This window comes from Myotis yumanensis, unplaced genomic scaffold, assembly GCF_028538775.1.
Source record: "Myotis yumanensis isolate MYYU_CA2020_CCGP unplaced genomic scaffold, mMyoYum1.0.hap1 SCAF_17, whole genome shotgun sequence".
Lineage (NCBI taxonomy): Eukaryota > Metazoa > Chordata > Mammalia > Chiroptera > Vespertilionidae > Myotis > Myotis yumanensis.
Window position 1 is genome coordinate 29,330,112 of NW_027223768.1, and position 144,179 is coordinate 29,474,290.

General features: G+C 41.9%; 2 protein-coding genes and 1 pseudogene across 4 annotated transcripts; all 3 read left to right on the top strand.

Annotated features, from left to right (window-relative positions):
* The first annotated feature begins 18,461 nt into the window (after positions 1–18,461).
* On the top strand, positions 18,462–101,305 carry LPGAT1 (lysophosphatidylglycerol acyltransferase 1). 3 transcript variants are annotated; one of them, XM_070397337.1, is made up of 8 exons: positions 18,462–18,476; positions 50,430–50,694; positions 73,840–73,958; positions 75,854–75,949; positions 79,438–79,711; positions 83,050–83,176; positions 93,955–94,061; positions 96,582–101,305. In XM_070397337.1, exons 2-8 carry the CDS (start codon positions 50,457–50,459, stop codon positions 96,731–96,733), a joined length of 1,113 nt encoding a protein of 370 aa, XP_070253438.1. In that variant the 5' UTR covers positions 18,462–18,476; positions 50,430–50,456; the 3' UTR covers positions 96,734–101,305. The 3 variants fall into 3 exon arrangements, with proteins under 3 accessions (XP_070253438.1, XP_070253439.1, XP_070253437.1); XM_070397338.1 differs by lacking the exon at positions 18,462–18,476 and adding an exon at positions 48,940–49,137; XM_070397336.1 differs by lacking the exon at positions 18,462–18,476 and adding an exon at positions 49,446–49,571.
* On the top strand, positions 38,985–40,448 carry LOC138995678 (proteasome subunit alpha type-4-like; annotated as a pseudogene).
* A 33,210-nt stretch (positions 101,306–134,515) lies between the features above and the next one.
* Positions 134,516–143,736, top strand: NEK2 (NIMA related kinase 2). Its single transcript, XM_070395987.1, has 8 exons — positions 134,516–134,706; positions 135,702–135,919; positions 136,199–136,439; positions 138,068–138,150; positions 138,857–138,983; positions 139,881–140,100; positions 141,292–141,417; positions 142,861–143,736. The coding sequence occupies exons 1-8, from the start codon at positions 134,611–134,613 to the stop codon at positions 143,085–143,087; spliced, it is 1,338 nt and encodes a 445-aa protein (XP_070252088.1). The 5' UTR covers positions 134,516–134,610; the 3' UTR covers positions 143,088–143,736.
* Positions 143,737–144,179: the final 443 nt, after the last annotated feature.

Below are 144,179 nucleotides of genomic sequence, written 5' to 3' on the forward strand. Positions count from 1 at the left end.
ACTGCATAAAAATTTAAAAGCCTTAGCTGGTTTGGCTCAGTGCATAGAGCGTCAGCCTGTGGACTGAAGGGTCCCAGGTTCGATTCTGGTCAAGGGTACATGCCCGGGTTGTGGGCTCGATCCCCAGTAGGGGGCCTACAGGAGGCAGCCCATCAATGAGTCTCTCTCATCATTGATGTTTCTCTCTCTCTCTCTCTCGCTCTTTCTCTCTCTCTCTCCTTTCTTCTCTGAAATCAATACAAATATATTTTTTAAAAAGTTTTAAGTTCCAAATGACAAAAATTACTGCAAATCAAACTATAAGATAAAAAAAGACATCATGCTAAGCATTATGTTAAGTGAAATAGGTCAGAGAAAGCCAAATACTGTATCATCTCACTTATACATGGAATATGGGGGAGCGGGGATAGATACAGAGAATACATTGGTGGTTGCCAGAGGTGGGTGAAATTGGTGAAGAGGATCAAATGGTACAAACTTCCAGTTATAAAAGAAATAAGTCCTGGGGATGTAATGTGACTATAGTTTATAATACTGTATTGTATATTTGAAAGTTGCAAAAAGTAGATCTTAGAAGTTCTAATCACAAGAAAAAAACCTGTAACTATGTATGGTGACACATGTTAACCAGACATTGTGGTGAACATTTCACAATATATACAAATATCAAATTGTGTTGCATACCCAAAACTAATGTAATGTTCTGTGTCAATTATATCTCAATTTAAGAATGGAGGGAATATATTTGTAACAAGTACTATCCTTAATATATAGGTTTCTTAAAGTCCTTAAGGAAAATACCAGCAAACCAATAGAAAAATGAATTGAGGATACAGAGAATCCAGGAAAGAAAAACTACAAATGACAATGAACAAATTTTTTAAAATGTGATAATGAAATAAATGTAAGGAAAGAAATGCAAATTTAAACCATGAGACTTAAATTTTCCCTATTAGATTGGCAGAGATTTTTATTTTTAGTGGTAAGTGGTAATTTCACATTTGGAATTACCTAGTAAAGCTAACATTAACTATATTCTATAACCCTGAAATTCCATCCCTAATTTTGCCTAAAGAAAGTTTTGCATTTGGGCATAAGAAGACACATTTGAGAATGTTTATAACAACCCTATTTGTAATAGCAAACGCTGGAAGGAACCCAAATATCCATCAATAGACAAATTGATAGCCCTGGCTTGTGTGGCTCAGTTGGTTAGGTGTCATCCTGTGCACTGAAAGATGGCCAGTTTGATTCCCAGTCAGGGCACATGCTCGGGTTATGGGCTCAATCGCTGGTAGGGACTCTGCAGGAAGCAGCTAATAGATGTTTTGCTCTCACATCGATGTTTCTCTCTCTTTCCTTCTCCCTCCCTCTTTTAAAAAAATCAATAAAATATAGACAAATAGATCTATAAATTGTAATATAGTCATGTAACACCATACAGCATTAACAAGTGATTATAGCTACATGCATGAACCTAAAGCTGAGTATATAAAAAAAGTCATTCTGATTCCATTTATATAAATGTTATGATGCTCAAAGTCCGAATATCGTTACTGGGAGGGGACCAAGGAGGGCTTCCAGAGTGCTAACAATATTGTGTGTCTTGATCTAGGGGTGTGTTCACTCTGAGAAAATTCATCAAGCTAAAATAAACACTTGTGATATATGCACTTTTTTGTATGTATAATGTAATTGATTGACAAACCGGTTTTAAAATCAAGTCATAAAAGAGTATGTATAAAGTACAATTTCATTTATATGAAAAAAGCATGCAAAACTAAGTAGTGTATTGTCGAGGGATACAAGCATATGTGGTAAAACTAAAAAGAAGCAAGGGACTGGTGGAGACTCAGTTCAGGAAGTTGGATTCTTCTGAGGAAGGCAAAGATGAGATTGGGAAGTGGGGGCTTCTGGGGAATTGTGACAGTCCAGCTCTTAAGCCAGGTGGTAGAGTCACAGAGACCTTATTAGTCTGTATGTCCTTCACATGTTAGAAATGTGATTTTAATATTCAACGGAAACAAATTAAAATTTTTTAAAGGATGCTGACTGACCCCCCTACCTTGCACAGTCAAAAATCCACATATAGCTTGATTCCCCCAAAACTTAAATTACAGTCATCCCTCCCTCACTGAAATCTTAAAACTTGAATAGAAGCCCCCCAAACTACAGGCCATTTACATTGTAGACAGTATTTGGTATAGCAAATACAGGTTTACAAAAAAAATTTTTTTAAGCTCTCTGGGTCCATTTCCTTTACTTGATCCAACTACTTTCTGAGATTATTCTGGCAGGAAAGGTGTTTCAGTGTTCAAGTTATTCAGCTGCATCCACATGCACATCTCTGTCAACATTCCACAGCTGTTTACCAGGGCAAGACCCTGAGAGGGCAGGAACGGGGGATTCTGGCTGAGGGACACCCAACTGGGAGCGCAGGGGTGCTTTCCACACCCTGAACCCTCTGAGCCCCTGGGACTGCCTTGACTCTACACCTTTCCTCATCCCACCAAGACCATTACCCAGTCCTTTATGGGTGTGTTGAGATGGCCGACACAGTGAACTGACAAACCCTTCAGACGGGAGGCTACTCGCCATAAACAGTCACCAAAGGACTACGCATGTTTCCTCAGGGCCATGCTATCCTCCTCCACACTCACTCACCATCTTCTGTTCAGGTTTCTACCCATAGCTCATTCTCAGCTCTTTCCTAAGCCTCTCAAGTCTTTATGTCCAACAAACTGTTTCTAAAGCTCAGAACATCAGCCAGGGCTCTGGAGAGAGTCTGCTCAAGGATGTCTCCGTGGCTGGCAGGCCCTGCGATGACTTTCCACACCCTTCCCTAACTGGTCTTGAAACACAACTCACTATATGCACTGTGGGGTCCCAGAAAGGGCAGAGACCAGGGGTTGGGAACACGAGGAAGTGAGGAAGGCTGAGAATAGAGAAAGGGCACATGCTAGATGCCCAATCCCGGTAGCTGCTTGATTTATTCTTTGTAATAAATTATTCTTCCTCTTGCATGTCCAAGTTCTTCCAGTCCTTACCTGGCTATACACTGCTGTTCATGTCTCAGGTCAAACTGGGCAACAGGGTCCTTTTTATTTTATTTTTTTAATATGTTTTATTGATTTTTTACAGAGAGGAAGAGAGAGGGATAGAGAGTTAGAAACATCGATGAGAGAGAAACATCGACTAGCTGCCTCCTGCACATCTCCTACTGGGGAAGTGCCCGCAACCAACGTACATGCCCTTGACCGGAATCGAACCCGGGACCTTTCAGTCCGCAGGCCGACGCTCTATCCACTGAGCCAAACCGGTTTTGGCAACAGGGTCCTTTTTAAAATTTAGGATGTCTGATTCTATATGTAGAAATTTCAACTCTTGGATAGAGTCCCAACAGAGGCCTGAGTCATCATCCCCAGCCTCTGCCTATAATGATGGGCCAGTGGCATATGGCCCCAGGGCCCCAGCTGAGGGAAGAGTCACACAAAGCCAGAGGGCTTGGATGGAGGTAAACAAGGGTCAGCTTCCCAAATTAGGCATAACTGCTAAGGTTGCTTCCAGGCCTGACATACCACAATTTTTTTTTTTTTATCTTTCTCTGTTTATTTCATTGATCTAGATAGACTAGCTAAAACCCAGAGGCCAGCTGACTCAACCAAGGCCACACATTGAGAAATGACAGGCTGGGATTAATAGCTCTGGCCTTTGAGCCATTACCATATTGCTGGAAGAGACCTTGAGCCCATCCCAGTGGAAATTTCAAACCCACGAATGCAGTGTTCAATGGGCCAACAGCATAGCATATACGTTCATTTTTAAAAAGTTCCTTGATTTCCAACTCAAATCCTTTTTAATATGTTAATTCATTTTTTAAAATATTTCTTTGGCATCTACTGTAGGCAACATGGGAGGCAACACTGCAGGCCCATTAAGTTCTTTATGAGGACATTTATTTTTTTAATCTCATGACATTTCCTATTTGGAAATCAGGAGTGGGAAGCTCTGGGCAGGACATCCCAGCATTCACCAGTCTGTGTGAAACCTCCAGGCTGCCTGCCAGACATAGTCATGTGATTGGAATGAGGAGTAGGAAATGGTGTGCAAGTGAATCAGGCAGAGGTCAGAGAGAAGAACAGCAGGAGACAGGACAGCCAATAGAATAATGGTAAGGTGAGTAGGAATAGGATCATTCTTCCCATGAACACGTGGAGACGATATGAAAAGAGGAAGGAGCTGTAATGACCAGAGAGGAGGAGAACTCTATAGCTAGGAGGACTGGGTGTGGGCATGAAGCACAGAAAGGAAGCAGGAAGCTTCTTTGTCAGGGTCCACCCAATACCACTTGTGTTAGTAAGAGTTACAGAGTGTGGAAGCAGACCCCTGTGAGTATTACAGAATAAGGAGTTTATTGTAAGAATTAGATCTTACACAATCGTGGGAGGAGCAGGAGGAGTACAGATCTGAACATCTGAGAGGAGGAGCTGAAGGATTACAGAATAGTCACTAACAAACCCTGGTGCAAGTGCACCAAGTGGAGCTTGCAGAAAGCAGGGCAGCTCTGGCTGCTGGCACGGGGCTCACAGATAGCATCTTTGAAGGATGTTGAGTCTGTAGCAGAGCGTCTGATGGTGGGCATGGAGTCCCTATTGGTTCAAAGGGCCAACAGTATGAGCAGGGAAGAGTGAGAACATGCAGGAGCCTGTCTACATATGTGTGTCTCCCCTCACTAGCTCCACCAGCAGTGACCTTCCGAGCATGATGGCTGCCACTTCACTGCTGCCTCCCCCATCTCATGCAACTTCAGAAATACAGTAACCAAGGCGACCATCGAACAAGTCAACACTCTGATCGAGGAAAGATGGGAAGACACTCAGTTCTTACACACACAGAGCCTCACATTTTTGAAGTTTCAAAAACATATGTGGGAGAGAGGAAAGCTTGTCAGAGTGTTTCTGTTCATCAAGACCCTGGGTTGAAAGTGACAGAAATCCTAAAACAAACTGGCTGATGGAAAAAAAGAAAAAAAAGAGGCTTTAGTGAAAAATCTTAGGGTAGCCCAGGGAATCAAAAGAATAGCTGCCGGATAATGCCAGGACCAGCCTTTGGAACTTGACACCATCAAGCATACTCTCCATGTTGCCTTCTCTGCCTCTCATAGCCTCGTCTCTGGATGGTGGCCTCATCCTCCCAGGCTTCTCATGTGGCAGCTCCATGTCACAGTTCTATAGCAATTTCACCAGAAAGGATAGTTTTCCCCACCGGCTTTATTTAGAAAAGATCTTTGATTTCTTCTTTCTTTCTTTCTTTTTTTTTAATTGGTCCTTGGATGAATCCCCAGACCAATTGCTGTGACTAGGTGAGTAGGATGTTACGGTTAAGCCAGGGTCACATGTCCACCCCTGTGGCCCCAGAGGTACAGACCAGGGTAAGGAGCCCAGAACCATATGGAGAAAGAAAGAAAGGAGCAGTTCTTCCAAGGAAGGAAATTCTGTTGCCCAAAGAAGGGAAAGAGGTGCTAGGCTGACACAAATAACAACTGTCTATCTCGGTGTCTCAGGGACTGAATGGAATATTCCTCAAATTCACTTTTCTCATTCTTATGCATTTTCTTTAACGATATGGCCACTACAGCAAGTTTCTGATCACACTTAATTGATATTCCAAAGGGAACTGTTACATGGAAGGAAATACTGTGTAAAGGGTGATCTGGTAATAAGCATCTCAGAGACACAGAGAGAGTGAGCAACTTGTTTAAGACCATTCAACTACTTAAAAACAGAGAGCTAGAACTCTAACAGAATATCCCAGGCACTATATGGACAGTCTGTGGAGATTTGGGTTTGGGCTCGGAACCTATTTTCCAGGGCTTTATCAGCTTGTTTTCCTGGACCTGTTTTCCTGGACCTGTTTTCCTAAGGCCAGAGTGATTACTCAGAAGCCAAAGATGAATAGACATTACTTGGAATCTGACTTCAGCATGTAGGGAGGTGGAGATGATTCATGGTGTGTGTGTGTGTGTGTGTGTGTGTGTACCCTGAGGTAAAAGAAATGTCACTGAAGTATTACAGATCTTTTCTAGGGGAAGGAAAGGGACCTGAGATCAGGAGTTTGTGTGCTCTGAAAAGGTAGGCAATTGCTTACCTTTTTCAAATTGATTGCTCTTTAGGTTTGACCCTTGGTTATCCACTCTAAACAGAGTTTAAAATGTGCACATACTCTTTTTTAAAAAAATATTAATTATTTTAATACTTTTTTAAAAAAAGTTCCCCAAACACCAGGTCCCACCCTCAAACCTTCCTTCTCCCCTACCTCTTACCTCCCCAAACCCCTATTTCAAGCTCCATGAATGATTTCAGTACACTGGCAAGATGGAAAATAGCTCCTCAGTCTGCCCAATGCTCTCCGTCATTCAGAGAGATTTTGTGTGATCTAGCTTGCCTGATCCCCCCACAACTGTGGGAAGAAGGCCACTTGTAAGTGGTAAAACTGTGTGGACTGGAACCTGGTTCTTTGTTCCTGATCCATCAAAAAGGGAACCTGGGGCTTGCCCACTGTGGAGGAGTGGCAAGTAAAAGAGGCCTGCAAAAAATATTAATTATTATTAAAATGTTCTACTATTTTATGTTAATGATTACCCATTTATTTCAGCCCTATGTATTCAGCATCTCTCTATCGAAATAAACCTACATTTCTATGACAGTTAAAGCTTTTGTGTGTTCTTTGCGGCCCACATAAACTTAAACCTTGTTTACTGGTATTTGGCCCATGTTAGCCTTTGAGTTTGAAATGCTTGTGCTAGATTGTTGTATGATTCAATGAAGAGCCCTTGGGCATGATGTGATTGCAAAAGAGCTGAGAAAAGCCCTCTGTTTTCTCAGTGTTTATTGTTGCCTTGTCCTTGTCCATTGGGCAAAGCCTTTTCTGTTGTAATCTGGTATAAGAAACAGCTTAAAATGTGATGATTCCTGGAAGAGTGCATTATGATTCAGTCTCATTCAAGTAAGAATGAAAGTGATTGGCAGGAAGGGATGGGGAAGTGTGCAGAACAGAAAGTAGAGAGATCATGCAGAAGAGTGCCTGCAGGGGCTGGGGTGGATTAAAGAAAGGGGTGGCGGAAGCAAAATGTGGTTGATTTAATCCAGTTTCGCCTGAATTGGGTAGGGCCTAGATAGATTATTGGATGAAAATTTGCACTCTGATCCCTTATTTCTGCCCTAGCCCTTCTGGGAGGCCTTAAGATCCTTTCCTCCAGATTTTTCACTATCCTGAGCCAAGTAACCATGAAATAGACACTAGAGTCCTGAGTGAATGAGACATTTATGTTGGTCCTTGCCGAGCCTGGCTACAAGAGCTGGAAGGAGGAGCCCAGAGTGAATACAAAGAGAGACACAAATCCGTAAGAATAGTGCCAGGAAGGTTAAAGCTCCTACAAAGAGGGGCCTTTCCAACTATGACAAGGGCAATAAGAAGGCTCATTGGGTTAAGTTCAGAGCAAGAAGATGGTTAAGTCCCACAGCCTCACCACAGTGTTAACAAATGATAAAGTGACAGAGGAGACATTCAGCTCCCAAGTGCTTGTTCTCTTTTCACAATTGACGACGTGGGCAAGTCTCTGAGTCCACAGGCTGAGCTCAAGGCCCGGCATGTAGTTTGTTCAGTGAATGAAGAATGAATGGGAGGAGCGTGAGGAGAATGCTTTTCAAGCTGTACAGAGAGCCCAGGATGGTTGAAAAGGTCCTGAAAGGAGAGTCTGTGCGGTGGATTCAATTCATATCAGGAGCAAAGGGTAATAATTGTAATCAGTTTGTTAGGAAAGAGACTGAGATGGAGATTGTGTGCAGGAAGTTTGCTGAGCAGTGCTCTTGGGATCCACACCTGTGGTCCAGTGAAGGGAGTAGAAGTGGGCAGAGGGATTCATTGAATTGTGATGCAGGTGCAATAGAGGTCTCAGGTCAATCCCATAGGATGGTTCTTCAGATTGGCTCACCTTGAGGCTAGGGGACTGGGTCTTCATACTTCTTCATCAACCAGTCACTGGGCTCTATCCCTAGTATGGAGAGGCGGCCAATCAATGAGTCTCTCTCATCATTGATGTTTCTATCTCTCTCTCCCTTCCTCTCTGAAATCAATAAAAATATTAAAGAAAAAAAAAGAGAAGAGGCTTCGAGGGGACATGATAGAGTGAACCGACCCTTACTCCATGTGTGAGGAAAGCTGCCATGGGGAAGAGGCATTAGTTTTGGTCCTTCAGAATTAGGAGCATTTAATGGAAGGGACACAGAAGCAGATTTGTGATTCTTTTTTAAAAATATATATTTTTATTGATTTTGGAAAGGAAGGTAGAGGGAGAGAGAGATAGATACATCAATGATGAGAGAGAATCATTGGTTGGCTGCCTCTTGCACACCCCTAACTGGGGACTGAGCCCACAATCTGGGCATGTGCCCCAACCGGGAATTGAACTGTGACCTCCTGGTTCATAGGTCAGTGCTCAACCACTGAGCCACATTGGCCTGGCCAGATTTGTGATTCTTCATACAAAGAAGAACCCCCTAAACTGTAAAAGAATAAAGCTGGAGTGAGCTTCCTAGGAAGACAGCAAGTTTCCTGTTCAAGTGGAGACTAGATGCCCATGTCTCAGGGCAGGAATCCAGACTGGGGGTGGGAAGGCCGGGGGGCGGGGGGTGGGGGGAGAAGAGGTGCCTGATCTAGACATCCTACCCGGATCCTTCCAAAACTCAGGGTGTATGACTATAGGCTGATGTTAGAGTGGAAATAAAACACACGGTCATTTATTTAGGAAGCTTAAACCTTATCCTGCTTAAAGGCAGTAGCCCGAAATAAATGAGTTCTTGAGATTCCTTTTATGAGTCTATAAAGGGACATTGCCCTTGCTGTGGAAACATGATGAGTCAACAAATATTATCAAGTGAACACTAGATAGATGGCAGTGTCCTGAGTATTAAGATGCGGTCTTTCAGCCCACAGGTTTAAAGTTTAATAAAGAAGAAAGGCGGATAATTACTGTATAAACTTAACACTCCTAATATAGTCATGATAGATGAGTACCTGGGGGTGGCAAAGGCCCAAAAAGTAAATGATTGATTTGTAATAGCAAAGAAAGCCCGGGGGCATATGGAGTGGGAGCTTTAAGTTGTAATTAAGAGATAAGAGGTGAGAGGAAGCGGGGCTGAAGCAAAGGAAGAGAAAGAACCCTCGCCCCACATCTTTATGGTCGAGGGAGGAAGGCTGCAGGCCAGTCTCCTGGATTGAGCTTTCTTAAAAATAGATCATATTCTATCTTTATTGAATAACATAATGATTATAATCACTTCTATTTTCTAAGGACCTACTCTTTATAGTAGTTGTTTTATTTTTTTTTTAATTTTGTTTTATTGCTTAAAGTATTACAAAGAGTATTACATATGTCTCCTTTTTTTCCCCCTTGACCTTCCCCCGGCCTCCCCTGCCCCCCAGTGTCTTGTGTCCATTGGTTATGTATAGTAGTTGTTTTATATATTAACTCATCAAATCTGTTCAATAAACAGGTAAAGCAATGACTATTGTTGTCTTCAGGGATCAGGGTTCAGAGATGTGAAGAACTATGGTTGACCACCTTTGGGATGCCTACCTGATTCCCAAGAACTGTAGTAACTGCCCCCGGTCCACCCTGCTCTCCTGTCCTCTGCTGACTCAGAGCCTCCCCAGGCATCTGGAACTTTGTCCAAAGAGAGATGGACTGGGAGCTCCAAGATGGAAACAAGGTCCCCACAGGAAGCCATAGGCTGCTAGGCTGAGACAGAGAGGGATGGGGAGACAGAGAAACAGAGAAAGCAGATCCCTAGAGATAAGCAGAGACCAGGGGAGCTTCCAGGTGGTTCCTGGTCAGTAGCCACTCACTTCCCTGGCTCTGGTCCTTCTTGGAACCTGGATGCCTTCCTGCCCTCTGGTCAAGAGCCAGCCCTATATCTTCATGTTAAATGGACCCTTTTCACTTACGTTAGCTTACGTGTCTATTACTTGCAACCTAAGTTCCACTCAGGTTTGTCTACCTCCAGAGTCCATTCCTGGGACCTCCTGGCTCCTTTCTGTCTGCTCCAGAGAGGCAAGCTAGGGTAACATTTCCTAAAAGAAGGGTTGGGGGACCACTTGCTCTTTGCTTCCTCAGGGTGGTTCCTGTGCTGATTGGACATCACCAGTCTGATAACTAGCTGCCCGAATGGGGGACCACAGGTCAGTGGTTCCCCATAATCACATTCTCCCTAAAACGTACACCTTTCCCATAAAGGCGCTGCTTTCCAGGTTTAAAAAGCATGGCACAGAAACAGTTGCTTTAGAGCTTGGGTTTCTAAGATCACACAGCCCCTCAGACCCTATGCTTGCTCTTTACACACTGCTGCTCCCTCGCTCATCTGAGCTGTCACCCTTGCCCTTTTTGAAAACCTCTGCCCACTCATTCTCACCTAGTTGGAATCTCCCTGAACCTTGTACCAATGTCTGCCACAGCTCTGATGACATATTGGTGCTTTCATTTACCTAGCTGTCCGCCTCCCACTTCTAGCTGTAATGGCAGCAGCTGCGTTCTCTTTGTTTTTGTGTCTCTAGTCCCTACCACAGTGGATGGCACATAGTTGTAGCGAGTGAATGAATGAATGATAATGAAACAAACTAATTTCTTTCCCAGATTCATTTCATTCACTGTCTCTTCACTCTGACAGACTATGCTATGTTTTACTTCTTTTATGATGATTTTGTCTTCTCTGTTTTCCTTTGTCTGCCTGAAGGTCTGTAAAACAAAGGCCTTACTCCTGCTCTCCTTCTCACACCTGGCACAAGTCTTTACAGACAATCGGTGTTGATGTGTGGGACTGTGTGTGTGTGTGTGTGTGTGTGTTGTTTTACAGAGCTCAAAATCATAATCCTATGCTTATTCTTTCACAGGGAATTTCTCAGATGGCAATTTCTTTACTGTCTTGTCCTTTTTTCTCCTCTCCGTGTGGCTGGCCATCTCTTGACAGTGGGCATAGAGCAACGTAGGGCTTTAGATTCAACATGAGTGGCCTTTGGCTTAGGCAACCCAGACAAGAATTTATCAAATATCCAGAAATAGAGGAATCTGTTTAACTGACCTGATTGAACTTGGGAAAATCTGTCACAGCACATGCCAGAACAGAACAAACAAGAACCTGAGTGGCCACTGGGAGATTATCACTGTCCCTGCCAGTCAGGTGGCAGAAGCACACGGAGCAATGGGTGAAATCCCAGCCTTATCCCCACCCCCACCTGACCATGCACATCTTACCTTTGCCCCCAGCTGCTGCTGTTCTTACAGGCTGTGTTTCCTTTCCACTACAGGGCAGGCTTAGAGGCTCAACAAGATGGAATTGGACCAGACAGTCAATGAGAGGAGAGGCCTGGATGAGCAGAGCGGCTCTCTGGGTGTCAAACTGGCCATCACTGCCTCGTGGTGTTCAGGTTACCATTCCCCCCTGGGCAACCTGGGATGCTACCTTGGTGCTGTTCTTTGAGTCTGGTCTCTCTGGGCAGCAGCAGCTCCCTCTGCTCTCCTGGATCACATCACTTTCTTTTAGGTGAGCCAGGACAGCCCCAGAGAGGAGTAAATATGTTGAAAGTGAGGCAAACCGACACTTAAGTGCCAACTTTATGCCAGGAACTATGCTAGGTCTTTCTTTCCTTCCTTCCTTCCTTCCTTCCTTCCTTCCTTCCTTCCTTCCTTCCTCCCTTCTTACTTTCCTTTCTTTTTTCTTACTTTCAACTAAAGAGCATATCTATGAAAATTTAGATATCTTAAATTAGAGCCCTGTATGATTAATTTCCTTTTACTAGGTCTAGCTTGCTAGAAATGGTTTAAAATATCAATGCCCCACTGTTTCAGCAAGATGCTTGTGAAATTGCTTGGCTTTTTTTTTTTTTTTTTTTAACATATAATATACCTGAGAAGAGGACTTGCTCTTGTATTTCTGGTCTCACATGTAGCTCTGACTTTTATGGCCAATATCCGGAGTCTCATTCTGTTCTCAGAGCTGCAAAGTAACTTGAAGACTGGAGATTGAAAAATTTGGAGTCCTATTGTTGTGGCAAATGACCCAGGAGAACAACAGCCAGCACCCAGAGGAATCAGGAAAGTAAAGCTTTATTACGCAGCGCTGCTAGTCCAGGGACTCCGATCCAATGCCTGAACTGCCAGTGTGGGGAGGTTTTGATATATATGTCTTCTTATGGCGGGCCCCTGGGGGTGGGCTTTGTAGCTCCGCCCAAGTCAGTTAGAATGGGGAAGTAAGATTGCTGTTTAACTAGATACTGAACTAGGCTATAAGCCCCCAAACTTGTCCCCCTACTTTCCTTCTCCCTATAATAACTCTAATTCTCCACCAAAATTTGTTCTCTCCTATATTCTGGTCATATCTTCAGACTTCCTTGAAGTTAGATTTGGCCAAGTGGCTAAATTTCTACCAAAGGAATATGAGCAGAAGAGCTACATACCACTTCTAGGCCTATACCTTAAGACCTGGGTGTGTCTCCTTCTTGCCACACAATGGGACCCAGTCATAGGCAATGACTTAACTTTGACTATGCAGACAACATTGAGGCCTAGGGGATAGAGGAGCAACGAGGTAGAAAAAAACTTGGATCCCTGAATGCTATGGAGGGGTAGAACCAGCCACTGCCTGGAACACTCACCCTGGACTGTTATCTGAGAAAGAACTAAACTTGTGTTCTTTAAGGTGAGATTATTGATGGGTCTTTTTGTTAGAGCAGCTTACCAATGAAGAAAATTGTACTAAAATATGGCATTGCCTTTACAAACATCCAGAATATGTGCCATTGGCTTAGTAGCTGGAAGATAAGAAAGTTGGTATTGTTTACTGGAAACCCAGTGACTTTGTTATGTTGAGGAAAAAAACATTTGGTGAGATTGTCATCTGCAATGATTTGAAGGAGACTACTTGCCTATTAAGTCCCAAACTCTAGAGATAAAGTACTTGTGTAAAACCACATTGTTAGTGTCTACTAGCTTCTTTCTGCTTTTTAGCAAGTCATTACAACAGAATGCAGGCAAGAACTGGTCAGATTGCAGGGGACGTCTGGAAATTTGGATTTTTACAGAGTTAGAAAAGTCAATTGCTTCTTTATCCCAAAGGGAAAAAAAAAAACTATAGTTACTCAAAGCGTTTTTCAAAGTCCCATGAAAATGAAGCCAAACTAAAAGTCAGGCCTGCGGCTAAGATGTGCCTCGGGGTCTAAGGATTAGCTTTGAAGCATATCATTTCAGATGGAATCAAGATAGCCACTCTAAAACGAGAGAGAGCGAATCATTGGTTGATGGAGGAAGCAAAGACATAAAGCAGCTTTGGGGACTATTTTCAGAAAAGAACTTTAGAAGTAGTGATTGGCTCATGAAACTGACTGACATTTTCTCAGTTTATGGGACAATTACATTGTCAACGAAACCATAGCCTGGTTTTTTAAAAAAAGGACTTAAGACATAAAGCAATGCTTAGACACCAACATCTGCACCAGCAAGGACCCAGCTATGAAATTTGCACATCTCCAAAAAGAGCTTAAACTTCAAATGTTGTGAGAGAGGGAAATAGATGAAGGAGAACCTTTCAGAAGGCAAAGCCATTAGCCATGAAGGTCTATGGACATACCTCTTCCATACTCTTTCACTTCCTGCCAACTTGGATTAACTGTGTTATTGCATGTAGCCATAGGTCATTCATTTTCATTATCTAAGAGTATCCCAATGTAAAAAGAATATACCAAAAGTATTCAGCCATTCTATCATCTATAGTCATTTAGGCTGTTTCTGTCTTTTTGATGTTATGTTATAAACATTCTTTCACATATTTGTTGGTGCCCATGTGGACAGATTTCTCTGAGGTGCAATTGGTGGGTCATAAGGTACTCAATAATGCCAAAATCAAAATAATTTTATCAATTATACTCCCTTCTGTAATGTACTTGTGTTCCCTTTGTTTTATTTTTTATTATTATTCTGGATTTATTGCAGTGACATTGGTTCACAACACCATACAGGTTTCAAGTGTACAACTCAACAAAACATCATCTGCACACTGCATCATGTGCCCACCACCCCAAGCAAAGTCTCTTTCTGTCTCCATTCCTCCCCACCCCTTCCCACCTCCACCTACCCCATCCCCTAGCTATCAGCACACTGTTGTCTATGTCTATGTGATATCTATATATTGTTGTTGTTGTTTAATCCCTTCACCTTCTTTCATCCAGCCTCACAAATCCCCTCCCCTCTGATGTATCTGTTCCATGTATCCATGCTTCTGTTTCTATTTTTTTCATTAGAGTCCACATGTAAGTGAGATCAAAATGGTATTTGTCTTTCTCTGACTGGCTTATTTCACACTTAGCATAATAATCTCCAGGTCCATCCATGCTGTCAAACAAGGTAAGATTTTTCTTCTTTTTTACAGCTTAGTAATAGTCCATTGTGCAAACATACCAGAGCTTTTTTTTTTTTATCCACTCATCTACTTATAACCTTGTCTACATTAGTTATTTTCAGATATTTTAATTTTGCCAATCTGGTAGATGTATAAATGGTGTCTTGTTGGGGTTTTAATTAATATTTCCCTATTAATGAGGCAGGCTGAATATCTTTTCATATGGTTCATTGGCCATTTGGATTTTTCCTTTTGTGCCTATTCAAAAGTTTTAGATAGAGCCAATATGTCTCCTTCATATTAACTTTTAGTAATTCTTTTATCTAACTATTAATAATTTACATAACGTTGCAAATATTTTCTCCCACATTGTGGGCTTATCTTTTTCCTCTCTAATTGGTCTTTTGATGAATAGAAATACCAAATTTTAATGTGGTTTAGCTTAATTTTTTTTATTCTTCAATCTGTAATCCTCCTTCTCTATAATTCACATTCAAAATCTCACGATCAGTACCAACTCTGGCCTTATATGCTGTCCTTAAGATAGGTGAGTGCCATTTTAAAAAAATGATGGAGACAAGAGGAAATTAGACAAAGGATAAGATATTTATTCAAGTCAAAGAAATATTACTCACTGACAGTAAGCTCTTAATAATCCATATCCAGAAGTGAAGAAAATAAACAGAAAACTTCTTAGAATATTTATCATTCTATAGTATGGGACTTTGCACCTTAAGTACTTGGTGATTAAGTATTTAATAACAGTCACCCAAAATGTGTTTTGTAGACAGATTTTTATTGATTAGATTATGGTGATTCCAAAGTCATCACCAGGCAATGATAAGCTTTAAACTTCATGCCTGGCTGGCATGGCTCAGTGGTTGACCGTCAACCTATGAACCAGGAGGTCAAGGTTCGATTCCTGGTCAAAATACATACTCAGATTGCGGGCTCCATCCCCACTGTGGGGTGTGCAGGAGGCAGCTGATCAATGATTCTCACTCATCACTGATGTTTCTATCTCTCTCTCCCTCTCCTTCCTGTCTGAAATCAATAAAAATATAAACTTTATGAAAGTGTGTTGGAATGTTAAGTACAATTGCGATCCAAAATGTGGCAGTCCAAAGTCTAGAAAATGGAGAGTCCACAAGTTCAGATTTGCCAGTGTTCATTGAGAAATTCTGAAGCAGTGAGACTGGATGGACATGAATGTTCCTGTCAATTCAGGAAGCTCTGTTTCAGTTTTAGAAATTAATCTATTCCTCTTAGAAGCTCAAATGAGGAGGGAAGCTGGTGGGGACTCATGAGGAGAAAATTGCTCCAGAGAGCCAGGAGGGAACCATCCTAGAATCATGGGCTCATCCAACCCAACATGCAGTTATTGAACGCCTGCCATGTGACCGATACCGTGGAGACAAAGTTGAAGATGGAGTCCCTGAAATCAGTTAGGACTCTTCATGTTGCAAGTTACAGAGAACAAGGCTCCCATTTAATAAGCAATTTTTTTTGGCTCATGTAACTGGAAGTTCAGAGGTAGGGCAGGCGTTGGGGTTGGATTAATTCAGTGGTTCCTGGGTCATCTCTTCTGCGTACTGGCCTCATCTTTGAGTTATCTTCCAGGACTGTGGCCAGTGGCATTTCTAGAGACTGAGATTTACAAAAGAGAGGAAAACTTTTATGGAGGTTCACTTTGAAAGACAAAGACAATTCTTTCCCAGAAGCACCTAGCAAAGTTCACCTCATTTTTCATCGGTCCACCTGGGTCACATGCTCCTTTCAAAACCAGTCCCCATGTGGAAAGAAATGTCATGCATTGACTGTTTAGAAACCCAGGCCTAAGACAATTGCCTTGGCAAGCAGCATGGGAATACCATTTAGGCAATAAAAACCCACCTCTTTATCTGGGGGGTGGGGTCATCTCTCCCCAAAGCTAGTAGGCCAGAGAGTAAGCACCTGAAAACTAGGGTGCTGTCAGGAAATGGCAGACAGTATGCTGTGCTGTCTTCTTATTACAGTCTCAGTCTGCAAGGAGCATATAGTTTAGGAGGGAGAGCAGGGTTGACAATTTAGGAGAGAAAACAGAGATACAAGTGCTATGGGAGACTAGAGGAGAAGGCTGTTTATGGCACCTTCCTCTGGACATCATTCTGATTGTGATGTGCATCTGGTTTTCGTGTAGTGAATTGTGCACTGAAGAGCTAACAGCGGAGAAGACAAAAAGCTCGAGGGGTGGGGCAGGAGAGGTGCCTGTCAGTCTATTGGCACCTCTCTGAACCCTGCCACTCATTGTAATGGGACTTGCTGTGCCCCGGCTCATAATTTTTCAAGCACTGAGATAAGAGGCCTTATTAATGGCCTCTCATTGCTCGCTTCTTTTCTACTACAGCTTTCTTATTTCCCTGTGAACGTCTCTTCTGTTCCAGACCAAGAGCATATTTTTCTCCCCTCCTCCTGGAGGGAGTCAAGCAGGAGGGGGTCCTTTCAGGCCCCTTGGTCTGCAGTTCTGGGGGGAAGTCTCAGAAGTGACTTTGGATGCGGCTAGATTAGAACAAGGATATTTAAGGAAGAAGGTGGGAGGCACCAAAAACAGAGGGACTGGGAGCTGCCAAAAGAAAGAAACGGGTGCTCAGTTTAATATCTGTTCTGGTACCAGCCACTGTCACCTTACATAAGGCATCTCATCGATTGAAGTGGACAGTTACTATTTTGTCTTCTCAAGTTCAGCTCTCCCCTACCCTGCATTTTTATTTTTTTGTAACAGCATTTACAAATACCTACTCCTCTCTCTACTCTACCAGAAGATTGAGGTGGGACTGTCAATCACAAAACCCTTCTCCCCTCCCAAGGGTGAGCATGCAACCCAGATATGACCAATCAGAGACTTCCTTGGGCTTGTATATACTGACACTGGAAAAGAGAGGTCCTCTTTCCCTCTGGGTTACTAAGCAGAAATGAAATAAAACTATTTACAACCATTGCCACCACATCTATGAAGGAAGCTCATTTATAATAGGAGAAAATGAAGGTAATCATAGAAAGAAGCAGAATTGATGTGTGTGTGTGTGTGTGTGTGTGTGTGTGTGTGAGAGAGAGAGAGAGAGAGAAAGAGAGAGAGAGAGAGAGAGAGAGATTGGGATACATATCTCTGTATCTCTATCTATCTATGTACCTATGTATCTACCTACCTACCAACCCTTCTATGAGAGGAAGACAGAAGGAGAAAGAGATCTGAAACTATTTTAGTCATAATGTAAACAAATAATACTTCTGTACACCAATACTTTTTTTTTGGTGTAAGCTTGAGTTCTGTTTTCAATACTTAGAACAAAGAGAGTTCGAATAGACTCCTTTCATCGTCATATCAAGCTTATGAAGTAGTCAGGGCTCAGAGAATTAACTTGTCCAGAAGTCATTTATTTAGTCAATCATTGCTGAGCCAAGGTTCACTCAGGTCTCTCTGATCCCCCAGCTCTGCTGCTGGCACTCTGTCAAGCTGCCTGCCTCCCAACAATGGGCAAAACCTGGTCCTGCCTCCAAGACACAAAGTCTGCGAGGAAATGAGACCTGTATAAACCGCTATAAAGCAAGCAGAACACAATACTATAACAGAGATACAAATAAAATTCAGTGGGATGCACAGAGGAGGGACTTGAGACTACAACTGTGCCTCAAGTCAGACCCAGCTTTGGGGGATTCCTGAATGGTACTTGGATACCCAAGGAAACCCCAAAGTCACCAGTCTCCCAAAGTTTGGGCTTTCCTGGGCACTGGCTATTTACTGATGTGCAAACCAGCAGTTCTCACAACCCTGAGCAGAAACTGATTGCTAGGAGCTGTGGCCACAATTCGCAGAGCTTGGCATTGTTTGTGATTCTGTCACTCATATTTACAGTTGCCTTGAAACCTTTGCTCCTAAGAGCCCCGCCCTACTCCCAGTCCTGATCACTGCTCGCCTGCCTGATCCTTCCACTCCATTCCTTCCTGCTACAACCACAGTGAGCCTGCAGCTGAGTGGGGGGTTGGAAAAAGGTAAGTGTGGATAATTATTTTCTAGGCATCTACCAAGGGAAATGACTTTACACATGCCATTTACAAGCTATTTGCAAAATCGGCAGTATATTCAATTGTTTATTCGGCAGTAGTTTTCAACCTCTTTTTCTTACTTGAGCCCATTTTAAGCTGAGCAAAAGAGCCCAGAGCCCATCAACGCCATGCTTTCTCATGTATCAATGGAAAAATAACTCAGGGATACTCTTAAGGGGCATTGTAAAAAGTATATTTTGGGGAATTAAGTGTACATGTGTTTTAGCAATTAAGGTATAAATGATTCATATTCAAATTGCATTGCATAACTGTCTTTAGGTATAATCACTGGAAAATTCAAGGCCAAAAAATACAGTCACTTTAAGGTTAATCAAACAAATCACAACTAACTTGTTAATGATGGAGATAAGTTAACAGTAAATTATAATGAAAAACAAGCAATTGAAGACCTTGACCCACATATGGCCACACTGATGGTAGACTAATGACAGTGTTTTAGTCCAGAGAATGTCAATGCGTGGGCAAGGCTCCATCAGAACTTTCCCTGGAAGCTGGACTTCTTGGTGGAATATTAACTAAAACTCGGTAGCTCACCGATTTTTGTTTATGAATTCCAAATTAGATTAACCTTTTAAAAAATACATAAAATTTGCCAAAACTGGTTTGGCTCAGTGGATAGAGCGTCGGCCTGCAGACTGAAAGGTCCCAGGTTCGATTCCGGTCAAGGGCATGTACCTGGGTTGCGGGCACATCCCCAGTAGGAGATGTGCAGGAGGCAGCTGATCGATGTTTCTCTCTCATCGATGTTTCTAACTCTCTATCTCTCTCCCTTCCTCTCTGTAAAAAAATCAATAAAATATATATTTTTAAAAATACATAAAATTTGAAAAAGGTTAATCTAATTTAAGGGACTTTTCCGGGTTACTCAGAGGTGACTGATCCTGGGATCAAAGGTTAATCTCTCTCCCTTTTAAAAAATACATATAATTTTTAAAAGGGAGAGAGCGATAGAAACATGAATGATGAGAATCATTGATCGGCTGCCTCCTACATGCCCACACTAGGGATCAAGCCCACAACCTGGACATGTGACCTGACCAGGAATCGAAATGTGACTTCCTGGTTCGTAGGTCAATGCTCAACCACTGAGCCACACCGGCCAGGCAGATTAACCTTTAATAACTCACTCAGCAAGCTATTAGTAAGTCTTAGATGTACATAAACATGAGAATGTATGGATCTGTAAATAATTTGTCCCAAAAGACGGAAGGGAAGACTGGCTTTATTGGGTCAGTTTGAGACCTGTCAGGTGAGCCTTGGGTAGCTTTTTTGAATAAGCTACCCAAGGTGTAAGCTTGAGTTCAGTTCTCAAGCTTTGGTTGGAAGGCTCTGGAACACAGCTGCATTGTTCTCTGCAGGGGTCTTGGACCACAGCAGGAGTGACATATGAGAACTTAGAGCCAGTGACATTTGTTCCAACGCTCTTGCCTTCTATAATGAGAGTTTGCCTGGACCTCAGGAGAAAGTGCTGCATTCCTACTGGGCGCTCCCAGTTAGGTTAGCATGGAGGTCAGTGTGACTGGGACATTTTTAACATTCGCTAATTTAAAAAAAAAAACAACCTCCTCAAAGCAATGACGATGGATGTTGTTGACTCACAGAAGTGTTATGAAACTTTATTTGTAGCTAGAAAATTGAGTGACAGAAAGACTAGGAAGCCGTCAGCCAGAAAACCCAGCAGTGCCAGTTTCCCAAAGGTACAATGCCTTCTACCTTAGGAAATAACGCTTTACAATTGTGTAACACTTTTAACCTTTCAAAACACATTTGCATATGTTACTTGAATCTAGCCAGAAGGTGTAATTGCTGAGGTGACCAGAGGTAGTTTGCAGTTCTCTGACCCCTTTCTTTTCTCTTATTTCCTCAGTACTCTCCTTCCCTCTCCTCGGGTTCATATCCCCCCTAATTTATCCTTTCTCTCTTGTACTTTCTATTCACTTTCTCAGTTATTGCTTTAATAGTTGGCCAAGGCCTTGATTATTCTTAAAATGAAACCACAGGACTATTTGGGGTTACTCAGAGGTAACTGATCCTGGGATCAAAGTCTAATTCCATCTAGATCAGAGGTTCTCAACCTGTGGGTCGCGACCCCTTTGGCGGTCGAACGACCCTTTCACAGGGGTCGCCTAAGACCATCCTGCATATCAGATATTTACATTACGATTCATAACAGTAGCAACATTACAGTGATGAAGTAGCAACGAAAATAATTTTATGGTTGGGTCACAACATGAGGAACTGTATTTAAAGGGCCAGAAGGTTGAGAACCACTAATCTAGATCTTCTGGATTCTTTGTTATTTATTTTAATTTTTTATTTTTAAATATATTTTTATTGCTTTCAGAGAGGAAGGAAGAGGGAGAGAGAGGTAGAAACAGCAATGATGACAGAGAATCATTGATTGGCTGCCTCCTGTACGCTCCAGGTATGTGCCCTGATCGGCAATCAAAGTGTGACTTCCAGGTCAATTGGTCGACACCCAACCACAGAGACACCATGACTGGGCCTGGGTTATTTAAACACACACACACACACACACACACACACACACACACACACACACAAGATTTGACTTTTCAGTGAGTCAGGCCTTCATGTAAAGCTCATTCATTCCTAGGTAGGTTGGGTTTATTGATGAGGAAAATAAGACATTGGGTGGGGGGGGGGCTGCTAGCAGCCTTCATTCCTGGATACATTATCCTAGGTAGGTTGGGTTTATGAACTATGAGTGACTCATGCATAGCATAGGCTCTGGTGTTTCTGGCCTCACAGAGTCAGCCAGCACCAGCTACACATGTGTTTTGGTTGTGCAACCTAAAATTCAGTGACTCAGGGAGTATTATGGGTTGAACTGTGTCTCCCCCCCCCCCCCCCCCACCTGGCCCAATTCATAAGTGGAAGTCCTAACCCCCAGTACCTCAGAAATGTGGCCTTACTTGGAGATAGGGGCTTTAAAGAGGTAATCAAGTTAAAATGAGGTCATTAGGATGGACCCTAACCCATATGACTGGTGTCATAAGAAGGGGAAATTTGGACACAGAGACAGACAAGTAGAGGAAAGACACTGGGTGGAGATGGCCACCTACAAGCGAAGGAGGGAGGTTTGAAACAGATGCTTCCCTCACTGGCCTCAGGAGTAGTCATCCAACCCTCCGACAGCTTGATCCGGGCCTTCTAGCTTCCAGAGCTAGGAGACAATACAATTCTTTTCTTTAAACCACTAAGTGGTCTTTTTACTAGCAAACTGATAAATACAGAGAGCAAAGAGCCCAGGAGACTAATTTTTCCTACCTTCTCACGGGATAGTTTTAGGAATTAAATGAACTGATAGATGTAAAGCACTTTGCTAACAGTTAAAGCTACAGCGAAGATTGGTATTAATATTGCAGCAGTTCCTGGCTACCATATTTAAAACTACTGTACTCTAAAAGCCATCCCCTCCCATACAGGCACACGGAATCACTTTCCTTGATTTGTTTTTCCCTACATAGCATTTATCACCTTCTAACACACTATGCATTTTACTTCCTTATTTTGCTTATTGTCTGCTTCTTCCCACTATAAGTAAAACTTCAAGAGGGGGAACTTTCTTTTTTGTTCACTGCTGTCTCCCCAGCACCTAGAACTTTGCCCGGTGCCTCGAAAGTCCTCAATACACTTGTTGGATGAATCAGAAATGCCTATTTGTATCCTCTCATCTTTATCAGGCTATTGCCTACTTATCCTTCAAGACCCAACAAGCATCTGTCTTTCTTCCCCCTGGTTTGGAGCCCCATCTCCATTCTCTGGAATGGGTATTTCCATCATTGCACGGACCACATCACACTTCATGCCTCCCTCACTGTGGGTCCTGGAAGGGAGGGGCCTCCAAGATGTTTGTGTCCTGTATCCCAAGGAGGTGGCTCTGAGCCTGACCCTTGGTGGGCACTCCGTTCTTGATTGCTGAGTGAGCCAGGAACTGGGGAGCAAGGGAAGGGCACAGGGAGAAGGTGGATCCGAAGGAGCTCACTAAAATAAGAGTGCTAGTGAGGCAGTGAAGAAAAGGGAACCCTTGTGCACTGTCAGTGGGAATGTAAACTGGTACAAACACTATGGGAACCGTATGGCAGTTCTTCAAAACATTGAAAATAGAACTATCTGGTCCAGCAATCTCACTTCTGGGTGTATACCTGAAAAAGAGGAAGTCACTATCTCAAAGAGATATCTGCACCACCATGTTTACTGCAGCATTATAATCACATTAGCCAAGATATGGAAACAACCTACGTGCTCCCCTATGGATGAGTGGATAAAAAGAGGGGGTGTACATATACAATGACGTATTATTAAACCGTTACAGAGAGGACAATCCTCCCATTTGTGATACCCTGGATGAAATTTGTGAGCATTATGCTAAGAGAAATCAGTCTGAAAGAGAAAAGCAAATGATATATGTTTTCACTTATAGGTGCAATCTAAAGAAGCCAAACTCATAGAAACAGAGAGTAAAATGGTAATTGCCAGGGGCTGGAGGTGGGGAGGTGGGGGAAACAAGATGCTTCTTGTTTGCAAAGGGTACAAACTTCCGGTTGTGAGAAGAGCAAGTTCTGGGAATCTCACGTACAGCATGGTGACTATAGTTAACAATACTGTACTATGCAGTTGGAAGTTGCTAACAGAAAATCTTAAGTGTTCTTACCACAACAGTAACAAAATGATAATTATATGAAGTGGTGGTGTGTTAACTAATCTTATTGTGGTAATAGTTTCACAATATTTACTGTATCAAATCATCACATTGTATACCTTATCTATAGAATGTTACATCTCAATTACATCCCCATAAAGCTGGGAAAATAATAAAATTTGGAAGAAAAAAGGAAGTGGCTCACTAGGGGGTACTGACCTTGTAGCCTAGGCTATGCCCATGAACAGTCAACAAAACAGTATTGAGACTCAAAAGGAAGGGCATCCTCACGTGCTGTTTTGGGGGCCCCATAGGAACCAAATGGACAGTGAGGCAAACCATGAGGAGGGCCTCATGGATTTGAAATAAAGGAAATAAAATTAAAAATCAATAAATCAGAATAGATGTATTCAAAGTGATTTTAAAAATAATAAAAAAATGAGCCCTGACCTGTTTGGCTCAGTGGATAGAGCGTTGGCCTGCAGACTGAAGGGTCTCAGGTTTGATTCTGGTCAAGGGCATGTACCTTGGTTGTGGGCACATCCCCAGTAGGGGGTGTGCAGGAGGCAGCTGATCGATGTTTCTCTGCCATCGATGTTTCTAACTCTCTATCCCTCTTCCTTCCTTTCTGTAAAAAATCAATAAAATATATTTAAAAAATAGAATAAAATAAATTAAAAAATGAAAGGCTCCTAGATATACAAAACAGAAGTCTCACCCTAATTAATATATTAACATGATTACATACAGAATGAGTCCCCCTGGGGCTGGGTAAGGAGTGGGGGTTGTCAACCTAGAAATTTCAGTTAGAAAAGAGAGAACTGAGGGGCCTTTGTCAGCTGAGCCTGGCTGAGATGGAGATATCAGACTTTTGATGGGAAATAAATGCCAGAGGTGGAGCAGGGCCCACTTGGGAATGGGAGAGCCCAGTGTGACCAGGAAGTAGTGCCAAGGTGTAGCTCAAACATAGCAGAGAGATTTAGGATAAGAGTTCTCTGCCCTGGGGGAGCATGGTGTTGCTGTTAGCATTTAAAGAGGAAAAGGAAAATCTATAAAGGGCATTGTTCTCCGAGTGAAGAATTAAGGGTCTCGGGCTGTTGCTTCTCCTCTGCAAAGAATGAGGAAAGGCCTCCGCTTGCCAGACTAACCCCCTTTGGGCTTTTACTTTCCCAGGGAGCAATAGTCATCCTTTGTGGATGTTCATGCATTCATTCACACATTTTTGAACCAGACCCTGTGCTATTTCCTGAGGATACAAAAATAAATATTAGTCCAATGAAGAACCTTAACCTCCTGGATCTGTATGCAGGCATACCTCACGTTATTGTGCTATGCTTTATTGCACTTTGCAGATATTGCCTTTTTTTTTTTTTTTTTTTTTTTTTTTTTTTACAAATTGAAGGTAAGAGCCTCCACTCCACCAGTAAAAAGATTACGATGTGCCGAAGGCTCAGATTATGGTTAGCATTGTTAGCAATAAAGTCTTTTTTAATTAAGGTATGTACATTTTTTTTAGACATGATGCTATTGCATACTTAATAGACTTCAGTATAGTGTAAATATAACTTTTACATGCACTGGAAAACCAAAAAATTCATGTGACACTTTATTGTGGTGATCTGGAACCAAATCCAAAATATTCCTGAGGTATGCTTGCCATCTGCAATCCAGTTCAAACAAGTGGACGCTGACTTCTCCCTTGGTTAGGAAGAGCATGGTGATGGGACTACAAGGCTAATGAAGCAGAGCAGAAAGCCATTGGAGGAGTACATGCCAGTCCACCTGGGGATCTGGGACCAAACCTTGCATCCTCTTGCTGGAAACGTTTACTGGAAATCACTTAACCAAAATTACCATTGAGCTAAATGAGGGAAGACTTCAGTTAAGCAGATCTTTCTAGAATGCCTGCAGTCGTTGGCATGAGTCGTTGGCTCATCTTCAGCAGTGAACATTTTACCAGGTGCCTGAGACAAAACAGATTTATAGGATGCCCTCTTGACTCCCGTGAGACCTCCTCACCTGAAGCAGAAAGATTAAAGTGATCAAGCTGTACTTCCTGTTTTAAAAATAAACATTCTCCAGGTCTTGAAAAATGAATTTCCCCAGGGAACACTTTACACAAGTAATTCCGTACACTGTGTATTTTGTATTCTCTGTAAATCTTGTAAATATTTTGCATATTAGAGACAAGAAGATATTCAGTGTTTACTTTGAAGGTAAAGGGAAAAGGAGAATAGATAGTCTTTGTCCAAAATCATCATCTGTTTCCCAGCCATCAGAAATTTGTGAAGGTTTTACTATGTCCAACACTGTGCTGAGTATGAGGTGGGTGGAGCAGGACAAAAGGGGTAAGTAGGTACAACAAAGGTGACAGCTAGTCCTCAATAAGCTTCCAGTCTCAGGCAGGTGCAGTAGGTCAGGTTCCCTGGGTCTGAGATAGAGATATGGGAGCAAGAAGTTTATTGAGGCGTGTTCTCAAGAGCACTTTATGGGACTGAGAAAACCAGGACTGGGCAGAGGTGGGAGTTGAACTGTAATGCAACCAAAGACTCAGCCAATCCCCGGGGAGCCCCGAGGCTGAGATGACCCTTCAGAGGTGTCCCGAATGGAGGCAAGGGAGATGTGCCGTTGTGCAAGCCATTGAATGTCGCTGGATGCAGGCTTCCCCACTAGGAGGAAAAGTAAACTTGAACAAAACAGCTACTCGCTGTGGAAAGAAATTCATGGGAGGGACTCAGCTATGAGCTTTCAGCAGGCAACTCACCCAAAAGTTGGGGGGATTTGTGCCTTGTCCCCGTAGGTGTGACCGGCACACCACCGCCTCCACTACAAGGGAGTACAACACGACGATACGAACCGTGATATGACATCATGGTGCCGCAACAAAGGTGCGGATGTAGCCGAAGGAGCATTCAGAAGGTGGAGGGAAAAAGGAAAACTTCTGGGTGTGTGCAGCCCTCCAACCCCTGCCCCGGGGGGAGAGCTAAAGTGATACAATCACACATTCCCAGCTGACAGGAAGGAAAATGGGGCAGTGAGAGGATATATGATCACTGATTGCCCTGGCTTGCCTGACTGAGCAATCCCTGTTTGGTCCTGGGGGAAAACCCACCCAAGGTGACCCCAAAATTCTGAGTCTAGATGGCACTTTGCTAAGAGAGTGCTTCTCATTCTCAAAATCTCTTGTTCCTATCAAGCCCAGTTGTTCACCCGTTTTTGAAGTGTGGGTGTCAGGACTGGTGAACCTGGAGCCACCTTTCTCGGATCAGAGGGGATGAGAAAGTGATGCTCCACTCTCTGGCAAGGCCAAGGGTGTTTGCATCAGTTTTGCGATTTATCTTTCTGTTTGAGATGCCTCCAGGGTTTTCCATGGATGTACCCCCCAAATAGCAACATGTCCCTTTTCCCATTTTACAATTCTGCTCAGTTACTCCCCTTGAAATTCTCCATCTTCAGGCAAGGCAAAAAAGCTGCTGTTCAGAAACTGAAAAATGATTTCCCTCCCAGGGCTTTGCATACATTTGTATACTCTGACACAATTATACAAATAAAGGAAAGCACTTCAGCCCTATTGTAGATAGGGCCTCACTTTCCTGCCTGTAAAAATACAGAGATTGGTCTTATTCAATGATCTTTATTTGCTATGCCCTTCTGTGCCAAGAGCCACTGAATTGTACTGACCTCAAACAGCTGGTTGAGACCCATTGGAAGGTATAATAGTTATCTATTGTTGCTTAACAAATTACCACAAAATGTAATGACTTAAAACAACAAACATGTATTATCTCTGGTGGTTTTTTTTGTTGTTGTTTTTTTTTTTGGTCAGGAGCAGCTGCTTCTGCTTAGAGTCTCTCATGAGATTGTGATTAGGGTGTTGACGGGGCTGCAGTCATTTTAAGGCTTGACTGGGGTTGGGAGATTTCTAACGTAGCTAAACTCACAGTCTCAGTTCCAGGCCACACGAACCTCTCATGATCTGGTACCTGGCTTCCCCAGACAGAGTGACCAAGATGGGAGCCACAATGTCTTTTGTGACTTAGTCTCGGAAGCGACACACAATTACTTCCGCCATATTCTGTCCCTCAGAAGCAGTCACCAAGTCCAGCCCAGAACCAAGGGGAGGAGACTCGAGCTCCCTTCACCAAGGAGGCCAAGGAGTTAGTGGACATAATTCGAAACCACTTCAGAAGAGAAGTTTACGCTGAGCGTCAGAGTGAGCCCTGAGCAAAACCGTGAACTAGAGTCTCACTTTGTTCCAAGTGTCACCCTAGGGCAGTGATGGCGAACCTATGACACGCGTGTCAGAGGTGACACGCGAACTCATTTTTTTGGTTGATTTTTCTTTGTTAAATGGCATTTAAATATATAAAATAAATATCAAAAATATGTCTTTGTTTTACTATGGTTGCAAATATCAAAAAATTTCTATATGTGTGACACGGGACCAGAGTTAAGTTAGGGTTTTTCAAAATGCTGGCAGGCCGAGCTCAAAAGGTTCGCCATCACTGCCCTAGGGCCTTCACACCCCCACGCCCCATCGCCACTTCTTTGGCTCAGCATCTCAGAGTGTGTTCTCACCTCTCCTCATCACTCCATCCCAGCCCATTATTTGATCCTTCCCTACGGATATCTGTGCCCTTCAGGACCTGGTCAGATAAGTTGATGTACTTATCCACTCCTGGCTAATGCTGGCACTTCATTATTGGAAACTACCTCTGCGGTGAAAGCGAAAGCTATCCCCCTGGAGAGAGTATGCATTAGAGGGCAACTCCCTGGAGGACACTGTGGGGTGACTGCCCTGAGTACTCACAAACATGGGGTGTCCTAGGGAGCTTGCATGCAGCGAAGGATCAAGAATAATGTCCAACATGCTACACACCCCCAAACCTCCTCCATCGCCTTCCACCTCTGAGGTTGAAGAAGCTTCAGGCCTAGAGATGGCTCCCTTCATTGGGACTCCAAGGCCAAGAGAGATGTTTCAAGTCCCTACCGAACGAGCACAGTTCTGCTGCCTGAGCCCCCCACACTGCCCCCTCTCCCATGTTTCATCTACTGGTGTCAGGGCTAATCTGCAGTTTTCTGCAGTTTCAGTAACCCACAGTCAACCATGATCCGAAAGTGTGAAATAGAAAAATTCCAGAAATAAACAATTCATAGGTTTTAAAGTGTGCGCTGTTCTGAGTCGTGTGATGAAATACCGTGCCATCCTGCTCTGTCCCTCCGGTGATGTGAATCATCCCTTTGTCTGGCATCTCCACATGGATGTGCCACACCCCCATGAGTCACCTAGTAGCTATCAGATTGACATATCACAGTGCTTGTGTTCAAGTAACCCATATTTTACTTAATAATGCCTCATTTATATAACTTTTATTGCAGTATTATTACTTTAATTGTTCTACTTTATTGTTAGTTATTGTTGTTAACCTCTTACTGTGCCCAATTTATAAATTAAGCTTTATCATAGGTAGATGTGTATAGGAGAAAACTAGTATAGAGTTTCGTACTATCCTTTGGGGGTCTTAGAACAATGACTGTGTAAAGTTGAACCATCTCCCATCCTAGAGTGGACAGCAGACTCAAGCCAGTTTCTTGGAGTCCTTCTGGATTGGGCCTCCGGGGCCACCGATAACAACTGTAATAACTGTGCTCTCTGGGGTCAACCAGCCAGGCCTGGATCCAGCAGGAACACAGGGAGCTGGACCTATAGCTGCTCAGTAGCTCTCAGACTTGTCTTCATTGGTTGGTTCCAATCACCAGAGATGGAATAAGCTCTGCTGGTGTCTTTAGGTGTCTAAAGAGGGAGCAGAGCCCATCTAACATCCAAACTGAGTGCTCAGGGCTAGATCTCCTCTTCCATCTCTTGTTTTCTCTCCTCTCCCTTACCATGGTCAGGTCCAGGACCTAGTGACTTCTTCTTCTTTTTTTAAAAAAAATATATTTTATTGATTTTTTACAGAGGAAGGGAGAGAGATAGAGAGTTAGAAACATCGATCAACTGCCTCCTGCACGCCCCCTACTGGAGATGTGCCCGCAACCAAGGTACATGCCCTTGAGGGGAACCGAACCTGGGACCCTTGAGTCCGCAGGCCGACACTCTACCAACTGAGCCAAACCGGTTAGGGCAGGATCTAGTGACTTCTAACCAGACAGCTGCAAGGGCCTCCCTGCTGTCCTCCTGGCTCTGCTTGGTGCACATCAAACTACACTGGTTTGCTCATTGGCTATGCCCCTCGACAGCTTCCAGTGAATTCATCTCCCACGTGAAGGGTGCATTCTACTCCTTTGTTTTCCAGCCACATTCCCCACCACTTGACTTCCTATGTGTGGCTATTCAGCCAAATTAAACTCTGGGTTGTTCCCCAAACCTACTCTGACATTTTCCCACCTCTTCCTTTCTCACCTTACTTCCATTTCTTTCTCCTTCAAATTTGTTCTCATGTTCACTTCAAGCCATGTCCCTCATGAACAATTCTGACCAAAATTTCAGCAAACCAAATCTAACAATATGTCAAAGGATAATACAACATGACTAAACAGGGTTTATCCCAGGAATGTAAGGTTGGTTTAACATTTCAAAATCAACCATTGTAATTCTTCGTATTCACTTTCTACTGCTGTGTAAAAAATTATCACAAACTTAGCAGTTCACAACAACACAATTTTATTACCTCACAGTTTCTGTAAATCAGAAGTCCGGATATGGCACAACTGGGTTCTCTGCTCAGGGTCTTACGAGGCTGAAACCAAGGAGTTGGTCATAGTCGTGGTTCTCGTGTGGGGCTTGAAGTTCTCTTCCAAGCTAGCAATAGCCCTTTACTGTGCCGCTTTCTGTGGCCTATTTTATTGTAAAAATACTCGTGTCTTTGTCTTATTCCCACTACATTCCCTGCCCTAAAGGCAGAAACTGGCCTCTTCATCTAGGTGTTGTGAATTTGTACCAAGAAGTCCAAATGTACTGCTACTTTCTTGAGCATTCTGTAACAGTGAATAAAGAGTCATTTCAGGTTTTATATTTTTCCCATTTTGCCACAGAACTTGTTTACATTCCACTCATTTGGCAGTACTTTCCCCAGTCTGGTTAGTCAGCATTTCTGACAGCTGCTTGGCATGGCTTTCAATCTGCCCTGGCTGGTGTGACTCAATGGTTGGGTGTCGTCCCATGCACTGAAGGGTTGCAGGTTCAATTCTTGGTCAGGGCACATGCCCAAGTTGCAGGCTTAATCCCCAGTGGGGGACCTGCAGGAGGCAGCCCATAGATTTTCTCTCTCACTTCGATGTTTCTTCTCTCCCTTCCTCTATCTCTCAAAATACATTTTAAAAAGTCTTTTAAAAAAATGACAGCCATCTGTAAGGTACACTGTCACACAGCCCATTCTCTGGAGGTGGTGATAGCAATCGTTACTGTTACTTAGTTACAGTCTAATGGGCCAAAGCACTTTTACTTTAGAACTCGTAACCAAACGTGGGTCCACCACTTCTGGATAAAACTTTCATTTTAAGAAATTACATCTAGGAAATCAAACCAGACATAGAGATATCTGAGAAACTGGAACAAATACTCATACCCCAAACTAGGGGGCTTTTCTTGGGTAGACAGTTCAAGGTGGTTCTATACTTCTCCCCCATCTCAGCTGTACCTACTTGGAGTCCTTTTCTCACTTCCATTTCCATGTGATGGGAGCAGACAGAATATTGTGGCTATGGGAGCTCCAAGGACTTTGCCTCCCTTCTCCTACAGAGATCTCTAGCTGGATGAAACAAGTCAGTCAGGGAGGTTCAGGTGTGCAATACTAGTTGACAACTCAGGCTTTGGAGCCCAACTGTCTAGGGTTGAATCCCAGGATATGTTTCTTAATATTTTTGTACCTCAGTTTCCTCATCTGCAAAATGGGAACAGTTAGAGTGCTTATCTCATAAGCTTATTCCAAAGACTAAATGAGCTAATTCATTTAGAATAGTGACTGGCACATAGTAAACATTCAGTCATAAAAGTTGGCTGCTGTTATCTTTAGAACTGTTGTATATTCAAATTAACTGGGAAAATTTTGAAAAATGCTGATGCTTGGAGTTCCCATCCTAGATCAGGATTTCTCACCTGTGACACTATTGATGTTTTTGACAGCTAATTTTTTGTTGTTGAAGGTTGTCTATGCATTGTAAGATATTTAGCAGCACCCCCGGCCTTTATCCATTAGAGGCCAATAACATCTCTCTCTCTCCACTCTCAGTTATGGTAACGAAAATTGTTTCCAGACATGGCTAAATATCCAGTAGGGGCAGAAATTGACCTCAGCTGAGATATACTGCCCCAGATCAGTGAAATAATAGTTTCTGGAGTTGGGGCTTTGGGCATGGGTCTTCCCCAGGGCAGATCCAGGTTTTGTGGGGCATGAAGCTTATAAAACTTGGGGGTCTCTCTTTTAGAAAAGTAGTACATATTACAAAATTTGTTATGAAGTGAATATTCATTTAGAATGAGTAAAGAAATCCTAACAAAGGATTGGTGACTTGGAGATTCCTATTCCTTTCTTTTGAGATCACTATAGACAATTTCCCAGCAAAAATTCTTTTTGATAACAACCTGGCTTTCTCTTTCCACCTGTAATACCCTACACCTCCCAGCGTTCACAGCGGCCCTGAAGTTTAAGCAACCTGAGCAAGCTTTATGGGCAATCTACCTCTGTGCCTTTTGTTGCTACAGCACAGTGCTTTGGATGAAGGCCCAGCTGGGCAGAGCAGGCACAAAGCCCACAAGGCGTAGTTCCCTTAATCAAGATTTCAGAAAACTTGGCAGGTAGGATGCAGATAGGGAGCACAGCAAGAGGACACTGAAATTGGAGTCCAAACCTGAAGTCTGGAGAACCATGATTCTGATCATGACATAACTAGTTCAAACAATGGTGCTGAGCTTTGGTTTTCAGCCTCAGCACTGAGGTCCTGGGCGGACTAATTGATCACAATTCGGGACTAGGGGTGGTAGGGGCGAGGCAGAGGAGAAGTGTGCTTCACAGGTCAATACAATTACCCTCCATGAATTCCTCAGGAATACTGACTCCCAGGTCTGAGCAGAAACCAGGCAATGGGCAGGTCACATAGGCACACAGCAGCCGTAACTAGGGAGCCAGACTCCAGGTCTTAGAGAGTAAACTTACTTCTCAGTCCCATTAGATGAGGTTGTAAGGAGAGACTTAGCCTGTAAATACTGAACTCTGCTTACAGACTGAATATGTGTGTCCTCAAATTCATATGTTGAAATCCTAGCCTCCAATGTAATGGTATTAGGAGATAGGACCTTTGGGACGTGATTAGGTTATGAGTGGAGTCCTCATGAATGGTCTTAGTGCCCTTATGGAAGAGACCCCATAGAGCTCACTTGCCCCTTCTATCATGTGAGGACACAATGAAGATGGCAGTCTATGAAGCAGGCAGTGGGCTCATCACCAGACACTGAGTCTGCCAGCAACTTGATCTTGGACTTCCCAGCTTCCAGAACTATGAGAAATAAATGTCTGCTGTTTATAAGCTACCTGGTCTATACTCTCTGTTATAACAGCCCGAATAAACTAAGACAAAATTCCTGCCTCCCTTTGGATGGGCCCCAGAACTGGATGTGAGGAAGAGCAGCCGGGACTGGATATAGGCAGAAGCTGTGAACCCACCTGGGATGCGCTGAAGCAGGAAATGAGGTCAAGACTGACAGGGTAAAAGCTACTAAACAGCTCTCTTGATCCTGGGTATGGAAAACAGGCTAGGTGGACCTTATAGCTCTTTATGACATCATCAAGGTTGCCGATGAAAGCATCATGGAACCTGCTAAGATGATGAACTTAGGGGTTTTCCAGACTACTGAAATCAAAAGGATTGAACCTTGAAGGCACCTCTGCAATTTGGGTTGGCTATATAATCAATTTATCAGAACTGGGGATGAGGACTACTTGACTATGAACAATGCTCCTAAAGGTTAGTTGGATATGCCAAGGATCTCGTAGACCATTTCCACGAATTGACACCTTTAGCACACTTAATAGAGAGCGTCTATATGTTCAATATTATTACTGCTGTTATTTCAGTAACCAAGATTGCTGGCAAGTACTGTGCCTTTAAGAGGCAGTGAAAAGGACAGATTCCTTTTCATTCAGAATTGCCCCAGTGTAGTGTTTGGGTGAGGTTTTAGCGGGCATTGATTACAGTGTGTGTGATGGCATGAGGGATAAGGTGGAAGAGGGGTTTTTCAGTCTGACTCCCTGGTAACTGTGGTCCTCTCCTATCCTACCTGTGTTCCAGTTACCCATGAGTATGGCTGCATGCTCTCTAATCTTTATATTATAAACCATCAGGGAAGAGGCAATCTGTGTTTAAGTGATACTCCAGTCAAACTAACCGTGCTAATGAACCAAGGGAACCTCCATCTGGCTCCAAGTGTTCTTCCAACCTCAGGTGTGTGACTCATTCAACTAACCTAGGAAACTAACTAGAACCAGTGATTTCATCCTTCTATTGGGACACAAGTCCATCTTCCTCTCCCTTTCCTTGCCTAGTCATTAGTAATCCTGCAAGTGGATAATAAAGTAGTCCAAAGAAGGCAATGGTAAGAGAAAAAGCAACAAGTTTGGATAATTTTGAAATTAGAACTTCAAACAATCTCTTGAGCAATGAGGACAAATTGCTTCATATTAGAAGGATGTCTCTTCTCTCCCCCCGCTCCCGCCAAATAACCAAAGTCTTCCATGCCATATTCCATAATTCTAGGAACTCATATTTTCTAAAGGAGATTGCTGTCTTATTCTTCTGGGTTTTTAGGTTCGTTATTTGCAAAGAACAATGTTCAGGTCTTTTTCTTAGAATTACGTTAACTCTTTTTATGCTTTACCTTTTAACCTCTCTAATACATGTTAGAGGCCTACTTCACTCTCCCCCCTCCCCCCACAAGCCACCACATCCACAGCACATTAAAAGGAAGGTTACAAAGGCGTTAGAGCATCAGCTGTGTCTCTGAGAATATTCTTTTAGTTGCTATTTTCCCAACTATGTTGGGATCTGAGTCCAAGTCTGTCAGAGTCAGGCCTGTCTGGCTTCAACATCAAGACTCTATCCACTCTCCCTCACTGCCCATTCTCCCAGGAGGAGAAGGAGGAGGGAGAGGGGAATGGAGGAGGGGAGAGGGATGGGGAGGAGGAGAAATAGAGATGCTAAAGGTGGTTTGCTTTTGAGGGAATTCAATATCAGCTTTTTATACTTTTGAATGTAACTCTCCATCAAGATATTGTTAATAATTAATAAGGGAATAGCCTATAAATATCTGTAATAGCTACTTCACAGGACTGTTGTAAGGCTACTATTAATATTTAATAAGGTAACGTTACCTTATTAATACCTAAGTATTATTTAAATCTACCTCACAGGATTGTAGTGAGAAATACACATAAGTATATAAAGTGCCTGGCACATCAATGGTAGTTATTAAATAGTAAATCTTACTGATCCTATGAATTTGGTAGAAACACATTCTCTAACTCTAGAGTCAGACAGACCAGAATTTGTATGACTTTGAACAAGTTATTTAAAGTCACAAAGCCTTAGTTTCTTCATTTATAAATGGTAGAAAATAGCTCCTACATCACAGTATTGTTGTGAAGATTAAATATGCTAATGCTATGATATTTAACATTATGCTTGTAGAAAATGCTGAATGAGCATGGTTATTATATTAATGTTATTATGAGGGTCTTATTATTCTGTTTTTGTTTAGTTTGTCCTTGGTGCCATCATACATACCATTTCCTTGTTAAAGACTCCACATGCCTTTCCCCCACCCCTCCTTTTTTGGAATATCTATGCTTTTAAAATTCTGAAATCAACTAGAAAAGATTCCATTGGATTTCCTTTTTTCTAATCCTCGTTGAGTCTACTTTCATTACCTTTTTCCACCTTAAATTGTCTCAGTCCTTTCTTTTCGCCATTATTATTTTAATTTAGAGCACTTATGGCGCACAATCCATTATTCAAACCTAGCACATCTTGTGACTTGGAAACACTTTTTGTTCAGTAACAGTCACCAGGCCCAGATGAGTTCAGTGGGGAATCTTACCAAACATTTAAATAAGAAATTATACCATACCCTAGCCAGTTTGTCTCAGTGAATAGAGCGTCGGCCTGCAGAACAAAGGGTCCCGGGTTCGATTCCAATCAAGAGAACGTACCTCGGTTGCAGGCTCCTCCCCGCCCCGGGCCCTGGCGGGGGGCTCGTGCAGGAGGCAACCAACCCATGTGTTTCTCTCACATTGATGTTTCTCTCTGTCTTTCCCTCTCTCTTCCACTCTCCCTAAAAAATCAATGGAAAAATATCCTCGGGTGAGGATTAACAAAAAAAAAAAGGGAAATTATACCAATTCAACAGGAACTGTCATTCACTGCTGGTGAGAATCTAAAATGAATGGTACAGCCTCTTGAGAAGACGGTTTGGCTGTTTCTTACAAAACAAAACACGCTCTTACCATACAATTAAGCAATCATGCTCCTTGGCATTTACTCAAAGGAGTTGGGAACTAATGTCCACATCAAAACCCACACACAGATGTTTATAGCAACTTTATTCAGAATTACCAAAACTCGGAAGCAAGGAAGATGTCCCTTAGTAGGCAAATAATAAACTGTTGTACATCTTGACAGTGGAATATATTCAGCACTAAAAAGAAATAAGCTATCAAGCCATGAAAAGACATGGAGGTAACTTAAATGCAATTACTAAGTGAAAGCAGCCGATCTGAAAAGGCTACCCACAATATGATTCCAACTGTATGACATTCTGTAAAAGGCAGAACTATAGAAACAGTAAAAAGATCAGTGGTTGCCAGGGTTGGAAGAGGGAGGAACGAATAAGAACAATACAGAGGATTTTTAGGGCAATGAAACTATTCTATATAAAGCTACAATGGTGGATTTTCAACGTTTTTCTTTATACATTTGTCAAAACCTATAGAATACACACCACCAAGCGTGAAGCCCAATGTAAACTATGAACATTGGGGGCTAATGTGTCAATTAGATTCATCGATTATAACAAATGTACCACTCTGATTCAGGATGTTGATAGTTGGGGAGGCTGTGCATGTGTGAGGGGAAGGGTAGTATAGGAACTTTCTGTACGTTTTCTCAGTTTTGCTGTGAACTTAAACCTGCTCTGAAAAAAATAAAGTTTGTTAAATAAATACACAGAACATTAGTCTTTAATACCTTCCACTTTGACATTTATCTCTTTTTCTAATACATAGTTATTGTTGAAATAAATAATGTCTAATTTTGTGACCCGTTTTGAGATCTTAAGGTTCAATCCAAAGAGTCTTCCTAACACCAAATGCCAACTCCAGGCAACATTTTTTTAAAATATATTTTTATTGCTTTCAGAGGGGAAGGAAGAGGGAGAGAGAGATAGAAACATCAATGATGACAGAGAATCATTGATTGAATCGACTGCCTCCTGCATGCCCCCTGCTGGGGATTTTGCCCGCAACCCGGCATGTGCCCTTGACTGGAATCGAACCCGGGACCCTCAGTCCACAGGCTGATGCTCTATTCACTGAGCCAAACTGGCTAGGGCAACTCCGGGCAACCTTTATCCTCTGGCTTTTGTGGCTTTATTTATAATGTACACCTCAAACCTAAAGGCATTTCCCAATCAATCCTAGCTTTCCTAAGAACCCATTATAAGCCTAAATATTTTTCATTACAAGAATACATAATAAATAAACTGTGAAAATGTATATCACTTGGTACATTCATACTAAGTGGTCCTTAAAATAAATGTATTAAAAATGTATTTTAGACAGTTTGTATTAGACAGAGTTTGTTAGAAATGCTAGATCTTGAAAACATGCTCAGTACTAGTACCAAGTTGCACAATATTACTCATGGCATACTATTTTTACATTTATTTGTCCTTATTTATATTGTTAATGACATTATTTCTGGAAAGCATAAAAACACAGTAATAGTAAACAATTCAAAAGGAAGAAGGAGGGTGGGTGGGATGGGGAAGAGAACACTGACTTCAACTTTATTTTCAGTTTTCAAAAGAATCTCTTGTGAAAATTCTGGTTTTCTCCTGAAGTGCTCTAGAGGGTAAAGTTTTCTGGCCATTTTGTAATGCTTTTCTTTGTTCCCATGTTTCACTTTCAGTTTTGAGAGGCATACCTAATTTCAGCATTCTGAAATTTGTGGACTTAATTTTGTCGCTCTATCTTTACCATTACAGTTTTATAGGCGGTATCCAAAAAGAGTCTATATAAGGTAATTTGACCCAGGAGTAAATCCCAGTGCTATCACTTGTTAGTAGTTTGGTGTCAAGTAAGTTATTTAATTCTGTTTCCTTGTCTGTAAAACGGTGGTAACAAAAATATTCCTCTCTGGTTGTTATGACATATTGTCTGTAATAGTGGCTGACACTACTAGTAATAGTTGCTGGTACACAGTAAATGCTAGCTTCTTTAAGACTCAAATCCTATTCTTTCTTAGTCTTAGAACTATTTGTAGTTTGAATGAATGAATGAATGCCAGGAGATTTATATAGTCAACAATGAAGTAGCTATACTAAGATAGCAGGCTAGAAATTTTATATGGAAATATAAGTAATAAGGTAAAGCACCAGGTAACAGTTCATGAATAAGTGTGTTTTAGAGGTAAAGGAAGAATAAATGAGTACATACTTTAAAGCACACCGTTGAAGAGGAAGCTGATATACCATTGTAAAATGTGTGATGCAAGAAATTAAGTTGTTTCTACCAGCCTTAAGCTACCATCAAGAGCATGGATGGGTCTAGTTATGTCATATGATATAGCACATAGATTACCTGTATTAACAACAAAATAAAAGTTATGATCCATAGTTACTAGGAATGAAATGGAGGGTAGAGTGGAGGTGGGGAATTTTAAAAGTTAAACATGAAGGTGTGTTGTGGTTTTGAATGTAATAGCAGCTGTGATTAATATGTGATCTTCTAGACCACTGGTTCTCAACTTTCCTAATGCTGTGACCCTTTAATACAGTTCCTCATGTTGTGGTGACCCCCAACCATAAAATTATTTTCGTTGCTACTTCATAACTGTAATTTTGCTACTGTAAACAATATGTAATTATATATGTGTTTTCCGATGGTCTTAGGCGACCCCTGTGAAAGGGTCGTTTGACCCCCAAAGGGTCGCGACCCACAGGTTGAGAACCGCTGTTCTAGACAAGAAACAGATACGCCCCTTAACAAACCAGCGTTCAGAAAATTCAGAATAGTAGAAGTTTTGTTTCCTTTTTTGACCGCTTGAGGTTCCGAGAACTCCTGGAAGAGAAAGTGCCTATTCAAATATTTTTCAAAGTAGCCAAGTATTTCTCAAAATGTGGTCTAGCTCACCCATAAGAAGTAAATGGATAGCATATGTCTCCAGAGGGGATATTCTGAAAAGGACACATGGATTATGTAGGATTTGAACCAAAAATGCATAACCCAAATCTAATCACTAGAAAACATTCACTAAACTTACAATAAGGGATATTCTATAAGATATTGGATTTGTGTTCTTTAAAAAGTGACATTTTCAACAGCTCTCCGGGAGATTCTTATATACATTAAAGCCTGAAATTAAAAAGAACCCGAGATGATTCTTATGATTAGGCATGTTTAAGAAACATTGAGGGTGGTTTCCTCCTGCGGGGTGAAACCCTCCGCACAGAACTCAACTCCAGTGTCTTTTCTCCGGGCCTCTGAAGTTCAGAAAACATGTCTTGAAGATATGACTCCAGGACCACCCTATTTTCTCCAGAAGGTCGCTGTACCAAGTTGAATATGCCAAGGAGGCAATCGCACATGCAGGCACCTGTTTGGGAATTTTAGCCGTTGATGGTGTTTTGCTTTCAGCAGAGCGAAGTAACATCCACAAGTTTCTTGATGAAGTCTCTCTCTCCTTCTCCCCCCCCCCCCCCCCCCGCTCCCCCCCCCCACCTGGAGCAATTTATAAACTCAATGAGGACGTGGCTTGCAGAGTGGCAAGCATAACTTCTGATGCTAATTTTCTGACTAATGAACTAAGGCTCATTGCTCAAAGGAATTTATATTGCAGTATCAGGAGCCAGTTGCTTGTGGGCGGTTGGTTACAGCACCGTGTGATATCTAACAAGCTTATACACAGTTTGGAGAAAAACATCCCTTTGGTGTTTCACTGCTGTACATTGGCTGGGATAAGCGTTATGGCTTTCAGCTCTATCAAAGCAACCCTAGCAGAAATTACGGGGGATGGAAAGCCATATGCATTGGAAATAATAGCGCTGCAGCTGTATCAATGTTTAAACAAGACTACAAAGGAGAAATGACTCTGAAGTCGGTACTTGCTTCAGCTATCAAAGTCCTCAGTAAGACCATGGATGTTACCAAACCCTCTGCCGAAAAAGTGGAAATTGGCCCACCAACAAGAGAGAATGGAAAGGCGTTCGTCAGCGTTCTCAAACAGAAGGAAGTGGAACTGCTGGGCAAAAAACATGAGGAAGAAGAAGCTAAGGCCGAGCGTGAGAAGAAAGAAAAAGAACAAAGAGAAAAGGATAAAATAGAAGACAAAATTGGGGATTTTAGAAGTCTTTGGGGCACTATTTCAGTGTGAAAGCTATCCTCTTCCACACCGAGAAAGCATTGGCCTTTTTAAAACCTGGATGGTGAGAAAGTAAGATGGTACCATCTGATCAGGACCTCGATATTTCTGTCCAGTTGAATGATGATTGCTCTTCATGGACCTTTTCATTCCCCCCCCCCCCCCACCCCCCTTTTTGGAAATAAAACTAGGAAAGAATGGAAATGGTGAAGGAAAAAAAAAGAGAAAAAGAAACATTGAAATAGAGAAACCGTGAAATTTTTGGAGAATGTCATTCAGTTCAACAGAGAGTTACATAACTTCATCAAACGTTCATATAAGAACTTAAACTATATAATTAGTATAACTTGAATGGCTCTAGACTTTAAAAATCCCCTACTCTAAGAGGCAGTATTTTAGCGTCACTCTTTTGCCCATAGCTTTGTTTGCTTCATATTACTTAAAACAGGAGTTTGTGTCTAGAAGACTATACAATAGGAAACCAAGGGGTAAGGTGTTTTTAATGACAGTTCCCAATTTACAACCAGGTTATATTTTAAGAGAATGTTTGTAAGTTTGCATTTCCTTATAGAAATAATGTTCTGGGTGAGAAGGAGTAGAGAGGAGGGTTTGCCAGCCTTTGGAGTGACAGAGAATGGAGCACTCACTCCAGGGCCTGCCTGTGGCTGTGCTGGGGAGAAGGAGCTGGTCCAAGACACGCCCCCCCCCCCCACCCCCCCGCAGCCCTACTCTGGGTTTTTCAAGACTGTGTAGTTGCCAGCAGCTGATTCCAAATAATTTAGACCTCCACTGCAGTTTATGCTTTGAAGCCAAAGTTTAAGAGAAACAAAGAATTTGAAAGCATATTTTATTAAATGTTTCTTGAAGACGTTTCAAGAGAAAACCACTTGTAAAGAAATTCTTTCTTTACCCTTCATACTTCTTTCAACTAATAAGTGCCTGTCTATCTCACAGGGTTACTGTTAGCATGCAGCATCCAATAATGTGTGTGTGTGTGTGTGTGAGAGAGAGAGAGAGAGAGATCACTTTGTTGACTGCAAGGTGCATAGGAAATGCAAGGTGGCATGATTTTTATTACAACAGAGTCAGTCCCCAATATGACAAATTAATCTTAAGGACACAGTTGGAATAGGAGCAGAGTGAAAAATTTCTGCTCAAACCTCAAGTGATTTAAGCTGATGAAAGACACAGAAAGAGCCAAGCTGCCCCGAAAAGGCTTGAATAAGAGAGAGAAATTTAACCCAGGTAAGCACAAGTAATATGCTTTAGAGCAGTGGTTCTCAACCTTCCTAATGCCATGACCCTTTTAATACAGTTCCTCATGTTGTGGTGACCCCCAACCATAAAATTATTTTCGTTGCTACTTCATAACTGTAATTTTGCTACTGTTATGAATCGTAATGTAAATATCTGATATGCAGGATGTATTTCCATTGTTACAAATTGAACATAATTAAAGCATAGTGATTAATCACAAAAACAATATGTAATTATATATGTGTTTTCCGATGGTCTTAGGCGACTCCTGTGAAAGGGTCGTTCGACCCCCAAAGGGGTCGCAACCCACAGGTTGAGAACCGCTGCTTTAGAGGAAACATTAAACACACTGTCAGCCCTGAGTGGCTTGTTAACTCTGGTTTATCAGGTGATCAGGGAGCAGGTGTAGCACAGAAAAGGTGTGGTGGGTAGAGAAGCTGGACCACTGTAAGCTGGCTGAGGGACTGCATGGGGACCACATAGGGCCACTAACCACTGACAGGACTGAGGAGTTTCCTGGGATGTGGAACTTGAATGCTAAAATGATGAAAGTCTTGGGCAAACCAGGAGGAGTTGTTCACACTGTAAGACCGCAACGGCTCTATTTCTGACACAATCTATGATGGACAAGCCACATAACTTCTCCAAGCCTATTTCCATTGTTCGTAAGTGGAATTATCCTATGATCCTTTCCTAAGGGGGAATTCTTCTCCCTCATCAAACATCACTAAATTCCATACCTCAACACCAGAGCAAAGATACTCTGGTGTTGTTGTTTTAAAATATATTTTTATTGATTTTAGAGAAGAAGGGAGAGAGAGATAGAAACCTCAATGATGAGAATCATTAATTGGCTGCCTCCTGCACGCCCCCACGCTGGAATTCAGCCCACAACCTGGGCATGTGCCCTGACCGCGAATTGAACCGTGTCCTCCTGGTTCATAGGTCGACACTCAATCACTGAGCGATGCCAACTGGGCATCCAGTGTGGTTTTTTGTTTGTTTGTTTGTTTTTAATTTGAGGGAAAACCCAGAAATATAAGACACTTATGAGATATAAGGTTCCGGAATAAGTCAGGAACTTGTTGTCAGTCAATGGCAGGACTTGGAGGTGTGAAAGAAAGCTGAAGTCATGAGATTCAATGGGGTCTCCTGTGGTTAGAGGTGAGGGCAGAGGAAAGGGAGAAGAAGCTAGTTCAAAGCAGCTCATCCGGATACTATTTCCAGAAAGAAGTTCATGCTGGGAAAATCTACGGACAGAACCCAAGAAAATTGCCAAGTTGGAATTCAAGTAAGTGTGAGGAGAGCAGTTTTGTCCAGAAACTAAGGGAAACGCGGGACCTTAAGAAGACCTAGCTTTTCCAAGGGGCTAGAGAGGCTGAAGAAAGTGGAGTTGACTTTGAACTGGAGGCTGAGCTTGGAAGGACAGAGAAATGGAAAGGATGAAGCTACTGAAGGACCAGCAGGTAAAGAGGTGAGATGGAGGAGACAGACCTTGTTTGCATTCTGGATGGAGTGCCATGAAACTGTGCACCTGGAACTTCTCAAATCTCTTCAGTTTGTATGCTGAGATCTCCTTGAAGTGCAGGTTCCTAATTGGGCAATTAATTATGGCTAACCACTGCACAAGCATGCAGAAGGAATCTGTGAAAGAGAAGAATGAAGTCTCACCTTAATTTGAGGCGGTATGGCCCCACCCCATAACAAAGAAACAGAATTTCTGGAGGATGAGGCCCAGGAATCAGGATTTTAAAAAGATTCCCAGGTGATTCTAATGTGCAGCCAAGGTTGAGAACCACTGCTCTAGAATAACGAGTGAGGAATCCTGTATTGAAGTCCCTGACTGAAGTAAATCAAATAGAGGCATTCAGACTTGATTTGTTAGGACACGGAAAACCAATGTCAAAACTTGAACAGAAAAACTCGAAATGTTCAAAATGGTACTTTAAAGAAAATACTATGACCACAGCATCTGGGATGGATTAAAAAGTTAGGTGATAGCTTGAGAATGGAGGAAGGAAAATATTTTAATACTAAAAGGTGGAATAGTATTTTGTGCAATTAGTGATTCCGTCGAGGTACTTCTGATCACTCAATATTACTGAAACAATCATTTTTAAAAGATTGGAATACATTTTAAGATTTTTAAAAAAATGTATTTTTATTGAGTTCAGAGAAGAAGGGAGAGGGAGAGAGATAGAAACATCAATGATGAGAGAGAATCATTGATCGGCTGCTTCCTGCACACCCCACACTGGAGATAGAGCCCACAACCCGGGCATGTGCCCTGACTAGGAATTGAAATTGAATCCTGGTCGATGTTCAACCACTGAGCCACACTGGCCAGGATGAAATATATTTAAAATAAAAAGTATAAGCAACATTTTCTTTTGAGTATGGTTTGGATGATGATGATTATAATGATAATGATGTCACCATTCAAAGTATTCTATTGTCAACTAAAAAAAATAAAAAGAAATCATTTAGTCTGAGTAAGTGAAACATTGAATTTAAAACTGTTTCCTACCACATAGAAGGCACTAAGATAGACACTAGGAAAACAATAATGAAAAAGATAGGTGATGTGGAACCCCTAATCTTAGCAGACAACCTGAAATATAAAACATCCAGGCTTGTTCCAATGTAGTAAGCACTGTGACAGAAGCATACATATGGAGGAAGATACACAGAATTCTAAAGTGGGGTTAGGAGTGGGGGGTGTGGATTTTTTGATATCTTACCTGGATGAGGGATGAATACGATCAAATTGAGAAGGGAAATGCATGGACAAATAAAGCATGAGCTTATGGGTGTGAAGTTGTGCCACTGCATCCTTTCAAGAAGTGAGTACATTAGTGTGACTAGCGTAATAGCTGAGCAGGGAGGTGCAGGGGCACCAGAGGGGCCAGGGGAAGTGAAAGGAGGTGAGAATGGAAAAGAGTAGCTCCTATCTCTCTACCAGTTTCTCCTAGAGCAGCAGTGTGTGTGGTCAGCATGGGCTCTGGAGCCAAGTCCCACCCTGCCACTTGCTAGCTTAGTAACCTAAGGCAGAGTGTTTAATCTCCCCATCTGTAAAATATGGGTAACAATAGGGTCCCTGTCAGGTCTTTGTGATGATTGAATGAGTTAATGCATGAAAAGCACTGAGAAGAGGGCCTAGAAGTTGAAAGTCGGGTATTATTATTAACATAATCAGGAACAACGTGATTGTTTTAGTTCTTGTGTTAGGAAAATGCAGTTTGAAATGTGAATTTTTCTTATCCATAGGTGTATGTACTACATGACTTCACAAGGTCTGTGAGTGGAGAAACTTGCTGAGATAGCTTCTAAAATATCTTACAAGAATACTCACCCACTATAGTGCCTGAGAATTTACCACTAGGAGGTTCTTTATAAAATGTTCATACTCTAGGAAGAGGGAACATGGTTTTTTAGCTATAAGCACCTCAGCATGAATTAATTTACCACAGTAGGCAGGAAGGGCTGGGTTGAGCGAAGGAAATGCAATGTTGGACAGGTGAGAGAGAGAAGGTTCTAGCTTAGAATGTTGTCTATCGGGAGAGTGGAGTCTTCCCTTCGGGAACTAGGGATCATTTTGGAAAGGGGAAATTAGTTGAAGAGGAGAGCGGCCCAGAGGAGAAGAGAGATTGTTTATTTAATTTTGCTTAGGGCCAACCTTGTTCATGATAAGTTGCTGAAATGGTTTAAATAAAACTGCAGTCTGTCCTGGCCATTGTAGCTTAGTGGTAGAGCATCGGCCCGTGCACCCACAGTCTAGGTTTCGATTCCGGTCAAGGGCACATGCCTAGGTTGTGGGTTCGATCTCAGGGCATGTGTGGGAGACAACCAATCGATGTGTCTCTCTCACATCGGTGTTTATCTTTCTCTTCCTCCTCCCCTCCCTCCATTCCACTCTCTCTAAAAATCAATGGGAAAAATATCCTCCGGTGAGGATTAACAACAACCACAATAAATTAAATAAAACTGCAGTCAAGCCATAATTGTTTGACCCAATTTGCCTAAAAAATATTAAGGTTATAAGCCCTAATACATTTTATGTAAAATGTTTACTGATACTAACATAGGAGAAAAGATATTTTGATATATAATATGTTTACATATATATTTCCCTTTTTGTTTGAAGTTAAAGCTGACAATGGAATTCATGACTCTCTTGGGGTGCTAATTTCTAGGCGGCAACTGTTTATATGATGTGGGATGCCTGTGCCAAATCATTGCACATTTACAGCCCTGCTGATGGGGTTTCCCCCTAGAGAGGACATAGTTCATTGGAGCTTTAGTGCAGACACCAGCACAGGCAGGTAAAATGTTTTTATAATTGCCACTAGGAAGAAGAGAGGGCCCAAGGGTTCTTTTTCTGCCCAAGAGAGCTCCTCCCTTGTTAGAACTTAATTTGTTGTGTGTATGTGGACCAGATGGGTGGAATTAAACCTTCTAAGGTGTTGTGGTTAGATTGTTTTAAAATGTCTGGAGACTCCAGGAAATGTGAGAAGCCACATTTCTTTTTCAAAGGACCATCCTTTTGCGGTTCAAATGTGGGCTTTTGAAACTGAAACTATAACGCCCGTGGCTATAGGGTGGGGGCCTGTTTTCCTTTTCCTCCTATTGGGGTGTATATGAATTTCTTGACTTAATTAATGTTGGTGTTTTGGTAAACATGGCTCTAAGGTAGTGAGAGAGGGGACTAAAAGCTACTTAGTCATTGAGGGAAGTCCTTGCCTTCTACATATTGTCTGCCCTGAAGAACTGGCCTCCCCAGTCTTCCTGCTACAGTCCTTCAGAGCATTCATATATCTGCCTGCCTGTAGTGTTGTAGAAGTGAGCTGTAGAAAAAAATCTCAGGAGGCTGCTTACGTGTGTGTGTGTGTGTGTGTGTGTGTGTGTGTGTGGTGTGAAAGAGAACAGAATATTGATCTAAAATGAACTCTGAAACTGAAGAAATATAAGCTGTGTGTGATATTGTTCCCTGAAGAAGTTAGCCCAAATGCATTTTCTTTTCCATTGTAGGTGCTGAATTATCTTGAAACCGAATGTGCCCCAGTGGTAAAGGAAGTTAAAAAGATAAGCCCCCTCATTCTCCCTGGGGAAAGAAAAAAACACATATCTACATTTGGAACACAACGTATTGCTCTTTTTTTTGCTTAGCTTTAAGAAAAGTCTAATGAGGTTGGAGTCAGTCAAGAAAATAGCTGAAATAATCAAAATTAGGGCTTCTATGTCCCTTCCATCCGGACCTACTTACATGGCAAATTCTGCAGCCTAAACAGTAGGAATTTGTTATGGGTGAATTGTGTTCCCCACCTGCCCCTAAAATTTATATATTGAGCTCTGACCCTCAGTAGCTCAGAATGTGACTACATTTGGAAATAGGATCTTGATAAAAGGCACGTAATTAAGTCCTATGGGGTCATTAGAGTGGGCCCTTATCCAATGTGACTGGTGTTCTTATAAAAAGAAATTAGAACACAAAGGGAGAGACGGACACCAGGCACATGCACACACAGAGATGATCACGTGAATGACACAGGGAGATGATGATCACCTACAAACCAATGAGAGAGGCCTCAGAAGAAACCACCCTGCCAATACCTTGATCTCAGACTTCTAGCCTTCAGAACTGAGAGAAAACAAACTTCTGTTGTTTAAGTCACCCAGTTCATGCTCTTTTGTGATGGTAGCCCTAGCAAACTAAGACATGGACAGATGAGCACAGATATGGACAAATGATAAAGAATTATGAAGGGTCTAGAAAAGGATGTGATTATCTGAAAATACCCTCAGGTCAGGGTTTCTTAAAGCAGCGTCTGTATACTACCTGTATCAGAAACACCTATGATGCTTTTTACAAAGCTGGTCCCCAGTCCCCTCTGGACCTAGAGTTATAAAATGAGACCCAAGAATCTGTCTTTTCCATAAGACACCCCAAGTGATTTTTTTTGCACACTACAGTGTGAGTGAGACTCACTGTACAAGGTCCTGCCCAGCCTCTGGCTCTTTCCTGGGCCTACCTGGCTGGTACTAATACCATCTCAGCAAGTGCTGGTGTGTCTGGCACTCTGGCAGATGCTCTGTGGTCCAGGAACCAGGTATATATTCCACTGTAGATTATATCTCTGCAGGTGTCAGCCAGTGTTTATCAGCATGTGGAGAATGCTGGATAGGATGGACCACGTGGAATCCTTAGGGAATTTACTCTTGGTTCTTAGAAGAAATAGGTGCCTCACCAATCTTTCTAAATAATGATCTACAGTACATATTTCTATCATGAACTTTATTTAAAGATGATATTACCTCGTCACCTAAATTCTCAGAGGGAATACAGGCAATAGAAAGAGCATATCTAACTTTTGCTATCCAACAGTAGAACTTACATGGAAATTTCTCTGACAGGGCCTGGTGCCTTTTTACGCCCTGTAAATATAATATTAGTGAGATAGAGCAATAACACATACAAATAAATAATAATAAATGGAAAGGCATCTAGTAAATTACTGCAGGCAGGCTCTGGGCTTTCTCGCATCTCTTCATTTCCAAAGGGAATGGGAATGGAAAGTATTCTTTCATATATTAGTAGCATAAGGTGAATTTTCTTTCCCTCATCTGTGAACCAAAGAGAACTGAAGCTACAGAAAGAGAGAAATAGTTGAGAATCCAAAGCAAACACAGTGACAAACATTTTCAAAGTAGGCAGGATAGGTGACATTTTGCTTTAAATACGACAGTTCCCTAGGAAATTGTAAAATCTGCCCCCTTCCTCATTTACAAATGTGACTGCAGGCTACAACAAGCTTCTGTAAGTTTATTTTTATTTATTTATTTAAAAATAGGGGTTTTTTTTGTTGATTTCAGAGAGGAAGAGAGAGGGAGAGATAGACATCAATGATGAGAATCATTGATTGGCTGCCTCTTGCACGCCCCCTATTGGGGATGAGCCCCCAACCTGGGCACGTGCCCCGAGGGGAAATTGAACCATGACTTCCTGGTTCACAGGTCAACGCTCCACCACTGAGACAGGCTAGTCGGGCCACAGGTTTATTTTTTAAACTGACATGTAGACAGGCCATTTGAGGATGTCCAGGTGGGCAGGTCTTTGGGCTGGTTCTCTGTTTTCCTTCTGGCGGCCCCCCCCCCCTTGAAACAGGAGGCGGCTGGTGCCCACCTGTCCAGGGGAACCTGTGGCCTGCATTTCTTCATCACCTAATGGCAGGCCCTGCCGACTAACTGCATGTTCGTGTCTCTGAGTAGCCTACTCGTTCCCACTGGATTTCTATTTCTGAGCGGGTGGGGATGGGAGGATGAATGGCAAATGGCAGTTGTGCTTCGGATGCGTTCCAGAAACAAGAATTCTGGCACTGGAGATAAATTGATTTTAAACTCTAGACCTTAGTCGTCCGGAGAGGGTTCAGAAGGGAAGCCCCGAGAGCCACCGGGCTTCCCGAGGCAAGAGGAGAGGGAGGACGCGCGCGCTCTTCAAGGAGACAGCCTCCGGCGTGGCCGTGACCGCGACCGCTGTCAGAGGCGCCCGAACAATGCGCGGCGGCGGGCCGGGCTGAACCGGGCTCTCCACTTGGACCCACGCGCCCCTCGTGTGGCGTAAGGATGGGGCTCGTTCCTAGCCGTTCCCGAGCGGCCCTTCTCCTCCGTCCGGGCCTCGGCAAGGTCTCGGCCTGAGGCCAGGCAGCCCCACGGGCCTTGACCCTGGGACCTGCGGGCTCGGGGGCGCGGCGGCGGCGGCGGCGGCGGCGCCTTCATTAGAGGGCGCTCTGGGGGCGGCGGCGCCGCAGTCCGGCTCCCGCCGCTTCCTCCCGCCTCCCTTCCCCACCAGCCGGCGAACGCGATCGGGCCGTGGGGACCGCGTCTCCGCGCCGCCAGGGACGGGCGCGGGCCGCGCCGCAGGCAGAGGAGCGGGGCCGGGTCGCGCCGCCGCCTCCTTCCGCCCGCCGCGCCGCCGGCCATGCATTCTTCCGGCTCCTCCGGCTCCCGCAGCCCGGGCGGGGGCTCGGCCAGCCCGAGGTAACCCGGCTCGGCGGGCGCAGGCCCGGGGCTGCGGCGGCGCCGGGCCCGGGGAGGCGCTGGGGGGTGGGGAAGGGGTGTCGTGCGGCTGGGAGGCGGCGGCGGCGGCGGCGGCGGCGGCAGCACGAGGGACCCAGGGCGCGGTAGGCCCCGAGGAGGAGGCGGGAGCGCGGGGCGTCCGCCCGCCTCCCCGGGACCCGCCCCGGTGACAGGTCCGGCCTCTGAGTCCCCGCCGTCCCTCTGTCCGCAGGCAGCCGCGAGGGCAGTAGGGCGCCCGCTCGCGCCGCGCCTGAGCCGCCGCCGTGTCCATGACCGCGACCCCTCGTCCGGGGACACACGCCGCCGCCGCCGCCGCGCACTCGCGCGCCCAGGGCCGCCGGTCCCCGGCCCCGCTCGCCCCCGCGCTCCAGCGCCCGCCGGCCGCGCACGCCGAGGTGAGCCGGGCGCGCGGGCCGAGACCGCCGCCCCGACCCCGTCCCCACCCGCGGAAACCGCTGCGGGCTCCACCCGCCAGCCGGGCGCAGCCGTCGCCCCCGCCTCCCGGCTCCTTCCATCCTCCCCCGCGCCCGGCCCTCTCCGCTCCGGGACTTCATCCCCTCCATCCCTTGACCCTCGCCTCCCCCTCCTCCAGGCTTGTGCTCCCCTTCCCCTCCTCCTGTCCTTCCTCCTTCTCGCTGTATTACCCCCACCTGCTTTCTTCTCACCTTTCTGCCCCTTTTCTGCCCCCCCTCCTTTCTTTCTTAAAAAAGGAAAACAAAAGCCCCCTTTGCGCAAATGAGCGTTTTTAGCGGAACTCCTTTTGCCAACGCGAGAGACTGAATCTGTGCATGAATGGTGTTGGAGAGGGTACCGGGTCTCCGGAATCTGGGAAATCTGATCGAGAGGTGCCAGCCTTCTCGCCACTCGTGTCCTCAGTTGGGAGAGCCTGAGGGTGGCAGAAGCAAGTGGGTCTGTCTGTCTGTCTGTCTGAATGTCTAACAGAAGACTGCAGTGAGGCGCGGTGCGGGGACGGCCGCCGGTTAGCTCGTGGGCACGGCGCTCTCCTTTGCTAAATATATTATGACATACCCTGCGCCTCTGTGAGCAGCTCCCTTGACCTTGTGCGGCTCCTCCTCCCTCGCTCTCTGTCCCCCTCTGGAATTTCCCGGAGAGATCACCGAGGTACTGAGATCCCTGATTTTCTTTTCTTTTTATTTTATTTTTTTGTGCTGGAGACGATTTTTTATGTTGGTGGCTGTTTAGATGTGTTTAACCCATGTGCCTTTTTAAAATGCATTTTCCTTTCACCTCAGAAAGACAGGACGGACTCCCATGTGAGAATGGCTGTGACTTTGGAACGAGCTCCCTGGCTGGGCTGGATCTTGGTGAAAGCCCTGATGAGGTTTGCCTTCATGGTTGCCAACAACCTGGTTGCAATTTCATCCTACGTCTTCTATGTGATTGTGCTTCAGCCCCTCCGCGTGCTGGACAGTAAGAGCTTCTGGTACATTGAAGGAATCATGTACAAATGGCTCCTGGGCATGGTGGCTTCTTGGGGATGGTATGCTGGATATACAGGTAAGAGCGGGAGCCCTTTCGCTTTATGTATGTACTGTTTTGCTTAGTTCAGGAACCATGATTAACTATATGTTATACTTTGGGTGGACGATTTTTTTATGCTTGGACTATTGAAAAATACATAGAAAACAATTCTGAGTTTTTTTCTTTAGAATCTCAATTAATAAGGGTATTTTCAGCAGTATAATTTCATAACTATATGTTGATAAATCCCTTCACTGACATGTTATTTATGTGATTGACAGTTAGTAAAACCGGTCTGCAGAAGCTCTCTTAGAGAGATAGGAGTGGGTTATATAGAATTTGAAGGCTTATAAAATGAAGAGGTAAGATACTTAGCTCATAAACAGTGGGCATTTAGAAAAAGGACTGAGCTATATTTGTGTTAAGATAGTTTAATATGGTTTTTTTTTTCATTTAATGTAATGATTGTACTGTTAACACTTTAAGCCAAACAAAAAATGACTTTTCTGTTGCGTATGTTTTTTTTGCTTACTAGAACCTCTGTTTTATCTCATAAATCTGTATTAGAAGATTAAATGTAAAGGTTCAGTTTAACATATGTTAAGCTAATTTATCTTCTGAATGTCTTTAAGCACATTTTTATTTCTGCCTTTACCTTGCATTTTGGGAAGCAGGACCAGTGCTGTTCTGGAGTGGACTTTTAGAGACCTAGAGGAGGAGTAGGGTTTGTTTTCTGTTTTGAGGCCTGATGTGCTGTGAGAACTTGAGCCTCACTGATGAAAATTCTCCATTGTGTAGTATATTGATTTGACTTTTTTTTTCCCCCCCTAAGAATTGGGATGATGAAAAAAAGCACTGAGGTTTCTTAGCACTTGTCTCAGACTATTGAGGCTTTTATATTTTTATGACTGATGGGCTCCTGTAGATGGTGTGGGTCAGTGGCCCCTGTAGTTCGGAGCTTAGAAGAGTGAGGAAGGTACTCTCAGGCTCCAACAGCACAGCAGTTCCCCATTTTAAATTCTCTGCCTTCCTCTTTCCTGCCCAGGCTGCACCTGCAGATTTTGCCCAGACACGTGAGAAAAGGACTGACAGCACCCAGGTTTTATGGAGTCTGACAGACTCTTGCTAGGTCAGAGTGCTCTCAGTCGCCCCAGATGAGGCCTTTCCTCCTCCTGGCGATGCCATTTATGATACTGGAAACCCCAGAGTCCCTGGGTAGTGTATGCATTGCTTCCTTGTCATATGTTTTGTTGAGATCCTAATGCTTTTTGGGTATAGTAGTGAGCTTCTAGTCCTTTCATAGGACCTCGTGGTAGCAGTAGGGGCGATAGAGAAAAAAATGAAGTTCTCATCTATGGTGTTGAACATTTACCTGAACTGCACTGCTGTTTTAGAATTGCTTTGCTGTATATAGTTTGTGCTTCCCCAGATATCCTATATGGTACAAGTGGCTTTGTTCTCTGTATGGTATACTTAATTGCTTTTTTAAAACGAGTCGATAGTGTTTTTAGATGTAAATTGTAGAAGTTCATTCTACTTAAACTCGATGGAATTACTGAAATGCTTGTGCTTGTGTGTGCGGTATATTTGTGTATAAGTGTTAGCATGATGAGAAACTGAAAAAAGTTAATTTGGCATTGACCTTGAGATTGTAAGGAGTGCAGTTGTAATGCTGCTTGAAGTTAAAGTTAATTATCCTATGGCCACAGCAGGGCCGCAGTGTATTTTAAGCGTATTTTCTTGGGATGTCTCTTCCTTGCTGTCTATGGAACTGCATGGTTCTTTGGCCACCTGCTTGGTCTTGACATGATCTGCAGTCTCTCTGAAGCATTTGCTGTCTTCAGGCTATTGCATTTTGACCATTTGGTCAGTTTGTCTCATTTAAGAGTAGATTATTTTTGTGTGCTTATTTTAAATGGTTTTTCTATAGGTAGACTACTTTTAGAGGGTCTGGTCATGGTTTGATCATAACAGAGCACCATCAAGAGGTCAAACAAATGTAGGAATGACATTCGTTGAAAGCTGCAACTGGGTCTAAAGCAAACTTAAGCAGGGATTGATGGGCAGATGTACCCAAAAAAGCATCTAGGACAGCAATTTTTAACCTTTGTCATCTCATGGCACACATAACTAGTTACTAAAATTCTGCAGCACACCAAAAAATGTTACTTTTTTTTTTGCCAATCTGATAAAAAGATATAATTTTGACTTATTCACATTGGGCAGCTATTGTTGTTTTGGGTGTTGTCATTTTTTAAATTTGACAATCCAAGGGAAAAGAAGTCAGTGCCCCTGACTTAATAGTCAGCTATTGCATGTTTTAAAAATTCTTGTGGCACACCAGTGTGCCTGCCCTCGCTCGCACACTGGTTGAAAATCACTAGTCTAGGAGGTCATAATAACCTCTGTATGAATTTATGTTTCATTTCTTCCTTTTGTATCAAGAGGAGGATGGGCTTAAGTTTTGTTTTTTTTCCCCCTTTCTGAAACTCTGCTGAAATTTCACAGATGGAAAATTGAACCTTGTTAAAGGCATTCTTCTCAGCAGGTCTCATCTGTTCATGTTTTAGAATAAAAATTGCCAAACTTTGTCGAAAAACCACTTCCGAGGAAACCTTAAATATGAATTAATTAAATATTAATTAGGAAGCTGAAAAGTGAATATTGGTTTAGAGTATCATTTTTTCAAAATGTGGTATTCTGTCTAAGACAAGTCGATTACACGGCTTATGTTGCTTATCAATCCTACACTGCCCTATATGGTATCTTCTAGCCTCTGTGGCTATTTAAATTAAATTAATTAAAATGAAATAAAATTTAGTTTCTCAGTCACACCAACCACATTTCAAGTGCTCTGTACTAGTTAGGTGTTTAGTGGCTATTGCATGGGACAGTGCAGATGTATAACATTTCCATCATCACAAAAAGTTTTGTTGGACAGTTAATGAATAGTCAGTATGGTTTTCTCCTATTTCTTAGGAAAAATGCATTTTATCTTTATAAAGAATACTTTTCTAAACATAGTTCTAAATAGGTTTCTTTTAGGAAAGGCCCGAAGATTTATTCAAGCTTTATACAATTATCTTTTAATTTGAGGCAAATGTCACTAAACTGTGTCCTTTAAACTCAGACATGTTTCTTGGATGGGGAATGAAGTTGAATGAACGTTTTTGTATTTCATTTGAGTTCTCAGAGCTGGAGAAGACAAAGAGGACGAAAAGAGGTTTTCTGGCCTTTCTGCTGGTTTCTGACTTTATGTCTTGTTAGGGGAATACAGTTCTTTTTATTTATTTATTTATATTTATTTTTTATGTTTTTATTACATTTATAGAGGGAGAAAAAGAGAGAGAGGGAAACACCAGTGATAAGAGAGAATCAGGGATCGGCCACCCCCACCAGGGATGCAGCCTACAACCCAGGCATGTGCCCCTACCGACTGGGTATCACTCTCATCACCTGTGCTTCTAGGCCAGGGCATGGGGGGAACACAGTTCTTAAAAGACCTCTGAAGACACTGGGGTTTGTTTTGTTCATCTCTAGCTTGAGACGAAGTAGTGATGCTTGTTGGTACTGCATTTCCTTTCGTGGGAAGGGCCGTAGAAATAGCTCACATGGAGGAAAACGTGTATACTGCTTTTGCTCTAATATTTCAAGGGCACACCAAAAGAGGTACTAGCTTAATGAATGATCCACTTCTTCATGCTTTATTCAGATCTGTGATAAATCAGTACACTTCTCTCCCCTCAACTTAAGTGGACACTGGCAAATTTCAGAGAGAATTTTTAAAAATAAAATGTGTTTATTTTGATTCTCATTCACTTATTTTAATAAATTCATTGTTCCCCATCCAAACACATTTAATTAAAGTCTCTTACACAAAATTGTTTTAAAATATTCATTGTAACTGGAAGCACCAGAATTTCTATATAGGGTGAGTCTTTTGGGCCATAGTCTAGCTGAAAGGGGCTGGGGTTGTCAGGGCACTTGCCACCAAACTATTTTTGCTTAGCAAATGCTGTTTCTCTTAGAGTGGGTGTTTACTTGGGTGGTTTTAGGGAAAGCTGATGGAGATTAGGTTTAGCTTCCTCCTACTCCCCAAGTGACAGCTGTCATGGCTCTATGTTAGTCTTTGTGGGTTGATTATTTGATCGTGTTTTTTTACTGGGATACAAATTCACCCTGTGAGAAAAAATATTTGGAATTATATATGACCTTGAAATTCTAGAAAAATGTAGAAAATATATCTTCTAGAGCAGTATTTTTCCACCTTGATTGAGTCATAAACCAATTTAGTGTGTCAAGATGAACATTTTTAAAAAGTAAAATGCAATAGAGTTAAATAGAAAAGATCAGAAAAGTGTGTATCTATCTGTACTAGGTAGTGCTACTGAAAGTGTTGTTTTACTGTGAGCCCTGTCAGCATTTGAAAGGCATGTTCAAGGGAAAGAACACTGCAGTTTACAACTCTGGGAGTCAGATGTCTTGATCTGGCTTTGATTCACTGGGGGGGGGGGGGGGGGGGGGGGGTGGGAGTGGGGGGGGGGGTGGGCGTGCTCGAGATCCTTGCCTGCTCTGTGGGCACTGGAGACATGATCTTCTTTATAACCTTGGAGCCCAGTTTGGTGCCCGATGCTCACAGGGTGCTCCATAGTGTCTATATATTTCTTCAACGATCCCTTCTTTCTTTCTTGGCCCCAGCTGAGGTGCTTTAGCTGCCTACCTTCCTGAAAGGTCTGATATCCAGGTATTGCAATCCCCAAATATAAATCCGAAACTGCGTCATGTTTTTCACACACATACATATAAATACATATCCTACAATACCGCATTTGCTAACTTAACACACCTTTATTGAGCTTCTATTATGTCTGGATTTCTGGAAGAAGTTAAAAACATGTTGTTTCAACGGAAGTATTTTTAGTGTACTGTAAGTGATAAAAATCCTACTTCAGTCTCTCCTCTTACAGAGAACAATAGTCCAACTGGAATTTTAATTTTTGAATGCTTGACGATAAACCCATTAGAGTGAGGAGTTGCTGCATGATGTTAGGTTGAAAACTCATCTTGACATAAATTCAGCTGAGGAGTTTTCAGTACAGTGTTTTGATTTTTATATAGAAAATACACCATTAAAGGTAAATATTACTAAATGCTTTAAACTCAGCAGCCTGGTGGTACTTCAAATTTGATAAGTAGCTTTATTTCAAAGATCAAATGTAATTGAGTAATTTATTTTAGATAGCTTTTCTTTCTTTTTGTTTTTTAAAATATATTTTTTATTGATTTTTTACAGAGAGGAAGGGAGAGAGATAGAGAGTTAGAAACATCGATGAGAGAGAAACATCGATCAGCTGCCTCCTGCACATCTCCTACTGGGGATGTGCCCGCAACCCAGGTACACGCCCTTGACCGGAATCGAACCTGGGACCTTTCAGTTCGCAGGCCGATGCTCTATCCGCTGAGCCAAACCGGTTTCGGCAAGATAGCTTTTCTTTAGGAAATATATATTCATTCATGCAAACATACCCATGTGCGGTATTACAGAAGCTTATGAAGCAGTATTTTTAGTGTGTAAGACTTCGGATTCTGGATTCAGATAAAGAGCTGGTGAAACAATTCCTACTTTCTTTTTGTTTACATTTGCCTGGTATATCTTTGCCCATCCTTTTGTTTTTGAACTTTTTAAGTGACTGATTTAGATATGTCTCTAATAATCAATATAGAATTAGGTTTTGCTTTATCAATCAATTTGAAAATCTCTTTTAATGAGTTGAATCCATTTACATTTATTGATATGTCAGATTATGTTTTATCAGTGCTCTGTCATTGTATTTTATTTTGTTTTCTGTTTTTATATATATAAATTTTAAGTCTTTCACGGTGTAGTCTGTTTTTCTTTGCTTTTTTATTGTTCTGATATTTAGTAAGGCTTGTATATTTGTCTTCTTAGTTATTTTATATGATAGCTTTAGTTCTCTATTGATAATAACTATTAGTTGTCTTTCGATAAACAAGTAAAATTCTTTTTAAATCCTCTCTTCTCTCTTCCTCTTTCTCGTTTCCATCACCCAATTTTAGTCAATGATCAATAATATTTATTCACAATATATTTAAATTTGCACTATTATGAACGCTTATACTTATACTACTTGCTTTGTGAGCTTTAAGGCTATCCATTTACTCTCAGCTATTACATCAAAGTAATCAGTAAGCTTATTATACTTCCTGCTCCCTGCTCACTCTCTCCCTTCTTCCAGTTTTTGTTACTTGCATTTATATTTTGTTATGGTCTATAATATTTATGTTTTATTTTATTACCCTCTTCTCCTTCTGGTTTAGTCTTAATTCTTCAGTTAAATATATATAGTGCCCACCCAAGCACTTTTGATGAAGACTTTCTCAGTCAGTCTTTGGTTGGCTAAAGTGCATCCTCTAGTAGCTTCTCAATAAGGAATCATGGGAACAACATAGGAATATTATTTTTACAATATTTTCAGAACTTCTTTTAATTGCTTTATACTCAAAGGACATCTTAGTAGGCAATAAAATCCTTGGCTTACTCTTTCTTTCTTACAGGTGCTGTAAAAATGTCTCTTGGCATTAAATGTTGTCATGGAGATGTGTGAAGCCAGCTTGAATTTTTCCTTATGATTTGATGTTTTTTGCCTATCTACCCAAAAGAGATATAATTCACACACCTTAGAATTTACCATATTAAAATGTACAATTTAGTGGTCTTTATTATAATTGCAAGATTATACAACTATCCTCCCCATTCACTATCACTAATTCCAGAACATTTAATCACCCCCCACCCCCACCCATTAGCAGTGACTCCCCATTTCTTCCTCTCTAACCCCTGGCAACCACTAATCTATGCTCTGTCTCTATGGATTTGCCTATTCTGGACATTTCCTATAAATGGAATCGTACAATATATGGTCTTTTGAGTCTGGCTTCTTTCATTTAGCATAATGTTCTCAAGGTGTGTCTATATTGTAACATGTCAGTCTTTCATTCCTTTGTATGGTTGAATATTTCATTGTATGGATAGATCAAACTTTGTTTATACATTCATCAATTGATGAAAATTTGGTTTGTTTACACATTTTGGCTATTGTAAATAATGCTGCTGTGAATATTCATGTATAAGTCTCTGTGTGGACATATGTTTTTCCTAGGTATCTTAGTTTTTTTGTTGCAATGGTAAATGGGATTTTTTTGTTTGTTTATTTCTCTTTCTGTGAGTTCATTATTGGCATATAAAAAAGCCATAGATTTCTGGGTGTTAATTTTGTATCCTGCTACATTGCCGAATTCATTTATTAAGTCTAGCAGTTTTTGATGGAGTCTTTGGGGTTTTCTGTGTACAATATCATGTCATTGCGAATTGGATGCCTTTTATTTCTTCTTCTTGTCTGATCGCTATGGCTAGCACTTCCAGAACTATGTCAAACAGGAATGGTGAAAGTGGGCATCCCTGTCTTGTTCCTGTTCTTAGGGGAAATGGTTTTAGTTTTTGCCCATTGGCTCTAGGTTTGTCATATATGGCCTTTATCATGTTGAGATATGCCCCCTCTATTCCCACTTTGCTGAGAGTTTTTATAAAAAATGGGTGTTGGATTTTGTTGAATGTGTTTTCTGCGTCTATCGATATGATCATGTGATTTTTGTCTTTCAACTTGTTTATGTGATGTATCACGTTTATTGATTTGCAAATATTGTACCAGCCTTGCATCCCTGGAATAAATCCCTCTTGATCATGGTGTATGATCTTTTTAATATATTGTTGGGTGTGATTTGCTAATATTTTGTTGAGGATTTTGGCATCTATGTTCATCAGGGATATTGGCCTGTAATTCTCTTTCTTTGTAGTGTCTTTATCTGGTTTAGGAATTAGGATAATACTGGCCTCATAAAAAGAATTTGGAAGTGTTCCTTCCTCTTAGATTTTCTGAAATAGTTTGAGAAGTGTAGGTGTTAGTTCTTCTTTGAATGTTTGGTAAAACTCCCCTGTGAAGCCGTCTGGGCCTGGGTTTTTGTTTGGTGGGAGTTGTTTGATTATTGCTTCTATTTCATCAGTTGTTATTGGCCTATTCAAGTTTTTTGATTCTTCCTGATTCAGTTTTGGGAGTTTGTATTTTTCTAGGAATTTGTCTATTTCATTCATATTGTCCAGCTTGTTGGCACATAGTTGTTTGAGCATATGTTTTTAATTCTCTTGGACCTAGGAGTCAAATTGCTGGGTCATATGATAATTCTATGTTTAACTTTTTGAGGAGTTGCCAAACTGTTTTCCATAGCAGCTGTCCCATTATACATTCCCTATTTAGAAGAGTTTTAATTTCTCTACATCTGCACTAATACTTATTTTCTGGGTTATTGTAGTTTAAATTTGGCCATCCTATGTAAGTGAAGTGGTAGCTCATTGTGGTTTAGATGTGCATTTCCCTAATGACTAATGATGTTGAGCATCTTTTCATGTGCTTATTAGCCATTTGTAATGTCTATTAAATTGCGGACAGATCACGAGAATTCTCATGTTTTCATATTATGCAGTGTTTTACAAAGTATCATACTTTAAAAAGATATTAGCTTGTAAGAACATGTAATAAATAACTTCAAAATGCAATAGGTATTTAATTTTAAGGCGTGCCTTAAACATTTATGTAAAACGTTTTTTGTACTCGTTCAATAGAAACTTATCTGGCCACTGGGTAAAGCTAGCAATAAAACTACTGGTCCACAATGTGTTAAAATCCTTTGCCCATTTTTAAATGAGGTTGTTTGTTTTTTTAAAAAATGTGATTTCAGAGAGAGAGAAGAAGGGAGAGAGAGAGAAACATCTATGAGAGAGAAACATCTATGGGTTGCCTCGTGCACACCCCCGTACTGGGGATTGAGCCAGCAAACTGGGCATGTGCCCTGACCAGGAATTGAACTGGAGACCCCTTGGTGCATGGGACAATGCTCAACCAATTGAGCACACCAGCCAGGGCCGGTTGTTTGTCTTTTTATTATCTATCTATATATAAAAGCCTAAGCGACCGAATGACCAGAACAACTGGTTGCTATGATACGCACTGACCACCAGGGGGCAGGTGCTCATCACAGGAGCTGGCCCCTGGTGGTCAGTGCGCTCCCACAGCAGGAGTGCTGCTCAGCTGACAGACCTGACCTGGCAGCCCACCAGCCGGGGCTGCAGCCACTCCCTCCCTCAGTAGTCCTACAGGTCCAATCTCTGGAGAATGGGCCAGGCACCAACGGGCCAGCGCAGCAGCATGATCCTGACAGTGCTGCCAGCCTTCTAGAAGTCAGGCATGGCCACTTCCCCTCCCTAGATGCTCTGCAAGGAAGAAACAATATAAAAGTGGCTGCCAGGTGGCTCCCGATAACCACCGTGAATGTCAGCGGGACAGATCCAGATCCTGGGCCTGCAAGGGCATCCTTCCACCTCCCTGGAGGGCCAATTGCATCCTGGTGCTCTCCTCCCCGCCCCATGACCCCACCTGTGCATGAATTTGTGCACTGGGCCTCTAGTTGAATTATAAGATTCTTTCTATATTCTGTATACTATACCGTATCAATTTTTTTTTGTTGTTACTTGTGCTTTTGATGTCATATCTGGGAAACCATTGCCTAATCCAACCAAAGTCATGAAGATTTACACTTATGTTTCCTTTGAAGAGTTTAGCATTTATATTTAAGTCTCTGATCCATTTTGCATTAATTTTTCTCTCTGGCATATGGTAAAGGTCCAGACTTCCTTCTTTTGCATAAGAATATCCAGTTGTCCTAGCATAGTTTGTTGAAAAAACGATTCTTTCCACATTGAGCGATCTTAGTACTCTTGTTAAAAATCAGTTGGCCATATGGGTTTATTTCTGGACTGTCAATTCTAATTCTTTGATTGTATATGTCTCTCTTTATGCCAGTACCACGCTATTTTTATTACTATAGTGTTGTGATAAGTTTTGAGTGTTAAGTATACTTTAAAGTACTTTAATTCTTTAAAAATTCATGACCCTTTTTGTTATATATTATGACTTCAATAGTAATTAGTTCATGAATCAGAAATCCTAATTTAACTTTATTTTGGATTTTAAAATGTTCACTGACAATAGTTTTTTTAACAATATTTATAATGAGTTAAATGACCTCTTCCTACCTCTATGTTGAAGAAATGCTTACTAGTTATGTGTTTCAGTAGGAGTTATTGTTAATAACAATATTTGCTTTCTCAAGAAAATAGAACATTAGTTGTAGAAGTATCTTGTGTGATTGATCAACCAAATGTTTATTGACTACCTACTGCCAGTTAGCAAAGTTATTGATTTGTAAAATACTGTGCTAGAGAATGTGATTTAGACTAATTTCTACCAAAAGGATTTTTGGCATAGTTTTTATTTTGATGGATGGCTTGGGGAATAGTTATGTTTACTATGAAATATGTTTCCAAAAGAGACCTGCAAAAAATTTTCTAGAAAATGGAAATCAATATGCACATTTTTCCCTAATGTGATGGCTCCATTTTTTAAAGGTAATTGAGGTCCTTCCAGAGATGAAAATTAACTGGAAGCTACATTTATTTTGTAGAATAAAGTATAAATTACATGGATAAGGAACAAGGGTCATTTTTAGTGAGTGGCAGGCTGTTTTTTTGTGGGTGGGATAGAATTGATTTTTATACATGAGAGACTGAATTGGGCATTTATTTTAAAACTGAAATAATCATTTAAAACCATTTTAAGCCCAAAATACGTATATAAAGATGTTGTATTTTTAATGAAGAATAGATACTGCTAAATTAAATATGATATTAGAGATAGTATGATATATTTTTAAAAATTGACTTTTGAGTTAATATGAGTTTGGGTCCTGCCACCACAACTTACTAGTTGTATAACTTTGAGCTAGTTAAGTCACTTCTCTGAGCCTCAGTTTCATCATTATGAAATGCTTCAGAGCAATTTATGTTTAACTGTCTTCTAATTGATTCAGTCACCTATTCTGATAATATTTGAGTGCCTTCTCTGTCAAGCCCTGTGCTGGTGGTGGGAGAACAGTGACAAAACAGCACAGCTCCTGTGCTTCTGTAGTTGACTGTTTTGTGTGGGAGACAACAGGAGTCACCTGATAACCATGTAATCACAACTGTGAGAAGGGCTACAAGTAGAGGGGATATGCAATTAAGAAACAGAGGGCTTAATCTGGAAATGAGTGTTGTCAGGGAGGAATGCCCCCTTGAGAAGGTGGTACTGAGACAACTGAGGAATAAGTAGGAGTTGACCGGGTGGTGCTGGGTAAGGGGCAGAGTATACAGAGGATGAAAGAGATTTGTCATGTTTGAGGAACAAAGGGAAGGCTAGATTGACTGCAGTATGGAATGAATGAGGAGAGGAGTAGGGTGGTTGTGATGGGGAGTTGATAAGGCCAAATCCATTGAGGCTTTTTAAGTGCATATTAAGGATTTTAAAATTTATATTAAGAGGAAACCATTCAATGATTTTAAGTAAGGGGATGGTGAGATCAAATTCATATTTGTAATTCTATACTCTGCGGACTTTGTGGAAATGGATCAGAGAGAATTGAGAGTGTACAAAGGATACCCTCTGGAAGATGGTCACCTTAGACAGGTGAGGTGATAGTTGCTTGGTGTAGGTCAGTGGTCGGCAAACCGCGGCTCGCGAGCCACATGTGGCTCTTTGGCCCCTTGAGCGTGGCTCTTCCACAAAATACCGGCTCTTCCACAAAATACCGACTTCTGCGCTTGGGCCACGAAGTTTCAATTGCACTGTACGTGCGCGTCCGCACGTGGTATTTTGTGGAAGAGCCACACTCAAGGGGCCAAAGAGCCACATGTGGCTCGCGAGCCGCGGTTTGCTGACCACGGGTCTAGGTGATGGCAGTGGAGATGGAAATAAGTGAACTAATTGAAGAGTTTTGTAGGAGGAAAATTGTAGGAACTAGCTGAGGGATTAGACATAGAGCGTGCAGTGAAGTCTTACCAGACCGAAGTCAGTGTACCCGACACTTTGAAAGACCAAAACTCAAAATGTGAGAGTTTGGCATGTGGAAAAGTTAATTGACCAAGAAGGCACCAACTGAGAAGATGGGAGACTTAGTGATGCTTCAAATTCATCTTAAGAAAGTACAGAGTTTAGGCTGCTTTTATGTCAAGGAAAGGGTAAATGGGAGGGGCAAGAGGTGCTTGCCATCTGCAAACAGTTGGGCGCCAGCAGGGGTTTGAGGAAGATTGTGAATCTTTGTTCTTAGTCTGACTCTAGTTGATGTGAGTCTGCTTCTGAGTTTCCTGCAAGTCTTTGATACATAATCATTATTTTTGTACATACTCCCTTCATCTCCTCGGGAGAGGCACCTCATGGTACGGGGCTATTATTGTAAAACTCAAGCTGCAAGCAGAATTGCTCTAATGATTAGCATGTCTATATGCAAGAAGCTGTTAACCTGAAGGCCATGGGAACAAATTAGGCTTGCATAAATGGAATCACAGAGGCCCAGCATTTCATTCTGTTACAGAAGAGTGGGTGACAGAGATGACCATGGGGTTTCTGGTATGAGCTGCTGGGTGGTTAGGGAAGCCCAGAGGAGTAACATGGAGAAGAACGAATCAAATTTAGCATAGGACAGCTGAGAAGCATCTAAGTGGAGCTCTGAAGTAAACATATAAGTATGAAGTCTGGAACTCAGAAGAGAAACCTGAGTCAGAAAAGTAGACTGGGAAATTACCAATAGTATTTAAAGCCATGGAGATGGATGAGATCATCTAGGGAGATTGTAAGTGCTGAGTGACTCGAGGCCCAGGATCAAACTCAGAGGATTCCGACATTTGGAGGATGGGGGAGTCTAAGAAGGAACAGAAGGAATGGAGAAGCAGAAGGAATGCCTGCCCTAAGAATGTGATGTCAGAAGTCAGTTGTGTGTCCGGGCGGCGGTCTGATGAATGCTGCTGAGTGTCTTTTGTAAGATGAGAGCTGACTTGCCCTTTGTTGCTTTTGGCAAGAGCAGCTTCATTGAGGTGGTAGAAGTGGAAATTAGATTGGAGTGGGTTGGAGATAAATGATGAATGGGAGAAGATAAAATGCAGACACAAACGTGTGCCTTTCCAGAAGTTTGGCTCTGAAGGAATAGAGGGTGATAGTTGCAGGAGAGAAATTAAGTCAAGAGAAGGCTTTTTACATTTTTTTATTTTTAAAATGGAAAAGTCAAGATGTCGAACCACGTAGAGTTGTACCTGATGAAACTGGGGACACTTATATGACTGAAGTATTTAGGGAACTATTCTTAGTGAAGATTTAATGAGATAACACTTATCAGGGCAAGAAAGCACTTAAATGTTGGCCCTGGTGGTGGAGGCAGGCAGTGCCTGCATAATTTGCTCCTATTCTGAACTCTTACTTAGTAAGACTGTTCCGCCTCAGCCCCGCTGCATTTTTTCGCTGATATTCTTCCTCTCCCTAAGATCTTTTCTTCAGTTTCTCTGAAAATTTCTACCTACTAATGGAACCCTTTGATATCGCTCTCCACTCCTTCAGTTTCTTCTCTTTCCTTCTTTCTGAACCTCTTTGGCATCTACTCTGTAATTGTGGTTCCTAACCTTTGGGCTATGATTTCTTTTTTTTTTTAAATATATTTTTATTGATTTCAGAGAGGAAGGGAGAGGGATAGATAGAAACATCAGTGATGAAAGAGAATCATTGATCGGCTGCCTCCCGCACGCCCCCTACTGGGGATTGAGCCTGCAACCCAGTCATGTGCCCTTGGCCAGAATCAAACCTGGGACCCTTCAGTCTGTAGGCCGACGCTCTGTCCACTGAGCCAAACTGGCTAGGGCTGGGCTGTGATTTCTTGTAGTGCTTCATAGTTCTCTCAGAGGGTCAGGAATCTATGTACATATGTAATGTCATCTGTGGATGAATAAATTATGTGTTGTAAATATATGTTAATATTTTTCAAATACAAGTAGCTGCTTATTTGCTTAATAAGAAATGAGTGAATGAATGAATGAATGCGTGAGTGAGTGGACGAATGCTTATGGCGAAGAGACCGGTTGGCATTGCCATGGTAGCCTGGCACCGCCTGCTCACAGGTCCCACCCCCTGCCACGGCCGGTCACCTCTGTCTGCGGGAGGTGACCAGCAGGGTGATCAGGGGCCCCCGCTGGCACCCGCCTTGGCTGGCCTGGGGCCTCTGGGCTGGGGGCAGCTCCTGCATTGAGCATCTTCCCCATGGTGGTCAGTACACATCATAGCAACCGGTCGTTCCACCATTCAGTCGATTTGCATATTAGGCTTTTATTATAATGAGGTGGATAGTCCCACCCCACCGGTTGTCCCACAGATCGACCCTGATCGTTGGCCAGGCCTAGGGACCCTACCCATGCACGATTTTCGTGCATCAGGCCACTAGTTATATTTAACGAAAACTGGTAGAAGTTAAATAATTTGGGTGATAGAGCTTTGGTGGGTGATAAAGCTAGCGAGGGACAGAGCTACCTTTGAATGAAGGTCTACTCTAAAGCCCATGCTGTTTTCATTATGCCATGAAAACTTAACACACTTCCCTTTTAGTTGAGTGGTTGATAATCTCCTTAGACAGGAGCTATCTATGCTTTGGTTTCAGGGGTCAACAGACCAGGATTTCAGTCAGATTTATAGTGCTTACTTACATTATTACCTCGTACAATATCATCTCCATCCTCAGCTCTAAGTAAGACTGATAGCTGGCATGTGTGCCTTCTAGAGCTGCTGTAGCAATTGAGAGAATATGAATGAAAGCTCTTCAAAATAGGAAAATGTACTACTATGTAACACAGTTAATTAGTTTCTCATTTGATTATATTCTTAGTACTTTCTTCCTTTACTAGCTTAGATTTCAAAGTTTGGAAATATGGTCAAGCCTCAAACCAGAGGCTATATTAGCTCCAACTGTGAATTTATTTGCTTAAGACCTATTGGGCATTTGGTTGGTGTGAATGCTTATGTCTGCTTTCTGCTCTTTCATTTTAAGGGACACCTCAAACTTTGTCTAGCTTAGTTCCACTTAATATATATATGTTCATGATCATTTTCTGAACACTTCTCTTTCCAAGGTCAGTTTTTAACTCCTCTCATTGCCCACTTTGCCTTGGATTTGGTTGGTGGCCTGGGACTGTGATCTGGAGATTCTCCCTCCCCCTTTTTTCTATTCCCTCCCCCAGTTTCTGTACACCCTCATCCATCTATAGTTATCCAAAGCTAAGATCCCATCTTAGCTTCACTTCACTAATTACTATCTGCTTTTATCTTTGCTTTTGGCTTCCAGGGTATAAAGATACTAAATATATTCTTATCTTTTACAAAAATACCCCCCTTTAATAAAAAACAACTCTCCCTCATCCCCACAGCCCAGCCCAACCTTCCATACCATATAATGTCAGTTCCTTCACCTGCTGGCTTTCTGTGTTTTTTAAGATAGGTAGAATCCTGGTGCATGAATTTGTGCACGGGTGAGGTCAGCTGGCCTGCCCCGATGGGGCCCATCTGGCTGGGCCGGTCTGGGGGAGGGGCTGCAGGCGGTTGGCCGGAGGCCCCACTCCCTATCAGGGTGTTGAGGGCCGATCGGGGGTCGGGCTGGCGGGGGGTGGGGGCGATCAGGGCCCGAATCAGGCTGGTTGGCTGCTGCAGTGTGTGTCATAGCCACTGGTTGTTCCAGTCATTCTGGTTGTTCCGCTGTTGTGGTCGCTGGGCTTTTATATATATAGATTATGCAGAAATCTGGTGCCTAGTTGTAGGGTAATCTGATTGGAATATTTCATTGGAGAGCCCTAGATGTCCGTATTTTTAGATCTTTTCTCTAGAGTTGGTTAGATTTTCTAGAGAAGACTCTTCCACACTCCTGGCTGCCATATCCTGGGGCTGAGTGGGTAAGGGGTGGGCATTAGAGGGAAGGATCTGTTTCCAATACACATATTTTTGCTTAGGCTTCATGTTGTTTGTCTATTCTCATTTGTTATTTAACCGCACTCTGATTTTACCACAGGCCTATATTGACCTAACTCATCTTGAACTCTCTAATTTAGTGGTTCTTAAATGGGATGAAGATGGGGGTGGGATGTATGGAAATGTGTAGGATTTTGGGGGTTGTAACAGAAACTGTTGGCTGGGTACTAAAAGTTTTGTAGTCCTAATGACTGCAGGAGCAATTGCTTTTCCCAAGATATCAATAGCTCCCCTTTTGAAAACAGTGGAATTTTATTTTATTTATTTATTTGTTTGTTTGCTTGTTTATTATATAAGATGTTCAGGTGCACAACATTATAATTCAATATCTGTATATACTACAGACTGATCACCGCCAAAAGTCTAGTTATTATCCATCACCATATAATTGACCCTCTTTTTGTCCAATACTCACTCACTTCCCCTCTGGTAACCACCAATCTGATCTCTGCGTCTATGAGTTTGTTTTAATATGTTGATTTAAAAAAAAAAATACTAGTTAATTACTTACTGATTAGTACCTTTGACTTTCCTGCTCTTCTTTAATACACGCATGCCAGTGATGATTTTGATTTTATTGGTATTTTGAATTGGAAACTCTTTTCTGAAGCTTTCTTTTAAGCAGATGGCTAGAGTGGAAGCAAGAAGACTAGTTAGGAGGTCACTGCAGAAGTACAACAAAGAGTTAGTGGTTGATTGAGAGCAGAGAAGGATAGACATAGAGGATGCAGGAGGTGTTTTAGAGGTGTTTTAGACCTCGTGATTTTAAAGACGGATTGAGTGTGGAGAACTAAGGAAAAGGAGGAATCAAAGGTGGCCTTAGGTTTTGTCTTCAGTTTACTGGGTGAATGATGGTGTCCTTTGTTGAGATGGAGAAGGCTAGGGTAAGGAGCTGGTTCTGTATTGAGCATGTTAAAGTTAAGATACCTGCATCCTGGGCCCAAAGAAAATGTTGATTTTTTTCGCTTTAAATACCCATTGCCTCTTTACACCTGGTTATTATTCAACTGTCGTGCAAAAAACACTTAATTATTTGGCAGTATGTTTCTGTATTCCTCTTTATTGCTGCTGTCCGCTAACTTTATTTGTTGAGGTCTTTGGGACTTGGCTTGTCTATCTCACTTTCTAGCATAATCATGGGCAGCTGCAGGGGCTCGGTGAGCAACTTATCCAAGTTACTGTCTTCAAGGTTCTCTGACCTGTAGCAAGCCAGCAGTGACAGCATGATACCATGGTTTTGAATCTTAGTTCCCCTACTTCCTATCTGCATAATTGAAAACACTGCTTACTCTTTTGTGTCTCATTTTCTTTGATTGTAAATTGGGTCTAATGGTATCTGTACTCTTGGAATTTTGTGAAGATTAAATAAGAAAATAATGTAAATTATTTTCTGTTAGTAATTATAAATGCCTGGCACATAGTAAACATTCTATAAATGTTCTCTATTAAGATGATTAGTATTTAAGTATATATCTGTGTAATACCATGTGCTACTGTTATTCTTTTAGTTAAGCAACCCTTTCAAAAGCTACACCTTGAACCTTGCCTCCTCAAGTTAACCTCTTAAATTCTAAGTGCCAAAAAGAGGCACTGACCATGATTTCCTAGTATGTTTCATATACTTGGTGTTTTTTTTTTTTTAATAAAATAAAGCAAAGCTCATTCAATTCCAGTGGTTCTTATTTACAAGTATACATCAGATTCACCCAGGGGGTTTTTCAAAACGCCTGGGCCTTACTTCTGGGAGATTGAATATGATGGGTAAGGGTTGGAGATAGGGGATAGCATCAAATACCTCTATTACAATAGTCCTCCCTTCGTTTTCTTTTAGTTAATAACCCCCTCGCTTGGCTCCTTTCCTCACCAGTCTCCCCTCCATTAATTAGTATCTTACGCTACTTTCCATGGCCACCCTTAATTATGTTCCCATTCTCTTTTTATCTTGCCCCATTTGCTCTACTAACCTCTAACATTCAATGAACCCAGTCCAATTTGCCTCCATGTAGGCTGCTGAAAGCCACAGTTTTTGAGCTATGTGAGATTCTTCATGTGCTATTTTGTTCTTTAATCTTTACTATTCATATTAGAATACCTGACCGTACGTGACACAGTAGGCATATGACTCTTTTAATAGACATTTCAAAAGTGACTTCAACTCTCATGTAATCCAGTTACCCAGGATCTCTTGATTCTATCAATTATTTCTAATTTATTTGCACAATGTTTTGAGTAGCATTAATGATATTATTAATGTTTCATAAATGAGAAAACCAAGGTACAGGGTGGAAAAATAGTTTGTGGCATCAGCTTGCAGGCATAATTTTTTTTGAACTTTGAAAGATAAGTTATAATGGTCATATATTAAGAAACCGTTCTTCTCCACATTAATTCTGTCTTGTGGGTCAGTATAATGGCTTTAGCCTCACTGTTTTTAAGGAATTTGTGATGAATTATTATTTTTAAAATTTTCTTTTTGAGATGTAAAATGTCCTGATCAATTCTAGTTTATAAGTTTTGGGGGAGATTTAGAGAGAGTGTGTGTGTGTGTGTGTGTGTGTGTGTGTGTGTATGTAGTAGTAGTAGCAGTAGCAGTAGTAGGTGATCATCTTTGGCCTTGGTTTTTAACAAGAATTTTGAAAGTTTGTTACAATTAGCAAACTTCTCTTCCAGTTTTTATTCAGTTTTCCTTTATTCCCTTTGGAACTAGTGGACATGACCCAGTTATTTTTTGAGAATTCATTTCACAGAACAGTGTGTTAAAATATTTTTATTCTTCTAATCAAGTTCAGTGCAAGAACTGGCAGGCATCCATAGCTTCAATTCTTTAACATGCAGATAATTCTATTCCTTGGTTAAGATATTGGCTCCATTATTATACTTACTGGTTCTGGGGTAGCAGGATATGATCTGAAAAACGTAGCTGCTTTATACATAAAATAAATGTTTTTTCTCTTTCAGCATTTTATCTTGATTTTGTTAGTCATATAACTCTCTCTTTGAAGTATATAATAGTATGGTAAAAGTATAGTAGAAGAAGAATACCATATATATTGGATATTAAGTTTATTGTTGAATAATATTTAAATTATTACAAAATTCAACATGACTTTTTGCAACATCAGAATTTCTTAATAAAAAAGTTGATCCAGTACCTTCACTTGTTTGATTTAGTATGCCATGTGAGTCTTAGTAAATTGACATTTATTTTGAAAATACATTATGGCTAAGTTATGGCTGAGAGATAAAATATGTGTAGTAGATTAACTCGATGATTTTTACCTTGAAAGTATTATAGAGATGAACATTGAGAACCATACATACTAGTAATGTTAGATGTTTGTTAAAATGTTCTAGGTGTTTAAAGTATAATACAGTTGTTCTTTTCCTATATTTGATTAGGAAAAAACACACGATAATTTGTGGGGGAATAGAATGGAAAAGAAAGAGAAAGGAGGAGCGGGGTTGAGGCGGGTGGGGCATATTAGGTTCAGAGACCTGCCATAGCAGAGCACCACAGACTGAGTGGCTTAAAACAACAGAAATGTATTCTCTCATAGATCTGGAGATAAGAAGTCTGAAATGAAGGTGCTGGCAGGGCCATGCTCTCTTTGAAGGCTCTCGAGGAAGATCCTTCCTTGCCTCTTGCTTCCTTCTGGTGGTTATCCACAATCCTTGGCTTGTAGACACATCACTCTAATCTCTGCCTCTGTTGTTACCTGTTATTCTTCTTCTGTATCTCTGTGTCCACATTTCCCTCTTCTTTTAAGGACAACAGTCATTTTGGATTTAGAGTTAGTAGGGTTCACCCTAATCCAGTAGGACCTCATCTTAACTTGATTACATCTGCAAAGACCCTGTTCCTAAATAAGGCCAAATTCACTGATTTAGGACAGATGTAAATTGTGGGGAGACACTATTCAACCCAGTACAGAGGGTTCTAAATTTAATTTATATTTTGAGATTTAAACCAACACACTTTATATAAAAGCAAACAGGTAAGATATAGCTTATGTAAAAAGCATTTTCATTTGCAATTATATTTACATACATGCTTCCCCTAGGTAACTAGTATTTTTTTAAAGCATTTTTAAAAATTTGATTTGAGAGAGAGAGGAAAGGAGGGGGGGAGAGAGAGAGAGAGAGAGAGATCCATGGGAGAGACAAACATCAACTGATTGCCTCCTGCATGCATCCTAATCAGAGACCGAACTCAAAACCTGGGTATGTGCCCTGATGGAGTGGAACCTGAGACCTTTCCGTGCACGAGACAACGCTCCAACCAACCAAGCCACACTGGCCAGGGCTCTAGTGTTTTCCATTTATGGAGCAGAGATTGCATTAAAGGAATATTTGGTTATGAAATATCTATTTATATAGATGTGGAACCAGAAGACTTTTCACACAGCTCAATATTTATAGAACCAAGCTAGACTTTTCTTGAGTGTTTTAACTGCTATTAGAATAATACTTTTGTTCTTATTTATTTTAAATCCATAACACTTAACATTGCCTGATTTACTGAATGAAGGATGAATTAATAAAAGAATGATGTGTGTGTGTGTGTGTGTGTGTGTGTGTGTGTGTTTCCATTGAGGGGTTGTCAATAGAGGCAGGATTTGGTGAGTTTTCATTTAGTAAATGAATTCTCCTCAGTCCTTTAAAAAAACCCAATTGATGGCATTCTTCACACACTATTCTATACTTTGCTTTTATTTAGTATGCTATTCTGTATCAGTATAAAATGCTATAATTGCGTAATATTCCATTGCACAGATATATTATAATTTACTTAACTAGTCTTCCTTTTTTATTTTTAATTGTGATAAATACACATAACATAAAACATACCATCTTAACCATTTTTAGGTGTATGGTTCAGTATTGTTAAATATATTCACATTATTATATAACCAATCTCCAGAAATTTTTAATATTGCAAAATCAAAACTCTATACTAATTAAACAACAACTTCCCATTTCTCCCTCCTGAAAACCACCATTCTTTCCATTTCTATACATTTTAGTTAGTCTCCCTTTCTAGTTGTTTTTATCTTTGCTCTTAAAAACAATGCTGCTATAGCCTTAGATATGTGTCATTTTGCATGAGTAAGTATTTCTGTAAGATGAATCCCTAGAAGTGAAATTGCTGGGTAAAAAAGATTTTCACGTTTCTTAGTTTTGATATATTGCCAAATTGACTTCCAAAATTATTGCACCAATTTATATTCCCCCAGCAATGTATGATATAGTAGCTGTTTAAATATGTTGCAGTAAAATTAGGATGTCAGCCAAACTGAAGAGGGAACTTGGGAAAGGATGGGTACTGTGGAGGGAAGTTAGTGCTGCCGCGTTGTGCAGGACCCTGGGCTCCCCTACTGTTCTCCCTCTACTCTACCTCGTTCCTTACGGATTACTTAACATCCGTGATGCAGTGTCCATGCCGCATTCATTTTAAAAATTTGCCCGGCCAGTGGATCAGTGGTTAAATCAGCGGCCTGAGGACCGAAGGGTCGAGGGTTCAATTCCTGTTGCAGGTTCCCTAGCCCCGGTAAGGGCTCCTGAGAGAGGCAACCAATCAATGTGTCTCTCTCACATTCATATTTCTCTCTCTTTCTCTCTCTCTCTCTCTCTGTCTCTCTGTCTCTCTTTCTCTCTCCCTTCCTCTTACTCCCTCCCTTCCACTCTCTCTAGAAATCAATTTAAAAAAAACCTCAAGTGAGGATTAAAAATAAATAAATAAACAATAAAATGAAAAAATTTTCCCACACAGTGTAAGCTATTTGAGTATTAGTATTAATATCTAATAGAGTGATTGGAACACCTCACTTTGCAAGTGGGAATCACAACTTAATGTAGATGGTAGGGGCCAAAGTAGGTTTACAGATGTGAGCATGTAAAACAAAGAGTTTATTCCTGTATTATTATTTATTCATTATTCTATTATTTTCTTTACAAACAACTGTACACCTATTTTCCCCCCCCCACCCTGTATGTTCAACCCAGCCGAAAATTTCCTTAATTTAAAATTTTAAGAGATCTGAAATGAATGGATGCCTTGCTTAAATAAAATATCTTTAATAGAAAGAAAAAATTAGCAGAACCCCTTTCTAATGAGCTCTTCTGAAGAGCTCCCTCTGTTGTGAGGAGCTTAGTTGTAGTGGAGTGTCAGTGAAGAGGGATGGGGAGGAGGGAGGCTGGAGGAGGTGAAGCAGGTTTCCTCATCCCTATCATCCCTATTTCATCTGGAACGATGACCTACAGGTGGCTCAACTTCTTTCCTTGTAGCCGTGAGTGAAATGAGCGAATACTGATGTATAACCAGCTTCTGGTAATTCATGTCGCAAGCTTCTTGGTGGGATACTAATGTTTGAAACTGGTGCTCAATTTTATTCTTTTCTGTGAAGTAAATTGACTGTAAAATGAGGCATAACCTCATGGAGATACCACTGTTTTTCCTTAGAGTGTACACATAGGTTTTGGCTCAATGACTTTTTATCTGGAGATTTTTAATAAATGTAACATCTTTATTTTCTTATTTTAAAATGAAAATACTTAACATATTTTTGTAATATTTGCATATATTATTCTAAAGCAGAATTTGAAGGACTCTGGGACTCACTTCCTAATGATGATCAGTATTAATAGTTTGGGATTCATTCCCTTAGGATTTTGTCAATGTATTTACAACATATAAATGTTATTTCTTCTTTAAAAATGTGTAATCATGCTATATACACTGTTTTATGATTTTTCTCTGTTTACTTGATAACAAGTCCTTTTTGGGTTAGGGTATAGAAATACCCTCCATCCTTTTAATGGATTTATACTCTTCCATTATGTCATAATTTTCCTAGCCATTCTTCTATTGGTGAACATATAAGTTGCATTAAACATACTTTATGCATATCTTTGCCTATGTGGACAAATGTTTCTGCAGGATACATTTTAAGAAGTAGAACTTCTAGATCAAAGAGTCTGACCATTTTATATTTTAATGGATGTTTTGGGGCTCTGCAAAATGTTATATCAATGTCCTGATTTTTATAGAAAATAAAGTTCTGAATTTGCAGAAGTTTTAGCTAAGTGTTGTATATATCATTATTAATATATACAGTTTTTCTAATATAAGGTTTCTAGTAATGTAAAAATCTTTAAAATGACAGCTTGTTTATTCTTACAGTGATGGAGTGGGGGGACGATATTAAAGCAGTTATGGAAGATGAAGCAGTAATGCTGGTGAATCATCAGGCAACAGGAGATGTGTGTACTCTGATGATGTGCCTCCAGGACAAAGGGCTGGTAAGCCATCCTGATGGCGGAAGTAGACAGCAGAAAGGGGAGGTTAACAGAACCAATTCAAGTACCTCATGGTTTGGAACACAGACTTTAATATGTATATTTTTCCTGAAAATTTAGAAAAATTTAAAAGGAAAAATATGTAATTCTGAGTTACTGCAGAAGAGGAATTTAGAGACTTAAAAAAAATGATGGGGATAATGTGAATTATATCTCCATAAAGCTGTTTTGTTAGCAAAGTTAGTATGGTTTAAATTGGGGGCTGTCTTGAGGTGAAGTGGTAGATTGCCAGTTTGAGAAATACAGACAGAAAAAGCAGTATTGCTTAAGATAGAAGAGTAAAGTTGGTCAGTGAATTTGGGGATCTTTAGCCAAAGGAAAATAAGGCAAATACTATTTTGGATTTCATTTGTAAAGCATATTGAAAGGAAAATATCAGACTCATTTAATGTTGCTAAGGCTCTGTTTGAACTGTTGATTTACATTGCTTCTATTGATAACTAAAAGAGAGGTATATACTGGGTGGGCTTAAAATAAATTGTCTTTAGCATGAAAGGAATTATCACCTTGGGAGAAGTTAACGAGGTTCTATTCTTAGAAAACAAAATAAGTAGAAAGTATATAAAGTTAATGGAGCTAATATTGGCCTAATAGTAAATAAACAAATTAGTAGGTATTTACTGAGTGCTTTGTATTCATGGTCAGTGACTATAAATATAGAATACCATCCTATGAGACACTCTCCGACTCTTAAAGACAGCCCAGTGGTAGGTGGAGGGAGGGTATGGCAAGCAATACATAAGTGCACAATGAGAAGTATTCAGTGGCAGGTGAGCTCACAAGTACTGGATGGATATAGAAAACGCTGTGGAGGGCAGAGGACATAAACTTGACCTTGAAGAAGGAGAATTTAGTAAGGCAAAGTAATGAGACAAGGGCCTTGTTCTTTAGGGAGACTCTTGGCCAAAATACCAAGGCAAGAATAAGAATGGTGTGCTTAGATCCTAGAGATTTTGATTCAGTAGGTGAGGGGTCAGAAAATGAGGTGAGAGTCAAGGAAAATATGTTTTTATTATTGTGGAGTCTGTTTTTCTTGTTTATATGAAAAGCAGAGGTATTATCTTGCTGGAATGTGGAATAAATTCGGTTCTTTCTTCAATTCAGAAGCTTAACTTGTTAAAAAACTATCCTGTATAGGTATGTTTGTACTTCTAGTAATATTTATTGCCTGTCTCCTAAATTCATAATGTTAAAATTTTGTAAAAATTAGTTTATTTGGCTTTGTATCAAGAATCCCCAATTACTATTTTTATTCTTACTGATGATGATTACACTTAAAGTGGTTATTCAGTGTCCTTAATTAGTTTTGAATCCCAAAGAATGATTCAAATGGTCTGTATAAATATACCTAACATTATTACTCTAACTCCAGTTTGACATAGATGATAACTGTATTAAACAGACATAGTTAATCTGAAATTCACCAATAATGTGGACAAAAGAAAGTTTTCTTTGTAAAAAGATTTCAGTTAGTTTGTCTTAGCTTCCTTTTTCTGTTCAGACTAATTTTGTTTTTGTTTTCTGATTAGTTATACTAAACGTTTTTTATGACCTGATATTATTGAATAATTTGAAATCTTAAAGCATTTTAAAATCTTCTTTCATAAAGGAGTAATTGAGAAATACAAAGCAGGAAGTATTATAAACTTTACTTATTGCCTAATAAGTTAGGGCAGTATTAATTTATATTTTCAAGTAGAATTGTTTACTTGATTTATTTCATAATCCATGGTGCATTCAAAAGAAAGGACTCTCAACACTTAGAGAGTTGTCTACTAGACTATAATCGGGTTTCTTCTATTCAGCATTTAATTATTTCTTGTTTTTAAATATTTTAGGTTGTTGCTCAAATGATGTGGTTGATGGATCATATTTTTAAGTACACAAACTTTGGAATTGTTTCTCTAATTCATGGAGACTTCTTTATAAGACAGGTAAGTAATGAGCTTTTCCCCCCACAGTGATAGCCTGATCAAACTGATTCTTCATTATATAGAAAGGCATAACAAAACCAGTTACAGCAGGTAAGGTCAGGGAGCGTTCCTCTGACTCTTTATTCCCTAAATCATTTATTTCAGCCTGAGCTTGAGTACGCATGAGCATTAAAGTGCTGATACTGTAAACATTCTAATCTCTACCCTCCTTCTCCCATCTAAACAGTACAACGTTCAATAAGTACCTATCAAGCACCTGCCATAGTCTCAGCTCCTCTACTTTGTAGTTATGTGAATTGGGCAAGTTATTTAAACTCTTAAAGTTTCCTCATTTTTCAAATGAGAATAATAGGTACTCCCCTCATAGGGTTGTTGTGGGGATTAAATGAAGTAGTACCTGTGAAGCACTCAGCACAGTGCCCGCTACCTTTGTCATCATATTTGTCATGATCACCACTATCATCATCTATATTATCACTATTATTTTTGTTTGCACGTCACTGTTTTATGAGGTATGTAAATTAGCAGTAGAGAAATTATTAAATAAATAAGAGGAAATATTTTGAGAATTCATAGTAGGAAAAGTGAGTACATCAAATTTCTGTGAATCCAGAAAAACTTTAGAGGAAAAGATGATATTTGGTATACATATAGAGAATGAGTATGGGTTTGATAAAAGAAGGTGGGTTGGGATTGAGCCCCAAGCATTAGGCATAATTTAGTGTGTAGGAAAAAGTATCACAGCCTCTTATCAAGTCAGCACTACATTATAGTGTTTCCCTGCTATGCTACTAGTTTCACACACTTTATTTTCTCAGAAATGGGCAACTGAAATATGCAGGCATTTTTATGTATGGCAATGCCACACTTAGCTGGTGTTTATATATTTGGCAAATTAAACCAGGATTGTGCAGTACCTTACACATAATAAGTACTTAATGAATAACTAGTGAATCTAATTAAACCTTTCCTAAGAACCACAAATTGAAAATAAGCTGGAAGTATGTAAGAAAATTCTAAGCTCTATGTAAATAGGTGTCATAAAACACATATTCTTTACTTCAGATAGTTTTATGTACAGAACACATTTTTGTTTTTCACATGCTATGCAATTATCTAGTTTCTTCTGGAAACACCCTTGGTTCTTCTGAGCAGAGATGAACAGACATAATGCTCTGGAACCTCAGGGAGAATTGGAAGTGGGGATTGGCCACAAGGTTGAGACTAAATAGTGATCAGAACAACAAAGAAACTAGCCTAATATTTCAGAGCATCTCAACAATTGAAGCACAACAGTTTAGAGGAATCCAGAGAAAAAACTAGCTGAGCCCTTTGCATCATGGGAGTCTAAGGAAATTATTGAATTTATAGTGTAGTGTGGTATAATAAGTGACCCTAATATGATTCCCAGTTATCAAAAAGAGGCTAAGTTATACTAAATTATTGGTGTACTTTGAGAGGATAAAAGTAGAAAGTAATGCACTCTAAAGCATTTTTTATTACAATATAAAGGCTTGCATACTTAAAGACTATTTCAGATATCAGAGAGATTTGCAAATCCTTTTCTAGATAGTAACAAAATCTATAATATGGAAGGAGGGGAGAGGGAAAAATATTAATGGTAAAGAAAATCTCATGGGACTTTGCTACTAGATGATTTTGACAAGTTATTTCCAAGAATATTAAAAATATTCTACAAGTAGACTTGGGAACTTACATACATGAAGCTTAATCATAATTCAATTCAGTAAATTAGCTAAGAAAATGTCTTACTTGTTTTGCATTTGGAATAATTTAAAGACTGAAAGCTTACAGATTATTTTAGGGAGCTTCTGTAATTGCGTTGGCTGGAAAATTATTAGTGAATTGATCATACTGGAAGGAAGAACCTTTGTAATATTTAGTTGTGGATTTTGGGACTTTCTAAAACTTTTTCTGGATTCCTCTTTTCGTTCTCTAAGTCATCCTCTTTCTTTCCCTAAAATCCAGTGCATGAGAGTGTCCTGTTAGCTTGACTTTCAATTTTTTTTTCCTGAATGTATCTCCCTCTCATCAGTGTTCCATAGTCAGATGTCATCAAACTCCTTTGTCTGGACAACTGCGAAAGTCTTCTAATTTATCTCCTTAATCTTTTTGTCACTGGAGCCAGTAGATTCTTTTTTTTTTTTTTTTTTTTTTTTTAATTTATCTTTATAGCCCTAGCTGGTTTGGCTCAGTGGATAGAGCGTCGGCCTGTGGACTGAAGGGTCCCAGGTTCGATTCCATTCAAGGGCACATGCCCGGGTATGGGCTCGATCCCCAGTAGGGGTCATGCAGGAGGCAACTAATCAATGATTCTCTCTCATCATTGATGTTTCTCTATCTCCCTCTCCTTTCCTCTCTGAAATAAATAAAAATAATAAAAAAATTTATCTTTATGTTGAAAGTATTACAGATGTCCCCTTTGTTTGTTTGCTTTTTCCCATTGACCTTTGGTGCATGGGACGACACAACAACTGAGCCACACTGGCCAGGGCTCTCTGAACCTCTTGACCCTCTCGGTGCTCTTATTCTTTCTTCCTAACATTTATCACCAGTTGAATTTTCACTCATTTACTATCTTCCCCACTTGAGTAACCTACATGAGGGTCTCTTACTTCTCTGTCTCTAGTGTGTAGTGTTTCTGGGAAACCCCCAGGTGTCCCAGGCTGCCTGTCCCAGTGTCCAATAATGCAGGCAGGGTTGAATCATATCAGGTGTTTATTGAGAAGGCCAACAACCAAGAAGACAGGGAGTTTACAAGCATCCAAAACTTGTCTGGCAGCAAGGTGCACGGGACAGAATTATAAAGGGGAATGGCTAGAGTGAGGCCGAAATGCAGCTACATGGAGTCCTGGAGGTCCGCAGAGTTCAGCTATTGTTCTTGGTCATCAGTGATGAGATGATGTCTTGACTCTTGATGGGGTTGGCCTGACCGTGCTTAATGGTTTGCTTGCTTGCTGGTACATTGTCCATTGTCTGCAGTTGAGTCACCTCCTCAATCACTGTGTTCGTGATCAAAGAGAGTGTGCAGGTGCACCAGCCTAAGAAATGAAACTTAGAAAAACTTAACCCTCTGTTCACATAAGTATATGTATTCTAGGATTTTTAAAGTAATATGATTATTTTCCAGATTAATTCAGCTGTTCTATCAGATTATAAGTTCTCCTCCCATCAGTAGGACGTTGCCTGCCAAGGTAGAGGCACTCAGTAAACAGTCATAGAATTGATGAATGAATGAACTTTCAGGGGCAATAAGAGCAATTTTTTCCTTTAGAAAGAAGGGTTTATTTATATGATACTGATAACTTCTTTTTACCATTATGGTCAAGATGGGCTTAGGTAAGTTGAGGGAAATCACCATTCTAGTCTATGATTGGATTTTACTTTAGAAGCTGTTGCCACTATTTAATTTTATAGCAGTTTCACGTCAAATGTACCTATACTTATTATGTGTGTCTACCTTCCAGGGAAAATCTCATCGTGACCAACAGCTTCTTCTTCTCAGGAAGCACCTAGAAAATAATTATAGGAACAGAGATCGAAAATGGATTGTTTTATTTCCAGAAGGGGGCTTCCTCAGGAAGAGGCGGGAAACAAGCCAGGCATTTGCCAAGAAAAAAAACTTGCCATTTCTTACACATGTCACTCTGCCAAGGATCGGAGCAACACAAATTATTTTGAATGTACTTGTGGCACGACAGCAAAATGGAAGTCCAGCAGGAGGAGATGTTAAAGAATTAGGTATGATGGTTGTTGGCATTTTTTGCCTTTGTTGGAATTAAGGATTTTCTGGAGTTCCAGATGATAATGTTGGGTTTTTTTTTTTTATATTTATACTTTTTGTCAAATAGAAATGATACTCAGAGAGAAGATGAACTACAATGTTAAGGGTTTTTATTTACAAAGGTAGTTCATGCTTATAGTAATTCAAATAATACGGAAATGCATGTAGTCAAAGTTGTCTTTTCCTTACCTTACCTATTCTTACTCCTGGTGATTCTCACTGCTACAGTAAAAGCTCCTGTAAATATATTTACATTTTTGTGGAAGTATTTCTGTGGTGTAGATTCCTAGAAGTGGAATCGCTACAGTAAAAGACATAGGGGAGAGAAGTGACTAATTTGTGAAACTAAAAATAGATATGCAAATAAAAGTAGTAATGAAATTTTTTTTTCACTTATAAAATTTAGAAAGCTTTTTTGTTTGTCTTTAATACAGAGAATGAATTTAATACAGTTTGGCATTATTTAAGAACCTTAAAATGTTGATAAATGACTCAGTTACTCACTGCAAAAAATTCTTATTAGAAGGAAATAATCTTTACTTTCAACAATAAAGATAAGTTAAAAGAAAAAAGAAATAGCCTGAAATACTGGCAAAGTTTATTACAGCATTATTTATAACAGCAAAAAAGTTGGAAATAGCCAAAGGGGAAACAGGATAGGTAATTATAAAGTATCCATACAACAGAATACAACACAACCTTTACAAATGATGTTGGTGTTTTTTATACTCTCTAATTTTTTTTTTTTAATTTTTTATTTTTTGCTAAAAGTATTACAAAGGGTATTACATAAGTGTCCTCCCCCCCCCCCCCCCCCGCCCTTGACAAACCCCTGCCCTCCCTTACCCCCAGTGTCTTATGTCTATTATATACTCTCTAATGTTAATGGAGTAGGAGGAACATACAACTCTGGTGCAGACAATCTGAGCCCAAAGACAGAAACAATAAGGCAGTAGAAAATGAGTGAAAGACATCAAAATGTTAACTGGGATTGCTTCTCTGAGTTGTAACATTATGATTTTTTTTCTCATTTCTTTTTTCTGTATTTTTTAATGAATACATATTACTTTTATGGCCAAGAAAAAGTAAATCACACTGAAAGATGCAACTGCAAATCTTAGAGATAGCCTGGTGAATTGTGAAGATTTGCAGACAGTTTGTGCCAACAACGTGAAGACTGTTATGAGCAAGTTTAAGACACTGTGACAGTTTGGTGATAGAAGCTGAAAGAAACTCAGTAGACCTATTTCCTTAGTAGCATTTTGCTATTTTTTAAAATATTCTTTAGACAAAGTAAAAATAGAAATGATAGGCCCTTAGAAATATGTATTTTTAAATGACAATAAGGACCAGACATAGAAATAATGTGAGATTACACTGAGTTTTCCTTTTATATGTTGTGTTGTTTTTTTCTAAGCAACTGCTTGGCAGACAGCTCTCTTAATCTTTCATCATCTATTAAGAAGACAACTTGAAAAAGTCTTTTAATAGAAAAGGAAGGTTCAGAATAGCTTTGCTGCTAGAGAGACACAGTGGCAATGTCAGCCAAGCCAAAACTTGAAGGCAAAGGACTTCCAAGTAGGATTTGTTGCACTCACTAGGACTGCTGTTTTTAAATCCTTTTATCCAGTCAGTCCCCTCTGATGTTGTAGATCTCAAATGTAGGGACAATTTTCACACAGATTACCAATGATGAAGAAAAATGTTTTTTTTTCCTTGGGAATGAGACAACTTCTGCTTATAACCAAAGTGAAGTAGTTTATTACTTCTCTTACCTTAATTGAAATTTTTTTTCTGTTTAGGAAAAATAATGAGATATTCTAGAAAATTGTGTACTCAAAATCTAGTTTATTTGTATTTTACCATTTTTCTCTTTATGTTTTGGTATTATGTATATTATTTTGTTGACTGTCCATATTAGTTATTTAGGGCTTTATTTCATACAAACACACATGTCTTTGTGTCTGTTTTAATATTTAATCCATACACATTTCAAAGTTAAGTTGTGTCTGATTAACTTTAAATGATTAGGTTTTCTTTGTTTACTAATATTGTATCATTTAATAGATATTAAAAAACAATTCTTGTGATTCCCCCCCCCCCGTGGTTTTATTATAAAATTTTTAAACATATGTAAAAGTTAAAACATTTTTATAATTAATACCTATGAGCTGACCAACTAGATTCTGCAATTAACATTTTACTATAATTTACTATAATTTGCTTTATCATCTCTCTGTCCATCTTTGTTTGTTTGTTTTTTAATGCATCTCAAAATAAGTTGCAGACATTAGTATACCCCTCACCATTTCAGCATGCATGTCATGGGTAGCTTGTCAAAATGTGTTTTGTTACATAAACTCTGTTCCTTTAGCACTATGTTATTAAAAACATTTTTTTATTTTTTATAAGCATTACCCCCTCCTTCAGGATGTTGCCTAAAAAAATTTAAGCATTTAAGGCCAGTTTATAATTATTTGACATACAAAAGTAAAATATCATTATGTACATTTGGACTTAGGTTTGAAAATAAGTTTTCTTTCTTAGGGATCTCAAATACCTCTGATAAAAGATAGACCATAAAACGTTAACTTCTAGCTATCAGCGTTCTCTGTGAAGATTCCCCTCTAATTCTTGCTCAAATTGTATTCCATGCTGACAATAAAAATAGCTCTTCCATTCCCTCTCACAACAGTAGTTACCTGTTATACCGACCAGGGCAAACAAGTTTATTGCTTTAGTTGTATGTACCTCTTGCTACAATGGAAGGAGTTTTTTGGTTTTGTTTTAAACAAGACCAGCAACTGGCGATCATGTGTGTCAATAAAATGTTTACTTTTATTGCCTTATTCCAATATTTATTAATGTCTCTCAGGTGTCACAAACCTTGGTGTTCATACTATATTGTGTTATATTTAGTGAATGTTTTTGAGGCCATTTTTGTGATGTGATACTTTAGCTTCTGACCTTTTCATAGGCCAGTTTTTTATGAGTGATAAAATATAAAAAATTAGACCTTGGTAGTGCATAATAGTATTGAATACTTGAATGATACATGTCTAATACATAATAGTGCTGTGATTTGTTAATTTGTTTGAAATCTATTTTATAATATAATAGGAAATTCTTCATTCTAAGTGCATCATATAGAACAGTAATACCAACATTCATCCTGTTTTCTTAAAGCAAAAGTTATATCAATATGCTTTATACTCCTCAAGTAACCTATACTGTTGTTTGTTGTAAATAATATAAAAATTGACCCAATTTTAAGTTGCTTTTTCTTTGTTCTCAGACAGCAGATCAAAAGGTCTCCAGTGGATAATAGATACAACTATAGCTTATCCCAAAGCTGAACCCATAGATATTCAAACCTGGATCCTTGGATACAGGAAACCGACAGTCACACATGTACATTACAGGTAAGGATTCTATATTAGTACTGAACATATATCCAACATAAAGCACTATCTCAGAACAGTGCGATGTTTCAATATTAAATTTTTAATCGATTTTTTTTTTTCTGTTCTCAGAAAGATTGGCTTTTTGTTCAGTTTCTAGTTGTTTGGTTATATTTTTAAAATTTTAAACAAGGATGAGATGTTTTCGATTACAATAAGAGATTTTAAAATGCAACATTAGAAATCATATATACACAAGTGTGAATAATATAAATAACTGGGGTTAGATCTCTTTCTCTTTAAATATAGGGAGGTTGGTAGGAAAAACAAAACAGCATTGATTGCCTCAAGTGAGAAATGGGTGCCCAGAGAGATAGAAAAAGGTGATCTGGAAACTATAAATTTCACTGAAAAATAGTAGTTTTGCTTAATGTGGGCTACCTAATCTTCACCTATAGGCAGATTTTAAAAACTGTTCATAACTGTATTTTTTTTTCTGCAGTTAAGCATAATTGATCTTGAATATTATTATTAAGCCATATGGTGCAAAAGCCAATTTTGCTTCACATGATGTAGAACAAGTATTTGTTTTCTTTTTAAACTCAGCTGATTTTAAAAATATATATATATTTTATTGATTTTAGAGGGAAGAAGGGAGAAAGATAGAGAGATAGAAACTTCGATTGGCTGCCTCCTGCACACCCCCACTGGGGATTGAGCCTGCAACCCTGGCACATGTCCCAACCAGGAATTGAACCGTGATCTCTTGGTTCATGGGTGGACACTCAACCACTAAGGCACACCAGCCAGGCTAACTGTTTGTTTGTTTTTAATTAAATAAAGCAGGCAGCCCATCCTAGGACCTTGATGGCCAGAGGTTGCCTGAGTTTCAGTGAGTGCATTGTTTAAGCACCAAATGATATACTGATTAAAAAAGTATTATAGAACTACAAAGCACCATACAAATATAATGTACTATTATTAAGATATATAAAGTTACATGTATGGATTATTGCTAAATCCACTATTAGTAAATGAACCTTCCCCATAGATTGGATGTAAGCCACTTACTACTTCAAGAGAAAAAAATGTCTTTTCTTATTCCCTGACTTTTTTTTTTTTGACTTCCTAATATTATGTATTGTTTAACTAGGGAAATATTTGTGATTAGTTTGCTTACAACTATTGATCTTTTTCAAGAGTAAAGCTTGTTTTAAAATAAGAGGAACTAAAGGTTTAACTCTGGGAAACATTTGAAGGGAACAACTTCCCTCACCCTCTCCCCTTTGTATTCCTGTCACACTGGAAAGCAGCTTCTCCCTATTAAAGAAGTAATGGGTGCGGTGTGCTGCTGTTAAGGAGTTAATAGGAAAATTGAACATGATTAGATTTTAATCACAGGGGCACAGTGTTTATAGGGATAAAAGCAAAAGTAACCCCTGTCCTTCAAATAAATGTCTGCTTCACTTCAAGTCAGGATAGTGAGTTAGATAAGCTGATTGCCTGTGTAGAAGGAGCTTACAATTTCATTGTCAAAATCTTGAAAAAAGATGTAACCGTGAGTGTAGTGGCGTAGCTAGATTACCAGAAGCAGGTGTGTGGCTTTCATGTCTGATTTGATTGGGACTTTGGTTACTTTGGAGAAGGCATTCAATTAGAGACTTTGGGCAAGAATTTATTTTCAGTTTTGAGGGGAAATTAATTCAGAAAAGGAACATTTCATGTTTTTTTAAGAAACTATACTCACTAGCAAGAGTGGGCAAATGTTAACATTTTGATATATTTGCCTCAGGACTTTATTTATTAATAAAAGAAATAAAGCATTTCTAGTAAAGTTCCCATTGTTTCCCTTCCCAGTTCCATACCCCTCCCCTCCTACCCCTTCCCTCCTACACATTATATTATATCCAGGAGGATGTAGAATCAGAGTCCAGGAGGATTTTTCTGGAAACTTGACAAAGTGGTTTTAAAATTTACTTGAGAGAGTAATGATAAATGAATAGCTAAAATAGTTTTGAAGATGAATGAAACAGAGGCATTCTCCCTACCAGATATCAAGACTTAGCGTAATTAGAACAGTGTAGTATGCGGGCAGGACCAGATCAATGGAAAGATTAGAAAATCAAGATTTATTTGGGAACTTGTGTATGATTGAGTAGGCATCACATTTCAGTGGAGAAAGAATGAAGTAGTCAATAAATGAAATGGTTTGGGACCATTGATTCTACATATGAGGGAGCATAAAATTGAAATTTCACCCTTTACTATATCCCAAGGTAAATTCCAGATAGATTTTTACCTCAACATCAATGATGAAACTCTAAAGTATTGAAAGAAAATACAGGCAGCACTTAGTGTTCTCATAGTAGGGTAGACCTTCCTTATAAGACACAAAAATCCTAAGTCGTAAATCATGAAGGAAAAATACAAATTTGACTGCATCAAAATTAAAATTAAATATAAATTTGCATCAAAATCAAAAGACAGCACAAGCGAATTTAAGGTGTTTGAAATGCACATAGCAAGGATTCACATTGAGTATACATGTAAAGAGTTTCTATAGATCAATAATTATTTATATTAAGTTTTGGTGAGGTAGAGAAAATGAAACAAATTGGTGCAGCCAATTTGAAGAACAATTTGGCAGTATTATAAGCTCTAACTCTATGATATAACAGTTCTACTTGGGACTATATACACATTCCAGAGAAAGACAAAAATATTAAAACATCATTTTTAGTAAGAGTAAAAAATTGGAAGCAACTTGAATATCCACCAGTAGAGGACTAGCTAAATAAAATGTACATTCTTCAAAGGAATATACTAAATAGAATTTTATATCTGAGTGCTTGACATCTTTAGTGGGGTGTCTATACTCATCTCTCAAGCGAAACTGTCCTAAAAATATGTACTCCACATAGCTTTCCCAGTCTAATTATTGATAGCAACTTCCATCCTTCCCATTATTCAGGTAAAAAACCTTGGTGTTATACTTGTCTCCTCTCTTTCTCTTATATCTCACTCAGTCAGGAAGTCTTTTTGGTTCTATATGCAAATATGTATCCTGGATCTGACTACTTTCTTTACACCTTGGTCCTGGCCACCATCCCCTCTACCCAGCTCTTAGATCACTATATAATCTCCTAATTGGTCACTCTGATTTTACCCTTGGCCCTCTTAGTGTCTATTTCCAGAGTGGTCTTTTGAAAATCTAAGATCATGTCAGCCTCAGGTTCAGAATTCCATAATGTCTTTACCCATCTTAAAAGCCAGGAGCCTTACAATAGTGTCTAAGGCCTTGCTTAATCTGCGCCTTCCTTCTGACCTTATCTCTGACTACTTCTTACTCACTCCCCTTTGGCTATGCTGGCCTTCTTGCTGTCCTTGAACATGCCAATTATGTTCTTGCCTCAGGGTCTTTGTATGAGCTTTTCCTCCTCCTCAGAGACTCTTCTCTTGGAAAACTGCAATGCATAACAGTGAATTCAGGATGATTTCCTAATTATATTTCTTACTAGAGGCCCAGTGCATGAATTCGTGCATGGGTGGGGTCCCTCGACCTGGCAGCGATTGAGGCCTATTTGGGGGGTCGACCAGCTGAGGGGAGGGGCTGCAGGAGGTTGGCTGTGGGGGCGCACTGACCACTAGGGGGCAGCTCCTGCATTGAGCGTCTGCCCCCTGGTGGTCAGTGTGCACCATAGTGATTGGTCTATCTGTCGTTCAGCCATAACAGTTGCTTAGGCTTTTATATATATAGATATATATAGATAATTGGTAGTTAAATGGTGATATTCAAAGTATATCCCATAGAGGTAATGTCATTTCTTAGATACCAGAATTAAGTTCTGAAAAACACAGTAAATGAGAGATCGTATTAAGATACATATTTTTTACATATGAACACCTTTGAAATGAAGAGGGATCTTAAAATTAGTATAATACAACATTAGTTATCATTTAATTGGATATTTGGCATGTAGCACTCCAAACAAACCAAAGTCCAAAAAGTAATTGCTCCTTTTCTCCTGCCCCCTTCCAAAAGGCTAAACAGTGACTGCCATATGGTTGGTATTCAGCTGTTGACTGTGAATGCCTCTGAGGAAGGGATCTTATTTTTCATTGTATTATTTAGATTTTTTTAATGATATAAATGTCTTCTTCAGTTTTAAAAATTAACTGAAAAAAGAAATTGCCCACAGAATTTAGAATTTTGCTTGAATAATCATTTGAATCATTACAACAAAAGCATTTTCATCAGATATTTATAAGAATTTAATAAGTTCACATTTAAAATGCATATCCCTTAATAGACACTCAAATGATATAGTCTAAGAGATGTTCATATGCTAGTGTTTTATCCATAATTTATTTTTACATTTATTTTTATTAAAGTATACATACAATATTGCATTAGTTTCAGGTATACAACATAGTGATTTGACATTTATATACCTTACAATGTGATCACCACAATAAGTCTAGTAACCACTTATTACCATACAGAGTTATTACAACATTATTGACTATTTTTCCCATGCTGCACTTATATCCCCCTTAACTTATTTGTTTTGTAACTGGAAGTTATACCTCTTATTCCCCTTTATCTCTGTCATTCATCCCCTGACCCTCTTCCTCTCTGGGAAAGATAAATTTGTTCTCTGTATCAATGAGTCTGTTTCTGTTTGTTTTGTTTATTTGTATCTTTAGTTTTTTTATGCTGAGGCTTTTTCTGTCATTGCTTATAATTATTGCTCATTTCCCCCCTACTCCTGCTCTTTAAAATGTGCTTTTTCCTGTCTGCTTTTCTTTTTCTTTAAAAAAAAAATGTTTTTTTTTTGCCGAAACCGGTTTGGCTCAGTGGATAGAGCGTCGGCCTGCGGACTGAAAGGTCCCAGGTTCGATTCCGGTCAAGGGCATGTACCTGGGTTGCGGGCACATCCCCAGTGGGAGATGTGCAGGAGGCAGCTGATCGATGTTTCTCTCCCATCGATGTTTCTAACTATCTATCTCTCTCCCTTCCTCTCTGTAAAAAATCAATAAAATATATTTAAAAAAAAATGTTTTTATTGATTTTGTAGAAAAAGAAAAGGAAAGGGAAAGAAACACCGATGTGAGAGAGAAACATCGATCGGCTGCCTCCTGTGTGCCCCCTGCTGGGGACTGAGCCTGCAACCAGGTCATATGCCCTGACTGGTAATGGAACGGGTGAACTTTCAGTTCATGGGGCAACCTGCAACAAACTGAACCACTCCGGCTGGACCTGTCTGCTTTTCTTAACTCTTTTGTTTTCTATTTCTTTGCCTCTGTGTTCTAGCTTTTTTTTTTTTTTTTCTGGAAGAGGCTGGACATTTTAGTCATTTGTCACTGTTTAGAACTTCCATTTGGAAAATGCAGTTACACATTAAATGTAATCATCAAATTTTTAGTTCTGCTTGGCTGTTTTTATTAATGTTCACCACCCACAAGTTCTTTTTGCTTTTCTGCACCAGCAGATTTTTTTTTCACTTTCCTTTAAGAAAGTAAAACTTTTTTTCATATGTTTTTTTAATTTATTTTTATTGTTGTCACTATTACAGATGTCCCCATTTTTTCTTCTTTGCCTCCTCCACCGAGCCCCACTCCCCCTTCCCTCTGGCTATCACCACACTATAGTCTGCGTCCAGGGTTATGCATATATGTTCTTTTGCTAATCTGTTCACATTCTTTCATTGGTGGTAGCCATTCTGGCAGGTATGAGGTAGTATCTCATTGTGGTTTTAATTTGCATCTCTTTGTTGATTAGTGACATTGAACATTTTTCTATGTCTATTGACCATCTGTATGTCTTCTTTGGAGACGTGACTATTCAGGTTCTTTGCCCATTTTTTAAACTGGATCGTTTGTCTTCCTGGTGTTGAGTTGTGCAAATTCTTTATTTATTTTGGAGATTAACCTCTTATCAAATGTATCATTGGCAAGAATATGTTCTCCCATACAGTGGGTTCCCTTTTCATTTTGTTGATGGTTTCATTTGCTGTGCAGAAGCTTTTTAGTTTGTTGTAGTCCCATTTGTTTATTTTTTCCTTTGTTTCCTTTACCCTAGGAGACATATTGGCAGAAATACTGCTCCGAGAGATGTCTGAGATTTTACTGCCTATGTTGTCTTCTAGGATTTTTGTGGGTGTTTTTTATTTTATTTTATTTACATTAAGTCTTTTATCTGTCTTCAGTTTATTCTTGTATATGGTGTAAGATGGTGGTCTAGTCCAGTTTTTCCATGTGCATGGTCTATCCTAGAAAATGTTCCAGTTGCTTTGTGTCCTAACATGTGGTCTGTCTGCAGGCTGATGCTCTATCCACTGAGCCAAACCAGCTGGGATGAGTGGAGATTTTTAAAAAACCTTTCTAGTGAATCCAGGGTGTAGCTATAAATATTATATGTTAGTATGTTGAGGAAGAGGCCTGAACAGCTTATTTCAGGACAATGGCTCAAAGCAAAATTTCTGGGAATTGAATGCTGGGAGAAATTCTCACATGTTAAATTGGACAGTATCTGTTCTTGTCTGCAAATCTATTTGGTGGCAAGTAGTTTCTGCGTTTCTGAGTTATTCTTGTCACACTAACCCTGGTGGTGTCAATTAACAATGCCCATGGTTTTGATGTCTGTCTATAGATGGCATCTCATAAAGGTTTACACTGGCAGATTACTTTCAATTCAGTTCATCAAACTCGAGTTCCCACGAAGGAACAGACACTGATTTACACGTTGGGTATGCAAAGATGAGTATAGCAGGGCCTGATAGAAGACACATAAGAAAAGAAATAGAACACACACGAGTAAACATAATTGCAAAGGACAGAGTTGGCACCGAGAAGGAATTATTAACTGTGTACGAAGGAAGAGGAGGAGGGGGGCCGAGGAGAAGAGGACAAAGGAGTGAAACAGCCTCATCCTTGTCTTCCTCAGGAAGAAGTCAATGAATACATTTTAAATGGGATGATCCAGAGGAGTGGAATTGGCATGTTTATGTATAAGCAATATGGAGGTGATAGCAAAAAAAAGGGTTTCTGGGAGACAGGTATCTGAGGAGGGAAAACAGGGCTACTATTTTTCATTGTGAACCTTGTGGCACTATGACTTTTGAAAACTACATGCATATTGTTACTGGGTTAAAAAAATTTTTTTAGTGTTAAATTCTATGAACTCTTAGGCCATTTCAAGTGATGTTTTTCACGTGTCCTGATTACACATCGGGTATGCAAAGATGAGTACAGCAGGGCCTGATAGAAGAAACAGACACACACACCCCTTCACTTAAACTTACACAGAAATTCTCCCAATTCTTACACTACACTTACCATATTCCAGTTGTATGTTATTTGCTTACTTCTCATATCCTGCTGCTAGATTATTATGTTTTTGAAAGTAGGAACACTTTACCTTAAAACCTTCAGTGCTTTTTGGCTCCTTACATGCAGTTGGCAGAAATGAATTGGGGGGTTTAAGCCATGTCATTGTTAACTCACATTTTGGAGCCTTGTGGCATGAAATGTTCTTACTTGAATTTATAGAGGTGCCAGCTGCTAAGCATTATTTCCTATCTTTTTGTGAAAGTGTAATTTACCTAGTGTTCTAAAATCTGATTCTATGGATATTGGTAGAATACTATGTATTTAAGAGTTCATTCTGGATTACAGATAATGAGAATTTTTATTTCTTGAAATTTAGGAGCTAGTTTCTCATTTGGATAGCTATCGGTATTGTAAAGATTTATTTCTGTTTTGTACTTATTTGTTTGTTTGTTTAATTCTAAGAGGACTGGTATTCAGTGCATTTGATACTTTGTCCTATTAGGGGATGATTAATCCTTTTAATATTGTAATCCCATGGTGCCCAAACAATCAGTAGATTGCTTTGGAGGGAGCATTTGGTCTGCCCTCCTGCTATTTCCTAAGGTAAGAGAATGTCCAAGCTATTCTAGGCAGATGGTAGGGTAGGATTTCTTTTAAAACATAACCCTACTCCCACGATCTCCCCCATTTAAAGCGATAGATACTTCACCAACCTCACCATGTTCTTTCAAGAGTTCGCTTGGTAAACCCAGACTTCCTCTGTTTAATTCAGCCTTACTTTTCATGTCATTTTTCTACTTATAAAGATGTTTTAAATACTGTTTCAAGATATTATTTAGCCCTGTGGCTCTTTGTAAATTATCCTTAGGTTGATTTTATATTTACAGATATAGAATATATTTTATAGGTCAAAAAATTAATGCAAATAATTCCCCAAATGCTGGTACTCAGTGTGGTAGAGGTGAATAGTTTAAAAAGTACTATTTATATTGCAAAACTTAAAAGTAAAAGGTAATTTGTAATTCCATTTACTTAAAAAAATCTGATTTTTTAATTTTAAAACATTTCTCAGATTTATCTAAAAATATAAATATTTAAGGACATTTAGTCTGGAGAAAATAAAACAAAACAAATGACTAAATTTCCTGAGTAGTTAAATTTTCTGTGTAACTCTGGACACCTCCCCTGTGCTGGAACTAAAATTTGTGAGGTTTTATTTTGCTTGGACTTTACCTCACATGTACATATTTCAGGGGTCATCCAGAGATTTGGGTGGGGTTTAGACTCAGGGAAAGAACAGCTTCCAAAAATCCACATAGTACACGAGAGTTCATTAACCTTTTTCTCTACTTTTGTGCATGTTATACCATAGTACAAGTTAACCATAGTAATTCTCATAGAGTTAAGATTCTCATAGAGATATGATATTGCAACAATAAAACAATAGTATACTATAAAGAGGAACACTCAGAGAACTCTTAGAAATTAAAAATATGATAAAATGAGTAAAAACTCAATAAAAAGTTTAGACATTAAATAAGAAATCTCCCAAGAGGACAAAAGACAGAGATGGAAGAAAATGAATTCCAACCCTGAATCCTATATCTAGTTCAATTATCAACAAAGTGTGTGGACAGAAAGAAGACACTGGCAGAAATGCAAGGCTTTAAGTTCCCTTTGTCAAGAAACTGCTGGAGAATGTGCTCCCTAAAAATGTGAAGGAAATATGGGCAGAGGAAGACATCGGTGTCAGAAACGTCAACTCCATTTTAGGAGTGCAGAGGACCACCACATCCACCACAACGATAGTGAAGGGCCTTCGCAAGATGAAAACTACAGGCAGCCAATCCAGAATCTGGGTAAAATCCTTCAGGGAGGTGAAATTGAAAGGATGTCTGATGCACGTGTATGCCTTGGAGAACCTCTAGACCACAGGCCAATCTGGCTCTGCCTGTTTTTTAAGTAAAATTTTATTTGAGCACAAGGGCACCCTTTTATTTACACATCGTCTAAGGCTGCTTTCGCACTGCAAGCAGAGTTGAAGTGTTGCGACAGAGACCACATGGTCTGCAAAGTGTAAATAATAGGGTGTCCCCCCAAAATGTATGCACACACCTTGAATAATTATAAAGTCAGTATTTATTAAAATACATTTCATTTTCAAAATTGAGCTATCAGCTGTTAAAGTGTGTGTACATTTTTGGGGGACATCCTGTATTTTTTATCTGACCCTTTAAGAAAAGTTTGCAGACTTGATCTAGAGAATTGATTCTAGACAGTTGGCCAAGAGCTTGTGGCTGAATCAGTTATGTGTACTTACAAAACTGTAACTGCTCAATTCAGGGAGAACAAAAATTGATCAGGAGAGAAAAAATAGCCATGATTTACTACATGGCTTAACTTTGTATATATTTACATGATTATAAAAATGCCAATGTCTAATATTGTGCTAATTAAAATTACCGTACAAACTGCATTAGGAAGATGAGAAGGATGTGCATGTGTGATGGGAGTAGGAAGAAGAAGGAGCTTAATCCTCACCTTCCATAGTGAGTCAGTAGATAAGCCCCAAAACTAAAGACGAAATGTGGTGATAAATATCAAGATAATTGACCAAAAGAGGTAAAATTTGATTCTTCTCAGAAGGGAGAAACGAAGGGCAGAGGGACAGAGTCTGCTGTTTTTTCATACAAACATTCATTTTGTAGATTTTTTAAACTGTATCTTAATAGCTTTGATAAAGGAAAAAAATTAAAGCCCTCCCTCCCCCCAAATTTGGAAAACAGAAGAAAAGACACTCTTTCCCAAGGTCAGCAAACACATAGCACTTCCTCATGCTGTGGCTCTCGGTTCTCACCTCCAGGGGACATTTATCAGTAACCATCCCAGTCTACTTGCTGTGGAGTCAGGACAGGGTTGCAGCATCTTCAGAATCATGCTCTAGCCAAGAGTGGGCTTTGCTCATGAAACCACTATCTCTGACATAATTAGCAAAATGGCACCAATTTAGGGGTATTCTGTCTAGTTCAGACATTCCCAGTAAAAGAACATGGCAAAGCTGCATTGTTTGGCCTAGCATTCGACTACTCTAGTGTCCTAAAGGAGTTGCCTTTTAAAATTTCATCTTTTCTAAACACCATTCCCACTTAACACACAAACAAGGGAGGACAGTTTTTTCTCAGTAATTTGTAGATCTAGGATAATCTAATGATATGTTTCTACCATTGAGCACTAGGCCTAACATATAATAGGCTAGTGAATGTTTAAATGAATGAATAAATGAACTCGGTTATATAATCAAAATTTTTTTAAAAAATCAAAATAACTTGAGAAGCTGAAGAAACCGACCCTTGCAAAAGAGGATTCCATACCTTTCTTCAGGTTTTCAGTCACCAGAGCTAAACTGCAGTTCTGAATGATTTTGACTTCTGAATTAAAGTAGTTTTTGCTCTTTTTTTCTTAACTAGGATCTTTCCAATTAAGGATGTACCCCTGGAGACTGATGAACTTTCTGATTGGCTCTATCAGCGTTTTATTGAAAAAGAGGAACTCTTACGGCATTTTTATGAAACAGGTACACAGTATCCTATTACATACCTTCCTGAAGTTACTGGTAGTTTTAAATTCTTCAGATATCCTAAAGGAATCAGAGTATTCTATACTTAAGAATTTCATCTTAGAATTTTCATAAAGACAAACTTACATTAAATGTATTCGGGCGCTTGTTCATTAGCCATGTACAAATGGGTCTAATTCAAGAGAGTACACAGTCTGTAGAAGACTTGTGATCATACATATGCAATTATATGGACTGTTTTATAAAATAGCAAATGACCTTCATTTTTGGCATTGTAATTTGATTGTTTAAATAATACCATCATCATTTGTAAACGCTTTTAGTATGCTTTATTTTTTTAACATATAGGGATAAAGTTCACTATTTAGTTTTCATGGATACAACCTTTTACTTTTCTCCTTGGGAGAAAAAAGTCTATTTACCCTAAGTCTCTTTTCTATATTTAATATTTTTTATGTTCTATGAAAACTACAGTGCAGTGAAAAAGACATAACAGGGGAGGAGGAGAGAGGAAGGAAGAAAGGAAGTTTTGAAAGGAGGAAATTGACGTTGGTAGAACTCCAGGCACTACCCAAGTGCTTTCACAAATAGCTATTTGTAGGCCTATTTTCTAGAGCAGGGGTGGGGAACTTTTGTTCTGCCAAGGGCCATTTGGATATTTATAACATCATTCGGAGGCCATACAAAGTTATCAACTTAAAAAATTAGCCTGCTGTATTTGGTCAAACATTTAATTAACTCACCCCAAATGCCTTGGCAGGGCCAAGTGAAGTGATTTCCCGAGCCCCTATATGGTAGCCTCTAGAACAGGCTGGACGTTCCTCACCTCTGTTCTAGAGGCTACCCTGGCAGGGGGAAGGTGAAGTGAAAGTTGTTCCAGGTTTGTGAATGACCATGGGATATTCGATAAACAGAAGGCACTATTTTTTCCCCACTTAGACATTTTTTGGTACAGAATTAAAGTTCATGCTGAATCTGACTGTCAAGGCCGGCTGTTGAGCAAAGGCTGGTACAGTGATTACCTTTAGTACTTTTGGTTTGGGGTTTAGGACTGTTTCACTTTGCCCTCCAGAGGATTCCTTCCTGATCTTAACTTTCTGATTCTGGGGCTGTGGAGTAGTGCCTATTAATGTGCCAGGAGTTGGGCACTGTGTAGGTCTTTAGCATTCCTAATAAGATGCCCCTCTCCATGTGTGCAATCCTTGGTCTCACTCTCACACTTTACTTAAAAATAAGACAGGATAGATGTATAAGAAGGCATGAGGCACTTAAGAGGCCAACAAGCTCTCTCTTTTTTTCAATCTGTCTCTTTATGATATTTGCCCTAAATTGTACAACAATAATGGAAGCCTCTTTTGAATAAAGCGATTTGCATAATAGACCTTAAAACAGTGGTTCTCAACCTTCTGGCTCTTTAAATACAGTTCCTCATGTTGTGACCCAACCATAAAATTATTTTCGTTGCTACTTCATAACTGTAATGTTGCTACTGTTATGAATTGTAATGTAAATATCTGATATGCAGGATGGTCTTAGGTGACTCCTGTGAAAGAGTCATTCGACCACCAAAGGGGTCGTGACCCACAGGTTGAGAACCGCTGCCTTAAAACTTGAAAGTGCTCTCTGTATATTGCTTGTGAGAAGCAAATCCCCTCATGAACCAGCTTAGCTGGGGGATTATCCACAAGGACAAAGACTATTTGAAATGTTGAAGAGTGTTACCAAGATGACCTTAGATAATATTGCCCTGAAATGGTCTAGCTTTCCTTTCCAGAAACCTGTTAACTTTGTGTATTAATTAATTATATAACAATTAATAATTGAATTAATGCAAAACACTTAAATGATTCTTTTTATTATTAAGATATATTTCATAAACCATATTGCCTTTTGAAAATATCAATGATTTACAACTATTTTTTTTTTCCTGTTGGATACTTGAAAGAACAACCACTTTTTTGTGGCAAAGACATTTAACTTGTAAATAGAAGAATGAATGTAAGTTCACGCTCTTTCGGAAAGTATTCTATATCGATTTCACACATCTTGTGTCCTGGCCACCGTGGAGATCTCTAGGGACACGGTGGGAAACAAGGCCGCGGAGTGCTGCTCTCATGCAGCTTATTCTCCCACAGGAGACAGTCTGTAGGAAAAAGAAGACATAGGTGGGGATATTACAGATTGTGGAAAGTGCCAAGAAGGAAATAAACGTGGAGGTTATGGTGATGGGGCGGGGGCAGTGGACAGGGAGAGGCGGTATTTTTTTCTGATACTGGAAGAATGCAGATGCCCCAGCCATTCGCTGAGCTGGAGGAGGAGCACCCCAGGCAGAGAGAATAGAGGCAGAGGCTCGGGCAGGTTGAAAATTGTACTTCAAATGAGATCTCTCTTCAAGAGCAATGGGAAGTCACAGAAGATGCATTAAAAAAAATTCTAGTTAAAACTAATATTCAGCTTTTACTCCAGGAGACCTACCGCTGCAGTAAAACAAAGTGATGTTTCCATCTTGTTTTTCAGGGGCTTTTCCACCTGCCCAGGGCCACAGGGAAGCTGTTTCCAGGGAGATGACCCTCAGCAATATGTGGATCTTTCTCATCCAGTCTTTTGCATTTTTGTCAGGCTACATGTGGTACAACATCTTCCAGTATTTTTACCATTGCCTGTTTTAGGAACTGACTTGGACTTGTCAAGGTCACCATAGGAATTCCAACTTTCATGAGTGCGTTATTTCACATGTGCAAATCAGAATATAAAACAAGCAAAGGAAATTTCATGGATGGATTAATATTTATCCCGCTTTGGGATATTTTAAAACTCTGCTAAAATGAGGATCAGTAATCTAATGACCTGCTAATATGTTTTAAGGACTTTTCATGTTTTAAAAAGATACACTCTACCACACATTTAAACGAACATCACATTTGGAGAAGAGGAAATCATAAAATCATCCTAGAAGACAGAGAAATTCTGTTGCCAGCAGATACTTGATCACCTAGTTCAAGCTCAGAGAGCTGAGCTCGTCCTCCTAGCTAGTAGTGTCCCTTAGGGCAGTGCTGTGAGCGCCCTCACTGCCCACTCCTGCTGTGTCACTAGGAACCTCCGGGGGGGGCTGGTTGGCACCTTCTGAAGAACTGTCGCCCTGTCCTTTGCAGCGATGCTCCAGTCCTCACCAGCTTAGTGATTCCGGAGTCAGGCATACTGTGGGGGGGAATCAGTGTCCACTGGACACGTCTGGTCCTGGAATGGGCTCTTTCAAAAGACAGGCTTGGCCCGACACCGTGTTTACATGCGCTAGTGCTTTCCGCGTGTGCGTGTGTATGTGTGTGTGTGTGTGTGTGTGTGTGTGTTGGGGGGAGGGCACTTGATTTCTCCTTTTATATAGAAGGCATATCGTAGAGTGATCATTTTCCTTTACAAAATGCACTTTCATCAGCTGCATCTGTAGCAGAGGATTAGTAGTATAGCCTGGAAACCAGTCTACACATAGTCAGTGAGTGGGACTTGCGCGGCTGTCTTGTCTTCGTGTTTTACCTGCGCTCCTGCCCTCCAGCGCCTCCCTGAGCTGGGCTCCACACCTGGAGGGCTCCAGCTGTTTTCTTGTTTGTTTGTTTTAATTTTGGTGTATTAGCACCAACTGCATTTGGGGATGGTTGAAACAAATTAATGCAAAACATTTAAATGATCAATATACGGTGAAATAGGCAATTTATTAGAAAAATAAAAGCTAAAGCCAGACACTGGCTTAAAGTGGGGACAGGCTGTCACATGGCACCCCCAGCACCTGTCTCATCAAGGAGCTGCCCATGTCAGGGTGGTGTGACCAGGAGAGAGACCAGCACACGAGGCTTCCCAGTCTCTTCCCATTGCTTTTGAAGAGGATAAAGTCGTGTCTATTTCTAGAAGACTTTTTTTTTCTTTTGTCACTATGTTCATGCAGTTTACCTCACAGTAAAACCAAACTTCTCACAAAGTGCTGGCCCTGCATTGGTCACCGTGGTCACCGCCTGCACCCCAACATCGAGGCGGGAACGCCCGCTGGCCTGGGGTTGTGAGACTGAGATTCTGGTGAGTCAGTGGTGGTTTTCTGTGACATGACATCGTAGATTCCCCTGTTGTCGCTAATCATACAATTTGATAGTTCTGAGAAAGGCCAGAAGGTAAAGGTAAAGGCTGATATTTTTTGTTTTTAAATAAACCAAAAAAAAAAACACCAACAAAAATCCAGAAAACCAAAACACTGAGAAGATAAGAATTTTCTCTCAGTTGTGTGGGAAAGGTAAAGCAGCACCAAATACAAGCCCACAGCGGCTTCATCTTAGGTTAATGCGTGCATGTGTGAAGAGAATGATGCCTGAGCTGAAATACCTCATTGATGATACTACTGCTGGTGAGACACAGAAAGCAGTGTTCCTGTGTGTGGTTTGGGAATGGTTGTCCTAAGGTGCCACTTTTTCAAAATGTTAGCATTTCATTGTGTGCTTTACAGTGACAGTGCGTAGGTGAAACCATCTCAATTTAGAGGTACGGATACAGATAGGAAGCCACATGGAAGCTTAGGGACACTTCCGTTTGAGGCCCCCCAAATGCTATCAGATTACAAGGTGAATTGGGATGATTCATTTGAGAGGTTGGTCAGCCATCTGGGGGACAAGTTGTTCATTGGCAAGGATGGCAGACAGTCCTAGCTATTCGACCTTTTCCTCTTTGCTAAAGCAAGCCACAGGCAGAGCGGCCAGTCTCCCATCAGGAAAGAAGAGAGATGCAGGCGTGCACACACAGATGTGGTGTCTTTTGCCATCACTGAGCTCCAAAGGAGGAGGATGTTGTTTAATATACTGTACACATTAAACAGACTGTTCTGTAAGATGCTTTGCTTTCCAAGCACAGTCATTTCAACAGCCTCTAGATGTGTGGGTTAATTTTGAACATAGATCTGTGAGTTGTAAATAGATGTGTGTTTGATCTGCCCCATCCCCACCCCCCTTGTTTCTTTCTCAACACGTTCCCTCGCTTCTGTTAGCAAACATGCTGTTTGAGAGCATTGCTAGTGCTTTCCTTATCAGTAACTGGGGTTCTCTTGTTTGCACAGGGGAATGTAAAGAGTGAATCAGTGTTCTTACATGGCAATCAGGGAAGCAGCAATATGCCACTATACAAAACTGAGTAAAAATTCCTAATCTGTACTTCCTTTGTAAAGTGAGTGAAAGGAGGTTTAGCGAATATCCACTTTGTCCGGGGATAAGAAGTAACACTGTGCCAGTTTTATACCGGTAGCTTATAGAATCTCAGCACTGCTTGGTCTCAGCTGACCTGCCTGATTCCCACAGCAGACAGGGTTGCAAACTCCCTGCTGGATCCCAGAGTCATGGTGATGGAGCACCTGCTTGGCCTCAGGGAGGTACAGCGACCACGGAAGTGACCACCCCAGAAGTTCACGCTTAACGTCAGAAACTACTGTTGGTGTTTAAATATGCAGTTATTGTAGAGAAGCCTGTAGGCCAGTGGAAGGTAAGGAAAAATTACAGAATGGAAATGATGTCTTGGATAGTCATACAAGTTAATTGAGAATCTAAATAGATTTTTAAAAAATAGCTGTGAGTGTAATATTTTAATATTACACACAGTCCTTAATTTTCCATAGTAAAGGAACTGGAGATTATGCATAATTATTCCAGTAATAAGTCATGGTAAGCCAAAAATTTGATTGCATTTAGGAGTTTGAATTTTCATTCTCATAAAACTTTTTTTTCCCTTGCTGGATGCTTACTAATTTTAAAAAATGAAGTGAGTTGTTTATTAGCTTCTCTTGCCTATATATTTGACTGTGTTGATGAGTAGTGGAAAGATTTGGAAAGACAGCTTCAGGAAGAGAAGACATAGAAGCCTGAATAACCCATGGTCTAGAAAAGGAATTTCTAATGAGTTGGCGGTATTGCGGTTGTTCTCAAGCATTTTTATGAAAATGAAATGTTAAATCACCAAATGTAAACCTCATTCTAGTTTTCATATCGTTTGGATCAATGTTAAGAATGCCTCTTCAGTCGTTGTTCATGTTCCTCACTTCGTGTGGATTTGTCTTAGTAACATTTTTTGACAATCACTTCTCTGAAGACTCTTCTGACCTAGTGGGACCTGGTTATAATCATAGGATGTAGTCTTTAATCATGGAGAGTCCGATTGGATTCTTTTTGTATTTAAGGAAATTTTGTTTGCACTGCTGCATAGGAAGAGTTAGTTATTTTTTTCACTGCACAGAACTTCACTCCAGCGTTACCATGACGAGCGTGCCAGCGCTGGTCCACAGAGGATGGATACAAATGGTTGGTCTTATTTTTTGCCAGGTAGAGCTGTGAACCTTGCTTCTGGTAACATGAAAGGCAAAGTCAAAAGCCGCACTGGGCAGCAGGTATACTGGTTCATTGTCTGAAGGGGTAGAGACTAATATATTGGGACCAAAACCACCTACATCGGACATTTCTAGATCACGAGGGGGCCGGGTGTTCTCTGATTGGTGCTTTATTGCAACCATTTTTGCATTGATCCCCAACAAGGAGGAGCTGGACCTGGGAATGAGCTGAGAGTGCTGAGCTGTTGGGGGAGGGTGACTGTGGCCACATGGAAGATAAAATACATGTTTTTCTGCAAAATTTCCATTTGAGGGTTTTTACATTTAATATTTTTTTAAAACAGTTTAAAGAGCAAAAAAAAATATAGTGTATTCTAGTTGCAAAATATGCACACATGTTTTGAAAGGCTTTATTTTTGTTGTGTAAAACTATTGAACACATGGCTGTGGTGCACAAATTCTTTACAGTAAGAAGTCTAGATGCATTTTACAGTAACTTATGATTGGTAATGAAACAGACATCGAACTGCCATTGTTGTGTTAAGTGCTTTCATTTCCTTTCAGTTAACACAAAGTTGTATTTATTTTATACAGATGGATTTTCGTTTTCTTGATGCCATAATGTTTACTTCAGCTTGGTGACCTGTCTTTCTTTGTGTATCTGCATGTTGTAATGTATGATAAGAATGAATGTAAAGGCTATGGCAACTGTAATTTTTGTAAAGGGCTGGTCACATGTGGATCTGGTTTATGAATGCATTGGGATTACTTTAGTAACCAGATTACCTTTTCAGAAATTGAGATGTGAACACCAAAAGAAGCATTTTCTCAACAAAAATTAATAGCTGGTTCTATTTTTTTTAACCTAGAAAAAATAAAGTTGATTTTTTTTCAAGTGAAGTGCTTTTAATTCTTAGTAGTGGGCATGGGGTGTTTGTGTTTTCCTGGAGCTATTTTGGCATTAACATCTATAGATGTACTCAGAACACACCACAGCAGTTGGATGCTGAGGGCAAACTGAAAAACACTGTTCTCCTCTCATTTTAAACTATGTCCCTCTCCCCTTCCCGATTCTTTCCTTCCAGTGGTACACTGGTCAATGGTTAGCATTCACTCTCTTGAAAAAAAAAATTATGTATACAAGTATACATAAGTTATAAATTTTGCTGATAGCAAGGATTTTATAACATGATTAACAGATAACAAAATATACTTTACTGTAAATTCCATATAGCCAATTGGTTCTAATTGATTTTTCCTGAACTCTTTGGCCAGCCTATGACTGATCCAACCATGATTTGAAACATGGAATTACATCCTAATCCATTTAATTCTCAAATTTGTCATTCAATCTGATATGTGATCTGTTAGACTATTTCTTAGCCTTGTACAAGTTATACTCATTAAAGTGAACCACTTTTAGCTTTAGCACCAATGGGAAGCTTATATAATTTTATTTTAATAACAGCCATTTAACAACTACTGGCCAAATTCTAAAACAGTTGGCTCTCTTGAGCAAGTGGGAGGTGTCTCCAGCCCACCACTGCCCAAAAAAACATTCTGGTTTATGTTTTTTTGTTCAAAGAACTGTTAGTGGTGAATGAAGGTCTCACAGTTAATCTACTCACTGCTGTCAGGAAATTCCTCTCTCTGACCCTGGCAGAGGCTTTTAAGGGTAGGAAAGCATTAACATCAGTCCTACAGGGGCTTTGGATGTTGGAAGAATTTGCCAAAAACCAACTTTTCCTGAAGTGCATGGAAAACTTGCATATTTCTAAAGTTGTATGCTTTTATTTCTCAAAGTAAACTGTGATAATAGACATCTCTTAAGATTTTGTTTTAAGCATTCAACACATTTTTTGGTTCGATATTTGTAGAATATGTTTGAGCCCACTGAAAATTTTAAGTGTATTAAAATATCTTACATAATAATGGGTTAAATAGTTACAGTTCAGTCTACCTCTTCTGTTTGCTGCCTGGGTTTAGGCTGCTTATTTGGTGAGGCTGTAATTCTGCCCCCCCACCCCCACCCCCCGCCACACCCCCAAACGTGGGTTCTGGTGGAAGAGGAAGAATAAAGGGGGCAGAGGCCTGAAAACTAATTTGAAGCACTCGGAGATCTATTGCTGACCAGCCCTATTCCTCATGAGTTGGGGAAAAACAAAACAAAAAGCCATTGTTTTTAATTTCCACTTAATATGAAAATGTTTGTTTTAAAAATGTTTCTTCCTGCTGGGAAAAATATGTATTTTTAAAAGGAAAAAAAAAAATCCTCTTTTGGCTATAAGAAAAAGTCAGCTGTGGCCATATCATAACATGCTGATATGATCTACATCAATAAATTTTTTACCTCTCAGGACTTGGACAACCTTGTTCTTAACTCTTAGAGGCTTGAGAAACATAAGTATCCATAATCCAGATAACAAGTTGAACATGGGAGGAGGGTTGGCTAACCACTGGCAACGAGACAGGCTTCTTTCATAATCAGAAAACACTCTGAATGAGCTATGGTTAAACCCATTTACAAAGGAAGAAATTGGAATGGTGTTCCTTGTTTTCTGGAAGAAATTGGAATGATGATTTTTGCTTATCACATTGGAATGTGATAAGCATGAGCCTATCACAGAGCCCATTCCCGAGTTCTCCCCTAGAGAGTTTCTGTTGCCTCTTCTTGAAACACTGTCTGCCTTTTAGGTGGGTGATGCGAGGGACGGTGGTCGAGTTCTCGTGACTTGCCTCAGGCAAGAGAGCATGTCCATCCTTGTGATCACAGCAGCTGTCTTGGCTGCTGAGAAGTGGCCAGGCTGGGGTACTTCCCCTCAAAGATTAATTGCTGCATCTTCATTCCTTTGTTTCATTTGTGATGCAAAAACTCCCTGAGAAGGGTCTTGTCTTTAATTTTTTTACCAGTCAATAACACTGTATCAGGGTCAGCTGATGGACAGTTGAGGGGAAAGAAGTACCTAGAAGTGGAGAAATCAGAGGAGCTTGGTGTGCGAGGAGGAGGAACCCAGGAGCCTTGGAAGGCCAAGGGAATGCCGATGGCTGCTATCTACAGACAGGCACACACACCCTGACCAGGAGGACCCGGGAAGTGTTCAGACATGGAAGTCTTAAGGAAACCAACTTCCATGGGAACTGTCCTTAGACTGCCATCCCTGAGGGCTCCCCAGTAGAGGCTTCCATCTGCTGTTTCTGGTACCCTACCCTCTTGGCAGAAGAAGAGCATGTCTCTCAGCCATTAGGCGTCTCCAGGATACCAAACAAAGGAACAATTCAAAATATTGGTGATAAGGAGCCTCTTAAGGCATCTAGAACCCACAATAGGGCTTTTTTGTTGTTAATCCTCACCCAAGGATAGTTTTTCCAATGATTTTTAAAGAGAGAAAGGGAGTGAAGAAGGAGGGAGAGAGAAACATCGATGTGATAGAGACACATCAATTGGTTGCCTCCTGAACATTCCCCCAATGGGGATTGGGCCTGTAATCCAGCTTATGTGCCTTCCACAGGGAATCAAACCTGCAACTCTTTGGTGCCTGGGCCGGTGCTCTAACCACTGAGATCACTGGCCAGGGCCACAATAGGGCTTTTTATCTTTCTCTGATATGTACACATTTCATTTAGGACAAAGGATGGCATTGGAAACGAGGCATCTGGGCCTGCATTGGATTGAACGCTGGTATAGTCAGTGTGGGACACTGAGACCAATGGCAGCTCAGGGCTCCCCAGACACACAAAAATAGAAGTGTTTCCAAAAATGCATGATCGGCTGCCTTGCACATTGAAATCCAAACTCATCAGACAGGTGCTGGTGCAAAAGGGGTGGCCAGCCAGACTGTGCTCAGACTGAGGGCCGCTAACCATAACAGAAGCAACCAAGACTTTTGGCTTACCCCCAGGACTGCCAGTGGCACTGGTTAAAGTGAGTGACAGGGCCAGTCCAGGTTCAGTGTGGGAGGGTGTCTGAAAGGTGTGAATATTGGGGGGGCAGGGCTCATTGAGAGCCAGCCGTTTGTGAAGATCAGCTATCACGTTAAAAAAAAAATTTCTCAGCTGTTAAAGAGCCCTAGAGGGGTCTAAAGGAGTTCTTACATTTGACAGGTTTGTCCATTTCAGTTGGAAATTTTTTGAGCTTCCAAATACTATTTATTTTTCCATCACCATTTATCCTCCCAGTACCCTCTTCCACCACCCGCCTCCAATCACCACACTATTGTCCAAATACCTATAAGAGGATTAGATATGTAGATCCATCCATCATTCATATAAATCCCATTAATCAAAGGAACACTTAGCTGGAAGAACACAGGTTTTGTTTGGGTGTAATCTTTATATTACTTTTGTCACTCATTGATGCATAGGCCCTTAGAATTTTAGAGCCAGTAGGAACTTTAGAAATCACCTTGTTTTGAAATGGTGGATTTAATTCTGGTGCAATTTTGGCCCGTGGCTGGTCGTATGAAATGGTTACTGAATAGAAGTGCGGAGACTAGAACCAAGGCTCTCGATTTCCACTCGGGTGTTTTCCCCAAAACAGCAGATTGCTTCTGTTTGGGTTTCTGTTTTTAGTAAAGAAGAATTAAAGCTAGAGGGTTAAATACACTTATTAAAGGAGTAATGAATCCAAGAGCTTCTATCATTTCCTTTTCCTTGATTTTAAAGTAAACATAATAGTTCCCAAGTGGGTTCCCCTCAGCTGTTTCAGAGATACAATTAGCTACTAAAATTGTCTGAAATACATGTTTTTATCTTTTTGGACATGAAAGTGAAATGTATTTTGTTTTTATTTTTGCCCTGTAGAAAAGAGGAAGAGAATGCTTTCGTTTCAGATCGAAAGGGGTAGTTCAATCTCAGATTAGTTCCTTTCATTTTTGAATTCCAGATGGAAACTGGCAGCAGGTAATAAATTCAGGGCCGAAACTGCATCCAGTTCCCACCGTCCCTCTGTCATGGTGGCCGCGGCGTCAGGGCTTCTCCAAGTAGGAGCCAGTGGAAGGGGAGCAAAACCCAGGGCTCAGCCCGGGAGCTTGAATTCCAACGATGAGTTTCTGATCCTCTCAACCTCACTCTGATCATGTGTTAAATGGGAGGCTTTATAAATTCCATATGTATTAATTCATTCAGCCCCTTCCCTGTTTTAATCATCCTTTAGGAAAACAAAGCCCAGTGCTCTTCACTGAGCCAGCCCAGGACTGCTCTGCATACTGTTGTGTCTGGGCGGGCACAGGTGCAACTCCAGCAGTCATTGTTCTGCCAAGCTTTCCACCAGGTGATGGCTTCTAACTAAGTATTGCCAAATCTCCTCTAGGAGACCTGTTCCATACTCTCTCTTCCTCCATCTTCTCTGGTGGAATTGCCACCTTCTGTTGTCTACACTCTGAACAAGTTCTATGAATGGTAGATAGGCTGCACAGGCCCTTAGGGCCAGATCAGACTTGGAAGCATCTCCTTCTTCTTTTTAAAAAATAAATATTTTTATTGAGTTTAGAGAGAGAGAAAGGGAGAGGGGACAGGGAGAGAGAAACATTGATGAGAGAAACATTGCTCAGCTGCCTCCTGCATGTCCCCCACTGGGGATGGAGCCCATAACCCAGGCATGTGCCCTGACTGTGAATTGAACCAATGAAATCTTAGTGCATGGGACAACACTCAACCAATTGAGCCACACTGGCCAGGGTAAGTATCTCCCTCTTATCACCTCCCCACTCCCACCCCTAGCAGAGCCAAGTCTCTGGTCCATGCCTGCTGTCCCAGCTCCGCCTAAAGTTCTTCTGTACTCTACCATGTCACCTCAATAACCATAAGCAATACTTGATTCTCATCTGCCCATTTCTCTCTGGTACCTGAATTTCTAAGAATTGAGTACGCTGCACTTACATCTGAAAGATGAAATGTCAATTCTCCATATCATAGACCTCAGAGTCTTCTGCAACTAGAAAGGAAAAGGCTTTAAAAATGACTGTGGCTTTCTGAATCTTTAGGAGGCCTCCAGTGTCAGCAAGGCTTTTATATTTAGGATCGTGTGAATTATACACAGAGAACTATGGGCTGGTGGATAGCTTCCAAGTACTAGAAATTATATTTCCCTCCCTTTTGATAATTAGTTCAAGGTCTTTGCCACAAGTGACATCATGTCTCAGAAGCAAAAATAGGTCCCTATTAAGACTTTGTAATGTCTTCTGTCTAGTAGATCCTATTTCCTCCTCATGGCCTCATCTCCTCACCTTCCTCATTGGCTCTCTGACCTCAGAGCTTTTTCTTGCTGCTGCCTGGAGCCTTAGATAATTAGGTATAGTCTGACTAGGTGAGGTTAGGGGCTTGGCTATGCTGATTGCTTTTTAGTTTACCTTAGAAGCCCAAAGGACCCACGGCTCTGGAGAAGGAGATGGTGGGCATTGTAGACAATTATCATGAACCAAGTGGGTCATTTGGACCTTAGGCACAACTAGGTATGGGAATAATGTATATCCTCTGTGAAACCTCGTTGGGTGAGATAAAACTGCCTCCCTCGCTGAGCAGTCAGTACGACGTGCTTCATATGTGTGATTTCATTTAATACTGAAAATTCTTTTAAAAAGCTGTGGCACATTTACACAATGGAATACTACTCGGCCTTTAAAAAAAAAGGAAATCTTATCCTTTGTGACAGCATGGGTGGATCTGGAAGGCATTGGGTTAAGTGAAATAAACCAGTCGGAGAAAGACAAGTATCACATGATTTCACTTATACGTGGAATCTAATGAACAAAATGAACTAACAAGCAAAATAGAGACAGACTCAGAGAGAGCAGGCTGACAACTGTGTGTAGGTGTGTGGGAGGGCTGAAGGGGGTGGGTGGAGGGATTGAGCGAAAAAGAAAAAAAGAAAAACTCATGGACAGGGACAACAGTATGGTAATTGGGGGCGGGGGGATGTGGGGGAAGGTGGAAGAGGGAATAGGGGGGATAAATGGTGATGGATGGAAACTTGACTTGAGGAGGTAAACACAGTATGGTGTATAGATATGTGTTGTAGAATTGTGCACCTGAAACCTGTATACTTTTGTTAATCAGTGTCATCCCAATAAATTCAATAAAAAGGGGGAAAAGGTTTTTAAAGAGAAAGAAAATTCTCCTTGGAGGCAGAGAAATGGAATCGTTGACTACTCAGTCTTCAGAATCGGTTTCCTTTAATATCAGGAATAGGAATAAATCGGAGTTATGTCTGAGTGACGGGGAGACCCAGTGTGCCAGACTCAGACTACTTCCAGGAAAGGAGTGACAGGAGGTCTCCCTCACCCTGGCAGTGGCCTGTCTGACCACAGTGGTAGATTCTGACACGAGAGACCAGCCCAGGTGAGAGTGTCTGTGGGTTTCTCATCTGGAAGGTATTTATTGTTGGGGTTCAGGGTGGGGAGCAGTGGTGGTGGTGGGCGCAGAATATTGGTACAGAGACTATGAAAACTATCACAGACAAGAAGGGAGTGAAAATAAAGGCTGGTGCTACCTAGGGTTTGCTGTAAAGCTGTGGAAGCAGGAAAGCATTAGGCCTAAGGATCAAGTGAGAAGCAACAAGCATGGCATTCAAGGAGCTCCCGCCACACGCTCAGCCCCAGACATCTTGTTGGTGCAGGTGTGTGATCACCAGCGAGTGCAGGAGATGAGCACCTGGCTGCTCCCCCTGTGGGCTCCAGCTCTTCCTGTCAACCCTGCACCCCACCATGAAGTCAGCAAGCCAAGGACAACCCTTCCTGCCCGCTCCAGTCCCAGGTCTCAGGGACCTCCACTCAGTTCCTTGCCCCACCCGTTCTGTCGGGCGGCTGCCCTCCAAATTGGAGAGCGTTGGTGAAGTGCTCAGGATTTTGTCGATGAACGCATTTCCCTAATCTGGGGTGGGACAAAAACACATGGTTCTAGAAACTCCATTTCCTTCCTTGACTGGCACTTTTAAAAGTGTGTGTTCTACCCTCTTTCCTTGTGTGATTGTCTCTTGGGTTGTTTGAGGTTGTTGTATTTTTACATTTCTGTGCCAATGAGGAGGCAAGTTCTGTGATCCTGCTTTATTCCGCCATCTTTAACAGAATCGGATACATTGAATAGTCAGTTCATTAAAGGGCAGCTTAGCTCATGCCGTTTTATGACTGTTATTACCTTACTACAGCTCACAGGGAAAAGGTTTAGTACAAATAACTCAGGGATTATTTCTTCTTTCTTAATAGGCTGGGAGACTTCCCAGGTGAGGGGAGATTTCCGTTGCTGAAAGAAGGAAAGGAAATGGGGAGTGGGGCAGCAAGGACAGCTAACCTGGGAGTTATAGGTCCCTCAATCTCTACTCCTTAGACCGTGCCTGCCACAGGGAGGGTGGTGAGAATCCAGTGAGATAGACCTTGTGAGAGGGTTTGGAGAACACTCCACAAGGGCGAGGGGCCTTACAATTAGAGTCACCAATGAGACAGGTCACTTCTTGTCATTAGAAGAATCCACAAAGCCGCTGGGCAAGCCTGTGCCAGCGGTGCTGGGTAGAAGAACCCAACTCTGGGTGGGCCTGGACCAGCTGACCCCGGAGCCATTGCCAGTCTCTGGGGCTGTGATAAAAGCTCCCGTTGTGCCTGCCTTGCTCCGAGTTGGGAAGAAACGATGAGCTCAGAGGACAGGGCTCGTTTGCTCTGGTCCCTTGAAAGAGGCCTCTCTAGGGGCATCAAGCCACCAGTAGGACCAGCCAGGAGGTTGTCGGAAATGAAAATGCAAAGCTCCTGCCTGGTTAAAAAAATTTAAGAATTTCACGATGGCAACAGCAGAGCATTAAAACAAGTGCGGTGGCACGTTTATAAAGCAAGTCCTGCCAGCAGGACCACCAAGGAGGAAATGAGGATTGGGAAGGAGCCTGTTTGTCCCTCCTCCCCAGGCACTGCACTAGGAGCTCCTGTGGAGGAGGGGCTAAGAGGAGTCAACACCAAGCATGTCCCGTGTGCCAGGCAACGCTCTCAGCGCTCACACACCAACCCTATGAGGTAGGCACCGTTACATCACTATCTTACAGATGCATGCAAGGGCACACCGAGTTTAAGAGACTTGCCCAAGATCACCCAACCAGCAGTGGCAGAGCCAGGATTCAGATGCAGTCTGTCTGGCCTCAGAGTCTGGCCCCTTAGCCACTGTGATTTCCAGGGTGTTCTGTGTCATTGCTTAGAGAGGGGGATATTGCAGGGGAACTGCTGCAGGAATGTAAATGGGTCACCAGGCTGCAGCCTCTTTTCCTTTATTGCCCTCAGTAAAACCACACCCAACCCACCTGGGAGGTGGGCAAGGTGGCCAGGAGCCCCAGCTATCCAGACAGGCAGAGAGGACTGTGTGCTCCTCCAGGAGGGGTGTCTTACCTGGGTTCCCTCTAAAGCAAACCTGAGGTAAGGCTCTGGGTGCAGGTAGTTTATTTGGGAGGTGGTCCCCAGAATGAGTCAGGGAGAAGAGAAAGAGCAGAAGAGGGGAGGGAAGGGATGGGAAGAAGAGGAGGGGAGCAGAAAACACTGGGCCCCCCTGCTCCTCAATCCCCTCCTCCTGCACGTGGGCTCTCTGAGGCCTCCAGCTGGCGGCTGGCCTGAGGCTGGCCTGGGCTCAGCCAGGGCTCCCGGCTCAGCAGGCCTGCTCTGAGCCTCCCAGACACGTCCTTCCCTCCCTGATGCCTCTTCCCTTGGCCTAATTCCCTTAAAACCACTTTCTAGGCCCTAATTACCTCCTTGTTGTTCTGAGAAATTGGTGGACAAGTTGACCAGCCCAGAACTTCCGCAAGCTCCTGACTGTTATGAATCCGTGAGGGGCAGGAATCCAGGCCTGGGGACTAGGAGTGTCTGGGTGTGGGCCCAGCTCAGCTTCCTTCTACCCAGCTAGGTCACACCTCCTCAGTTTCCACATCTGTGGGCAGTAATCAGCCCTGCCACGTCCAGCTCACAGCGTCTGTGTGAGATCAGATGAAACAACGTCTGTGAGCAGAATTTTCAAACCAATGGAGGTTTATGTAAACGGAACACAATAACCATTGTTTGTTAGTGCCTGGCATCGCACTCGTTCCTACGCTGTCTTCCTGGCACACACAGTGGGCTTTGTTAGCTTGGCAGACTCCCACTTGTCTGAAATCTGAACTGTATGCTCAAACAGGCCACTGATGAGTTGTCTCGGGTTGTGGTCCAACGAAGGGGCACTCAATCTGGGGCTAGAGTCAAGAATCCTCCCTCCAGGTCCAACTGCTAGGGGCTCCATGGCCTTGGGCAAACTCCTTGATTTCCTAGAGCCTCGTGGGATTCATCTGACAAAAGGGGTTATCATGCCTGCCCGGTCTGCTTCGTAGGTTCTCCTGAGGGTCAAGCTAGATAACATGGGTCTGCGCAAGGTGAGGAGGTGCTCAAGGGCTAAGCAAATGAAGGGATTATTACTGAAAAAGGCTTTTGACTTGATCCCGCAGCGCGTATCCTCCCATCAGGCCTGGCGTGGACTTGGAGGCACAGACAAGACCCTGAAATGTTTTCTGGATCTTCTGAGAAAGTCAGCAAATGAGAGGAAGGCTCATTCTCTTACAAGAGATGGTACAGGGAGTCATCATCATTACAGTGGTGGTGATTTCATGAAGGTGTTGTGTGTCAGAAAAAAGAAACGAGAGGGAAAGGAGTGGAGTTTGAGTCCCAGAAAAAGAACAAAACGGTAAGATGTCCTGAAGGGGAGGCAAGAACCAGGAGGAAGGAGCAAGGCAGGGCCTGTGCAGAACTTGGAATGAGGCCATGTGGCAGGTGATGTTGGCTCCCCCTGCCTTCTGTGCTGACAGAACCCCAATTTTTCTCATGTGTCTCCCCCTACCCTTGAACCCTGGATGAGCCGTGATTGACCTAGCATCTCCTTCTATACCAGTGATCCGCTTATCCGTGTGAACAAGTCCTGGCCAATAGAATCTGAGGGATAGTCACTGGAGGCTTCTGGGAAAGATTTTTCTCCTCCTAGGTATGAAAATGAGAGAGATCAGGGAACCTCGTCCTTCCTTCCCATCAACATTCCTCCAGTGCCTTGTCCTCTCCCACCGGACATTAAGTAGCTGAGCTGGATAATTGCTGGTTCACGATTCTAACCAGCTCCCCACCCCACCCCCACTACCCACACCTTCCTGTTTTGACTGCCTGCCGGAGAGGCTGAGGCTTGGAGCAGCCAGGGCGGTCCAGGGAGAAGACACCCAGGAGTGTTGTAGAGAAGTTAACCAAGAACCTGGACGTTGTGAAGTTGCTGAGTCTTGCAATTCCCTCCAGGCTTCTCGATGTGTGAGAGAAGGAATGTTCTGGGTTAAGTCACTCTAATCCAGTATTCCATTGACAAGAGAACCAGGGTCAAGTCACACTGATAATAGGTGCCTTTGCAGCGTTTGCACAGCACTTTAATATATACTTATTTTATTTGTCACCAGACAAGAGGATAAGTGATCTTATCTCCTTTTTTACATAAATGAGGAACCCCAGGCCAGGGAGGGTAACTGCCTGCCCAGGTCACACATTAATTGGTGGAAGGTCTGATATCAAAGTGAGGTTTCTGACTCTTGGCCCAGCACACTTCCTGCTCTATCTGGGAGAGACCAAAATTGAAGCTCAACAGGCATTGCAAATGCCCCAAACAGCTCCCACCTCTCAGCTCCCAAAAGATTCTCAGGGAGAGAATCTGATCATCAACTGTTGGTCAGCCGTTGTGTTGGGACCTGGGAACCAGGCAGAGAGGGACCAGGGAGGGGGACAGATGAGGAAGATGGCATGTTCCTCCACCACTCCCAGGAAGCTCCTAGATGGAGGAAGAAATGAGAAAGTATAAACACGGACTGGCAGGCTTCCCTAAGCGTGAGGCCAGCTGACTTCCTGAATGACGGGCACTGTGGATCCAGCAGTGGAGAGACAGGCCATGCCGGGGGGGCTAGAGACCCGAGTGTCAGGAGCAGGCTCTGTCTGGGAAGCTTTCCAGAAGGGTTTGTGGCTGTATAAATTACAGTGGGGAGGGAGGGGGTTCTGTTTCAGTGGCCCTGGTGAAGGAGGAAGTGGGCAGTGGGAGGGTGGTGAGGAAGGGCATCAGGCCTCGGTCTCTTTCAGGTGGCTTATTCAAGAGGGAAGGAGGGAAGTAGGGTGATGACTATAGGAGCAAAGGTGGGGTTTAAGGTCCCAAGACCCGAATATGTTTATACGTTGAGGGAATGGATAAGTGGAGTGTGACGGGTGAGAGTCAGGAGAGCCCTGGGATGGGACAAGGGGAAGGGAGGGGCCTGGAGCACAGGTGGAGTCCGGTCAAGGAACAAGGACGATCAGCAGACACAGTTTAGACAGTGACAGAGATGGGGCAGGGAAAGGAGCATCCAAAGTATCAGCTGCCCACAGGCTAGTGAGGTTGGGCAAAAAAGAACCTCCATCTTTTTCCTAAGTTAGTTCCCAGAGCATTCCTTTTTCTCAATGACCCTTTCACTTCCTAGTGTGTGGAAAGCCATTGCTGAACTTCAGTGGCCCTGTCAGGTCCCTGGCCTCCAGCTGGGTCCAGATCTCCTCAATGCTGGCCAGGGTTCAGGGTAATCCTCGAATTGTTCCCCGGGTTGTTACCTGACCTCGGAGATCGGGTTACCCCAGGATAGTGTTCACTACTTTGTCCTGGGCCATGTGATCCTGCCAGGGAGGAGCACGGATGTAAATTATTAAGGAAACCTCAGGTTCTCAACAACTCCCTCGTGATTCAGAGATGCCAAGAAACTCGAGAGGAGGCGGCCCTTGGGGTGCAGCAGCTGGGATTGAGCAGCTGATCACGTCCCAGGCCTCTGAGCCTGCCAGCATTTGAAACCTGAAGTTTGGGGCTCACTAGGGCCACGTGTTAAAGGTCTTCTGCACCCAAAGATCTGTAGCGGAGAGGTTAGCCCCCTGATAGAAACCCAACTCAGCCCGTCCGGAGTGGCTCAGTGGTTGAGCGTTGACCTATGAACCAGGAGGTCACAGTTCAATTCCAGGTCAGGGCACATGCCTGGGTTGTAAGCTCAATCCCCAGTGTGGGGCATGCAGGAGGTAGCTGATTCTCTCTCATTATTTTTTTTGAATATATTTTATTGATTTTTTTTTTTTTACAGAGAGGAAGGGAGAGAGAGAGTTAGAAACATCGATGAGTTCTCTCTCATTATTTATGTTTCTATCTCTCTCTCCCTCTCCCTTCTTCTCTAAAATCAATAAAAATATATTTTAAAAAGAAAGAGAGAAAGGAAGAAAGAAAGAAAGAAAGAAAGAAAGAAAGAAAGAAAGAAAGAAAGAAAGAAAGAAGAAAGAAAGAAAGAAAGGGAGGGAGGGAGGGAGGGAGGGAGGGAGGGAGGGAGGAAGGAAGGAAGGAAGAAAGAAAGAAACTCAGAAGCTCCTTATTCGGGGGCCCCTGGCATGTGTGAAGATGATGAGGCAAAATCAGTGCCTGTTCTCACTAGAGGAGTTCAGGTGAGGCACGGTCTCCCCTAAAGAGAGGCTCAGCCTCATTGTGGAGGCAAGATCCCTGTCCTTGGGGAGCTCCTGGTCAGACAGAGGACACACACATAGAGTGTGACTGCAATTGATAGCAATTAGAACCAGACAGAGACAAGGCATAAGCATTACGCAGAACTAGCCAGCCCACTATAAGGGCAATGCCCAGAGGACTAGCAGGAAGTCGCCCCCTTCCCAGAGGTTATGCCAAGAAGGGTCCAAGCTGGTTAGATGCTTGCTGATTCCAGCTGCAGAGTGTCCAGACACTGGTTCCTTATAGGCATAATGCTGCAAGGATCGTACTTGCCTATTGCACTAAGTCCCAGCCTATGTTCTGGAAAAGAGGGAGGGAAGGCAGGGAGGAATTCAGTGTTCAGCCTCTCCAAGCTTCCTTTGGCTTGGTTATCAAGCGGCAGGCCCATGGTGATCTTTGTGTGATAATTCCTGTATTTGCCTAAGTTGTCCCTGTACACACGAGCATGTGTGTGCTGGGAGTCCTCTTCTGCAAACACACTGTGTGTTCATCCACCAAGTTTTAAATGTTCACCAACACAATGACATCGACACAGCAGGCTGAACATTGAACTGAGTCTCACTACTTCCCTGGCTTTGTCCAGCTGACACATGTACCCTAATGTCCTAAACGCCCCTTTTTCCTTCTCAGCCTGCCACAAATCCCTGAAGAACCCTTGTATTCTACACCCCGGACTTCCCAAGAAGGGCTGAGGATGTCTGATCTTTGGAACTTCTACTGGGTCTCAGTGCATTTGTTCACTTACTCCTCAAATAATCACTGTGCTTCTGCCGAGCCAGGCCTAGTGTTAAGAGTCAGGGATACAGAGATGAGTAAGACATCACCCCTGTCTTCTTGAAATGCACGCTCCCAGTCAGGGAGAAAGACCTGGACAGAACTAATCATGTTCAAAGGCAGCTCTGATGGGGATATGGGTGTACAGAGAAAGAAGATGCTAGAGCCCTGGGATGGTTTCGTTAAGGTCACCCTTGGCTAGTACTTGGGTAGAGTTTTGACAAAAGAATGTGCAGAATAGCATTCCAAGCAGAGCAACAGTGCAGTTGAAGATCTAGACACAAGAAAACCCATGGAGGGTCTACTTTCAAACCCTTCCCTAGGGCTGGTGTGTTCTTAACTCCAGGGTAGTGTCGGTTACAGAGTACAACGTGTCCCCTGAAGTTGTGTGATGCTGTGGTCCTGCCCTTCTTCACCTATGTTCTCATTAGTCTGTGCCCCAACCTTCCTCATGTTACATTACACCCATTCCAAATAGGACCAAATGAACGAAAGTGGGGTTCAAAGAACATGGGGCAGGAGGAGGCAACTGGACATGCGGTGATCTCAGACTCGGGCCTCCTGAGCTGTGAGAGGATGCATTTCTGTTGTTTTAAGCCACCAAGTTGATGGTAGTTGTTAGGCAGTCCTAGGAAACGAATCTAATGCATAACTGATTTTCTACGAAGGTGCCAAGGCAATTCAGCAGAGCAAAATTAGTCTTTTCAACAAACGGTTCTGGAACAATTGGGTATACATATGCAAATAAGTAAACTTGGATTCCTGTAAGAATGAACTGAAAATGGATCGTAAACCTAAATGTAAAACCAAATCTATAAAACGTCTGGAAGAACTCAGAAGAGAAAACCTTTGTGACCTTCTGTTAAGCAAAGACTTTTTTAGACAGGATGCCAAGGCACGCTCCATAAAATAAAAAGTGATAAATTAGACTTAAAACCAAAATCTGGTGCTTTTCATAAGACACTGTTAATAGAATGGGAAGACAAATCACAGACTGCAGTGCATATATCTAATAAAGGACTCATTTTAGATTTTATTTTTAAAACTCAATAATAGAGAAACAAACAACCCAATTTTGAAAATAGGCAAAGATTCAAATAGACACTCCACCAAAGACTACCCACCTATTAGAACATCTAAAATTAAAGACCTGCAGTACCAAATGATGGTAAGAATACAGAGCAACTGGAATTTTCATGCACTACTGGTGGGAACAAAAGATGGTACAACCATCTGGAATACAATGAAGTAGTTTCTTAAACATGTACCTATGTTATGATCCAGCTATTTCACTCCTAGATGTTTACCCAAAAGAAAGGAAAGCATATGTCTACACAAACACTTGGACACAAATGCCCATCAACAGTTGAATGGATCAAAGAAATTATGGTATTTATACAATAGATACTACTCAGCTACAAAAAGGAATAAACTATTGATATATGCAACAGTGGATGAATCTCTAAATAATTATGCTGACTGAAACAATCTGGACCCAAAAAAAGGAACATAATACATGTTCCATTTATATAAAATGTTATAAATGGAAATGAATCTATAGTGATGAAAGCAGGTCAGTGGTTGCCTGGGATGGGGTGGGCTATGGGGTGTAGAGAGGAGGGAGAAACTTTGGGGGAGGATGGATATGTCCACTACCTCATGGTGAGGGTTTCATGAGCGTATTCGTGTCAAAGCTTATCAAAGTGCATATTTTAAATACGTGCAGCTTGTTATGTCAATTAAACCTCAATAAAACTCTAAAACAAAAAAAGAAGAAAAACTAATGTCCCCAGCGTTTGCAGTATCAGTGCGACAGCCAATGCCTAACGATGGAGGGTGGAGGGAGGGGGCCAGGCACAGAGGGGTCCCACAGCCCTTATCCCAGGCAGCCACACAAGCCCACCCCCATCCATGCACACACTCTGAGGACTGGATGCAGTGACAGCAGGCCACGGTCCCCACTCCTCAGCCCCTCCATCAGGAGACCGCCCCTGCTTGCCTGCCCACTAGCCAGAGGGAAGTTAGGGGAAAACAAGGTCATTGGCGCCCTTGGAGCAAGATCCCAATAGAGTTCGTACACACGTCAGAAACCATTTGGTCCAGCAGATGCTGTGACCCGCTTGGAGAAATCACTCTTTGCTTCATTAGTCTTTGCAGCCTCTGCAGATGGCTCTCTCCACAGAACTGGGCCCAGTTGCCTCCCTGCAGTCATGGACGGCTTACTGGGAGGAGGGGAGAGCTCAGGGCCTGGCTTTAACTGTGGTAAGACCCCAAGAAACTGGGGATGTACTTCCCAGATTGTCAAGGGTGTGATTTTTCCCCCCTTTTAAAACAATTGCTTATTAAATATAATTACATCTTGTAGTTCCGTAAGGCTTTTCTATGAAGACATTTTTTTTTTTAATTCCTTGACTGGAAGATGAGAGGATTCACAACCACATTCCCGGAAGCCCCTGCTGAAGGACTTTGAGGTAGCTAATTCTGTAAAGAAACTTAGAAATCTCTCCTGCACTCCACCTATCTGGTTTGTGCTAAAACGGAGTTCAGTTCACCCTTTTGCTGGTGAAAGACCCAGAAATCCAGCCTCCTGTGTATAAAGGATCACAACTCCAAAATGCTTAGAGTCTACATACCAATAATTGGGAGGCGTTGGCAGTTCTGCTGGGACCCAGATGTTTAGGGCAAGAGCCTGGAGGAATCCTTCCATAGTGTGGGTTAGAGCCCCGATGTCCCAGAAGAGACTCCCCGCTCCCCCATGCCATCCTGCATCCCAGTCCTCTCTCTCTGAAAAGAAGATCTACTAACCCACCTCCTTCCGGCCCTGCTCACCACCAAATGGCAATAATAGCCCACATGAGGTCACGTGGATGGCCAAGCACTGCTGTGAACATGTGTGTATTATATTGTGTATATCACCCAGCAAATCCTTACAACAAGCATGCTGCGAGTTTGACATGCTTGCCTTACAACAACCCTTTGAGACGGGTAGTATGATTATTACTATTTTACAAATGAGGAACCTGAGACAAAGGAGATGAGGTGAGGGTTCAAAGTTTTTAGTTGTCAGGGGGGATTCATTTTTAAATTTTTTAATTGTGGCAAATTACACAGAACAAAAATGACCATCTTAGCTGTTTTAAGTGTTCATTCAATAACATTAAGTACATTCACACTGGTGTGCATTCATGCTCCAAACCGCTTTTCATCTTACAAAACTGAAATGCTATACCCATTAAACAACTCCCCATTCCCCTCTCTACCCAGCTCCTGGCCGCCATTCCCCTTTCTGTTTCTCTGAATCTGACAACTCTAGCTATTTCATACGAGTGAAAACATATAATATATATGCCCTTTTGTGATGGGCTTATTTCACCCAGCACAATGTCCCTCAAGACCCACCCATGTTATAACGTGTCACAATTTCCTATAGTTTCAATTTTGCAAAATGAAAAGAATTCTGGAGATGAGTGATTATGATTTGCACAATGGTAAGAAATGTACCTCATGCCACCAAACTGCACACTTAAAAATGGTCAACATGGTAAGTGTCATGTTATATGTCTCTTATCTCGATTAAAACAACAACAATGAGAACAGGCCAGATTTGCCCCAGGGCGCACAGCGAGTGGCAGATCCCAAACTGAGTGGGCGGGCTCCTGTGTCCAGGCTCCTCAGCACCTTGCTCTACTGCCACTCGGAACAGAAGTCACACAGATGAAGCTCAGCAACTGGGTCACCTCCCAGGGAATCACTGGAAGGAGCCGAGGAAAAGCTCCCTTCTGCCTCCGTCCCCCTGCCTGGCCTGTGGGAGAGGCGGCTGACCTGGGCAGCCAGATCTGGAGTTTGAATGCCATGGGGGGCCCCCTCCTGGTCACCCAGTGACAACTCCCTGGCAGAAGAGTGGGGTGGGGCAGGAAATGACATCCTGGGAGTCAGCTTAGTGTGTGTGCAAGGTTGGCCCCAACAGTGGAAGAGCTGGTTCAAGCACGAAGCCTTATTATAGCTTTCAGCAACTTCCTACTCCCCAGGTGGACAAGTAGAGAAGCTTAAAGGGACAATCTGATCAAGAAGTCAAGGAGTCATGAACACTACGACTGTACTTCCCTCTCCCTGGGACCTGGGGCCCTAAAGTGTGGTTCTCAGAAATCTATACGGCTTCTGGCTTCCTCCCTTCCATACGCAGCACCTATTTATCACCTTGCCCTCCTCCCTCCAGTGCCACCACCTTGTTCAGATCCTGCAGGAGGCACTGATCTTGCACTGCCTGGTGGTGTGATGACGTGTGCATCTGCAGCCTTATCTTAGACCAGTGATGGCGAACTTATGACACGCGTGTCAGAGGTGACACGCGAACTCATTTTTTTGGTTGATTTTTCTTTGTTAAATGGCATTTAAATATATAAAATAAATATCAAAAATATAAGTCTTTGTTTTACTATGGTTGCAAATATCAAAAAATTTCTATATGTGACACGGCACCAGGGTTAAGTTAGGGTTTTTCAAAATGCTGGCAGGCCGAGCTCAAAAGGTTCGCCATCACTGTCTTAGACCCTACTTTCTGGAGCGACTTGAGGCCCAGATTCCTAACAACTCCTGACCTATAAGCCAGGTGGCCTCACCAGTCCTGCCTGGTAGCCTGTTCCAGAGAGGGTTCGGGTCACACTAGGGTTTGTTGACAACCTTCTAAAGCCTCAGTGCTTAATAAAAGAATAACTAGCTAATGTTTATTGTACTTGTACTAGGCCCCAGGCATTTATTTACATGCACTACTTAATATCTCTTCACAACTTTAGAAGTTGGAACTAGAAGTTAGGTGATGTTTTAACCCTTACTGAGTCAAGTAAATCTCAGTAAGCAGAAAGCCAGTTCTCAAACGGGACTTTGTTTATCTCCAAAGCCATGCTTGTACCAAATATCAGTGTTTCTCAACTTCCAGGAGCATCAGCAACTCCTGGGAGCAACTCCTGAGGGGGCCTACCCCAGAGTTCCTGATTCAGTAGGTCTGGGGTAGAGCCTCAATTTGCATTTCTCAAATGCTCACAGGCAGCGCTGGTGGTCCCAGGAATCTCCCTTTTAGTTGCACTGCACCTATGGCCCCCAAACTCCTGCAGGGACCACCTGAATCCCTCATAACCCTCTGCTGATGTCATCTCAAGGTCTTCTCTAACTTGGCAAAGGAAAAAGATACGCAAGTCCAGGAAGCACAAAAAGTCCCAAACATGATGAATTCAGGGAGACCCACACCAAGACACATCATGAAAATGGCAAAGATTAAAGACAAAGAGATAATCTTAAAAGCAGCAAGATAAAAGCAGTTTAGTTCTGACCTACAAGGGAGCTCCCAAAGATTGTCAGCTGATTTCTCAACAGATATTGTACAGGCCAGAGCAAGAAATATTCAAAGTGATGAAAAGCAAGGACATACAAACAAGATTACTCTACCCAGCAAAGCTATCATATACAGTACAGTAGAAGTATAAAGAGCTTTCTAGATAAGAAAAAACTGAAGGAGTTCATCAAAAACAAACCAGTATTATAAGAAATGTCGAAGGATCTTCTAGAAGGAGAAGGAGAAGAAGAAGAAGAAGAAGGAGAAGGAGAAGGAGAAGGAGAAGGAGAAGGAGAAGGAGAAGAAGAAGAAGAAGAAGAAGAAGAAGAAGAAGAAGAAGAAGAAGAAGAAATAAAAATATGAATAATAAAATTGCAATAACTATATATCTATCTACAATTACTTTAAATGTAAATGGATCACATGCTCCAATCAAAAGACATAGGGGAGCTAAATGGATAAGAATATAAGGCCCTTACATATTCTGTGTACAAGAGACTCAATTCAGATGGAAAGACATACACAGACTGAAAGTAAAGGGATGGAAAAAGATATTTCATGCAAATGGAAACAATAGAGAAAAAAAATCTGGGGTAGCAAGACTTATACCAGTCAAAATAGATTTTAAAACAAAGGCTATCACAAGAGACCAGGAAGGACTCAGCAATTTCACTTCTGGATATTTTTCTGAAGAAACCCAAAACACTAATTCAAAAAGACATGCATCCCTATGTTCATTGCAGCATTATTAACATTAGCCAAGATATGGAAGCAACTTAAGTGCCCATCAATAGATGAATGGATAAAGAAGAAGTGGTGCATATATAATGGAATATGACTCAGCTATTAAAAAAAATGAAATCTTGCCATCCTCAGTCAGTCAGAGAAAGACAAATGCCAGATGATTTCTCTTATATGTGGAATATTTAAAAAACCCACAAAAGAAGTGAACAAACAAAACAGCAACAAACTCATAGATACAGAGAACATTTTGATGGTTGCCAGATGGGAGGAGGTTTAGGAAGTGGGTGAAAAGGGGGAAGGAATTAAGAAGTACAAAAAAGTCATAAAATAGTCACGGGGATGTAAATATAGCCCAGGGACTATCGTCAATGATTTGTAATAACTGTGTACGTTGTCAGGTGAGTACTTGATTTACCAGGGTGGTCACTTGATAAGTTATATAAATGTCTAGTCACTATGTTGCAAACCTGAAACTAGTATAATATTGTATGTCTACTGTTATTGCAAAATGAAAAATTATTAACAAGTCGCACATGTTTTCATCACTAGCAAAACACCACAACACCACAAGGGTGTTCTGTTTGTAAAGGAGCTGACCTTGCCCTTTCTTAGAAGTAGGCAGGGGTCAGGGTCAGGGTTAACTGGGAGATTAAGATCCCCAGCTATTTGTTCTTGGACACCCTCTTTCTTCATTTGTAGCACTTTCGACCATTGTGATGTACACTGATTTCTGTATTGTTTGGTTAACGTCCTGTCCTCCCGCTGTAATGATAGTGCCATTAGGACAGGCCTCTAGTCTGTCTCCTTCCCCACTGTTTGCCCAGCGTCTAGAACAGCAGCTGGCACACAGGATGTGGGCAAGGAAAGTGAGTTGAATGAACAAATAAACAAATGGACAGTGGACAAACAAAAGAAATAGGTGAATAAACAAATGCTGAAACAGTCATGGAAGCAGTCATGAGAAGCTGGAATAGTCACTTGGCTGGATAGAGAAGCCAGACGGAAGACTGTTCTGGGACCCTTGGCGTCCCCTTCTCCTTTCTCAAAAGAGCGCACCTTTTCACAGGTGTGGCCTGGTGTGTCTCACCTGCACAGTAATCTGGAGAGAGATGGATTAGTTTGCTAGTTTGTTACAAATAGCCACAAACTGGGTGGCTTAAACCACAGACATTTACTGTCCCACAGTTTGGAGGCCAGAAGTCCAAGATTCGGGTGTCTGTCTGCCTGACTGCCTTTATCGTCCCAAGGCGTTCTCCTTGTGTGTGTCTCTATGCCCGGATTTTCCCTTTTTATAAAGACATTGGATCAGGGCCCACAAATTTCATCTGCAATGATCCTATTTCCAAATAAGGTCACAGTCTCAAGTTCTGGGGGTTAGGACTCCAACATGTCTTTTCTGGGGACACCATTCAACCCATCACAGACGTGTAGCTGGCGGGGGTGTTTCCAGGCACAGTTCCCAAAAGTAGGTCCTTTTTAATTGTTTTCAGAGGTAATCTGTTGACATGACTTTTAAATCTGTGAGGAAAACACGTTTGAAGCAGTGTGAAGGGAAGACCAAGAGCAGACCTGCTGAGAAGGTGGTCAAAGGTGTGTGTCCCCAGGTGGTGGACTGAAGACCACACCCAGGGGTTCCTGTGCAGCTGGAAGATAAGAGCGGGGGGCGGGGGAGGTTAGGGCTGGGGGCGCTGGGTGCTGCGGGTCCCACATATACCTCTCCTCTCCAGGAGGCTGCCTCAGTGAGCCTGCCTCACGAAAGCGACCAGAGAAAAACATGCTTCAAGCTCACATTGCAAACTTCCCTTTCTGGTGCTTTCTGTTGTGGGTGCAAATTGCAACACTGCCACCTCTTTTGTGGCACAGTCCAACCTCCTCACCCAGGCCTCTTGCTTCACCTCCTTCCAAGGCTCATCACTGCACTGGGCATGAGGTTTCTCCTGGGGGAAGAGGGTCACCTCTAACTTGATTCTATGCCTTAACTTTTTATTTCCATTCAATTGGGCTGAATAAACTCAGTTTTAACACTTTCACCAACAGCCCCTCATGAAGGCAGCCACCAATAATTACATAAAACAATGAACTTATTGGAGAGCTACTTTTGATCCCAGGCACTGTTGTTCCTAATTTAGTGATCGTAGCCAGAATTTACCTAGTTTTGGATTCAGCAGAGCAGGAGCTTGGCAAAGTCATGAAGAGAGAGCAGAGAGCCCTCTCCCCACACACCCTGTGTCTGTCCCTGCTCACCTCACTCTCCCCTGCAGGATCCCCTCACTCCACCTCTGGGCACCCATCCACACCCACATCTGTGGCTTCCACTGCTATTTACCTGCTGATGACCCCAGGTCTCCCTGTATCTCCTCAGATCATCTATTCACTGCAGAGAGGAATCCAGGGGGAGGGCCCCAGGTACATCAAAGGCTCTGTGCCTGGAACAGACCTGACCTCCCCCTCAGACCTGTTCCTCCTTCCTCCTTATCTCTGTGGATGGCGCCATCATTCTCCAGCTTGCATATCTGCAAACCTGGCTGTCTGCCTCAGCTCCTCCCTCCTGTGTATTGCCTAGTTCAGTCACCTCTTCCCAGCCAGTCTACCTTCTAAGCATGACTACAGGGTGCCCTCTCTCCTTTATGCCCATTACTGCCTTGGCTCAGGGATCTCACAGTAACCTCTTATCTGGATGCCCTGCCTCCAGGCATAACAGCTATCTTTCTCCGTGATTCAATGTGGCCTTTGTAAATGTATGTCTGATATGCCGCTGCCGAGATCTTGTCACTGTCAGGATGAAGCACAACCTCCTCACTGAAGATTCAAGGGCTTTTAAGGCCTGATTCAACCCCTTGCTCTAGTAGCATCTTCACACACATCCCGGGCTGGTCCCCTGTTTGCTCTGCCTGTAACACTGTCCCCCACCCAGCCCTGATCTCCCTGGCTAACTCCTCCTTGACCTTCAAAACCCAACTCAAAGGTCACCTCCTGGGGAGTCTTCCCTGATCCCCACAGTGGGAGGTAGGTGATGCCTACTCTGAGCACGTGTACTTAACTCTATTAAAGTTCTTAACTTGATTTTCTTCTTTTCTCAGCCCAACCGGACTCTCGGTATAGACTCGAGAGAGCAGGACTGCGTCTTGGGCATCATGGGCTCCCCAGCACCTAGAACACAGTCTGACATGTCATAAACAGGTGACTTTGGTTGGTCAATTAGTCAGACTTACTCTATGGTATGTCATAAACGGTGACATGGCCCTGAGTGAGGTGAGAAGAGGTGTTCACCTACTCATCTCACCACTAAGATGGCACCATGTGCTGGTACTAGTTTGGGCTTTGAGATCAGCCAGACTTGGATCCAAATATTGGCTTTACCACTCACTAGCTGGGCACGAGTCTTAACTCCTCTGAGCTTCAGCTGCCTAATATATAAAATGAGACTAAGTAGGTAGGTGAATAGGGATGGGGTTTGGGATATAGCTTAATGGTACTCCAGCAGCCTTGGGTCCTCCCGACATCTCCTCTCTCTTTGTCCGTGCCCCCTCCCTGTGCTGTGAGGCCATCTCCTCTGGTGCAGCTTCCTCTGTCAGGATCCGGCTTAAAAAGAGGAAGCGTATGGCTCATCGCAGGCCTGGAAGCTCACCCCCAAAGCTCCGAGGGTGCAGCGGGGAGGCCTTACAGCCATGGACTGGGTTCTTCTCAAAGTCAGGTCATGGTAGGTGGGAGGAAACTTGGGAGTGAAAAGAGTGGGCAACCAGCCCCTGGGTACCTTCAGGCACATGCCTGTCCCTGAAGGGCAGTCGTTGGCTGTTACTGTTTCAGCAACAGGGTCAACATTTCTAAAATCAGACCCTGTGCAATTTGTAAGCATCCCAAGAGTTTTGAGTTCTCTAGGGTCCTATCTCTCACAATCCACTCACCCCACACCCCAGAAAAAGAGTGTGCTGGCCCAGGGGCAGGCTCTTCTCCTAGTGGTTCTGCAACCTGGGTGTCCCTCAGAACCACCTGGGGGACTTCCTGAATCACAGAAGCCTGGCCCCTCCCCCGCAGTCCCTGATTCAGAAGGTCCAAGGTGTGGCCCTGGCATTTTGTATTTTGCAAAACAAACCCCACAGGGCATCTGATGGCCACCCAAGTTGAGAGCTATAGGGTATTGAGATCAGATACCAGGTGTTACAAATAACTTGTTGCTAATCATAGTTAAATTGCCAACATTTGTGACTCTTTTATCTTTTTAAATACATGTTAGAGCAGAGTTGAGGCAGGTCCTCTCCCTGTATTCTGACTCTGTGTTCTGACTCTGCCGGGAACCTTCCCTGAGGCTGTCGCTAACACTGTGCTGCTCACTGTTGGGATGTATTCAAATTGGCCAAGTGCTTTGCTGGCCTCCTCAAACCTGCGGCTCAGTTCCAATCTGGGACTCGCCTGCAAGTGTGTCTCCAAAGCAACCTCCGCATGTGTTCCTCACCTTTCTCTGGTCACCGCCTGCCCCCCCCCCTCCCGCCCCCCCTCCAGTGCAGCTATTCCTGACTAACCTGCACGGAATCACGTGGGGACTGTGTGAAAGAGCAGGTGCTGACTTTGCAGGTCTGGGTGTGGCCCAAGAGTTTGCATTTAGAACTAGCTCCCAAGGGATGGCATTGCCATTGTCCAAGGACCACAGTCAAGAGTCTGCACCCCTTAGAAATAACACTGCTCTAGCTATGAACGGGATGGGGTTCGTGCAAAGACCAACCATCTGGTTCACCTGGTTTCCCAGGATAGGAAACTTTCAGTGCTACCCCCTGAGGCAGTTCCAGGTAAACTAGCATGCTTGGCCACCTTACCCACAGCCCATGTCCCAGTGCAATTAGTTTAGGGGAAGCCTTGAAATAGACATCTGGGAAAAGGTTCGAGGATGCTTACAAAGCAAAAAACAAGATGTTCTACGTTTATTTCAGTGAAGAAAAATAACTTTTAAGTCACTGAGGGGCCTGGATCACGTGGTTCAGTGGTTGAGCATCCACCTATCCACCTATGAACCAGGAGATTGCTGGTTGGGGCACATGCCTGGGTTGTGGGCTTGATCCCCAGTAGGGGGCGTGCAGGAGGTAGCCGATTGATGGTTCTCTCTCATCGTTGATGTTTCTATCTCTCTCTCCCTCTCCCTTCCTCTCTCTGAAATCAATAAAAACATATATGTATATTTTAAAAATCATGGAGGGAAGGTGGATTCAGCTCACAGTCATGGTGAAGTGGGGTTGATCTGGAAAGGCTGAGCTTGAGTCAGGGTGGGGAGGACAAGGTTCGGAAAATGATCCGAGGCCAAGATGAAGGAAGGGCTCCCATTCCCACACAAGCCGGCTTGCGTTGGCATTGATTTCAGCTTGGTTGTCAGAAGCTATAAGACCATTAAAAGCATGTTCAAGGGTGAGCTGGTGTATTTGTATTAAATGCCTACATCCAATTCCCATCGGCCACTTACTTCCCTTCATGCCCATGGCACTTGACCTGGCCCTGCACGTAAGTTACCGTGGCCTCCTGGCCCAGGTAGCTTTTAGACAATGTCATACAGTGCAGTGGTCTAACGGCCTGGCCTTGGGGGCTGCGGCGTGGGTCCGGATTTGGTCCTGTCTTGTCTCTGTTATGTGCCCTGTGACTTGGGTAGGACAGGTCAGCATCTACGTGTCCATGCTTTTCTTCTTCCCCTCATGGGGATGACTGAGGCAGGAGCGCCCCGAAAGCCCCCTGGAGACGCAGGGCCTTGCCAATCTTTAACCGCCTGGGAAGACCCGCGGCTGCTGCAGGAAGGTTCGTCCCTGCAGACTGTGTGCAGAATCGGTGGGAACGCAGCCACACTCTGCCCGTGGGTTTTGATTCCTAGAACTCAGAGTGTGTGGGTTTGGAATGCAGTAGCCTCTGGGCTGGAATACAGGGAGGCTTCTTAATTACAAAATATATTAAAATAGTGCCGTTTTATGTCTTTAGCAGCGATGAGGATATGAACTTGGGAGTCGGAGGGCAAGGCACATTCCAGTGGTTTGACCTTGGCACATTGCTTAACCTTTGAAGCCCTGGCTTCCTCATGTGTGAGGCCGATCTAATAATAGTTCCCAGTCTCCAGGGCTTCGGCGTCTCAGCTGGCACAAGGCCAACGCCCCAGAAGAGCAACTAGGCTGGGTCTCTGTCCCTGTCACAGTTTCACAGGCTGCAGGAGCAGGAGCCTGGCAGGACCCCTCCCTGCTGCGCCTCCTTTAAGGAAACTGCTCAGGAGCACAGTGTTAGCCATGGGAAGCGCCAAGATGATGCCCCAGTGCTTGAAAAGATGTGAGAAATCCACAGTTGGTGAAGGAGAACAAAATCCTTGGCTCACAAAGCTCAGGGAACAGGCTAGCTCTTTTCCAAAACATAACTGTCTTCATTTTTGAAGAGTTCTCGATGTATAGAAAAGTTGTGAAGCGAACGCAAGAGTTCCCACATACCCCACACCTGGTTTTCCCTACTGTGAACATCATAGGGCAGTGTGGTATGTCGGTCACAACGGACGAATCAAAATTATTATTCGTTATGAACTAAAGTCTATATGGATCCTGATTCCCTTCATGTTTTATTCAATGTTCCTTTTCTGTTCCAGAATGGGTTCGCAGGACACTTAGCTGTCGTAGCCACGGCTCCTTAGGGTCCTCTAGACTGGCAGCTTCTTAGATGCGCCTTGTTGTGGGTGCCCTTGACCGCTTTGAATACTGTGGACCCTCTTTTTACCAATGAGGCAACACAGGCCTAGGAGACTGCAGAGCAGCTGAGGGAATCACAGAATCCTCTTCTCCATAATCCTGCTCTGGTGATGCGCACAGCAAACCCTTCCTCCACGGTTAGCTCAGAGGAAAAATTCTGCTCGGCACTGAAATAGCCCAGATTCTGCTTTAATGTGTGACGCTGGGGTTTCCCTAGGTCCTGCCAGATGCCCTAGATTCCCTAGGTCCTTACAGTTCTCTTGCTCAGGCCTTGTAGGCACCCTGATGTGCCTCTCAGGTCAGAGCAACAAAAGAAGGGAGGCAGGCACTAGGGAGTCGTTTGCACCTGCTCATCAGTGGGGAAGTGGATTTGAGAACAGCTTTGCCATGACCTGGCTCCCCTGGTCTTGTCTTGAGAGCTATGCCCTTGAATGCAGGTTTGAGAACCTGCTGAGGACAGGATGCCACATGGGGCAGGCAAAGCAGAAGCCAGGTGAAGGAGCCAGCTAGTGGGGAAGTGTTTGCCCTCGGAAATGCTGGCCAGGGGGACCAGGCTGGAGGCTGTGTAGAGTACCCCCGGGAGCCTCAGCAGTCAGTGGAAAGTATAGTCACAGTGTGTCCCTCCAGGGCTCCGCCAGTGAGAGAAGAATACTAAAAGCCACAACAGCGATCATGTCTGGGCGTCTACGGCAGCTCAGACGCCACATCCATTTCATTCACCCGCAGCGAAATCTTGTGAGGTGGGCATTGCCCCCTGACTCTGCAGGGCAGGTGCCTGGGACTCGGGGGAACTGCTGGTGGTCTCACCCAGCCGCCTCAGGTTCCTGTGATTCAGGAGCAGGGGCTCCAAGCCTCTCTATCCCACATGGACTCACCATGTCACGCTGTTACAGTAGGTTGTACTGTACACACACACTCTGTCTACCCTCCCCCACCATCTGGTCCTGCTGCAACCTCTGTGTGCTGGCTTCTGCCCCACTTGCCTTGAAAATGCTGTTAGTCAGGTCACCTAGACTCTCCGAATGACCAGACCCAGTGTTCTCATTCCTGCCCCTACCTTACTGGCTCTGCCTGCTCCATCTGGCACTGTGGACCACTCCCATGTGCTTATAACCATCTCCTCTACTGGATTCTGGGTTCACATGATTTCCACATGGCTCCCCACCTCACTTTCCTTGGTCTTTGCTGGCTTTTCTTCCTCCTCCTGCCCAGTATAATCTCCGGGATCCCTTGCCACCTCCCTTTTCACTCTGCCACTCTCTGGACATATTTATCCCCACACCTGGCTGCTCTGTTGAGACCTTGTTTCCAGCTGCTCATTGACTAGCTCGCCCATAGGCCCTTGGGCTCAACATGAGCTCAGTGCCTGCCCCTCCACTCCTCCTCCAGCATTTCCTCCCCACGCCCCCTGCTCACTGATGATCCCTGCTTCTCATCTAATCAACCTCCCAAACAGTTCTGGACCCCCCCCCCCCCCCCCCCCCGCCTTCTCATTGCCACAGCCATCCCCTTAGCTCAGTTGGCCTCATTTCCCCCCGAGTTGCTACCATAACCTCCCACACCGTATTCTTGTCCCACATTCATTCTCTACGCTGCTACCAGGGTGATCTTTCTAGAGCCCAGTCTGGTCATGTTTGTCTGCTCAAAGCTCCCACTGGGACTGCAGCACCTTCAGAAGATTGCCTCAGGTTACCCTCAGGCTGTCCTGCCCACCTGTCTAGACACCTGTTTCCCAAGGTGAGATGCACCCTTTGGCCCACCAACCGGCAGGCCCCCCGACTGCCTCCATGCTTTCACCCACAGTTCTCTTGTTCTTCATTCCAACTCAGCCTTTACATGTAGTTCAAGGGTCACCTCCCCGGGGCACCTTTGCCACGCCCTGCACTTCCTGCCTTCCTCATCAGAGCCTGGTTCCTCCCTCTGGCTCCCTGGACATTTAGGGGGAGCTCTTTCAGTGATGCCCACACTGCACAGGAAGAGCTGATTCATACTCAGGGGACCCCTTTGAAGTCAAGGACTAAGCTTTCAGCTTTCTGTCTCCAGCACCTATCACTGTCTGTCACGCAATAAATGTTGCTGGCACAAGTAAAGAAAGAATAGAAGGGATGCGGAGAAAGCTAATGCAGACATAACTACTTAACAAAAACTGTCACCTGGGGTCAAGCTAAAGGTCAAACAGAGCAATGCTCTGGCTTTGTGAGCAGTTCCGGTGAATTTTCAGGAAGAGGAGATAAAAGATTCATAACATGTAGAGCTGGAAGGGTCCTTTAAGGTTATATAATTTAACACTCTCATTTTATAGGGCCCAGAGAGGTCGAGTGGATTCCTTAGGTCGCACAGCTCATGAAAACAGAGCTAAATGAGCCTGGGTTCCTAGACCTCGCACCCACTACTCCTATGATTTTATTGTGCTAAAGGGAAAATATTCTCTGAAAGCTCCTATAGTCCCTTAGAAACATATTATGGAGTCAGCATCTGTGATTACTTTTAACATTCTTCTTAAGCAATTTATGTTATCAATATTCTTAGAGACAACAAATATCCCGAATTTACAAATATAATGAAAAACCATATAAAATTTTTGAATGGCTCTCTTTGTCTGAAAGTTTATTTTTATTTTGAGCAGAAGTCAGCCATCCTCTAACTTATACCTTTGGCAAGTTTGACACGATCCCTCTTTATTTTTTATTTTTTAAAAATATATTTTATTGATTTTTTACAGAGAGGAAGGGAGAGGGATAGAGAGTTAGAAACATTCATCAGCTGCCTCCTGCACACCCCCTACTGGAGATGTGCTCTGACCGGAATTAAACCTGGGACTCTTTAGTCCACGCTCTAGCCACTGAGCCAAACTGGTCAGGGCGACACTATCCCTCTTTAAAATGTGGAGGAGCTCCGAATGAAACACTATTTGGTTTCACAGATAAATTTCTTCTCATATATTATCCCGTCAGCTGCCTGCCATTAAATCCAAAGCTGTCTCTTCGTTCACATATTGCCTTTCTGTTTCTATCAATTGGGGTGTCCCTATTAGGGCCAGTCTCCACAGCCCCTCATTCTTTATTCTAGAATTTGGTTATTTATTGAGCACCTATTATGTCATGCACCTTTCTTTAACATCATTTAGCATCTGATTTCTATAAACAAAGAATCTCTCCTTTTTCCTTTCTAGCAACCTTTTTAAGTATTTTAAAGGAATTTCACAATTCCTGATTTTAAATTACTCCAAGATGCTCAAAATGTCTTATCTGAGATTCAAAATGCTTGATATGAAAATCTTGAAGTCTCCTATAAGGACAGGCCTCTGCAGGTGGACTCGTGCGGATGCACCGACTCCTCGTTTACTATGAAGTTATTTACAGCCCTCTAGTGGGTCTTTCATGTAACACAAGAAGAGAAGCTGAGGGCAATGAGTTATGACTTTGCTTGTTCATTCCTTCATTCATTTGTTCATCTATTCAATGTACAAATGTTAATTGAGTGCCTACTATGTCCCAGGCATATTTTAGGTGCTGGAGATACTGCAGTGAACAAGACAAACAACAACAAAATCATATGCATTAGTTACTTAAGACGAAGAAGCCAGTAGAACAAATTTTGAACAAAGCCCAGGAATTTGATTTTGGACATGCTAAGTTGGAGATGCCCACTAGTCCTTCAGGTAGCTTCTTTTAACAATGAGTTGGCGTCTCTGGGAATACCTGTAGAGCACTTGTGAGCAGAAAGCGTAGACATCGTGCAAATAACCTCTTTATTTGAGATTTCACCAGATTTAAATGAAAACTGACAACATGAGCACATTTAGCAAGACAATTGTGAAGACAGTGAAGTAGGCCCTGGGTGTGGGAGGGTGGTGAGGGAGAAGTTCAAACCTTGACCCTACCTTCATGGAGCTGATCTTCCCTTAGTCCTATTTAAATGTTAACTTCTCAGTTTCTGTCTCAGTTCTTTGTTTTTTTTTTCTTAACTTTCACCACGATTTGTAATGGTTGGATTTCTCTGTGACCTTGTGTACATCTACCTCCTCCAGCCCCAGGACTGCACGACACTGGGGTATCTTCAGCACCTGGCAGGACCTCAATTTTTATTTGTTGAAGGATGAATTTTCAAATTAATAGGTCAGATAAGATAGACATAAAGGAGAAGCTGGTAATATAGACTAATGTATGGCACATTCGGAGTGAGCAAAGAACACAGTTAATTGCTCTCTTAGGAGACCACAGAGGGTTGAAGGCAGCCAGGGAAAATTTTAGGGAAGAAACTGGGAGTGAGCTGAATCTTAAAGAATGGGCGGAATATGAAGGAAGGAGTGTGTAAGGGATGGGGAAGGGGTGTTTCCTGTAAAAGCATTTCTGATTAACCCCTACATGCTCCGCAGCCACCAATGTCTCTTTCTGCTGTGGTGTCTAGTGGTCTCTGTTGGGCTGTCTTGCCCCTCACCCCCACCAAATAAATGATATGGCATAACCCAGTGATATGGCCAGTCATTAGGGTTTGTCATGCCATGCCGAGGCCACTTTTTTCTTTATCATTGTCATTGTGGCCCCACTGTCTCTTTTTAAATGAACACCTTGTGTATCAATGCCATCATAATACCTGGGTTATAGTAGGTGCTTAATAAATATCTGTTAAATGAACATGTGATCCTAGAAGCCACTCTCCATACTCCTGGGATGGCCTTTTCCCCAATAGTTAGTCTCTATCACAGGGCTGGAGACATTTAAAACATGAGTACTTGAGGATTTCCTTTTAAATCCATGTATGATTAATAAGCTTCTTTCTCATATTTTCATTTAACAAAGATTTATTGCATGTGTCCTTTATTAGATAACTTATGCTGAATACAAGAAGCTTAGAGTTGAGCTACTATGTAAACAAATAATGAAAAATAACGAGTCGATTTATGTACAAAATGGTCTGTGAACAATGTAGATGAAGAAGTTGCGTGTTGTAATGTGCTAGCTAGAACAGGCTTCCCAGAGTACAAGTTGGCACTGAAACTTTTTAAAAAAAATTTTTTTTATTGATTTCATAGAGGAAGGGAGAGGGAGAGATGGAAACATCAATGATGAGAGAGAATCACTGATTGGCTGCCTCCTGCATGCCCCTCATTGGGGATCAAGCCCACAACCTGGGCATGTGCCCTTGGCCGGAGTCAAAACCGAGACCCTTCAGTCCGCAGGCCAATGCTCTATCCATTGAGCAAAACCGGCTAGGGCTTGGCACTGAATCTTGAAAGACAAGTTGTGTCTGTTAGACAGACATGATAATGGGTGGGGGAGTGGGTAAGGGGGCTGGGTAGACAGTATTCCAGACAAATGGAATAACAGGTGCAAAGGTGGTGGACAGACTCTGCCAGGTTTGGGGAATTGGGGCAAAGAACAAGAGCTTAAGAGTAGCCAAAAATAAAGTATAAGAGCTCTGTGGATGTCAATTTTTAAGAGGTACTAAAATAAAAAATATAATGTCAATTAATGCAGCTACTAGTAGCTCCTTACATAACTTCCAAACCTAAATGGTCCTATTCTCTTGAGGTAAGACAGTGCCCTTGAATGTGACTTCAAAAATTCTCCTGGCTGGCAATTCCAATTCAATAATGTTATATTCAGTGCATGTAATAAATGTCTTGTTTTTTTTTAAAAAAAAAATAGATTTGTAATTCTTATTAATAGAAAATCAAGTTCCTTTCAATTCCATGTTGAAGAGATATTTAAAGAAAATTGATCTATTTCTGCATTGCCAAATTATTAGCGCAGATTTCTCCATCCACATCTGGATGGAGGCCTCCAGTTCCCCTCTCCCAGGTAAAAGTGGGACTGTCCCATCTGCTTGGGTGAGCTGAAAATGTTGCTTTTTGTGTGCCCCCAGAAGAGGCTACATTCAATGGAGTATTATCAATTATGTGTTCAGCACCTCAAATGACCTATTTGACAGCTTTTTGTTGTTGTTGTTGTTGTTTGGTAGGCGGCTTAAAGGTAAACCTGACCATCTCTGCCTTAGAGCCAACATATTTTCCTGGGTATTCCAAAACATCAGAGACTTCCATATTCTACCCTGAGTTTGCACACATCCTCTGCATGTTCAACAGGCCTCGACATTTGGTGTTCAAAAATATATTCTCTTGCCCAGCCAGCCTGGCTCAGTGGTTGAGCTTTGACCAATGAACCAAGAGGTCACGGTTCAATTCCCTTGTCTGGGCACATGCCCAGGTTGTGGGCTCGATCCCAGTAGGGGGCGTGCAGGAGGACGCCGATCAATGGTTCTCTCCCTCTCCCTCTCCCTCTCCCTCTCCCTTCCTCTCTCTAAAATCGATAAAAATATATTTAAATATATATATATATATATTCTCCTTATGATAAGAGCTCCCTGCACGAAGTCATGTGTAAACTTGAAATCGTTACTGTATCTACTCTTTTTGCATTGCTTTTTCTATTTCTGGCTGTTGGATCTAAAGCAAATAATTTTGCTGCCGTTTCCAATTAAACTAAGTCCTGCTTTATAAGTTTGTGTTGAGGAATAAACGAGACCATACATGTCAAGTGCTGGGCACAGTCCCGCATCACAGTCAGCAGTCACAAGTGCCTCCTTCAGGGCGGGACTGTACTTTTCACCTCTGTACTCAGCTCTCACTAAGTCTTGGGCTGATCCCGCCCAGGCTCCGGGTCCTGGAACCTGAGAGAGGGCTCACAGTGCAAAGGTCATGCGGCAGTTGGTTGAGTCAGGGTGCAAAGAAGTCTGGGGCGAGGTCTCTGGACTTCGGTTACTTCGGTTACCTTGACGACTTCGGCCCGAGGGCCAAGAGTATCAGAGACCTGCCCGAAGCCACTTTCTATCCCCCGCCCTCCCTTTGATTTAGCTCCGCCTCTTCCTCCCTAGGGGTAGAAAGCAGACGCCGATACCGACGCCGACGCGGTTGCCTATGGATACGCCTTCCCAAGATGCCTAGGGTGTTGTGGTCCTCTTAGCCAATCAAAGAGGCGAAGCCGCCTCGCTGTGGGCCAATAGACTGCGAGGTCAGGGCCCGGGACGGTTAAACTGAGCCGCGGGCTGTGGCGGCCAGCAGGGTGACTTGGAGACGCTTTGGAGACAGTGGCTCCAGCTCCGCGGCTGCGGCGCGATCTGCAGGAGTCCCCAGCGGTCCCTGCCATGCCGACCCGGGCGGAGGACTACGAGGTGCTGCACACCATTGGCACCGGCTCCTACGGCCGCTGCCAGAAGATCCGGAGGAAGAGCGACGGCAAGGTGAGCGCGGGCCCCCTTCCGAGTCCGGTCCCTGCAGCGGTCTCGCCAGCTGGTGGCGATCTGTGTTTGTACTGGGTCTCGCAAGGGATATGTTCCTGTCTGTTTCCCTTTCTCTTCCATTTCCTTCCTGTTTTTTGTTGTTGTTTTTCTTCTTCGACCTGCTAAGGGCCTTTCACTGGTAACTCCTGAACTATCTTTATTATTTTTGAAATTTAAAATTATTGATTGCTTGAGTGGTTGATTTGAGAGAGAGAGAAAGAGAAACATTGATTTGTTACACTTATTTATGCATTTATTGGTTGCTTCTTGTATGTGCCCTGACCGGTGATCAAACCTCAACCTTGAACCTTGGTGTCTGGGAGGACGCTCCAACCAACCCAGCTACCCCTCGGGGCTCCTGGGCAGTTTAGAGAAGAGTAGAACTCTGGGCCACGAGAAGAACCTGGAGCTTTCTGCCCGGCAGTCTGTACTCATTTAACATACCCTTTAATCTGATTATTGGTTTCATAGTTCTCCTGTGTGTGTAGGGAGACTTTATTCAGAAAGAAACAATGGAGAGGAAGCTGCCTGGCTGCAGATGGAGGGAGGTCCTCAGGTCTTTCCCCCTGGAAAAGCTTGCCTGGTTGGAATGGTCAGGGACTTGGACTGTCTCTGCCCCACCTTTTTGACCAAAGCACCATTGCCAGCCTCCCACAAAGGGACTGAGGGGAGGGGGTTAGAGGAAGCCTAGTGTGCCTCTTCTCCCTCTCTCCCCTTGCATTCTTTTCTGCTTAAAAATTAGAGGACGGTTATGGAGTTAAATTCAGGGGTCCTTAAGTTCATTGAACTAAATCAGAGAATAATGACTATATGATCTATTTAATAGAAAAGTAGTGAGTGATGACTGGCCCTAAACTTCAGTGCCTAAAGGAATGTCGCAGACAAAGGGATGGTGATCATGGAGCTCTCAATCTTCATTTTTGAGTTCATTCATACCTTGGGAATTCTTGTTTCAGATATTAGTTTGGAAAGAACTTGACTATGGCTCCATGACAGAAGCTGAGAAACAAATGCTTGTTTCTGAAGTGAATTTGCTTCGTGAACTGAAGCATCCAAACATCGTCCGTTACTATGATCGCATTATTGACCGAACCAACACAACACTGTACATTGTAATGGAATATTGCGAAGGAGGTGACCTGGCTAGTATAATTACAAAGGGAACCAAGGAAAGGTAAGTGATTCTTTTCAATGTAAGATGAAAGTGGGCCCAGTTTCGCTTTGGATAAGCATTCTGTTTTAGGATCAGGGACGAAGTACTTAGTGATGTGGAAGAGTGTTCTAGTATTTGGTGGGTCTGCAGAACTTTAGGAAATCCCTTGTGAATCAATACCCATATTTCATATCAAACTATGATATTTATTTCCCTATTTGTACACTAGATAATTCATCATCTCCTCTTTGTAATGGTTTTATTCAGGAGTTATCTGCTGTGTAACTGCTTTGATTTCAGACAATACTTGGAGGAAGAGTTTGTTCTTCGAGTGATGGCTCAGTTGACTCTGGCCCTAAAGGAATGTCACAGACGAAGTGATGGTGGTCATACGGTGCTCCATCGGGATCTGAAACCAGCCAATGTTTTCCTGGATGGCAAGCAAAACGTTAAGCTTGGAGACTTCGGGCTAGCTAGAATATTAAACCACGATACCAGTTTTGCAAAAACATTTGTTGGCACTCCTTATTACATGTCTCCCGTAAGTATTTCAGAATTTAGGTACTTTTTAAACCTCTTAATGCTAAGCATTCAGATGCAGGGAAAGTGAGTCGTTTTGATTGTATGTTTAGTAATATCCAATAACCAAAAATTAATAACACTGTTTCACTTTTAATTTATATATTTTCCAAATGGACCACCAGACCATTAAACTCAACTATATCAGCAATTCAAGTCAGGCTTTTATTAAAGGACTACCATATGCTAAGTTACAAAGATGAAACAGGTTTTGTCTCTGGCGTCAAGAGCTGTAGGCCCTGCACACCAGCTTGGCCTCCTCTGGTGTGCTTTTCAAATGCAGAACCCTGGACCAAGCCCCAGTCCAGTGAGTTCGGATCTCGGGACAGGTCCTTGCTCTGTTTTTCTCCTACTTTTCAATTTGGACTCTGCCTTTTAACAGACTCTCTGGATGATTCTTGTGCCTGGAGATTCGGGGCTCAGAGCCGCACTCACTTCAGATAACATGTTTTTACAGTGTTAACTGTTAGTATTTGTTCTTTTTTTGTTGACTTTTCCTACAAGGAAGCTGCTGAGTCTACCTACTTATCTATTTCCTTGATTGCTGGATAATATTTTGTTTCCAAAATTTCTCACCATTCTAAGGAGCACTGCTATGCATGTGAATTATTCTTTCTTCCTTGTTGGTCATTTCCTTGGCAGATAGCTCTCAAAATGAAATTGCTGGGTTGGGTCAAAGGCTATGAACCGTTTATGGCTCTCTGAAGAGCTTAAACCAAAAAGTGATAGCACCAGGGGGTTGTATCTGGAATCTGAGTGTACAAAGGTGCAGAGGGGTTAATTGTTTTAGCAGTTCATAAACATTTCCGGGCTTTTCTAAATCTCTTTTAGTTATGTTAACCAGTCTGACTACAGTATAAAACTTTGTATTAGTGATTTTGTTTTTCACTAATATTAGACATGGCCAGCACAGTGTCATTTTCTCACTGGATCAAATTCCAAATAGAAAGCCTTTAACATAAAGGAAAATTATACAGACGTGGTTCTTGGAAAATTTGAAACCTACGTGATTCTTTTGTTCCTTTTCCCTCCTGCCCTTGTAATTAGATCTGTTTGGCCTTCTCTGAGGCATTGCCAGGAAATGGTATCAGACTCAACCTGTTGGACTTAAAGCACTAGGGAGCCTCCTGAAGAGTTTGGTACTTGTCTCTGTGCCCTCTGTTGCTCCTGAGAGTGTGAGAAAGACAATTAAAATGGAAAATGAGGATGTTAGTTAGTGTGGTTTATACAGTAGACGAAGGAAAAATATAAATGAATAATTCACTTAGCCATTTATGTCTACATCCATTTAAATGTGGGCCAGATGTATGTATTGGTTATTCTGAAATTTTCTCTGGTTCTTTCAAAGCAGTTTCTAGATTATTAATGTCACCAGGGTAGAGGTCTCACACTCACCTTTGAATAGTCAGTGCCTCACCTCTAGTAACAATAAACATCTGAAGGAAAAAGAATTGAATGAATTATATATGACAAAGTATATTAGGATAAGGTCATTGCCTTTTTCCACTGTAAATTTGAAGACAAAGTATACATTTTAAAACAAAATAAACTTTTAATTCCTCATACTTTCTTACCTTTCCCCCCCTTAAGGAGCAGATGAGTCGCATGTCCTACAATGAGAAATCGGATATCTGGTCACTGGGCTGTTTGATGTATGAGTTGTGTGCATTAATGTAAGTATATTGAAGACAGATTTCTAGTGTGAGGTTTATACTCAGGGGTTTGTCACCGTTCACTGGGTTCAGTTGTTTGACCATCCATTTGTATTCAAATCTGAAAGAATCATACCGTGGGTTAAAATTAAAGTAGGTGGACAGGTAAAAAAAATTATTTAGAAATTAATAATATAACCCCTGAGGCTTAATGTTGACTTGTTCAAACTCCTAACCTGGTTAGATGTTTCCTTGTTAGACTGGTGCTCAGCTCAAGGGGAGAGCAGATAGGTCAGGCCTATGGAAGAGATAAACAAAGATCTGGGGGTAGCTCTGGCGATTTGGAGACCAAGAAAGAGCTCCAGTTCTTTCTCTTCTAAGCTATTCTGTAGAGCAGTGATTCTCAGCCAGGGAGAGTGAAGCAGTTTTGCCCCCCAGAGGACATTTGGCATTGAAGACATTTTTGGTTGTGACAAACAAGGATAGCTACTGGCATCTAGTGGATGGAGGCCAGCGATAGTGCAAATAAATACTATGATGTTCAGGACACCCCCACAACAAAGAGCTATGTGACCCCAAATGTCAGCAGCACCAAAGTTAGGAAACTTAGCTATGGAAGAAAATCCCAGAAGCAGAAACATAAATAAAAACTGGAGCTTAAACTGTGCAAAAGATTTGCTTCCTAATATATTTTTATTTTTACATCATTATTATTTTTTTCTTCCAGGCCTCCATTTACAGCTTTCAACCAGAAAGAATTAGCTGGGAAGATTCGAGAAGGCAAATTCAGGCGAATTCCATATCGTTACTCTGATGAGTTGAATGACATCATTACAAGGATGTTAAATTTAAAGGTAAAGATTATAAGATTATTTTGTCTGTTTCTATCTTTCAATTAAGTTTTGGGGTATGTGTTCTCTCCCGTAGAGCAATGAGACTGAAGAAACATTAAATGTATTTCCTTAGCTAAATCTACTCTGTTAACACGAGTGAAAACTTACATAAATTTGGCAAATTGCACATCCTTGCTGGCCTACCCTCTGTGCTTTCTCTGTCTTCTCCCACTCACTCCATGCTAACAGATGGTCGATAGCAAGAAAAGATTGCATGAAGCATCCAGATCCTTAGTTCCCCGTGTCCTTGCCTACCTCAGCGTGGCAGATGGTGTGGAAGGGGCCACAATAAGACTTAATTACTCTGCCTCTAGCTCCAATTGAGAGATAGGGGTGTGTGTGTGTGTGTGTATGGGTGGGGGGGATGGTTAGGGCAGTGAGAGGGTAAGAAGAGTGGAGGGGAAATAACTCTAAGAGATTATGTGGAAAAAATCTGGCCATGGGATGGCGAGGGAAATGTCCAAGAGATCAGGCTGATGTAAAGTTAAATGCTGTGGGATTACAAAGAAGGATACAGATGAAGTAATGGGATTTAAGGGCTGAGAGGGAGTATCCTGCTTCCTGTAGTTTAGAGATGCCCTAACACAGACCCTGGCCATGCTACTGAGCACCTGCACAGGGATGAAGCCTTTAGGTTAAAGGGGGATCAGAGGTAAGTAAAAATCTGCATTACTGTTTGGACCTAGAACCTCATGGATTTAAGCCACAAGTGAACTTATTTTTCCAGATAGTCAAGGCCCATCCAGAAACGAATTTTTCTTTTGCCTTGGAAATATATGCCCTTTTAATGTAGCCGTTCTTTTGGGATGCGTATTCTGTTACAAAAGGTGACTGTAACACTGAATATTTTTTCCCCAGGATTACCATCGACCTTCTGTTGAAGAAATTCTGGAGAGCCCTTTGATAGCAGACTTGGTTGCAGAAGAGCAGAGGAGAAATCCTGAGAGAAGGGGGCGACGATCTGGAGAACCAGAAAAGTTGCAGGATTCTAACCCTGTATTAAGTGAGCTGAAACTGAAGGAAATACAGTTGCAGGAGCGAGAGCGAGCCCTCAAAGCCAGAGAGGAAAGACTGGAGCGTAAGTCTGAATGATGGGGGGCGAAACAAAGGAGAGTGTGAAACTCTTTAAATGAGTAGATTAGAACATTCTTGCCCTGGCCTGATAGCTCAATTGGTTGGAGCGTCATCCCAATATGCCAAGGTGGCAGGTTCAATTCCTGGTTAGGGCACATGCCTGGGGTGCAGGCTCGATCCCCAATGTGGGGAGTGCAGAAGGCGGCCGATCAATGATTCTCTCACATCATTGATGTTTCCATCTCCCTCCCTCTCTCCTTTCCTCTCTGAAATCAATAAAAACATGTAAAAAACTATTAAGAAAAAAGAGAACCTTCTTATAAATACTTGAGAAACCAAACTGTGCTTTGTAGAATATGTAAGTTAAGCTTTCTGGCATCTTCCTGTTGAGCTGCCTCTTTCTCTGCTATTGTTGGGCTTAACTTATACTTTGCTATAGAGTTTGTATACTTTAATGTGTACATTACATTTTGCTGTTACTTTTTTCTTTCTGCTTCATAACATATACATACACTACAGTTTTTCCATTGCAAAGGTAGATCTTAGGATTTGCTAACTTCTACAATAACCATTACTCCTGTGGCTGAGCCAACACAGTCCAGGTCTAAAATCCTACAGTGTGTAGGACTAAATATGCTCTGGCAATTCAATAATGTGGGTACAAGATATTCTAGCTTTATAAATACTCAGGGCTATTCACTGATTAGGTACTAGTTAGTTGTTTTTTTAAAAAAAATATATATATTTTTTGATTTCAGAGAAGAAGGGAGAGAGAGAGAGAGAGAGAGAGATAGAAACATCAATGATGAGAGAGAATCATTGGTTGGCTGCCTCCTGCATGCCCCCAGTGGGGATCAAGCCCACAACCCAGGCATAGGCCCTTAGACTGGAATTGAATCTGGGACCCTTCAGTCCCCGGGCCGACGCTCTGTCCACTGAGCCAGACTGGTTAGGGCAAGTGCTACTTAGTTTTTGATGGTGAAAGTCTGTCTACTCCACTAAGGCGACAGGTGCTACAGACTAGCATGGTCAGGGTGGCTTTGGAACCCCGCGAGAAACCTTTCTCAGAGCATTACTAATCGCTGCTCAGCAAGCGGGTCTCAGTGATTAGGGAAAATGGAAGATTAGCACGTGTAAACTGTTTTCTACCCAAGGCCACTTGCTAATCTTTTTCTCATTCCATGCCTTTCTAAAGAGAAGGAACGTGAGCTTTGTGTTCGTGAGAGACTGGCGGAGGACAAACTGGCCAGAGCAGAAAGTCTGATGAGGAACTACAGCCTGCTGAAGGAGCAGAGGCTCCTGTCCCTGGCCAGCGGTCCAGGTAGGAGAACCAGCTCCACAGACAGAGGCTGCTGCGCGTGAGGAAATGGGCACTGGTTTGCTTTCGAGGGGCTTTGGTAGGCCTTCTCGTTTTTTAATGTTTTTATTGATTTCAAAGAGGAAGGGAGAGAGAGATAGAAACATCAATGATGCAGCTGCCTCCTGCATGCCCCACACTGGAGATGGAGCCCGCAACCTGGGCATGTGCCCTGACTGGGAATCGAACAGTGACCTCCTGGTTCATAGGTCCATGCTCAACCACTGAGCCACACCGACTGGGCTTAACACTTTTTTCTTTCTTATAAAATTATTCCATTAGTGAGATTTGCAAGTTACATAGGTATTTGTATAGGAATTTGTGGGAATAAAGGTGGGTATGTTTGAAACAATGGAGTTAAGGCTAAAAAAACCCCAGTGAGCTTTGAAGCAGAAACAATGTTGGAGAAAGGAAGTCGGGGCACAATTGGAGGGCAGTGTTCCTTGCAGCCTACTCCTACCTCTCGGCCTGGCCTTTCCTTTTCTTTGGCCTGGAGTTTGTTCCTCAGATAACCCGGTGGCTTCTTATTTCCTCACTTTCAACATGTCTCTGCTCAAAGTCACCTCATTATGCGGCTCTCATCACTGTGGCCACCGCCAGCACCCCTGTTCTCTTTCTCAGTGTTATTTCCCCCTCAAATAGTCCTCATTTGTCCTTGTTTATTGGGTTCTGGTCTCTCTCCTCCTATGAGAATAGGGCCTTTGTTTGTCCACAATGGCTCATACAATGAACTCATAAAATTTGAATGTATTTCCTTTAAATGAATGTAAAGGAAAAAACAAACAGGTTCTGGAATTCAAGCCCTCAAGTCTCCAACCTCCGGATAGTCTGTCAGTAGCTAATAGTGCTACCATTTCAAGTAAATTTTTTTTCATGTAAAAAGCCCAGTTCACCTATTTTGCTATACCTTTACTTGATTTTCCTTTTCCACCCTGAATTTGCTTAGTTTCTTTTTGAAGCAAGATTTCAGTCAATTAATTAGTTTTGAAGGAAGTGTTCTTGAATATTTAACCCAAACTGTAAGTGTCCATAAAAAGCGTTTCTGCTTCCATACTTTTCTGGAAGCCCTGTGTTCTAGGTAGAATGGCACTTGTTTTCAAGAATGGAGTAGATGATACTGATTTTCAGAACTTTTATATTGTGGCCCATAATCCCCAAAGCATTTGACTTCAAGAGAAAAGTTGATTGTTAAGGGAATAAAACCTAAGTTCCTTGATATTTGGCACATTCCAGGATTATTTTTTCAGTGCTGTGGCTTAAAAGACTGATTTCTTACCACCCTCAAGCTCCCAAACTCCCAGAGATACTAAGATAGGTTCCAGATTTCAAATGAACTGAAAGAGGGTGTATTTTTGCTAAGTGTGACAAACCTGTTCAAATAACTCGAAACCCTTTTTCTTCCTAAAGAACTTTTAGCTCTTCCATCCTCAATACTTAAGAAGAAAGTTCATTTCAGTGGAGAGAGTAAGGAGAATGTCCTGAGGAGTGAGAACTCTGAGAGCCAGCTCTCCTCCAAAACCAAGTGCAAAGACCTGAAGAAGAGGCTCCATGCTGCCCAGCTGCGCGCGCAAGCCCTGGCGGACATTGAGCAAACGTACCAGCTGAAAAGCAGACAGATCCTGGGCATGCGCTAGCCGGCAGGGCCCAGTGCTGTGTGCGGGATCTGACATGGCCAGCCCCGAAGGACTGATTGATGTTCACCTGCTGCAGCTTGATAATCTTGGTTCCGTGAGCCGTGCCTTTCTGTACAGTAAGAGTGATATTTTGGAATTGCCTTTGCTGTCCTTCAGCAATAATTGTACAAAACGTCCACACCTTTCATTTTTTTTCTTTTTTAAAAGAACACTTTACAGAAAGAATGATACTTTCTTGGTTGGGGTTTTAATCCCATGTGTGATTACTACTGGAACATTACATTCTAAATGTTGGAGGAAAATAATATCAGGAAAAACATATGTATCCACTTACTGAGATGTTTTACACGACTGAGTGGTGTGCTTACAGTTGTCATGTCTAGATTTACAACCTCAAGTCTGAGGTTTTAAATATTCTAGAGCTTAGAAAACCAAATTGGATCCGAACTGGTCACTGATATTATGACATCTTGCTTATAGATATCACTTATTGATATCCCATTGCTCTTAGTGCAAAATCTGTCACCTTTTGTGAAAATCCATCACTGTGATGTTGATATTCTTTTTTTTCCTTTTTACTCTACCTAACTGTATATAAGCCGGCCGTCATGGGCTCATCTGTTTCTCACTAAGTAAACGAATTCTTTAGTTTTCCTGTATTTGTGTCTCTTGCATTTGTTGGGTTTATGATTCATAGGCACCGATGCTCACAGGGGCTGCAATGGCACTTCACCACCCCCCTAATTAATTCATCTGCACCAGTGGCTCTTAACTGGGGACTATTTTGCCCCCCAGGGGACATTTGCCATGTCTGGAAACATTTTAAATGATAATGATTTCGGGGTGGGAGGGTACTATTGAATGGAGTAGGTAGAGGCCAGGGATAGCAGTGTCCCACCTAGCGCCCATCTTTCTTCTTTTGTCTGTCTTTTCTAATCCTTCACAGCCCCCCCTCAGGTTCACCCATGGCCGTGCGGGCTCGGCACATGATCTAAGCTAAAATTTGTTGGAATAGACCCAACCCTTGACGGAAATTTATGGGTTATTTTTTAAGTCTGATCTTTAATATGAATTAGCAGTCCTTACTGTGCC

What these genes read in the sequence shown, in the direction of transcription:
- LPGAT1 (XM_070397336.1), top strand. Translation starts at nt 49,446, where the DNA reads ATGACCGCGACCCCTCGTCCGGGGACACACGCCGCCGCCGCCGCCGCG. An exon ending in CGCCGGCCGCGCACGCCGAG is followed by an intron (nt 49,572 to 50,429) that starts GTGAGCCGGGCG and finishes CTTTCACCTCAG; the next exon opens with AAAGACAGGACGGACTCCCA. An exon ending in GCCTCCAGGACAAAGGGCTG is followed by an intron (nt 73,959 to 75,853) that starts GTAAGCCATCCT and finishes TAAATATTTTAG; the next exon opens with GTTGTTGCTCAAATGATGTG.
- NEK2 (XM_070395987.1), top strand. Translation starts at nt 134,611, where the DNA reads ATGCCGACCCGGGCGGAGGACTACGAGGTGCTGCACACCATTGGCACC. An exon ending in GGAGGAAGAGCGACGGCAAG is followed by an intron (nt 134,707 to 135,701) that starts GTGAGCGCGGGC and finishes TTCTTGTTTCAG; the next exon opens with ATATTAGTTTGGAAAGAACT. An exon ending in CAGAGAGGAAAGACTGGAGC is followed by an intron (nt 140,101 to 141,291) that starts GTAAGTCTGAAT and finishes GCCTTTCTAAAG; the next exon opens with AGAAGGAACGTGAGCTTTGT.